At 38.5% G+C, this 119,453-nt stretch overlaps 1 protein-coding gene across 3 annotated transcripts; it reads right to left on the minus strand.

The window, feature by feature from the left end:
* Positions 1-5,928: 5,928 nt before the first annotated feature.
* Positions 5,929-111,521, minus strand: LOC100879114 (uncharacterized). 3 transcript variants are annotated; one of them, XM_076534020.1, is made up of 22 exons: positions 111,084-111,521; positions 37,656-37,709; positions 25,181-27,478; positions 24,278-24,552; positions 22,821-23,168; positions 22,229-22,552; positions 21,824-22,171; positions 21,377-21,683; positions 20,163-20,797; positions 19,667-20,044; positions 18,745-19,554; positions 16,787-18,580; positions 16,321-16,607; positions 15,719-16,262; positions 14,214-14,483; positions 13,449-13,692; positions 13,017-13,354; positions 12,450-12,741; positions 11,504-11,818; positions 10,733-11,013; positions 9,731-10,138; positions 5,929-8,242 (listed from the first exon to the last, which is right to left on the minus strand). In XM_076534020.1, exons 1-22 carry the CDS (start codon positions 111,172-111,174, stop codon positions 8,207-8,209), a joined length of 10,677 nt encoding a protein of 3,558 aa, XP_076390135.1. In that variant the 5' UTR covers positions 111,175-111,521; the 3' UTR covers positions 5,929-8,206. The 3 variants fall into 3 exon arrangements, with proteins under 3 accessions (XP_076390135.1, XP_076390134.1, XP_076390133.1); XM_076534019.1 differs by having other exon boundaries at positions 10,733-11,010; positions 14,214-14,498; XM_076534018.1 differs by having other exon boundaries at positions 14,214-14,498.
* Positions 111,522-119,453: the final 7,932 nt, after the last annotated feature.

Here is a 119,453-nt window from a genome sequence, read left to right on the forward strand (position 1 = left end):
TTAATAAATTGCCCTCAACTATACCTCCAGCGTCCATAATCCCCCACTACTCATAAACCTAGCCACCTAGATCAAAAATCCTTCCACATACGTGAAAGACAGCTCCAAGAAAAAAGTAGAAAACGAGAAAAAGGTAGACCCTGATCAACATCGGCTCCGTTTCCGATTTCTGGTCACAAAGGCGTTACATCGAGCGCGCATGCCACGAAATAAATTGTCCAGAAATTTCAAAGGTCGGTCCTCTTTGTGGGGATTAGCCGGGCACCGCGGGCTACCAGCCACAAATCACCTGGTACCAGTTACCAGTTACCACCTATCACGTGGCTCGTCGTTGATACGCGAGAATTATTGCGATCTTGAACCGGTGTGAATCGTCGAAGACTTTGTCCATTGTGGACACGCAGGGTGTCGGTCGCATTGTTTGTAAACCAGGCGTGATCAGCCTCTGTGGACGATTTATAACGATCGTCTCCACTGGAGGCTCTATTCTCGGCCGGAATCGATCGCCGTCATAAAAGAGTTCCGACGCGATCGAATCGTTCGAGCAGCATGAAGATCACGCTCGATTACCTGTGTCGTCAGGCAAGAATGAAGATCGGGATTTTTGAGAGACGGGTTCTAAAATTTTTGGGAGAGAATGTGTATAAGTCAGATCTGAACCTTCTCAGATGAGTGCAAATGAATTTTGTATAAAAAAATAATTTTATATAAAGATTGTAACATACGTACATAGTCACTAAGTATGCCAAAATCCTTCACACCACTTGAATTAAATGTGTCTCTATGAAACTAATAATTATGCAGTGAAGTATTTGAAAGAGTAATTTTACAAAATCTTCAAGAGAATTCGCAATTGCCTATTGGAATGTGGAGCGGTACAAGTCAAGCGGAAATGACTTCTGGCGCAACAGAAGGAAGTCAAAGGGAACCTTTTTTCCGGGAATCGGTAGGCTCGACGCCTTTTTGCGACACGTTGCGCACGCCCGGAGAAATTGGAACCCTTGCGTCCTCGTGTTTCTGGCCATGGACCCCTACCGATTTCTCGCTGCCCCTTTTCTTTCCTCGTGTCCGCTTCGACCTGATTGTCAGATAAGATTTCGTCGACGGAAAATACGAGTTAGGTTAGGAACCTCCGAACTGTCCTCCACAGATATTCTTGTTGTACCAAGAATCGTGGAAAAAAATTTGTTCTCGAGCTTTTGGGAATTCCAATTTGTATCCACTTTCTTTGGATGGGAATTGTATTGGCGTCCGTTGTATGCTTAAGACTAATTTTACAAGTTTTATGTCTCATTAATTTGTGTCTTGTAACTGGGATGTCAAGCTGTTTATTAAATGAATTCTTAACTATTTACTTCTTAAGTATTCGCTATTAAAAATATGAGCAAAGAGTAGCAACGTAGAATACATTAGTATGTAAGTTATCTATAACCTGGAACGTATAGTAGGTTAAAATCTCTCCTAAAATATATTCTAGGTTATCTATACCCTGACATATATTTTCAAATGTATTTCTAGCTAAAATTTTTCCTCACACGTGTTGCAGGTTATCTGCACCCTATTATGTTGCAACATAAATTCGTTCGATCATCGGATTTCTCTTGCAAAGCCCGAGTGTTTATTTCACTGCTTCTGGATGCTATTATGTTAATGTTGAAGTTACAGATATTTAGTTTAAATATGATTTAATGTGTGTAAGCTTAACAGAATGCAGTTGTGTTCTAATCAAACATGCTGTAATCAAACTTACATTTTAACCTAACATGTTCAAACCAAACTTGCATCTCAAACAAATATGATGTCATCAAACTTGTGTTTCAATCAAACATATTGCAACCAATCTTACATTTTGACCAAACACATTTAAACCAAACTTGCATCTCAGCCAAATATGATGTCACCAAACTTGTGTTTCAATCAAACATATTGCAACCAACCTTACATTTTGACAAAACATATTTAAACCAAACTTGCATCTCAGTCAAATATGATGTCACCAAACTTATGTTTCAATCAAACATATTGCAACCAACCTTACATTTTGACCAAACACATTTAAACCAAACTTGCATCTCAGCTAAATATGATGTCACCAAACTTGTGTTTCAATCAAACATATTGCAACCAACCTTACATTTTAATCAAACATGTTCAAACCAAACTTAAGTTTCAGCCAAACATGTTGCCATTAAACTTACTTTTTAACCAAACATGCTGTCACTTTTACGTTCTAACCAAATATATTGTAACCTAATCTAACCTAACCTTACCAGATGTCTCGTAACCAACATTTTGATCAAACTTAAGTTTCAGCCAAACATGTTGTCATTAAACTTACTTTTTAACCAAACATGCTGTCACCTTTACGTTCTAACCAAATATATTGTAACCTAATCTAACCTAACCTTACCAGATGTCTCGTAACCAACATTTCGATCAAACTTAAGTTTCAGCCAAACATGTTGTCATTAAACTTACTTTTTAACCAAACATGCTGTCACTTTTACGTTCTAACCAAATATATTGTAACCTAATCTAACCTAACCTTACCAGATGTCTCGTAACCAACATTTTGATCAAACTTAAGTTTCAGCCAAACATGTTGTCATTAAACTTACTGTTTAACCAAACATGCTGTCACCTTTACGTTCTAACCAAATATATTGTAACCTAATCTAACCTAACCTTACCTATATCTTGTAACCAACATTTTGATCAAAGTTTGAGTAATAGCCTGCAGCGTTAGATGTACGATATCGCGTACGAAGCAGCGTAATAGTACGATGCTGGTATCGTTTAGCAAAAGGAGGATCGAACGTCGTTTCGATTCCAGGAGCGAAGCGTGCAGCTCGCGAGGGCCTAGCTACGCCCCGAGTGCTCGTGGAACGCGCAGAAGAAGCGGAGCTAACCCGGTTTTCCAACGAATTCGACGACGGGGACGAGGATCAGTCGGGCCTCGAAGCGTTCGAGTAACGTTCGCTCCGCACGAAAAACTTGCACGCTTCGTCGCCGGTAATTTCAACGTAGACGGGCCGGGCAAAAAGAACGTGGCCCGACAAAAGAGGCCCGATACAGGCGAAATTACCTTCCCGACAACCTTACACGGCCACGACTCGGCCACTCCTAATAAGGGACGACGGTATAAATAAAGTCATTTGCGGTAGTTGCCGCTCGTCCGAGGGCCGTTCGACGAATCGGCCCTTTCGTCGCGTGTAAAAGAGACCTCGCAATGCACCGTGGACCACGTCGATCCGTGTCACACGAGTGGAATGGGCCCTCGACGGATCGGTTTGTTTTGTGGATTAGCTCGCGTGCTTTTTTTTTAGAGGGACATTGCTCGCACCGAGTCGAATCGGGAGACTTAAGCCGGCACACGTCTCTCGTTTTTTTGATACCATGGGTATTAAGCTGGGACAAAAATTGGAATTCTTTTTAAAAACCGTGTTCTTTGTCTTGTACGGATTGATGGTTTGATATTGTTCTCTTGGGGGATGTACGGGTTTTTGGAGGATGTTTGGCTCGGGAGGATCAGAGGATTCGAGAGGTTTTGGAATTTTAAATTTGGGAATTGAAGGTCCTATTTTTTGTGGGCAGGAATATTGTTAAATTTGTAATCATTAAATTTACAAGGGATGAAGGGTTGATTTTTTAATTCTTTAAATGTTTGCAAGCTCGAAATTGCGAATTTCCAAAATCCCAATTTTTTGAATTTTCAAATGTACAAACTTTTGATTCTAAAATTTCCAAATGCACAAATTTTAGATGAGATAACATAGTAGATACTTGGTGAAGATACAAATTTTGGAATTTGACAAGATTTCAAAAATAGACTACCAGCGTCACCTATCGTGGAGCGACGTAAATATCGAAGCAGAATAATTTTTCTTTCCCTATATATATCAACCAACACCTCACTTTTATATATTTATTAATTAAATCTGGATATAACTATATTTCCATAAATACAGTATAAGGATAATATAGCACTGTTTTTATACATCTTTTAAATTCATTTAAATTCGCGCCATGAAAACTGCACTGCTGTCACCATCTAGCGGTTGGCTCTAACATAACCTTCATAGACTTACAAATTTTTTATGTAATAAATCTATAAATTATTATGAGAAAAATTAGCCTTATTTTCTAGGTCTATGCTTTAGACAATTGATAGCTTAAATTGTGTAATTAATTAAGTTAATTAAATTAAGTTTAATTAAGTTAAATTTCATTAAGTTTGACTTAATTATTTCCTAAGGTAGCAACAAATTTAGTTGAATTAATTCAAATCTTAATACTTATTATAATTAATATTTAATATTTATTACATTGATCTAGTTAAATTGTATTAATTTAAATTTAATAATAATTGGTATTAAACTTTAATCAAATTATGCAATCGTACTAATAATAAACAGTCTTGATATATTTATTATTAAAAATTTAATAAGTAAAGTACTAAAAATGAAATTTGCTTTACTTTATAAAATATTTAATTACACTATAATTATCCTTCCATATCAATTAATGTAATTAAATTAATTATTGTCTCAATAAATTTTGACAGGATCACAAATAAAACAACCTTTGTATTACTCAGTTTTATTAAAATTACGTAGCAGTATACAGACACTAAGTATACAAAAATTACAATAAAATTAAGTAGAGGTTCTCATAGAGACGGTATGTACAACAGAATATATTCATATGTATATCATCATATATCTAAATATATATATATTTATAAAATTAATATCTAGGCGTACATGTGGTATGCTGTATAAAGAACAACTGATTTTGGACAAGTTAGTTACGAGCATAATCGCCGCCATTTAACGATACAATCTCGAAAGGCATATTTTTTTTTTTTGGTTAAACGTGATTTTACACAGATAGAGGAATAAGAAACATAATAATAATAATATTCAGAAAGAAATAACATCGTTAATGATACACACCTGACCTCGGTAATGCATACGCATTACTACGCTACTTATCTATTGAGCTAAATAAAAAAAAAGGGGGGTGAAAAATGTAAAACACGTACTGCTCGCTCTTCCTCGAGTCTGATTCAGCGACGTTGCCGCGGCTTCGTCTCGATAAGAATATTTTATTGACGAACACTCGATATTCAATTAGCCGTGACAATTTGAGCGTCAATCGGGTTGATTGATCCGGGGCTAATTGACGTGGACGAAGTGAACGATGCGATGTCGAAAATTTATCAATCGAACTATGATCTCAAGCTTGAAATATTTTTAAACAATTTTTAATTTGATATGTGGGACGTTACGTTAGTGAGACGTTACGTTAGTGGGACGTTCAGTTTGTAAATTTTGAGGTGAGCAGAATTTAATTGGGAGGTAAATACAATTTTTGGGAGGCTCGACAAAGTGTTGGACACTTCGAGGGTGAATTTTTCGAAGGTGGATCTTTTCAATGGGTGAATTTTTCAAGGGTGGATTTTTCGATAGGTAAATTTTTCGATGGGTGAACTTTCCAAGGTTGAATTTTTCGAAGGTGAATTTTTTCGATGGGTAAATTTTTCTAGGGTGGACTTTTCGATGCGTGAATTTTTCGAAAGTGGATTTTATCGATGGGTGAATTTTTCAAGGGTGAATTTTTCGATAGGTGAATTTTTCGATGGGTGAACTTTCCAAGATTGAATTTTTCGAAGGTGGATTTTTTCGATGGGTAAATTTTTCAAGGGTGGACTTTTCGATGGGTGAATTTTTCGAAGGTGGATTTTTTCGATGGGTGAATTTTTCAAAGGTGGATTTTTCGATGGGTGAATTTTTCCAGGGTGAACTTTCCAAGGTTGAATTTTTCGAAGGTGGATTTTTCAAAGGTGGATTTTATCGATGGGTGAATTTTTCAAGGGTGGATTTTTCGATAGGTGAATTTTTCGATGGGTGAACTTTCCAAGATTGAATTTTTCGAAGGTGGATTCTTTCAAGGGTGAATTTTTCGATGGGTGAATTTTCCAAGATTGAATTTTTCGATGGGTGAATTTTTCGAGGGTGAATTTTTCGAGAATGAAATTATTAAACCTTCCAAGGGTGAATTTTGATAGCTTCAGTAGAGCCAACTTTGCAATATATAACATTATTAAAATTTTATTTCAACACTGAATGGAAAAATTATTATCCGCCCCTACAAGGGTGAATTTTTGGTAATTCTAGAATCCTTGATAACTTCCAATATATTATCAAAATTTCTTCCTTCAAATTTTTTTTAACAAACTACTACACACCCCAGTTTAAGATATTCAAGTCGTTTGCATTTTCAAACAACCCTTATCTAAAATTCAACATCTAAAAACACCTAAACAGTCAAGAACAAATTTCTAACAATTCAAAGACTCAAAATAATATAAAATAAAATAGCTAACATAAAGTTAAATAAATGAATCAAAATGTCAAATATAGTTTTGCTCCCTTTACCTAAAATGTAGAAACTGAAAATCAAAATGGCGAACAGAGAAGTTCGATTGATTTGTTTCGAAAAATCGCATTGAATTTACCACGCAGCGACGAAGCCGGGCAACATGACGAGACCCGCCAAAGAATAGACTAAACAAACAAACAATAACAACAATAATAATAAAATGTCTGCTCTCGCGGGCGATCGCGAGCGGTTCTCGAATCCGCGGGCGATCGGCGCCGTTCACGACTTATGACACTGCGTTCAGTCACGCTTCGATTCGCGTGTAGCCTTTGCGGATAATCACGAAACGTGCTCGAAATTTGTTTGTTATCCTTCAAAATTTCGATTAACATTTTGCAAAAACCTATTGCGATTCAATTCAACTCTTCATTATGTTATTTTGCAAATACACCATGCCATATGTTCTCAAATATTGTACATTTTACTGTGATTAAAATTGCAATGCTCTTATCTTAATTACAATTTTGTCATATATACAATAATTCTTTTTAGAATATTTTGTATATTGTTGCAAATTTGTAATTTTATACAGTATTCACAAAAATATATTTGCAACATAAAATTGTTTATTGCTGAATATTTAAGGATTCATTTTTTGGTGAGGCTGAAAAAATCGTATAATAAAAAGTATCAAAAATAAAGAATGCAAAAAATTGACTGTTAAAAACGAATGTAAAAAATTTGACTGATAAAAGAAGATGGTAAGAGAAAAATGTAAAATGATTCTCAAATGTAAAAAAATGTAAAAAATGTATCCGTATAATAATATATTATTATTAGTAACTTGAAGCTAATTGAATTAATTTTATGATATAATAATTTCATTATTAACAGCTGCATTTTAACTCAAAATAAAATTGTGACGTCATCAGGTTTCATCAAGAAGACTGACCTAAAATGTTCATAAACACTGAACAATTTAAGCTTCACAATAAATTTTGATAAATTAAAATCAATTTTAATTCAATCAATTTTAATTAATTATATTTTTATCCTCTTTATTATGCGACAGTTTAGGTTAGGATAAAATTTGAAGATGCATTATATACATTTTGCAAAATGTTCATCGACGAAGTATAAGAAAAAAACACTCATAAAATATCTGAACAACGTTTCGAGTCCGCTCCAAGAAACAAAAAGAACAAAGAAGAAGAAGAAAATAAAAACGTGAAAACGACAGTCGGAAAGCTGTAGCTTTCTCTTTCATTGGTTGTATTTTGGCACGGGGATAAGTAACCAGCGCGTCTCTTTGAATCTGAGCTTCTTTGCGATATAAAAAAAAGTCCTTAAAGATCAAAAATTTCCGTCGACGGCAAAGAGAGCGCCTGTCGCGATCGAACCGCGTAATCTAAGCACTGAATCAACGTCCATAAATAAATAGAGGAAAGCGTTGCTCACAACGTGAATTTCGTGTACTTTCTTTAAAATAAAAATTTCTTTCTCCACTTATTTTGGTCCCATCGAACGTTTGTCAATGTCGAGAAAAAAATTTCCTTTTACTTCGAGACGCTTTCCTGTCAATAAATAATCGGGTTTTATTTAACGAGATAGACGATTAAAGCTCTCCCTGATTCGTTCGTCTCGATACCGGCAATCGTTTCGAGAATATTTGAATCGATTGCGTCGATGGAGGGACTCGTTTCCTCTTTTATTAATCGATCTCTGAACATGTGGAGATTACCGTCCAGCGGTCTCGTCCACGATCAATCCGTCGACTGGATCGTTTCCTTTTATTTCGGTTTAATCGCACGATCTTCGATGCCTAGAGAGAGTCGAAGTTCGATTCTCGATCGCTGGTCTGCAACAATCGAACAATAAATTCTATTAATTTAACAGTGGAGACATGGGTATTCTCAGGACCTAGGGATTTTCGGGATATGGGGATTTTTCAGGGTCTAGGGATTTTCAGGATATGGAGATTTTCGGGAGATAGGGATTTTTTGAGATCTAGAGATTTTAAGAAGATAGGGATTTTTTAAAATCTAAGGATTTTAGAGAGATAGGGATTTTTTGATATATAGGGAATTTAGGGGTCAAGGAATTTTCGGATTCTAGGGATTTTTTATCTCTAGGGAGTTTCGGGATCTTGGGAATATTGAGATATAGGGAATTTCGGGATCTGTGGATTTTCGGAATCTGGGGGTTTTGGAAATTTTGGGATCTAGTGATGTTCGAAATTTATGGATTTTTGGGATTTAGGGAATTTTAGAATCCAAGGAATTTTGGGATCCAGGAATTTTCGATGTCTAGGGATTTTCGGGATATGGAAATTTTCAGGGTCGAGGGATTATTCAGATCTGCGGATTCTTGAAATCTAGTTTTTTTAGAATCTAGGGATTCTTGATAGTTTGGGGCTTTTGGAATCTAGGCATTCCTGGATTCTAGGGATTCTTGGATTCTAGGGATTCTTGGATTCTAGGGATTCTTGGATTCTAGGGATTCTTGGATTCTAGGGATTCTTGGATTCTAGGGATTCTTGGATTCTAGGGATTCTTGGATTCTAGGGATTCTTGGATTCTAGGGATTCTTGGATTCTAGGGATTCTTGGATTCTAGGGATTCTTGGATTCTAGGGATTCTTGGATTCTAGGGATTCTTGGATTCTAGGGATTCTTGGATTCTAGGGATTCTTGGATTCTAGGGATTCTTGGATTCTAGGGATTCTTGGATTCTAGGGATTCTTGGATTCTAGGGATTCTTGGATTCTAGGGATTCTTGGATTCTAGGGATTCTTGGATTCTAGGGATTCTTGGATTCTAGGGATTCTTGGATTCTAGGGATTCTTGGATTCTAGGGATTCTTGGATTCTAGGTATTCTTGGATTCTAGGGATTCTAGGGATTCTTGGATTCTAGGGATTCTTGGATTCTAGGGATTCTTAGGGTCTGAGTACTCTCGAAATTGAAGAATTCTTGGGATATAAGGATTCTTGAAATCTAGGGATTTAAGAATTCTTGAAATCTAGGGATCTAGGAATTCTTGAAATCTAGGGATCTAGGAATTCTTGGAATCTGGGGACCTAGGGATTCTTGGAATCGTGGAATTGAGAGATAGAAACCAGGGATCTAGGGATTTTTGGAGTTCAGGGATTTAGGGAATACTTAGAATCTACTGTTCCAAAATTGAACCCCCACCCTCCATACACTAATACCAACAATCCCACTAAAAACTTCAAAACTAAAATAACTAGTCTCCAATTGAAACACTTCCAAACACTAAACCCTCCTCAAGAACAAAAGAAACCAAAAAAAGGAACGGAAGTAAGCTTGAATTTCAATAGTAACATACCCTGTCCGGGCTATAAAGAGGCGGATGCTGGGCCGGAAGTCGAAGCGTGCTGCCCAGATCCCTCTCGGCCATCGTGTGCCCTTCGCTGGCACTGTCTCTGGTGTCTCTGTTGTCTCTAGAATCCTTCACACTGTTTCTTCTGGCATCCGCGACCTTGGTAGGAGGTTGAATGGTAGTTTCCCCGCAAGACCTGGCCAGCGTGGAGCCAGCCTCGCCTAAGTCGAGCCTCAGCAACTTCGTCGGTGCTTGGATGGTCGTCTCTCCGCAGGATCGAGCCAACGTCGAGCACAGATCACCTTGAAGATCAGCGGTTCTCAACACTTTCGTTGCTGTTTCCACTGTGGTCTCTCCGCAGGATCTGGCTAATGTCGAGTCGGCGTCCATTGTTCGCGTCACGGTGGCTGACACCTTAAGAACAACAGAAATTCACTTTGAATGAAGCTCACGTATGAAGGTTTAATATGCTGAAGAGTGTTATTTGGGTTACTAATTGAGATTGTGATGTATGTCACATTTTTAGACTCTGACAAATTTACTAGCTCTTCAAGAACTCTTTAAAAATTAACAAACTGATTGACTGTGCGAACTGTGTATTTTATTTTACTGATATAATTTAACTGTAACTGCACTTTAGAGACTTGTGTGGAAGCTTGAAGAGATTTATGTCTTCCATTTTTTTTCAGAAATTTAGTTTGTAGATTTGTAAAGAGCATTCACTAGAAGAGTTTGTTAGAACCTGAAGAACTTGTTAGACACTAAAGAGCCTATCGGTATTATTGTCAGACCCTGAAGAGTCTGTCACTTCATTACAACCTTTGAACATAAAGAACTTATCAATTTGTGCTTCCCAAAAATCTATTATTTTGATATTTTTTGAAGAACCTATTAAACCTTGAAGAACCTCAAAATTTGCCAGAGCCAATTTGTCAAACCGTGCTTCGCGTAATTAAACACCAGATTCGTTGATTGACAAAGGTTTTTAATGAAGCAAACAGAAATTACCTGGAAACCAGCGCTAACGAGAGCTCCAGTTGGCGCAGCTGGTGCCCTGATCACCTGCACTTCAGCTTCCTTGCAATCCTTTTGGCTGGAGACGCTTTGCTTCCGGTTTCCGGTGTTGTGCGTGCCGCTGTCGAGGTAATTGAGCAGCTTATGCTCTTCTGTGGAGAAGGTGCTCATGCCGGACTTGTAGTTCTGAGGTGATTGTGGGGCTGATCGATATTTGGCACGTGGGATCATCACTGTTAAGGAACGGTCTCGTTGTTCGTCGCTTACTGGCACTGCTGATGGTAATCAAGGTTATTATTATTTAATTGTAGTATATTCAATGTATTTATACTTTGAATATAATGTAAGAGCGTATAAATAATTTGAGAAGAAAGTTAGGATGATAAGTGTAACATATATCCTATAGTGTAACATACATCATATATTCATTAACAGAATTGTTGTATAACATTCAACGATACTTTGAATATAATGTAAAGATGTATAAATAATTTGAGGATAAAGTTAAGGTGATAAGTGCATGGTATATTCATTAAAAGACAGAAGAAGAACGAAGAAAGAAAAAAGAGAAAAATGAAAAAAATTGAAGGAAGAAAAAAACATGAAAGAAGAAAATTGAAAGAAGAAAAAAGACTGATTAAAAAACCCTTAAAAGAACAGTCCAAAAAAAAGAAGAAATGAACAAGAATGAAAGAAAATAGAAGAAAGCCAAAGAAGAAGAAAAACTGAAAACAAGAGAAGAAATAAAAAACCCAAAGAACAAACCTGAAGCAGGAACCATAGTAGCCTTCCTCGGCGGATGTCTCGGTTTACCACTGATCTTGCGAGCAGGTCTCTTTGATGGCGGCAAGGGTGCAATCATCTGCGGAGGCGGGGGTAGAACATGGGGCACATGGTGAGGGATCGCCAGATCCGTAACGCTGCCCTCGCTACTGGTGTCTCCTCCAGTTCCAGGAATCATCGCCCTTCGGTCGCCTGTTCTTCGTCTTCGGTTTGGCTGACGGAAACACGCCATGCCCACACAAACTGCCAGCAGGCCCAGCAGTATTGCACCGGTCGTAACCAGCGCTATCAGTAACACTGAAAAGAGATTTAGGAATTTTATATGGCGTCTTGAGTACATAGTTACTTGTCTACATATGTCAGTACATACATACGGTCACTTGTGTCCATATTGTACATATAGTACATACATATAGTCACTTGTGTCCATATTGTACATATAGTACATACATACAGTCACTTGTGTCCATATTGTACATATAGTACATACATACAGCTACTTGTCCACATATAGAACATACATACAATACATACGTACAGTTACTTGTCTACATACATACAATACATACATACAGTTACTTGTCTACACACGTACAGTACATACATACAGTCACTTGTCTACATATATGCAGTACATACATACAGTCACTTGTGTCTATATACATATAGTACATACACACAGTTACTTGTCCACATACAGCATATACATATAGTACATACATGCAGTCACTTGTCTACATACATACAGTACATACATACAGTACATACATACAGTACATACATACAGTACATACATACAGTACATACATACAGTTACTTCTCCACATACAGTACATACATACAGACACTTGTCTACACACATACAGTTACTAATATCTTATAATCAATATTCTAGGCTGTAAGTTTACCAATCACTTTGTATGTGTACCTTTGAGGTTAACTTGACAACGTTGACCACTGTGCCAAGGGAAGCACTCGCACACTTCTTGACCATTCGTGTTGGTGACACAGTGTCCTTTGTTGTTGCAGCTGGGACATCCCAAAGGAGCTTGAGAGCAAACTCTTCCTGGGTACATAGGATTCTCTGATAGATCGGCCCATCCCTCTTTGCAGGAGCACTGGTACGAGCCACGGAGATTGAAGCAGGCTGCGTTTGCAGAGCAATCGTGGTATGGTCCACCCTCTTCTGTTGAGCATTCGTCAAAGTCGACTGCATCGATCTGAAATATGTATTGAGTTTGTAATGGATAAGTAAGTTTTCTAGAATTGCTATTATAGAGGTAATTGGGTGATAAGTATGTCTTTCAAGTTGATAATGCGACCCATAACTTTGGTAATTGTACTTTGATACAATTTATGATACAGAGTCACACAGATTAATTGAAATGAGTTCCAGTTTGACTTCATTAAGTTTATTCAATTTAATTATCTGTTTCTATAGTTTGATTACTTATTGATGATTTAAGTTGCTCAATAATGGGAAGTTGTTACTCACCACATCAAGGTTCTTCGATGCATACACCTCCGTGCCTCCCAAACTGTAATTGCTGCTGATCAAATACTTCCGAAGGACCTCCTTCAACCTGGTCTCATTAGCATTATCACTGAGCTGAACATGGAATTGCACTTTCGTAGGGTCCGGAGTCAAACCAGCTATATTCAATCCCCTATAAATATCCCTCAAGTCGCTCTGCATCAGAGTTCGATCGAGAGCGTCTTTGATTGGCCCTAATAGTCTTCTATAGGCAGTGGAGTCGTTGACGCTGGCTTCGTAATTAATCGGCTCGTGACCAATGCGATCGAGACCGACTCGTAATGTATAGGTATATGTAGCTGCAGAGGAATGAAAGATTAATTAGGAATGAAGGAATGAAGATTAATTTTTGAGAAATCAATACTGTATACTCTGAGAAACTAGTGTTCTTACGTTTGCAAGGTCGATCAGGGAACATCCTCGCGAAACCTGGTCGACAAATACATCTCATTTCGGTTCCAACTTCTATGCACATCTCGGCCCTGGAGGCTCTGCATTCGGGTGCGCATTGGTTGGATATGGGCTGCAGGGACACCACAGGTGCACCGAGAACACCTCCTGCTAGAACTCTGTGCACCTCGTTTCCGACGGGGTCTTGTTCGTCTCTTGATATGTCGTCACCGTATTCTGCTTCCACCTGTGAGGAAATTTATAATAAATTTTGATGAGAACGGTTATTCAGATCCATAAGATTGGGATTTAGGTAAGGCAGTTATTTGGATACACATCGTTTCGGATTCAGGTAAATAAGTTACTTGGATCCAAGTCATTAGTATTTAGATAAAATATTCACATTCACATCATTCAGATTCCAGGTCAGTTAAGTACCCAAATCCACATCATCAGGATTGAGGTAAATTAATTAAATGAATCCACATCGTGAGGATTTAGTTAAGGTAATCATTCAAATCCACATCTTCAGTATTCACATAAGTCAACCATTTAAATCCACATCATCAGATTCACATAAGTCAACCATTTAAATCCACATCATCAGATTCACATAAGTCAACCATTTAAATCCACATCATCAGATTCACATAAGTCAACCATTCAAATCCACATCTTCAGATTCACATAACTCAATCATTCAAATCCACATCACCCAGCTCTAACCCTAACCCACAATATCAAACTACAACTGATTCTTAATCTCACCTCTTCAGCTCCAGGCGCAGGAGGCTTCTGATCACTCATCACCACAAAGATAGAATCATTATCAACCACATTCTCGTACGACGAAGGTATCCTGGTAACAACGGACTGCAGAATGGTCGACGTGACCGTAGAAATCAAGCTTGTTGGACGTAACAGTGTTTCCGTTACGGTCTCCACAGTAGTAGATGTCATTGTATGCGTGAGAAGAAGGGTTCGTGTGGTCGGTGGTGAACCTAGGACCGATGTTTCCGTTCTAGTCACTGTAGATGTCTGGAATCGGGTAACCTAAGTGTAAGAAGTCGCACTGAGCAAGAGAAGTATGTACACAGAAACTATAAAGAAAGATGCGTGCGGATGTGAGAATAGGTTGAGATTAGATAACAGGTGACAAGTGGTTGGACAAGTTAGAGTGGTTGGACAAGTGGAATAGGACCGCAGGAAAGTAGAATACATAACTTCGTGCGTGATTAGATAATTAGAAGACCGAATCAAATAAATGAAATGAGACCTTGATTATGTGACCATAACTAGTCAGATAAGTGAAAGTTCACAGTGCAATGAGATGACAGGATGGTTTCGTTAAATGCAAGATGGTAGAACACAAAGTAAGTAAAGTAGAACCAGATATAGTCAAAGAAGTAGTTAGACAAGTGGTATTAAATTCATGGTGGGCAGACAAATGATAGACAATAGGTAGTCAGACAAGTAGAATAAAGAAAGAGGAAAGGAAAGAAGTAGTATGAAATACCACTGACCACATAAGTATCATAGGTATCGTGTGATCAGACAGATTGTTCCAGTTGTAAAGAGTCAGACAAGTGAAAACAGATTTTAGGTAGTCAGACAAGTAGTGATAGATGTGGTCAGACAAATGTTAGTAGATTGTAGGTGGTAAGACAAGTAGTGAAAGACATGATAAGACAAGTGGTAGTAGATTGCAGATGGTCAGACAAGTAGTGACAGACGTGGTCAGACAAATGTTAGTAGATTGCAGGTGGTCAGACAAGTAGTGATAGACGTGGTCAGACAAGTGGTAGTAGATTGTAGGTGGTAAGACAAGTAAAAGTAGATTGTAGGTAGTAAGACAAATGGGAGTAGATTGTAGGTGGTCAGACAAGTAATAGTACTAGTATATAAGTGGTCAGACAAGTGGTAGTAGATTGAAGCTGGTCAAATAAATTAAAAATAGGAAAGCAATCAGTATACAGCTTAGGTGATCAAACACTATACTATATCTAGGTGATCAGACAATAAGTACAAACTACATATGATCAGACAAGTGAAATAAGACCATCAGTAAAAATGAACCAGTATTATTGAACCACCAGTACTCAGATAAGTAAAATACCAACCTGAAGATAGATACATAATCTAAAGTAGAACACGATCAGATAAGTAATATGAAACTATACGTGATTAAGCAAGTAGTGGAACTAAACCCTGATTATAAATGTGAGTCTACCACCTGCCTAATAAAAAAAGTACACTCAGTACTCAAACCATACCTCTTTCGGTTTCGTGCGCATAGTGGTAGAGGCATTAGCAGCTTTACGCACAGTGCTACTGACACTGCTCTTCGTCATCTTGATTATCGATCCATTCGTCCTCTCACTGTTCCCCAACAATGTTCCAGTTACTTTCACGATCGAACTGTCAGTTCTAACCACCACAGTGGGTGAGTTCTTCACACTAGTCTCGTTTAACTTCTTCCGTTCCGTTGTGGATGCTACAACCAGTTTCGTTTTCTCGTCCTTCGTCATCGTAGGACGAGGCTCCTTCTTCTGAGAGGTGACTACATGAGTCAGACTTTCCGTGGGTTCCACCTTGGTCGACGGTAAAATATTATCGTAACTAGACTCCAGGAAGACTGGATGCTCCGGACGTTTCACTGGATTTCTAGGAATCTCAAAGGTCTGCGACCTAGTTGGTTCAACCTCTCGACTCGTCGATGAAGATCTGCTAGGTTGAATGTGATTCACCTGCAGTGGCCTCAACTTCGTTGGGATCACCATGTTCGAGGACAGCATGGCAGTTGGTTGTACCGATATTCTGCAAGATTTGACGTGACAAGAGAGTCGTTCGGTAACTTAGAATAAAAGATCAGTACCTGGACACTGGCCTGGTGTCAAAGGGTCTCACGGTGTAGATGCTGACGTGCTCCGTCATCCTAGTCTCAACCGGTCTGAGGATCTCTGGCACATCCACGACGACTGGTAAATCGACTGTGCCGTGTATGATCGGAATCTTCGATTCCATGTCCTGGACCACTGGGATGTGCGAAGTTGCCACTGCTGTTGCAATCTGAATGGATCCAGAAACTGCAACTGCGGGTCTGACTGTGGCAATTTCGAGGGGTCTGGTGGTCTGTGTTGCTGGAGGAGGTGGTACCATGTCCTGCAACATACAAAAACCATAATAAATAAATAAGATTTGCCTGGGTCATCCTAGTTTGTTCAGAACTCGAGTTAGCTCAAATCAAAGTTAGCAAAACTACCTATGAAACAATTGCAACATGTCCAACCAATTTAAACAATATCTGAACAGTCTTCAAATAAGTTTCAAAGCTAATTCACCTGAGACAGTAGTTCCACGATGAAGGGTCTAGCAACAGACGGTCTGGGACTAGGTGGAACCATGCTAACACTAGGTAGAGGCGCCACAGTTGACTCCTTCAGAGGAATATACTTAGGCGGAGGCTTCAAACCAGACTCGTTCGCGACTCCAAACGAGAACCTATCCTCCGTAGGTCTGCTAGTTGTGGTAATATCAACAGGAGGTGGTGACAAACCGACGACATCTCGCGAAGGTATGGGTGGTGGTTTCAAACCCTCTTCCTCGTTCTTCGACGGATTCGAGCCAATAGGCCTCAGGGGTGGTGGCATCATATCTCTGGATGGCACACTCATTCCCTCCATGCTGCTCAACATGTCGGTAGACGTTTCAGCAGGACGAATCCTAATGTTAGAGTCTCCTTGATTCGCATCTGACAACGCGAAGTTAGTCTGATAGGACGTTTCGAGAGACTCATCGTTCTTCGTGTCAGTGTCACTCTTCGTGATCAGCATGCTGGGTGGTCTTTCAGTCTGGGTCTTACTGTCCACTTCCTCACCCATCGCCTCCACGGGCATGGAGAACCTTATGTTAGGTCTTTCAGGTTTGCCAGAAGAGATGGTAATCGGTCCGGGTACCTGAGGCTTGGGTTTGGTGATGATGTGAGGGTACTCAGGATGGATCCTTGTTCCCTGTCCATAGTCCGGTTGGGTCACCGTAGGTCGACTGTTCTCTGGAATCCCCATGTCCGACTGGGGGAACTGCTCTTCAGGATAGGGAGTCGTACTGTTCCTCAACTGAGTTTTCGTCTCATTCCTGTTACTCTGAGTCTCCGAAACCTTCACACCACTGTCCCAGTTCAGATCCACGAATCCACCCAACTGCAGGTGGCTCTGGTTCACCTTGCTACCCTGAGTGTCGTTCTTGGAGGACTCCAGACCTGGCTTGTCTTCAATCCTCTGATCTGGCCTAGCTTCCTGAGGAACCTTCGGCCTAGGGTACGAAACGGGTCTAGTTTCCGGTTTACTCGGTCTGGGATAAAGTCTGCCAGGCTTGTCGGAGTCAGGCATGAACTGAGGGATGATGGCTGGTGGCTTCAGATCTATGGTGTCATCCCGTTCATGGGGCTGTGGAGTAGATGTATGTTCACCTTGCTGGTTCTTGTGACCCGGTGGCTTCTGGGTACCGTAATACGTCGAGGGTACACCCTGCACTATCTCGTAGTCAGGTTTTCCCTCCTTCAACTTGTAACCGTAAGTCATTGCGTCCTCATGGCCACTGTAGACCCCAAATGGCTTTCCTTGCACTATCGGCATCTCCTGAAGCTTGGTATTGTAATAATTCGGTCCGTATGGTACTTGGGTTGACGTAGGAACATTTTTGTGGGTAAAAGGCGCTCCTTGATTCAACCACACAGGTTTCTGGTTTTGATGATCCACCTGTTTCGATCCTGTATATGTGTTCTTAGTTGAATTACTTTGACTAACTGCCTCCTCGTTTGGTTTCTCCTTTTGAACCTCCTTCGCTGGATTGTGGTATTTCACCTGCTCCGAGGCTTCACCTTCGGAATCCAAGGTCTTTTCAGTCTGACTGCCACTCTGCCACTCTGGCTGTCCTTGATTGGGCGCCTGATCAAAGGTCTGATGCTGACTGTTCACTGGCTTTGTGGGTTCTGGTTTTGTCTTGGGTTTGGAGGGATTGTGGTACTCTATCGCTCCTGTTGGTAGATGCTCTTCCGTTTGAGGTCTCACTGGAACCACGTTAGGTCGTTTGTTCTCAGGGTAGAAGTGCAGTGGTCTGTCTTGGACGTCTACGTGCTGAAAAGACAAACATCTTTGTATTTCACCAGATTGCCTTTCAGAGGTAGCAGAGGTAGCTTATAAGAAGATAGCCTAAATGACAGTTAGAGTAAGGTGGACCAACATAACCAAAGATAATTATTTACACCACCTACATGGCTCTTGAAGAACCTTTTACTCACCTGAGGACGAGATCCAAACGAAGGTTGCCTCTCAGTCACCTCCTTCACATCCGGCTTCGACGTCGTCATCCTAGGTGGTTCATGATGAATCTGCGGGTTCGTCGGTGGTCTATGAGGCAGCACAAATGTATTCTGGTTCTTCACCGGAGGTCTCTGCAACCCGCTATACACAGGCTTCCTCACGTTAGGCCTTTCAACATATACAGGTCTATCCAAAGGACGACCAGTAGTAGTCCTCAGAGGAGGACGCGGTCTCATTCTATTATTCACCAAAATCCTCGGCGGTTTCTTGTCCTTCCAATTGGTATTCAAAAGTATTTCATTCCCGGAGTCCGGCTTCGCCAACAGAATATATCGATGAGCATTATCCGACGAACCGGACATTTCCGTCCTCCTCGGTGGAGTATTTGGGTCTGCAGGCTTCGGTAGCTTCGGATATTGACCTCTCGGTGGTAAATGATTGTTGGACAGAACGTGAGACGGGTGTGGTACACCCTGTGGACGAATGTTCACCGTTTCCGGCCTGTGGTGCACCAGGATCTCCGTGTGCACGTGTCCTTGACCACTTAGGGTACCTGAACCGTCGTGTTTGATCAGGTGCACGTCCGATGGCTTTTTCTCGGGTCTTCCTGGAGCTTCTAACTTGTCCTGCGGTCTGTCGTACTCGAAACGACCTGGTGACAGTGGGATCACTGGACGGTTGTGCGAAGGGTGCTTGTCGAGCTGGGGCTTGAAGTTCAGAGGTGGCGATGGGGGAACCATGTAGTCTGCTGGGTCCTTTCCGTTGGAATACTGTGGCAGGTCCTCCACCTAAGTCATATCAATTTATTTAATTTCTGTACTATTGCTATATTATTCTAATTATGTCGGTACTATTTTAAGTTCGACTATTCAAATTTCTATAAATTAACATCGCAATTACCCTTTGAATTCCAACGAAACCCAATCCAACTTCCGACTCAGGATACGGAGAAGGATCGTCGAAGTATTGTCCACTGATATGTGGTTCACTCGTGTCACCGAATATCAAAGCTTGAGTCCCACCCTGAGGAATCACCACATTGGCCACCTGGCTGGGTTGAATGTTGACCAGCAATGGTTGTCCAGTTGATCTGTCGATCACGTGTGGTACCTGATGAACTATTGGCTCCGCGGGTTTGGGTTTGGGTTCGGAACTTTGAATGACGATGGAGGTGTCGGGAAGCAGAGGATCCCTCTGGGCCCACGGTGGTCGTTTCTGGTCCTCGGAGAGAAGTGTGGGCCATGGTTTCTCCAGTGGTGGCTTCACCGAGTCGATCTTCTGAAAAAGTCATAGATCTTTCGTTCATTTGTTCTTAAATTTGATGATTTTCTACATCAATAGGAACTATAGCATCTTCAGATGAATCAGACTTGCTCCTAACTTAACCTAACCGTACCTGATCAAATTGAGGATGCGGTGGAGACAGTTTCAGAGGATCCTTAGCGCTCCAAGGTCTCCTCGGCTTCTCCGGACTCCACTCCGGCTCGTTCAGCTTCAAGTTCGGATTAGCGTACTGCTCAACGTTAGGTCTATCCGGAGGTTTCAACAAAGGATCATTTTCCATAACATCCTGTTTCGAACCCATCCTCTTAGGCGGCGACTGAATAGTATGCAACTTCTGAGGCTGTTTAGGTATCAAACCCTGATTCGTGTCAATAGGCATCGACACAGGTATCTTCAAATGCTCCTCGTATACTTGATGAGCTGGATATATCTGTATCTGAGGTCCCTTGTGACCCTGAAGAGTTTGTTGCGGCTTAGAATCGTCTCGATCGTTCTCCAGAACTTCCAGAACCGGGTGTACCGGTATATTTGGTACTGGCAATGGCGGTGGCTTCATACCGATGTGCTCTTCGTCCTCTAAGAACGTCTGGGGTGGTCTCGGCGCCATCTTTCCGGGTTTGCCGATGATCACGTCGCTGTTTGCTGTAATCACTTCTCCTGGAGATATTGGAATACCGTCTGCTAGGCTGGAGGCCACTTTATGACGAGTCTCGATGTAATTGTGGTTTAGGTTCGCCAGATGAGTACCTTGAAGACGAACACATCGTTAAGTAAATTCTATATTTCGGTTGATTTTTGTTGAAATTATCTTTCAGCTGTTTTTTTAGATAAAAAATTATCTTCCAGATGATTTTCTAGATAAGATATTATCTTTCAGATGATTTTCTAGATAAAATATTATCTTCCAGATGATTTTCCAGATAAAAAATTATTTTTCACCTGATTTTTCAGATAAAAAATTATTTTCCAGACGATTTTTCAGATAAAAAATATCTTTCAGCTAATTTTTCAAATAAAAAATTATCTTCCAAATGATTTTCCAGATAAAAAATGATCTTTCAGCTGATTATCCAGATAAAAAAATATCTTTCTGCTGATTTTTGAGATAAAAAATTATCTTCCCGTTGTTTTTTCAGATAAAAAATTATTTCTATATCATATGTCTGACCACAAAAGTCATGTTTCCTTATGATGGTCAACATGTTAATAGCTGGGGGTGTAGTTAGTTACACAATAGTGCGATATCGAATCGTTACGTAGATGTTAGTGAAAACGAAGTATAGTTTACAGGAAAATGTTAAGTGAAACTAGCAGGTATTTCCTTACCAATATTCTGACTTTCAGCAGCCTCTATATCGCCATCGGCGAACTCGGCCACAGGAATGTAAATCGGCGACCTCTGAGTCGTTACTTCCTGAACTTCCGCTTGCGGTATAGTGTCGTTTCTCCGGGTTGCCGACGTCTTTCCTTGAAGCAAACCCGCCATCGCGGTGATAACCGGCCCCAGGGCGGACAAACTATTGATTCCTAAAGATCCGAGACTGAGGAGGTTGCTCACTTGGAGATCGCTGTTATTCTCATTAGCTGGTTTCTTGTTTTGGATGGTCTCTCCGGAGGATGTCACATTTTGCTCCTAAAATGAAGATCAGAGATTCTAATCATTGAACACACACTTGTCTAGATGCAGTACATAGAGTATTCACGAACTGATTGTTATTTAAGTAATAAAATTTTAGTTTTTCATATAGTAAGACTGAAGTTATGATCGATTACCTGACTGATCTGTTCAGAGGGCTTCAAGTTCGATTCACTGACAACAGAGGACGCTTCGGTGGTCACCAAACTTGCTGAGACCGCTTCATCGTTTTGGGTTTCGATTGAAGAGGTTGCTTCCAGGAAACTGCTGGTTGTGGTAGGATCTATTTGATCCTCTTCATCGAAGAAAATGATGGTCGATCCTGTAACGACGTTTTTCACTGGATCAGAGTGGTGTGCGGTGGTCAGCAAAGCATTCATGTAGCCAGCGTCCAACAAGCTTGGTGCTATCGATTCGGTGACTACGTTTTCTACGATGTGGGACCTGGAGGAGACCGTTGTCGAGGTTTCTCCATCTGGTCCAGCCTGTAATGTTTCACATATTACAATTTTGCAATGTTTAATTTGCATTAAAATAATTACCTGAAGTAGCGTGGTGAAGTAAGTGAACGTCGTCAAATAGGTTTTCGTGGCAAAAATTTGGATCGGTTCCGGAGTAGGGTTGACCAGGGTAGTCTTCGTGGTCGTCTTCTTGACAGGCACTTTCTCCAGCACCAAATCGGTCGATGTCGCAACGTTCGTTCGAACTACGGTGCTGCCTTTCTCTAGGAAGGTGTTATAGTATGTATAGGTGATATAATAAGTCTTCATCACGTCGGTCATGCTCTCCTCTGTGCTGTCCAGAGCTGTTAACGTGGTGGTCACGCTGGTTGGTCGGGGTGGTGGTGCAGATTCTGTGACTATCAGCTAAAAAGATTTATTTATTATTATTTAATACTAACTTATTTATTAATTTACTATTATTAATTAACTTAACTACTACAAAAATCTTTCAAGATTCCACAAAAAATTTAACAAATAACTACCTTCTCCACATCACTTCTTCCTGTATCATACTTTCATAACATTCCCACCATAAATTTCCCAACATGACCCCATACTTTCACCAGCACACATAACCTTTACTACCCATTCTCCAATAACCTCTACATCAAAAATCGTCTGAAATATTAACCTGAGTAACAGTGTCACTGGTAGTTTCGATTCTGGTTCGTCCATCCTCCATGAAAGTCTTCTCCAACATCCTGGTACTGAGATACGTGTTCGTTTCCGGTCGCGGTGCTTCGGATGGCTCGAGGATCATGTGAAGATAATGCTGAGGAGCGGTTACCGTGTTCGTTATCACCTTCGTGCTGCTCTCTAGAGCATCGTTTACGTTCGAGTGATCGGTGTTCAGAGTTAAGTAGGTGTAGGTCGTCTTGAACACCTCCGTCCGGAGAGTCGGCGACGCGTCTAGGGTTACTGCTGCGGTTTCTGAACCTGGTTTCCGGTGACGTTCTTCCGTCGCTGTGTTGGCTATCACCTTCAATTATTTCAAGTTTGAGGTAAAATTATGTGGAAACGATATTCAAGTATTATGAAATTTAAAAATTTTTGACACTATTTTATCTGTTTGGGGTTAGGTAAAATTAGGACAGGTTAACTTATTAGATTAGGTTAGGTTATGACTAGGTTATAATTAGGTTGTGATTAGATTAGGTTTTGCAAGATTTGTTACATTATAGTTTAGCTAGGTGTAACTTTCGGTTAGGTTCAGTTAGGATCAGTCAATTCAGGTTAGGTTAGATTAAGCTAGCTTATGTTGTCGTTTAGCTAGGTGCAGCTTAAGGTTAGGTTCAGTTAGGACCAGTCAATACAAGTTAGGTTAAATTAACCTAGCTTATGTTATGGTTTAGCTAGATGTAGCTTAAGGTTAGGTTCAATTAGGACCAATCAATTGAGGTTAGGTTAGATTAAGCTAGTTTATGTTATGGTTTAGCTAGATGTAGCTTAAGGTTAGGTTCAATTAGGACCAATCAATTGAGGTTAGGTTAGATTAAGCTAGCTTATGTTGTGGTTTAGCTAGGTGTAGCTTAAGGTTAGGTTCAGTTAGGACCAGTCAAAACAAGTTAGGTTAAATTAAGCTAGCTTATGTTATGGTTTAGCTAGATGTAGCTTAAGGTTAGGTTCAATTAGGACCAATTAATTGAGGTTAGGTTAGATTAAGTTAGCTTATGTTGTGGTTTAGTTAGGTGTAGCTTAAGGTTAGGTTCAATTAGGACCAATCAATTGAGGTTAGGTTAGATTAAGCTAGTTTATGTTATGGTTTAGCTAGATGCAGCTTAAGGTTAGGTTCAATTAGGACCAATCAATTGAGGTTAGGTTAGATTAAGCTAGAAGTAGATTGACGTTAGATTAAATCAAACTGAATCATCTCTGGTTAGGTTAGATTGAGGTGAATGATCTCAGGTTAGATCAGATTAAGGATCATTTTGAGTTAGATTAGATTAAGGATGATTTTAAGTTAGATTAGATTAAGGATCATTTTATGTTACATTATATTTAGGATCATTTTATGTTGCATTAGATTAAGAATCATTTCAAGTTAGTTCCATAAACGTGTCTAAACAGTCGACAGCAAAATATTATTACCTGTTGTTCCGTGGAAACGGTAGTTGTGCCGTCCTTGGTGATCGTAGTCAGATACGTGAACGTGGTGGTACACGTCTTGGTGACAAATTCATTGGGCTTATCTTGAGGAAGCATCATGACAACCGTGTCGGACAATGTCAGCGTAGGTTGAGGCATAGAATTCTCCCATCGTAATGCCGGCGTTGGACCAGCTACGATCACCTCGACTCCATTCGACATCACGCGAGTAGCTAAGTTGAACCTTCGGCCTTCTTCATCTTTCGCTTCGTATTCTCCTGTCGTGTTACAATTCCACAAGTGAAGCGATTACAACAGAGTCACGTTTTCGCGTCTGACAATGTACACGATTTACCTGAACAATCTAGAAACTGTACAGCTGTACGTATTATTCGGACGTCCGAACACTGATCACACTTTCAGAGTACAGAGGAGTATTCGACAGAAAAAAAATGTACAGAGCAGACGAAAAATACGAGAACGGAAAATTCAGTATGTACATGTTCTTCATTTACAGGTATATACACTTCTATTGTACAGGGAACAATTTCGACCGCCATAAGCCAATTTGAAGTGAGACAAGTATGTACAGTCTCGAGGGGAGAGAGAAGTTTCTATTAGTCTAAAGAATATATTTTACATGGATCGTCGTGTGGCCCGAAATATTTTATTGCCACTTTGATGGATTACTCTTTCATTTGATATTTCAGATTTCAAAATTTTATGAGATAAAATTTAACAAGACTGCTATACACAAGTTTGGCAACATAGTCCATATCACCACATCTGAAATTCACAATCCGTCACGTATCATGCTTATCATAGTTGTTGATCATTCAATCTAATCAGCTTCGGGCCACACGTCGATCGTCATAGAAAATGCTCGGAGCCGGCGTGGCTACTCACCAGCAACAGGAACTGGACTATACACAGACGACGCGGGTTTCGTTGTCTCCACGGTAGGAGTGACAGTCACCGTGACGGGCACCGTCAACGTAAGGGTCGTCACTCTGGGTCTGACGGTCGTCGAGGATGTCACTTTCGTCTCCAGTCCGTTCAGTTGCGTCACCACGTACGTGTACGTTCTCATGCGTGTCGACGTCACGATCGTCTCGGTATAGTAAACGCTCGTGCTGGGTTCAAGGTCGGGCGTGGAAATCGTTTCGTGCACGTCGGCGATCGGTTTCGAGGGTAAAATCTCGGGGAAGTCCGGCCTCGACAGGGACAGATATAGGTCGTCGGCTAAGCCAGCCTCGATGTCCTCGGGCGTCGGCGACGTGATGGATGTCGTCACCTTCGACTCGAGGCTGGGAGTGACTTCGAGGACCATGGAGGTCCTCTGCGTCTCTGGAGAGGTGTAATCGACCTCCAGGGGGATCACGCTGGGTATTTCGGTGTCCTCGAACGAGGCGGAGGATTCGTAGGACGTCGAGCGGGACGTCTCCAGAGGCAGAACGCTAGCGAATGTGGAGGAAGAGAGTGAAGAGGTTTCTATCGGTTGCACCGTTAACGCTCCTTCCTTCTCTTCTAACTCCGGAACTGGAGTATTCACACTGGAGATTTCAGTGTGTTCAGGGTGTTTCGAAGTCTTGATTTCAGTCTGTGTTTGAGGTTCGATCTTCTTCATGGAACGCTCTGAATCCTTCTGAGTTATCAAATCTCCTGAGGACGTGGTAACTCCAGATGTCTTCGAATCTTCAAGTTCCTTCGACGAACTTTCAGATTGAGTTACTGTAACTTTAGGTTCAATCTCAGGAGATTCTTTGCTATTAGACTCAGTCTGAGTTACACTAGACTCAACCTTCTTATTGGAGTCCTCAGGTTCTTCCAATGTACCTTCAGACTCAGTTGGTGCGTCTGTTTCTTTTTCCTGAGAAGCTTCAGTAGTTGAAGTGTCTTCTTCGGCTGAAATTGTTGTAATTTCAGGTTGAGTGTCTTCTTCGGTTGATTCTTCACTGTACGATTCAGTTTGAGCTTCAGTTTCTGAGTCTGGATAGTCAGTCCTGTGAGATTCTTCTTCTTCAACAGTTGTTGTTTCCTCGTCAGTGGATGTAGTTGTTTCAAATTGCTCTTCAGAAACGTCTGCGCTGGTTGTTTCCACTGACTCAACTGTTGTATGCTCTTTTTCTTCTTTTTCTTCCTGTTTTTCTTCTTTTTCTTCTTGTTCTTTTTCTTCTTTTTCTTCTTGTTTGTCTTCTTCTTTCTCTTCTTCTTTTTCTTCTTCTTCTTCATATTCAGGATACTTAGTGGTCGGAGCTTCTTCTTCAACCTTATCCTTCTCCGATGTAACCGACTCAATCGCCTTCATGGTCGTCTCTTCAGACTTATCTGTTTCAACACTCTCCGTCGTAGTTTTTCCTCTTTCAGCTTCTGTAACTTTATCTGAAATCTCTTCAGGCTTCGACGTTGTTGAAGGATCCTTTCCACTTTCAGTCGTATCCGAGTACTCTTCGTACTCATACTCATCATCAGACGGCGGGAAGAAGAAGTTATCAGTAATAATCACCGGTTCGTCCGTGGTTGTTTCTTCGACTACCTTCACCGTAGTGTCCTCCACCTTATCTTCAGTCTCCAACTCTTCGGGTTTGCTGTCGATAACGTTAGGCGGTTCCTTCAGCTCCGGAGTGACGGTGGAAGTGACATCTTGCTTCTCTTCCTCGTCGTCTTCCTCTTCGGTGTACTCTTCATCGTACTCGGAGGACGCGGTGAAGAAACCAGTGGTGATGATAGCGAAACTGGGCGTCGGTTGAACGGGTCTGACAGCGACCAGCTTCTTCCTGGTGATTCTAGCCTTCTTCTCGGTGGTCGTTGGCGTGACAGACTCGAGTTTTCTTCTTCTGGTTATGGTGACTTTATGACGTCCAATCTCTGGGCGGTAACTTTCAGGCTCCAAATCGCTCTGTATCGAGTTGGCCAAACCCAGAGTCCTAACTCGAGTCACCACGATTCTTCGTGGCGTGTGACTGGCTACCGTTAACGAAGAAGGCTCTTCGGTCCTGGGAGCCAGGGGTCTGCGTCTAACAACAGTCAGCTTGTGCTGTCGTCCGTTCTTTCTGACCACGGGTACGCGTATTCTGACTCGTTTTCTGGGCGTCTCTTCGGGGTAGTCGGCGCCAGGCTCGGTCAGAATCCTGGACGACCAACTATCGGTTCGCCCGTGCACGTAATCGGGGTTGCCTAGCTGGTAGTCGTGAGGATAGTCATCTGAAAAGACGACGTTCTCGCTGTGTCAGGGGTGAGATAATCCTCGCCGCGTGTGGATTAGATTCTACACACACGGTGGACGGGGCGGTCGTCGAGTGTGTTAAGCGTCCGGCGAAAGGGCGGGTAGGTGGGTTAAACAACATTGCCAGATCAGACATTCCATCAAACGTGGTTTCGTGCACTTAGTAGCGGTTACTCATCGCGCGGTGTGCATATACTGCGCCGTTGTCCGGACAAAAACAGAGAGAGGTACCATGCGTTGAGATTCATTGTTGTCGTGTGGGCGCGCGTGCGGCGGCGGATTCAAGGCTGTGTTAGTACGTGGACGTAGTAGAGGAGGATCCGTTCGGGTGGGGAGAACAGAGAAGAGAAAAAATGGGGGAGCGAACAGGACGTGTGACGGTGATCGAGAGACAAGACGTGGGTCTCGATCAACCGAAGCTGCGAGCTTTCCACGGTTCTCGGAGACGACGTGGTCCTCTGGAAGGACCGTCCCCGAACACTCGCTATATTACACGGACAGCAGTCGCTGTGAAACGCGGGGACGGACGCGTGACTACCGGCTTACTACGGAAAGGTCGTCAGCTTCGATCTAGGTGGGCTTTCATGAGTGGCGATGGACTTAATCGAATGATAACGGTTAGAGGGGCAGAGAGAATGATTTATGGGGGGAGGTTCTAACGTAACGCGGAAGGAGGGGTTAGGTACGGATGGACGTGGAAATGTGCCGTCCGACGTCACCCACTACGCTCTCGAGACTCTGTGTCGGCGCGTGTGCGTCCATCGAGTCCTCGCTACTCGCTAGAACAGGGATCTCCGATCCCGCGTGCAGCGAGGGCGGGATCGAAGCCCGGACCTCCGCGTGCGTATCCTCCCCGATATCCCTTCGTCTCCTGGAGGAGCTGACCGCGTCGCTCACTTTGACGGTGCTCAGAACGGTGCTGAACTCCCCTGGCCTACGACCGGACACGTACAGAGTCACCACGCTGGACTCCTCCTTGTGGCTGCTCGAGTGATCTTCCTTCTTCTCGTACTTGCCGCGGCTGTTGCGCGGCTTGGAGATCTTGGACGGTTTGGCGGATTTCTGGTACTCCTGCACGTCGTCGTCCTCTCCGGAGTACTCGTAGCTGTCCTGTTTGTAGTCCGAGTCGGCCGGCTGGTGCCTCCTCTCGACCTCACCTGGCAGAGTGTTGCTCTGGGTGAAGGGAGGCGCCGCGAACACGGGATCCAGAAGAGGATTCGAGTTCTTCGGAGACTGAGGTTGCTGGAGGAGCAACAGCAACGAGTTCAGGTTGGCCGCTGGCAGAGCAGCCGTCGGGGTCACCACCACCGTGTCCGTGATGAACTCTGTCGCGGTGACCACGTTGGTCGAGGTGTCCACCAAGGTCGTCAGGATCTCTTTGCCGCGGAACGTGAGCGGAATCACGGTGCTCTGTTGCTTGGTGATGGTGGTGACGTAGGATGTGGTGCGCGTATTGTACTGGGTGGACGGTGTGCCCTGCGGCTGCAGGAGGGGGTTTGCCTGACCTAACTGACCGAGAAGCAACTGCGACAGTAGGATGTTCGCGAGAGGAGCGTTTTCAGGTATGGAGGGCTGTATGGTGGACACTACGTTCTCTACGGAGTACACGGTCGTGGGTACGATCACCGATTGCGAGGCTCTGCGACCTCCTAGGGTGGTCAGCGTGTGGGAGACCCGGGTGGTGGGCGTCTCGTGTAACAAGAATCGAGTTACCTCGGTTTGACCTTGCAAGTTTGTACCCGTGACTTCGCTAACGATCACTACCAGCGGCCTGCCGTCCCCACCTGTCACGGTACTGTACTGGGAGGGAGCCAGCACCTCGGTGCTGGCCTGAGCGGTTATGATATTTCTCTGTTCCGTAATGCCGTTATTTACAACGGGGATCGTCACCTCGGTGGGCACGTAATGGGTCACCGTGATAGTCCCGTCAAAGTCTGGGTAAACGGTGGGCGATTCCCTAATGTCCTCGCGGGAACCTCGAGGTCTCTGCGAGGAGGATCCTCGTTTGCTACCGTTCCTACTCGACGACCTCGAAGAAGCACGAGATGGCGGTACTCGTCTGGAGCTCGTCGACTCAGCCGATTTGTTAGAATTGTTTCGTAACCTCGGAGGTCTCACTCTGTCCGCATTGCTCGTGGTCCTGCTGTTCGATCTGGACCCTGAAGAGCTCGGTCGTTTGTAGTTCGACCTACTCGTAGAGGTTCCATCTTTTTCTCTCAAAGTGAACTGTCTTCCATTACTGGACGCTGGCGACGGTTTTATTCTGGATGAAGTTCTATCACCGTTCTGCTTTCTGTTCCTAACGCTTTGACTCGTCTCCGAGGACTCTGCCGACGTTTTTTCAGGGTTGTTGCCCGACTTGGACGGAGGTCGAGAGGTCGTTAGAGACCTTCCTCGGTTATTGTAGCGAGCGATGGGTTTAGTGGTTGCTTTCGTGGTCTCCTCTTTATTGGACGCGCTCTCCATCACGTCGGACTTGTCTTCAATCTTCGAACTCGACTGATTGGGTCGGCGGAATCGATTGGTTAGCGACCTTAATTGACTCGCCTGTCTACGAGTTCTTCTCAACCTCGAGAACGGTCTGATCTGTACAGTCGGCCTGATAGATTTACCGGATCGACGGTTAACATTCGCCGTGGTTCTATCTTCGTGTTCCGAGCCTTCGTAATCGTTGTCCGCTATTTCCTCGACAGGATCATCTTCGAAGTTCTCCTCACCCTCTCCCTCCAAATCCTCAGGGTCTAACTCCTCGGTAGGTTCGGGTTTCTTTCCAAATAGCCCTCGAGGAGGAAATAAACCAGTGCCGCCCTGTCTAGGTCTAGTCGAGATCGGTGCATTGGCTCTACCGTTAGTACGACCATTGCTGACTTTAGGAGCAGTCGGCGGAGTCGTTCTATTCAAATTCCCGTTTCTTCTGGTAGTCGTAGGTGGCCTCGGAGTGGTTGCAGTCCTCCCAGAATTGTTCAAATTAATCGGCCTGCGGAATCTCAAAAGAGGATTGGTCGACCTCCTCGAGGACTCCGTGGTTGTCTGCAGAGGTGTCGTCACGGTCTCCCCACCTTCCACATCATCGGTGTACAGAGTCTCGTCCGTCACCAAGGTCGTCGTGGTGAACTCGTTAGCGTCGTTCTCTTGGTCATCGTGTTTGACAGTTGGCTGTCCACGGAGGAGAGTCGAAGAGGCTCGAATAGGTGGCCTGTACCTGCTGGAGGTTCCAGGGTACACGGAACTCGACGCACGAGTCGCAGCCCTTGCCGAAGAGCCCCTGATAGAAGTCGGACCGCGTCTGTTCCCTTGGAACACCGAAGACGGCGTTATTCTAGCCTGCGGTCTACCTCTGGTGCTTCCCACCGATGATGCGTAAGAACTCGCAGTACTCGGAGAGCCTCTCCTTCCAGCAAACCTTCTGGACCCTGCCGGGGACAGCGTCGAAGAGTACGGACCTATCGGTGAACTGACTCTGCCCCTCGACGAGGCAAACCTGTTGCTTTTCCCGGCTAAGGTCGCCGTTATCGTCGGAGTCGCATCCGTTCTAGTAATCGTGGTTGCACCTTGCGCACCTTTTCTCTTCGGGTTGAACGTGGGCCTGCTCCTGGAGACGAACGGTCTGATCGCAGGCGTGAAGGTCCTCTTTCTGGTAGAGAACGTCAGTCTGGACTTTTTCTTGGAACTCTGTCCATCTTCACCCTCTTCGCTGTCCTCCTCGCTCTCGTCGTTCTGCTCGGAGTCTTCCGCGTCAGGAGACTCGGTGGTTGGGTCCTCCGACAAGGAAGACTGGATCACTGCGGGTGAAGGTGATATTTCGGGGACGTCCGTGGGTTTGGTGGGTGGCAAGGTCGCTGTCGGCGCGATGCTGATGGTTGGAGTCGACAGGAAGCTGGAAGTGCTTTCTATGATCTGGGCGTATCTGCCTTCAATACTCGTGCCGATCACTTTGGACTGGTACACTATGGTGGTTCCGTTGTTCTCGATTTGTCCTTGGATCAACCTCACCAGGCCAGTTCGGTGACCATGAGTGGGTGGAATGGTCGCCTTTCTCTCTTCGTTGATCTTCGTACTTGAAGTGCTCTCGATGACCTTGGCGTACAGACCATTCAACAGGGTACCAATCTGCTTGGTGGTGAAGTAAATCGTGGTCACTTCATCGGCATCCACCACGCTGCCCTTATTCATCGACAGAACACCCGTCGGAAGAACTGGAGTGGCGATCGATGGCAGAGGTGGTGTCTCTATTCTCGTCGAACTCTCAACAACCTGAGCGTACAATCCATCGATATAAGTACCATGAACATCGGTCATGTAATGAGTTGTGGTTCCATCGTTAACTTGACTGGACCTGACCGTAGAAATGAGTCCTATCTTCGGTACTTCGCTGGTTTTGGATGGAGTGACTGGCTTCTCTTCGGTCGCCAGACTTTGCTGATAAACGGGTCCATCGATTGCTCTTCCAGTCGCCAACTGCGGCGTTGCGACGACTTCAGGTACGGAAACACTGGTGACAGTCTCCAGTCTGCTGTTCAAGATGGTCTCGTTACCGATGTACGAGGTTGTGAAGTAGGTGTAAGTAGTATAGTACGTGACAGGCTCCGGTGAAATAGTGGAAGACTCCAAAGTGCTCTGTTCAGCAGGAGCCGTAGTGATGTCCTTCGACGTCGTTCCAAGTTCCTCCGTTTTCGCACTTTCAACGGGGTTAACAATCGAAGGTGTCACCTCATTATCAGCAGTGATCTTAGACTCCTTGTCACTAACAGAACTCTCTTCGCTGAAGGAGGACATTGGCCTGTAGGTCATAATAACACCCAGTTCGACGGTAGGAGTGGGTGCAACACCAGGTGTCACAACGTTGCTCACGGTTTCCTCTCGACTCGTGGTAACCGTGTCGCCACCCTTGTAAAACGTGGTCCAGTAAGTGAACGTGGTGAAGTAAGTAACCGGCAAGGTGCTCGCTTCCATGGGTACCACAGCGGTGGGTCTGATGGTCTCGGTCACCACGTTGGTCACAGTTTCCAGGCGACTCACCACGTTCGATTCATCACCCTTGTACATCGTGGTGAAGTAGGTGAAGGTCGTGTAGCTGGTCTGGAGAAGAAGAGTCGGAGCTGGTTCTACTTCGTGGTGATTCGACTCGGACAGCTCCTGATCCTCCGGAACCGCGTTCCTCTTGTCCATCACGTCCAACAACGTTCCGCCTCCTGAACTTGTCGAGGACACCACATCGGTGATCATGGAGCCCAACACTTCTCCCTCCATTGGAGGATTCGGAGTCACCTGGGCGATCACTTCGAACCCACGGAACAGATCTACCTTCTCCGTGGTGGGTTCCTGGGTAGTGGGATACTCCGTCGTTGTCTCTTTCAACTCAGGTGCTGTCACAGGCTCTTCAGGAGTAGTCTGCTGCTGTTGTACCTTCTTCGCTAAAAGCAGTGCTTCTTCCTGAGACTTCTGCCTCTGAAGAGCTTCCAGATACGCCAGAATCTCTGGGGGAACAGCTGGTTTCGCTTCTGCCGGTTTCTCCTCTGCCTTTGGCGTAGTTGGAACCTGCGTTTCTTGGGTCACTGGCTCCACCGCTGTCGGCTGAATGGTTTCTGTGACAACGTTGGTGAACACCTCGGTCCTAGTTTCAATTTCCGTCTCGTCGTCCACGAAGATGGTGGTGAAATAAGTGTACGTTGTATAGTAAGTCTTGATCTGTTCCTTGACCTGTTCAGTAGGCAGAGCCGGAGTTGGGCTGGGTTCGATCTCAGGAACCGTTTGCCTCGTGTCCTCAAAATCTTTGCTGTCCGCCGCTTCCGTAGGAATATTATGATCAGTTGTGGTGTCCTGCTCCTGCAGTGTGGTCAAAGTCTCCTCAGTCGTCTGTTCCAAGGTCGTCGGATATTTCTCAGTTCCCTCTTCGCGTTCAGGCGTGGTAGAAGGCAGAACACTGTCCGAGATCTTTGTTGGCGATATCAGGGTGGACTCATCCTTCTCAAACAACCCTGCCACAACCGCAGACACTCCGTTCGGACCAACGGTCTGTGTGATCACGTTCGTTTCAACCACCTCCCTACTGGAAATGCTGGACGTGCTCTCCTGGAAGAAGGTAGTCAGATACGTGTACGTGGTGTACAGTGTTTTGAATATCAGCTCTATTTCCTCGTCCTGCTTGGTGGTCTGCTCCTCTTCGGGTACGTTGACCAAATTCGGAGGCGTCCTCGGTGGTTCAGTCAACGCTGTCGGAAGAACGGCAGTCGCAGTTGCACTGGGTACAATCAGTTCCGTCAAGTAGGTGACGTCCGAAGAGACCACTTCTCTGGAACGAATCGAAGTCGTGGTCTGATCGCCTTCAGGAATGAAGAAGGTAGTGAAATAAGTGAACGTCTTATACACTGTGGAAGGAAGAAGTCTGGTAGCCAGTGTGACCTTCTCTTCGTCATTGAACACATTGTCCTTGCCGTCCTTGCCGAGGTTGTTCTTCGAGGTACCTCCTTTGATGCTGCGACCCTGAGGATCTCCAGCGATTATGTCATTCGGAAACTCGTCCTCCAAGGTCGGTGCAGCCGACTCGGTAGTGTCAAGGACCTTTCTGACGCTCTCCAGAATATCCTTCAAGGTCAACACGCTATCTGTGGTGTCCTTCAACGGAGTGGTCAGCTCGTTCATTTCTAGAGGAGACTCCTCACTCGTGGTGATCATTCTAGGTGTAGTACCCGTCGTCATCTCCAATGTAGTATCCTGATCACCTTCCGACTCCTCTGTAGCAGTGGTTCCATAATCCACCGTGGTATCTCCGGTACCATAACTGGCAGTAGCCTCGTCAGGGAAGAAGTACACGTTCGACGACGTGTGAATGACCTGCGCATAGTCGGTGCCAATATAAGTCCCATAAATGAGGCTCTTATAGTGCGTGGTGATGCCATCCTTAGAGGTGGTGGAGTCCAGGACCTTGAGGAGCCCGGTGGGCTTCAAGGAAGCAGTTGTCACGTCCGGTACCAACAGCAGCGGCTCCGTGGACGTACTTGAAGACTCGACTTCAAAATCCTCCGTGACACTGGGCTGAATGTTGGCTCTGTTAATGGCGTCCAGAAGAGGATCACCCGTTGGGCTGTTGGGATCAGACTTCCTTCCAGGGTGCTTCGTTGTCTCTTGACCTGCAACGACGCTGGTGGGTCTGATCTGCACAACGGCAACCCCGTCGTCGGGTCTCAAGGTCGCGTCACCTTTGATAGTAGTTGCAGGACGACCTGCAGGAGCCGGCGACGTGCTAGGCGAAAAGACGATGACAGTTTCACCTACAGTAGTAGTAAAGTCGGCGAAACCATGGTACGTCACTGTAGCCAACGGTTTGGTGTCCACCTTCTTCTGCACCTGAGCTTTAGGCTGCGGCTTGAAGATCTTCGGCACGCGGGGTCTGAAGCTTTTAGGTTGTTCATCTTCCAAGTTGTCGAAACTGCTGCCCACGTATTCGTGTTTGACGGTGTACGTCGGTAGATTATCAGCTGGCCTAACCTTCGCGGGTTTGAACCTCTGATCCGAGCTAGGCTCTCTCCTGCTGAATATGTCGTTTTCCCTAGAAAGTTCATCCAACTTCGTCGCAGCCTTTTCGCTGTCTTCGGAACTCTTTTCCTCGCTGTCGTCCTTTGCTTCTTCGATTTCTTTGAGTGCCTTGATAGGAGCGTTATCCAAAGCTATCCTGAGCTGCCAGTCGTCGCTGGGCGTCCTCGAGGGGTAAACTACGTAAGGAGTGGGCGAATCGGGAGCTGGGTCCTTCTCGTAGAACACCCTACTCGAAGTAGCCAGAATCCTGGCGTACAAACGACCATTGTCCAGGGTGGTACCCACTACTTGGGTAGCGAACTCTGTGCTAGCGCCGTCCTGGACGAACGTTCTCGCGGTTTTCGTTAGGAGACCGACCGGAGGGACGGATTTACCGGGTCGTGCCGAGACTAGAAGGACCGTGGTAACCCCTGGGACAATCGAGCCATGGATATCAACGAGTTTTCGGGACCGTTCGGGGACACGAGCCGCATGGGGGAGCACGAGTTCGTTCAACCGGTCGTTTATTCGATCGACCAAGGTCCAGTCACAGTTAATTCGTCCGTGTCGTGTCGGTGTTAGCCGATCGAGCGATCGGCCGATTCGTTTGTTCGAATGCGTGTAGTTTTGATTTTTGTTTAGTTTAGATAATGTAGGTCGTCGGAGAGACGGAGTGGCGGGCGGACGTTGGAGGCAGACGGCATCCAGTTGTTGAGAAGAGTTGAAGAGGCGAGGAGCAGGCGGGAGCAGTAACAGAAACAGAAAAAAAGAGACAGACGATCTTAGTAGACGAGTCATCCTGTTGGTAGCCTAGAGCACCTGCTCTATGTCCCCGTTACCCTGTCACGAGTATCGATTTCCGATCGTCGCGCGTTCACGGACCGATCGTTCCGTTCCGCGGAAAACGAGACGGCCCTGATCGCGATCGATCGAACATGTCACAGGCGTTAGGTTTATGTACGTACCAATGTATGTACATCTCGAGGGACCTGAGAACTCGTTCCACATCCGTTTCGTTCTCTTTGACAACGGATAATTCATAATTTTATTTTTAGTAAATTTAAGTTCATCGTTGTTATTTGATTTGATGGTTTTTTACGTGAATAACGTCTATTCCCTGTGGTTTAAAGCTATCATGAAAAGCTACTATTCTTTTTATTATTGTTTTAGAAGTGAAATGTGTATTGAGTTAGAATTTCAATTTTCTTGTTAGCGATATAATGCGTTGGTAATACGGCGCTTGGCAATATAACGCAAGGCGATAGAACATGAGACGATATAGCGCGTGGCGTTATAGCATGTGGCAACATAGCGCGTGGCGATGCAGCGCGTGGTGATATAACGCGTGGTGATGCAACGCGTGGTGATGCAGCGCGTGGTGATGCAGCGCGTGGCGATGGAACGCGTGGTAATGCAGCGCGTGGCGATATAACGCGTGGTGATGCAGCGCGTGGCGATATGACGCGTGGTGATGGAACGCGTGGTGATGCAGCGCGTGGTGATGCAGCGCGTGGCGATGGAACGCGTGGTAATGCAGCGCGTGGCGATATAACGCGTGGTGATGCAGCGCGTGGCGATATGACGCGTGGTGATGGAACGCGTGGTGATGCAGCGCGTGGTGATGTAACGCGTGGTAATGCAGCGCATGGCGATGTAACGCGTGGCGATATAACGCGTGGTAATGCAGCGCATGGCGATATAACGCGTGGCGATATAACGCGTGGTAATGCAGCGCATGGCGATGTAACGCGTGGCGATATAACGCGTGGTAATGCAGCGTATGGCGATATAACGCGTGGTAATGCAGCGCGTGGCGATATAACGCATGGTGATGCAGCGCGTGGCGATATGACGCGTGATGATGGAACGCGTGGTGATGCAGCGCGTGGTGATGTAACGCGTGGTAATGCAGCGCGTGGCGATATAACGCGTGGCGAAATAACGCGTGGCAATGCAACGCGTGAAATTATAGCATGTGGCGATATAACGCGTAGTAATATAGCGCGTGGTAATGTTGCGCGTAGCAATATAACACGTGGCGATATAGCACATAGCACGCAAACCTTCTGTAAACGAAATAAAATAGATTTCATTAAAAATTCCCAAGACGTTATTCACGCAACTATTTCATAAAACGAATTCTCTCGAATCATTTCGTTGATCATAGTGATTTGTCAAGTCCCTCGAGGCTAGAAGTAAGTCGCATGTCAGTATATCAACCCTTGTACCCAAAGAAAACGGAACGCAAAGTGTGCGGACAAGAAAAATAGCTACACAGAGAGAAACACATATTTCGTAACAATAGTATATATTTTTATTATATACACGGCCGCACCTCGCGTCAACACGCACATGAAGATTTCCTTGCAATTTCTTTATCTTTTTTATATAGATATTGAACGATTTTGCTGTGAAAAGAGAAAGGCCAGACAGCTAAGAGAAAGAGAGAGAGATAGAAAGCGAGAGAGAAATGTTGCCGATAGAATTGCACTTGAACGCGGTATTCATTCTGAATTAATAGGCCAATGGAACGCGAGTAAATTCATTAATTCCAGGAGAAGAATTGCTCGTTCGAGTGCAATTCCGGTAGCAGGGCGTAATGGATGCAAGATGGCCGCGATTAAAATGCACGACACTCACCTTCTAGATCCCTTTCTATCCTAGGGGCCCTAATTTCTGTTAACGATCCTTCATCTGCAAACAAAAACGTACATTAACATTAGTATTCTAATTTATTCGTATTCTGTCATCGTTAATCATCGGTATATACCGTGACAAATAGTTAATACTTCCATAAATTATCTGGTTGATTTGTGGTTTTTATACTTGAGTTTTTTGTTTTGTTATTCTTCTTTTCTTATCTTATGCGTTTATGATTTATCTGCTGGGTAGGGACATATAGTATAACTTATAAATTTTTGATCATATGCATATGTACATATAGATATTAATTCATAATTTATAAATACATGTATGAAAATATACATATGTGTTGGACCATAAGTGTATGGATAAGTAGATCGTGATCTGCAGAGTATGAACAAATAATATATGTAACCTATAAATTTTAGATCACACATATGCATATGTATCTATAGATGTCAACTCATAATTCGTAAATACACATATGAAAATATACATATGTGTAGGATCATAAGTGTATGGATAAGTAGATCGTGATCTGCAAAGTATGAACAAATAGTATAACTTCTAAATTTTATATCCCACATACACATGTGTACTTATAGATGTCAACTCATAATTCATAAATACATATATGAAAATATACATATGTGTAAGACCATAAGTGTATGGATAAGTAGATCATGATCTGCAGAGTATGAACAAATAGTATAACTTCTAAATTTTAGATCACACATACACATATGTACCTATAGATGTCAACTCATAATTCGTAAATACACATATGAAAATATACATATGTGTTGGTTCATAAGTGTATGGATAAGTAGATCATGATCTGCAGAGTATGAACAAATAGTATAACTTCTAAATTTTAGATCACACATACACATGTGTACATACAGATGTCAACTCATAATTCGTAAATACACATATGAAAATATACATATGTGGTTCATAAGTGTATGGATAAACAGATCGTGATCTGCAGGATATGAACAACCTAACCTCTAAATTTTACATCATGTATATACATGCAACCCACAATTGATAAATATGTGAACATATGTAGGATCATACATACATGAACATATGCTGTTTCCATTTTAATAGAATAGTTATTTATGTCTACGTCAAACAGCAGCAATTAAAAAATTATTAACGACGCATCATACATGAAACTCAACTCTGAAATTAATTACACTTATTAATAAACTCTGGTAAATTCGAAATCAGTTCTTGAAAGAGAAGTTACATACATTGATTTGAGTGATGTAAAACGTAATTTCTTTTACGATCTTCTAATGATACTGACATTTCCATCACAGTTGCATTAACACTTTTTATCGTCCTATGAAATACGTGTAATTCATTGGTCAAGGACGTTTAATAGCAGGTTTGAGAAAGGAAGCTGTGGGTGGTGAAGGGAAGTTGAAGAATACTTCTTTGAGATGCTGCATTTGGTCAGCCTAGTAATTTTAGTGACGTCACTTGACATAAATATTTTTACTACAATACAGATGATACCATTATTAATGAGGTTCCTTTGAAACGTTTTTGGTTAGGTTAGGTCACATATGAAGTTCAAACAAGAAGCATAGAAATATATATACAGCTTGCAACTATTATAATAAATTTACATAATAAAATCCTCAATAAAATTTGAGACAGTGAAGACCAAAATGGCGGCCAGCTACACGTGTCACACTTGACATAGATATTTTAGTACTCCAATCAAGATTTTGACGATGAAACCAATAATAATGTAATTCATTTGAAACTTCTCAGGTTAGGTTAGGTTATATTTGAAGTTTAAACAAGAAATATAAAAATATATATATAGCTTGCAACTATTATATTAAATTTACATAATAAAATTCCCAATAAAATTTGAGACAGTGAAGACCAAAATGGCGGCCAGCTACACGTGTCATACTTGACATAAATATTTTAGTACTCCAATAAAGATTTTTGCGATTTGAAGTTTAAACAAGAAATATAAAATTATATATACATAGCTTGCAACTATTATAATAAATTTATATAACAAAGTACCTAATAAAATTCATGGCACAAAATGGCTGCCACATGTGTCACACTTGACATAACTCTTTCCACAACGCCAATTAAGGTTTTGAGAATGAAACCAATAAAAATGTAGTTCTTTTAAAACATTTCAGGTTAGATTAAGTTACATTTGAAGTTCAAACAAGAAGCATAAAATTGTACATATACAACTTGCAACTATTATAATAAATTTATATAACAAAGTACCCAATAAAATTCAAGGCACAAAATGGCCGCCACACGTGTCACACTCGACATAACTGTTTCCCCCAATTAAGGTTTTGAGAATGAAACCAGTATCCACTCAAGCCAAATAATAACGATATCAACCTGAATGCATAAAGACAGCAACAACCAGTGTAATATTAACACCATTAAGGCGTTCTCAGAATAACAAAGTAGCGAGGCCTCGAATTCCGCGACGCCTTAAGTAAACCGGTGAACGGACAGAAATGGGACGATGATCGAAGGAAGACAACGTTACGATCGCGAAACGTTGAATAAGGTATAGATACGTATGGGAACGAGAGAAGAAGAGATCCCAGGCTTCGATGCTGAAGATGTCGTCCGGAGGCCGAGACGTACAGTTATCTGACCGACTCCTTCTCTTCGCGAGAATATCTACTTACTCTTCCGTTTCGAGGCTCGTGCCACGTGCAACGCACACGTACATACATGTGCGCAGACACGTGTACATACATGTGCATATACACATGTGTATATGTGTATAAATGTGTATGTATTTGGTAAATCGTGTGTGGTACGCAGACGGGAAGAGAACTCGCGTAATATCGTGCACTGGGTGCATCCAGTGCGGTAAATTTATTCATGGAAGACGGAAATCGATACAGGTGCTTATGAGAAACTGAAAGTAACCTGTCTTATTGGAATATGATATTTTTTGGAATTTGGGGGAGAGATTTTTGGAGGTCTTTGGGGATTTTTGGGGTGTAGGGGATTGTGAATCTCTAAATTTCCCTGACCCTAGATTTTCAAATTTTCAATTCTCCCAAATCCCTAAATTTCCAAATCTTCAATTCTTTCAAATACCTAAATTTCCAAATTCTCAATTTTCCCAAATCCCTAAATTTCCAAATTCTCAATTTTCCCAAATCCCTAAATTTCCAAATTCTCAATTTTCCCAAATCTCTAAATTTCCAAATTCTCAATTCTTCCAAAGCCCTAAATTTCCAAATTCTCAATTCCCCCAAATCCCCAAATTTCCAAATCTTCAATTCTCCCAAATCCCTAAATTTCCAAATTCTCAATTTTCCCAAATCCCTAAATTTCCAAATTCTCAATTTTCCCAAATCCCTAAATTTCCAAATTCTCAATTCCCCCAAATCCCTAAATTTCCAAATTCTCAATTTTTCCTAATCCCTAAATTTCCAAATTCTCAATTTTCCCAAATCCCTAAATTTCCAAATTCTCAATTTTCCCAAATCCCTAAATTTCCAAATTCTCAACTTTCCCAAATCCCTAAATTTCCAAATTCTCAATTTTCCCAAATCCCTAAATTTCCAAATTCTCAATTTTCCCAAATCCCTAAATTTCCAAATTCTCAACTTTCCCAAATCCCTAAATTTCCAAATTCTTCATTCTCCCAAATCCCTAAATTTCCAAATTCTCAATTCCCCCAAATCCCCAAATTTCCAAATCTTCAATTCTCCCAAATCCCTAAATTTCCAAATTCTCAATTTTCCCAAATCCCCAAATTTCCAAATCTTCAATTCTCCCAAATCCCTAAATTTCCAAATTCTCAATTTTCCCAAATCCCTAAATTTCCAAATCTTCAATTCTCCCAAATCCCTAAATTTCCAAATTCTCAATTTTCCCAAATCCCTAAATTTCCAAATCTTCAATTCTCCCAAATCCCTAAATTTCCAAATTCTCAATTTTCCCAAATCTCTAAATTTCCCAAAATTCCCCACATTCCCCAAAATCCCCAAATTCTCAATATTCCTATTTTTCCAAAAATTCCCTAAATTCTCAATATTCTAAAAATTCCCAAAAAGCCCACAATTTCCCAACTTCCCAAAATTTTCAAATTTCATTAATTTCATGAATGAAATCTCTTTCCACCGGAAGTTAATATTAATGAATATTATGCGATACTTTGAACTTTACCAATTGAGGTAATTCTTTCTGCGCTGTTTCATTCAATGGTCATGGTCGATCTGTCGAGTTCACCGATTTCGCAGAATTTCGTTCTTCAATGACCGTCTTCGTGACCCGGCTTGCCCTACCTGTCTCACCTGTTCGCTTCGTTACCCGTTAGCTTTTAGTGGCATTGGAATCACTATTACGTCACGGTTAACTCAATATTGCACCTCGAAATTGCTTACAATCATGGAACTTTAAGTGACAATTGTCATTGCATTACAGTTATCTTGGACTGTTAAATAAACAAGGAGAAACATATTTTTATTGATGTTAATATTATTAGAATGAGATATTAGAATAACGTTATTTGTTATTAGAATAATGTGTAACGTCATATGTTAAATATCATATATTATGTTTGTTGTATATTATCAATATTATTGTTTGTTACACATTATTAATATTACATGTGAATTTAAAATTATATCTTCATATATTATATTTTTATTAAATATGATATTACTTAATGTTACTTACTGATGCTATTAATCAGTTATACTCATAATATTCATAGCTGTAATTTTATTTAAATGATAATATCCTTAATATAATAATATCACATCCTTAATACCCTTATAATTATTATATATGTATTTGCATAATTTACATATAATTTATATAAGATTTTAATAAAGAAAGATTTGAATAGAAGTCGAATAAAATAGTAGAACAATGGCGTTCCTAATTCCGGATTAAAGAATGATTTTGTTTAAACAAAATGAATAATAATTTATACTCATGATCCGTGTTATCTATGTAAATTGTATTACGTTGAATGAACCTGTTACAAAATTCAGGTGCTTCTTTCAAATTGTAGGTTAGGTATCATTAATAAGCCGCGTTTACGTCTTAACAGCGTGTGTAAATCTTACTATCTGATATTCAGAATACAACGAAATAAATTAATATTTATTACGCTGTTTCAAGTTATTCGTACGGGTGCATGATGAATTTCTCCGAAAATTTCGTAATTTGGTTAGCAACTCCAAGCGTCTCTTGTGTCATTCGTGTCACCGGTGGAGTTTAATTAAAACGTTAATTATAAAACTGACGAAGATATATACATCTTTAAAGTTACTTATTATAAATTGTAGACTTCTTCACTTTGACTGTTCAATTTTTTTGAATTTGTGTCTAAGGTCATTTTAAAAAGAACAAGTATAATTTTTATGAAGCATTGGACACTTAAAATGGCCGACATTCAAGCTCAAAATATCAATAAAGATAAAAATTACAAATGTTAATAAAATACTAGTCAGCGTCATATAACAAAAAATTAATATACCAAGTAGTCAATATAAAAATTAATAAGAAAGTCAATAAAAAGTTAATAAATTTTTTGTCAAACTTTATCGACATAACAAATAAATCAACACCAATTTAACATACCAAATAAAAGAAAAACTTGAATGTCCTCGTTAAAGTTTAACCACGAAAGAATAAAGATAAATTCCAATCAGCATAAAATTACAAATAAATCAAACATCAAAAACCCAGCAAATAAATAATAAAAATTTTCTAGTTATAGTTACACTGAACAAGTATAAATTTGTTGGAGCACTTTCAAAAAAACGAAACGTGACAAGAGTCAGTTGCAGTCGTCGGTCAAAAGTTGACAACGAACCACGTGACATCCGGTTATACAACGGTGGCCATTTCTCAGTATTCGACCAATCGGGACCGACGTACTCTCGTGGTTCGAGGTCATCCTCGTTCAGGTGCATTAGGTCAGCTGGTCAACTTCGAGACGCCCTTCTTTCGCAGACGATCTGGCCTGGGGCCAACCAGGGCCATTTTACCATGCCAATACGGCCATTCTCAATGAAATACTATCGTGATATACTTTAATCCTTTTCCTGTGGTATTCATTGCACGACAGAAATTTCTTGATGTGCTTCGCGAATTATGCAACATTATTCTTTGGAGAAAGCACTGAAATGCAGCCTGAATTTATTTAGTAGAAATTGTGGACTGTATCTTAAATTGGTTCGATAGGAATTATGAAGTGCTTGAGGCGTTGATTTAATAAAAATTGGGAGCTGTATGAGTTGGTTTAATAAAAATTAAGAAGTATACCGTAATATAAAACTTGACAAACTTATTAAAAATAAATTAATAAAAACAACTCAGTACATGAATGAACCTAACAGAAGCACATAAACATATCAAATATAAATATAACAAAAATAAACAAGTCTCCCAAATAACAAGTCCCCTAAATCCTCCAAATAACAAGTCCCCAAATCGCTCAAACAAGTACAACTCATTGTCAGTTCACATCCTCCACTAAACCGAACAATTACTAAACTAACCAACTGCAACATAAACAACACAACATTCCTTTGTTCCCCAAAAAACCCTACTTTGTCAACAATCACCAAACGAAAGTTGCCTTCATGAACCTATAAATAGATGCTAGACTCGAATCCCGAAGCAAAGATTAGCGTGACGAAAGCGGAAAAGGTCCGTAGCAGTTCTAGACGGTAGACTGTAGACAAAAAGATTCCATGGAAATATACCGTTTCGTGCGAGTCTGTACGTTTTATTTCACTGCTTCCACGTCACGCTCTAAGCTTCCACGCTCGTACGAATTTCGTGAGCAACGGCGATGAGGGTCTTTAGATCTAACATCGAACGTGACCACGCATACGGCTGGGTCGTACAGTCAACGGCAAATCTGGCTTCTCTAGGGGAAATATGTCAACCGAGGAGGAGTAATGGATGTCTTGCAGATTTTGATTTTTAGAGTTTGCGAAATTGGAGATTTAAGGATTTGGAGATCTAGGAATTTGGGAACGTAGCAATTTGGGGATATAGGGATTTGGGAATGTAGAAATTTGGGGATCCAGGGATTTGGGGATGTAGGGATTTGGGGATTTAGGGAATTGAGGACCCAGGGAATTGGGGACCTAGGGAATTGGGAATTTAGGGAATTGGGAATTTAGGGAATTGGGAATTTAGGGAATTGGGAATTTAGGGAATTGGGAATTTAGGGAATTGGGAATTTAGGGAATTGGGAATTTAGGGAATTGGGAATTTAGGGAATTGGGAATTTAGGGAATTGGGGATCTAGGGAATTGGGAATGTAAAAATTTGGAAATCTAGGGATTTGGGAAGGAAAAGATATGGGAACCTGGGGATTTGGGGGTTTAGGGATTTGGGGATTTAAGGAATTGAGGACCTAGGGAATTGGGGACCTAGGGAATTAGGAATTTAGGTAATTGGGGGTCTACAGAATTGGCAATCTAGGGAATCGAAGAACTAGGTAATTGGGGATCTAAGGAATTGAGGGTCTAGGGAATTGGGGATCTAAGGAATTGAGAATCTAGGTAATTGAGAATCTAGGGAATTGGGGATCTAGGGATATGGCGACCTAGAGATTTCAGAATCTTGAAATTTCGGAATCTGGGGATTTCGAGATCTAGGAATTTCAAGATCTTGAAATACTACAAACTTGAAAACTAAGAACCTTGAAAATTTTGAAATGCGAAACTTGAAATTTCCATATGCGTGAATGTAAAGTCCGTGTGACATGTTGCACCGGAATGTACATGCAGCTCACGCAGTGTTCCGAGCGCGAAGTCGCCGACACGGTGACCCTGAAGAAAAACGTGTCGCAAGTTTCAACGATCTCGCTGGACAACGTAACCCAGTTGGCGTCCGTTCGAAAAAGGGGAGATCTCACTTTCCGCCCGTGGGCGAAGCCGTTTACCCTGGATCCATGGCAATTTCCATCGACATGTTCAACAAAACCGACTGCCATGAGTGTCACTACTTACTGGCCACAGGAAATTAACAAGCTTCATAGTTTATTAAGTTTATTAACACAGTTATTTAATTTGTATTTGAAAATATACGAGCACAATGAACAAAAAATTGAAACTTAAGTGGTTAATTGTAATTAGTAATTGAAAAATTACAAAAAGATGGAAGATGAACTTAATAATTCCACATTTAATAGAAATATCCTAGAGCCCCAAAAGCAGGACAATATCGAACGACAGCAAAATTTAATTTAATTTAAAATTCAATTGCAATCATTGTATTTTAACATCAAACTAATTATTTACAATTTTTCTAGACATAACTCGTAAAAAATAATGAAAAAAGTATACATTAACACATTAGTTGTGTTCATATATTATAACTGATTAAGATCTACACAATATTTGCAATTTATGACAAGCGCTACAAAACTCTGTCGTAACACCGATTATAAAACACTGCGATTATGCTAGACATATTTATTACGCTTTCACCTCGATTTACTGTCGTTTAATTGGACTTATGCTCTCGATAAACTTCGTGGGTCGCCAGTTGCCCACGTGGCATTAAACGCGTTAATGTGAACATCAAAAGAACTGTATCTTGAAATAATAAAATAATGCTGTGTACCGAGAGTTATGAAAAAGTGTAATAGGAAATCTTTCTTACTAAATGGAGAATTCAATCAACCGGCATTGTGTGGGTTAGTACGAATATAAATATCGCCTTTCAAATTCGATTTATAGAACGTTTAGTAACATTTGATGTGGTATTAACCTATACAAATATCGTTTCATGCTTCTTACTAGGTTATTATATAACGTAATCGAGGTACTTGTGTAGAGCAGGGAGTGTTGGTAACTAGAATTTATGTGGGGATATGGTAAATTTTCTAGTAGGTAGGTTTTCGTAGAATAGGCGATGTTGGATCTGGAGAATTATTTAGTAAAGTAGTTTTTTGGGGGAAAATGGTAATGTGGGCTTATAGAGGTAATTCCGAAATTCGTAAATCTTCAAGAAATTCTGAAATTTCCCACACAATTTTTTCAAATTCCAAAATTCCCAACTCATTAATACTTCAAAATTTTCAAAGTTACTCAATACTTTAAAATTCACAAATTTTCCAAACTCCCCAAATTCCAAAATCCCCAAAAATTCTAAAGTCTTCAAGTCCCTCCATGTCTTTCACATCCCCAAATCCTCTAACCCCCAATATTTTTAAAATCACTAAATCCTCAAAATTCCCCAATTTTCTAAATTCCCAGTACCTCAAAATTCTCCAAAACTCCAAATCCCCAAATTTTCCAAATTTCCATAATCTCAAAATTCTCCAAATCCCCAAATCCCCAAATCCTCCACTTGCAATAATTCCAAAATCCCCAAATTTTCCAAATTTCCATAATCTCAAAATTTTCCAAATCCCTAAATACCCAAATACCCAAATCCCCAAATCCCCAAATCCCCAAATCCCCAAATCCCCAAATTCCCAAATCTCTAAATTCCCAAATCCCCAAATCCCCAAATCCCAAATTCCTAAATTTCCAAACACTGAAACCCCAAATCCCTAGATCCCTAAATCCCCAAATCCCCAAATTCCCAAATCCCCAAATCCCCAAATCCTCCAACTCCCAATATTTCAAAAATCCCCAAATCCTCCAACTCCCAACATTTCCCAAATCCCCAAATTCCCTAAATCTCCAAAACCCCCAAATCCCAAATCCCCAAATTCCCAAATCTCTAAATTCCCAAATCCCCAAATCCCCAAATCCCAAATTCCTAAATTTCCAAACACTGAAACCCCAAATCCCTAGATCCCCAAATCCCCAAATCCCCAAATTCCCAAATTCCCAAATCCCCAAATCCCCAAATTCCTAAATCCCCAAATACCCAAATCTCGAAATCCCCAAATCCCCAAAACCCCAAATCCCAAATTCCTAAATTTCCAAACATTGAAACCCCAAATCCCCAAATCCCCAAATCCTCAAATTTCCAAATTTCCAAATTTCCAAATTCCCAAATTCCCAAATTCCCACATCCCCAAATCCCCAAATTCCCAAATTCCCAAATTCCCAAATTCCCACATCCCCAAATCCCCAAATCCCCAAATCCTCCAACTCCCAATATTTCAAAAATCCCCAAATCCTCCAACTCCCAACATTTCCCAAATCCCCAAATTCCCTAAATCTCCAAAACCCCCAAATCCCAAATCCCAAATTTCCCAAATTTCCCAAAATCCCCAAAATCCCCCAAAACATTAATACAGATTTTCAAATCATGCCTGATGTTATATAACTCTGGATAGGTCTAATTACATCTGCAGCCGCGTTAATAGCCGCACGCACCGACAAGAGAATGCAAGGCTCGTTAACGCGGAGTATTGCGCGAAGTATAATAAGTATTATAGAAGATGATGACTACTCTTACTTGCTCAATGAGTTTTTCGCAACGGGCTCGCCGATGCGTGAGTCTGACCATGTTCAGAGGTACGAGGGTGGCAGAATTTCTGCGAAGCGGTTATATCCCGATGAACGTGATTTTTCACAGAACCACGTTAGAGAGTTTTATGATATAATACTGTCGCGAGTATCGCGGGGATAATTCAAGCGTTAAGCTTCGAGTTTTTAGCGTTCGACGCTGGAAAGGTCAGTCTGGTTCTCTTATGTAACCAACCGCTTGGACATTTTGAAACGGGATTTTCTAACACTCACGGTTAGAAAGTGTTTCTCTGACAATCTGTAAACGATTTTGTAGCGAAACGATCATTTTATTTATTCGGGATGATGCACTTCTCTGGGGAAAAATATTATAGGGGAGGAAGAAATTTGTGTCTTGCTTTGTGAAAATACATTTAGAATACACGTTTAGAAATCGAAACCATTCGCAATTGTTTCATTTACATACCAAGGGATTTATACGGCCTAAGAAGCATTGTGTTCATAGTAAGAACACAGAAAAAGTGTCTCAGAGACCATAAGCAACAGCGTGTTTCCACAAACCAGCATTTACGAGCGGATAATTAATGTTTCACGGTGGTTATGCATGTATACAAAGGAAAAGTGACGGTTGTATAGTGCTCAAAACGATTCCGAAAGAACTTAACGTCGCCATGCATTCGTTGATAGCACTGTTACCGGTTCCCACGATTGAACACTTTCTCTCTCGAACACGCTTTGCACTCTCGATCGACAGAATTTCATCCTATATTGCCGTTCGAACGAAACTCGTTTGAATATTCGGAGAATTTGAAGATTTAGTAGTTGAGAAAATTTTGGAGATTTAGAGATTTTGGGGATTTGGAAATTTAAGGATTTGGAATTTGATGAGGGTAGAATCTTAGGGTAATGAATTTTATTTTAAATAAGTTAAAGTTCAGATGACTACTGAAGAGTGTAATTGGTGAAGCAAGAGCCAGACACGGTGTCCCTGATGGAAAAAGGCTGAGGAAAGAGAAGCAAAAGGCAATCGCGGATACGAGGACTGCATTTAACGGTATTGCTCGCTACTCCACTTCGTGAAGTGGCTTCGACCAGCCGACGAATCCTTCTTCCGACACAAATGCAAGATAATGTGTCGTTTTAATCTTCGTCTTGTCTGCTCGAGTTAACCGATGTCTGTACGTGCGACGTCACGATATCAGGGATAATGATCGATTGGGGAATTTGGAGAATTTTTGGAATTTTGGGAATTTGAGGAATTTTGGAAATTTTGGGAATTTGGGGATTTGGGAAATTTGGGCAGTTTGGGGAATTCAGGAAATTTTGGGAATTTGAGGAATTGGGGAATTTGGAAAATTTTGGAAATTAGGGGAATTTTGGGGATTTGGGGAATGTAGGGAATTTGGAAAATTTGGGGAATTGGGGAATTGGGGAGTTGGGGAATTGGAGAATTGGGGAATTGGGGAGCTGGAGAATTTGGGCAGTTTGGGGAATTAAGGAAATTTTGGGAATTTGAAGAATTGGGGAATTTGGAAATTTTTGGGAATTAGGGGAATTTTTGAAATATTGGGAATTTGAGGAATTTTTGGGATTTGGGGAATGTGGGGAATTGGGGAATTGGGGAACTGGGGAATTGGGGAATTGGGGAGCTGGGGAATTGGGGAATTGGGGAGTTGGGGAATTGGGGAATTGGGGAATTGGGGAATTGGGGAATTGGGGAATTGAGGAAACTTTGGGAACTTCAGAAATTTGGAAAATTTTGGGAATTAGGGGAATTTTGGAAATATTGGGAATTTTGGAAATTTTGAGATATAAGAATTCGAGGGATGAGAAATTCAAGAGTTTGGGAATTTGAGGGTTGAATAATTCAAGAGTTTTTAAATTTGAGGACTGAATAATTGAGAAGTTTAGGAACTTAAAAATTGAAAAATTGATGAACTCAAAAATTTCATGCATGAGAAATTGAATAACTTCAAAACTTCAAAACCATAATCCACATACATTAAATACATTTTCTTTCATACCCTACACACCATACAAACACTTTCGAATGAAGTGAGAACTAGTATACCCTCAGTTAAAAGTGCAAGCTTCTCGTTTTTCAACTGACATTTCCTTCGAGCGAAATATAGAATACATATATATGTGTTCATATGTATAAACTCGTATGATAATTCTGAAAGTGGTTACAATCGATTGGAAACAGATACGACATTAGAGGGGAGAATGACCCTGGCAAGACTCGTTGTCACGTTTCGACCTTAAGATACGATTTCACGTGGCAATAAATCGCGACATTTACCGTCGTCCTATAAAATGCCATGTTGTTTTCATGTGACATTGAATGTCGCGGCTTTTGTCTTGGCAACACTGTGACATTGTTACATTAATAGTTTTATTTTAATATAACAAGGAATTTCGTTGTTTCAATTTTTGTGAAGTATTTTTGGTTTCATGTGGAAGGGTGACATTTTGTTTTGGGATATTAAGTTACGTGACATTTTGCGTTATAATAAGTAGGAACATAATATGTTATAATAATTAGTAACATAATATGTTATAATAATTAGTAACATAATATGTTATAATAATTAGTAACATAATATGTTATAATAATTAGTAACATAATACATTATAATAAGTAGGAACATTATACATTATAATACATTATAATTTATTTTATGACTGAAGCTAATATGGCATTTTATAGTGTGACAATATGCAGCAGGACATTTTACGTTAGGACAATAGGCAACGTGATATTATGTGTATTATAACAGCAAACTGCACGTTTTATATTATTATATAAAATTACATAATATGACACTGCTTTATTATGACATTAAACGTAATATTTTTTTACTATGACAACACAAAACATCACATTCTTTTATTATAACAACAAAGGACATACTATTTGTTTCTTATAGCAATACAAAATAAGATTTTCTTATTATGACAACACATAACATCATATTTTTGTATTATGACATCAAACAAAATAGCATTTTCTTATTACAGCAGCAAACAACACCTTTCTTACCCAAACAATAAAAATCAAAATTTCCTTCCATAACAAAAATGGCAGTTATATAAACATGTCTGCAGCAAAATTATTTATAGGTAATCGATCGATAATTACTTATTGTTAGATAGATTGCATTAAAAATGGAAGAATAGAGAGTGAAAATGTGCCTTCCCATATTCACCCGAGTTCCACGATTCGTTCGGTGGAAACGAAGTTCACGCTACTTTCGTGGAAAAACGAGCAGTGGCTTCCGGTGTTGGTGCAAATTAGAGAAAGCCGATAACAGGAAGTGCCCGTGGTTCTGCGATTGTTTGCTAAGAACGTTAAATCGACTGCTACAAATTTCAGAACAATAACATTGTAATATATCGACCGTATAGTAACATTATCTCTTTCGTGTGTGCTAATTTTTATCTCTTAATACACCATTTGAATGTATCTACATATTCAAATGTATTGATTTGAATTTGTGCTATCAATCTCTGTATTAATTATGCTATCAATCTTCTTATCTCATTATTGAATGCTTGAGGTTAGGTTAGGTTAGCTTGAGGCTGTAAATTATGAGAACTTGTGTCAATTACATTGTAATTGAATCATTTAGTCTCTTCGTATGAATAAAGAATTAGGTTACATATATGTGAGACATGTGTGTTTCGTCATATGCGGAGAGAATAGACAAGTTATTTAAGTATATACACATAGGATGTGAATATTCATGTTACTTATGTTATTTATATTATTTATATTATTTACATTATTTATATTACTCTAGATGTTTATATTATTTATGACATTTATATTATTTATATTATTTATGTTACTCAAGATGTTTATATTATTTATATTATTTATATTACTCAAGATGTTTATATTATTTATGACATTTATATTATTTATATTATTTATATTATTTATGTTACTCAAGATGATTATATTATTTATATTACTTAAGGTGTTTATATTATCCATAATATTTATATTATTAATGTCATTCATGTTACTTATATTATGTCATACTCATACTAACTTTGTAACTGAAATTAAATATTACTATACAATATAAGTATAAGTAATACATGATATTCTAATTCGGCAATATATCAAATATCCCTCAAAATAACACTAAAACTATTTTGACCCATAAAAATGAGCTACACACAAAACAACCACCAGCAAAAATCGTCCAAAGAACCTTCACACCAAAACCTCTCATCGTTCCTCCAACCGCCATTATCTTAATACCATCACCTTAAGAACATTCCCCAGCGTCTCAAATCCCCGTAAATTGCAGTAGCACGAAGCTATCTCGTCTCTCCTCGCAATTCGAAGAACGCCGATTCCCCGTTTACCCGAGGATGGCTCGAAATCGCGAGGAAAGTAGAAAATAAGTAAACGCATCTCGCAACCATGGTTGCCAACTTGTTGACCCAATAATTGTGCCGAGTGCATTCAGGACGGCTCCATTCTCGGCGCGTGTCGTGACGCAAATCGTCGTTCGGTCGAAAGATGCAAGAAGTGGTTTGTTGCGAGGGGACCGTGTATATCCGTCTGCCTATCCGTTTGCTTGACTCTCTGACACGCTGTCGGTCACGTGCATCCGACAACTCACGTGGCGTTGGTCATGCTCCCGACACCTTCGCTAATACACGAACAGCTTGTTCGAGCGGTGAATTATGCAATGTATTCGAAAATACTTGTTGTACGGTAATGTCGACAACTTGGAGGACTGAATGTGGAGGACTCAGGACTGAACGGTAGGCTTATAGGAAGCTATAGGTTATAGAGTTGTGGACTATGGAAGGGTCATAATACACTCTATAAGGGTTATAATATACTCTATAAGGGAAGGATCATTATACACTCTGTAAGGGTCATAATGCACTCTATGGAAGAGTCATAATACACTCCATAAGGGAAGGATCATTATGCACTCTATAAGGGTCATAATACACTCTATGGAAGAGTCATAATACACTCTATAAGGGAAGAATCATTATATACTCTATGAGGTTCTTATAAAAGTGTGAAGTCAGCAATGTTAATTTTGTTGGTGCACATGAAACTGAGTCATAGGCTCATAGGTAGCCATAGGCAGTAGAGTCATGTACTATGGGCTTATAGGCTCTATAACACACTCTATAGGGTTCTTATAAGCTCTCATTATGAACTCTGATTAGAACTATGCAACCTATGCGAAAATATATGTAGTGCGAAGGCAGTAATGTCGATAACCTTGTTGGTGCATGGAGTACTGAGTAGGCTCATAGGTAGCCATAGACAATGATGAACTATGGAAGGACTTATAGGCTTTATGACACACTCTATAGGGTTCTTATAAGCTCTAATTATGAACTCTGATTAGAACTATGCAACCTATGCGAAAATATATGTACTGCAAAGACAGTAATGTCGATAACCTTGTTGCTGCATGGAGGGCTGAGTCGTAGCCTCATAGGTAGCCATAGACAATGATGAACTATGGAAGGACTTATAGGCTTTATGACACACTCTATAGGGTTCTTATAAGCTCTCATTACGAACTCTGATCAGAACTATGCAACCTATGCGAAAATATATGTAGTGCAAAGACAGTAATGTCGATAACCTTGTTGGTGCATGGAGGGCTGAGTAGACTCATATGTAGCCATAGGCTATAGTGTCATATACTATGGACTTATAACCCCTATGACACTTTCTATAGGAGTCTTATAGGCTCTCTAAATTCTGATTAGAACCGCATTAGTAACTCAAACTCTCTAACTTAAATATACCTAGTGTAACATCTATCTTCTATCTTTTATCTTAGTCCACCCAGGTATTGACATGTAGGCTAGCTTAGATCCTTGAGAAGATTATGGTCCTAACTGATCATTATAAAAAAATGAACACCTTATCTAAGTATTTTTAATGTAATTTTCCAATTATTAGTTCAAAGAGTCACTCACAACAATTACATCAAACAACAAGTATACCTAACAACAAGTTCCATTTAACAATCCTTAAAAAGTTCCATCTTGAGCATCAGAACCTCACATATGACATTCCTCATCACAGATCCTCCAAGGTCGACACACGAAACCGTAATTTAATACTCTCGTTTCGTGATTCTTCGATTACGGAATCGCAAGCGAGCGGAAGTCCGCGAAACGATTCAGCGAGATCGGCGAGCAAGCGGGGAACGGAAATGGCGTGTGTGTTCTCGCGGTGCACGCACGTGAACGTGTTACTCCACGTTTGAAAAGCTCACGGGATAGTTCGCCGGCGGATAATATCGTGATAATTGTAGCAACGTTCGGCCGAGTCGTTCGCTGTATAAATCACGAGGAAAATGGAACGGTAGCTCGTTTACGACGTTCGACTTTAGAATTACTTTGAATGAACAGGGTGTTCTTGAGAAATATCGGTTGCAATCTTCTTGATACGTTCCCACACGCAATGGACCTACTCTTATGAATGTATAAAGGGATGTGATGTAAATCGTTGGTTGATAGTTAACAATCGTATGATTTATAGCCTCGCTTAACCTACAACTTTTCTTTAGTGTATTAAGGTATTTTATACTAGTTATATATTTATTCATACATGAGATATGAGATATATTTATTCATGCATTATAATATGTATAATTTATATGTAATATGTATAATGAATATATACATACATTATAATATATATTTTATTTATTACGTGTAATATATACAAAATAATATATAATTTATGCATGATGTACATATAATATGTGCAGTGTATACGTACATATGTAACGTACACAACTTAACCTCTTAACATATGATTTTGTCAAAAAGTGTATCAGACAGGGTGACACAATTATTGTTGCAATATTAAGACAGACAAAGAATGTGCAAATGTTAAAGATATTTGTGATATGATAATCATTAGTGAGTTGTAACTGAACTCAAAATTTAATCCTGGTAAAAATGTGAGGTTTGTCTCATCAACACTTAAGTGCGTCATGAGTGCGTCAGCTGTGTACCATTTCCTGGGTTGACTACAATAAAAATCTTGGAGATTAAACTCAGTATATTGAAACCATAGGTTAAATGTAACTACATATGCAATATTTACATGTCTCGTATTATGTCATATCTTCCTAAATAATAAAAATTCTAAATCTTGAATTTTCAATGACAAATGTGTTCAGTCTATAAAAGTATCAATCAAATGCTTGAATACAAAGGTACTACCTTCCTAAATAATAAAAAATCTAAATTTTGGATTTTCAAAGATAACCTCAAGTTTATAAAAATATATGAATGAAGTGTTTGAACATAAAAGTACGTAATCCGGTTGAAATAATTGGAAGCGATGAAGTCCGGCATAGATCGGCCATGCAGCCTGATCTCGATACGCGAAACTTTCGAGATAAACTGGTTCCCTGGTACGCAGATCGGAATTTGTCCCCGATACATCTCATTAGCTTCGTGCATCCTATCACTGGGTATCGATAACGAGCAGCTTCACATTCCACCTTTCAGACACCCTATATCACCGTTTTCATTAGACGATCGTTTCGATAATGATCCAGGTTTGTGGTCGGTTCTGCTCGGACGCTTCGTTCCGGGGAATTACGAGCATCGAAACTCGAAATTATCGAGTTTGTCATTTATAATGTATAAATGACAAATTTTCGATTTTATTAATCTTCAGCTACTAAGATCAGAAAATATAGTGTTTGAGTGTTATGTGAATGAAGGTATTTTTATATTTCAACTTAACAATTGTCAAACCTTTTCAAAGTATTGTCCCACTTCCAAATTCCTAAATTCTCAAATTTGCAACCTATCAACCTCCAAATTTTCCAAATTCCTAAACTCTCAAAAAGGAATAAAAGTTAAAACCTAACCTAGCTCTCAAACCTAACCTATCAATGTACCCAAACCACCTCGCTCATCCTACACAAAATTATTAGTTTAAGCACTTACAACCTCAGGTTATAATCCTTCGATAAACACGTCGAGGTGAAAGAACTTGAAAGTAATGTTTGAAGTGCAATTTGAAGTTATCAGTTGCGAGTATCCACCGCCGACTATTGTTATCAAGTTAATGAAACCTCGAAATAGAAACTCCTTATGAACAAGCTGAATTATTCATGGACCTCTCGAATTCGTTTCAACTGTCTGCATTCTACGTGGATTCGACTTTCGATGACTTTCTTCTTTTCGGGTAATTAGCGAGCTCGGTATAAACAGCTCAGACAGTGCAAATAGAATGCGAGTGCGTTGCAGTGTTAACCCTTTTCCGGCTATTTCTGAAACTTTCGTTCAGTCAAGAGAATTTGCAAATTTACGAATTAGAAAATTTGAGAGTTTAGAAATTTACGAACGTAAAAATTTTGGATTTCAGGAAAAAGTTTGCAGATTTTAGAATTGAATTATGTTGAAGTGTTAGAGGAACTAGTGCACAAACACCCGCCAAACAGACCATAGAACTCCAATAATTATAAACCGAACGATCAGAAATCGATCAGCATGGAATTATTTTTCACGTGTCATTACACAGGAATGAAGAACAGACGTGCAATGGTGTGTGCAGAATAGTTCCGCTACATGGTCATAAATTAAGAGGCAAACGAACCGATAAAGAAGATAGGTAACGAAGAAAGCGGGAAGATCAAGGATGTGACAATTCGTTAATTAAAACGATATGAAATCTAGGACACGATCGAATTCTTTGGAGCAAATACTTATAGGTTTGAACTTCAGACCTAACCTAACTTAATACATCATTTTCTTGTTCAAATATATTTGTCTCTATTTAAAATGAAAACTAACCTAACATAACTTAAGATAACAGTAATATGACACATCATTTTCTCGTTCAAATATATTTGTTCTTATTCAAACATTGAACCTAACCTAAAATGATTTGACATATAGTTTGCTTATTCAAATATATTTGTTCTTATTCAAACATTGAACCTAACCTGACATGATGTGATATACAATTTACTCATTTAAGTGTATTTATTCTTATTCAAACATTGAACCTAACCTAACATGATGTGATATACAATTTACTCATTTAAGTGTATTTATTCTTATTCAAACATTGAACCTAACCTAACATAATGTGACATATAATTTGCTCATTTAAGTATATTTGTTCTTATTCAAACATTGAACCTAACCTAACATAATATGACATATAATTTGCTCATTTAAGTATATTTATTCTTATTCAAACATTGAACCTAATCTAACATGATGTGTCACATAATTTGTTTATTTAAATATATTTGTTCTTATTTAAACATTGAACCTAACCTAACATGATATGACATATAATTTGCACATTTAAATATATTTGTTCCTATTCAAACATGTTATTATCTGTTTAGGTGTACTCTTATCTATGATTTTCTTCGTCTTTTTCGATTTATACATCGTCAGATGAAAAATCGATTCACAGACCGTTACGAGTTCGGCTCGGAAAGACGGAGCTGAGAAACGAGTGTTACGGGGCGACGAGCTCGCATCCGCCTCGAAATAGGAAGCCTTGTGCGATGTACAATGAAACAATAAGATTGTTACGCGCGAGGAAGGAAAGGCAAGAGCCCGGTGCCCTCGAAAGCTCCCCTTTCGTTCCCCAGTTGATCAGTGAAACTTGGATATTTGTTATTTTTTTTTAATTTGAAATATTTATATAGTTACGACCGATGGAACTTGCAAGTTTATAAATTAGTAACTAAACTTTCAAAGTGGCTAAATTTGAAATTTTCCATACTCTAAAGTGACTGCATTTGAAAGTGATTAAATTTGAAAGTGACTGAAGTTGAAAGTAACTACATTTGAAAGTGACTAGACTTGAAAGCGATTAAATTTGAAAGTCACTATATCTGAAAATAACTAAACTTTGAAGTAACTAAATCCAAATATGCCTACCTTTCAAAGTGACATGAGGTACTAACTTTTAAACTCTACAAACTTGAAAAATTATAAAATTGATAATTAAAGTGTGCAATCTAAAATGTTTCTGAACCTCCAAACTTAACACTGACACTTAAAAAAATTCGCAAATATGCAAATAAGAAAGTAAACCTCTAAATTCGAATGCAACCCACTTCAAAGCAACATAGTTCTCCAATAGTCTGCAACCTGGGTTGCACAAGGATATCGTTCCTTATCGCACATCGATCCGGCAATTATCGAGAGTTTCCGGTTGTCCGGCACCTTTTACCTTTGTGTCGGGAAACTGTTCGAGAGGCTGTAAACCCGCTTGAATCTCGACCGCTTTGAACCCATTACATCTGTTTCTTGCGACTGTGGTCCATGACCCACTTGAGCATTCTCCGTAATTAGTATCTTTTTGTCTCGTTTTAAAGAAACGGTGAACCAACCGTTGGGTGTCGAAATCGGTATGAGAAAATCTAATGAGACTCGGGTAGACACATTCCATTTGGAATTTGTGAATAAATAATGAAAAACATGTAGGACATTTATGCCCTTGAGTCAATCAATAAGAATATAAAATAACATTACTGTGATGTTTGGAAAATGTCCTCCATTTAAATTAATTATACAAATCTAACTTCGTATCAATCTGTAATAAGTATAAATCTGTCTTCAATTTTCTGTATGCTGCTAATATTTCCTTTCGAAGTATTTACATCAATTTTACAGTATTGAAAAGTTGAAGAGGAAAGACATATATTAAAGCAACTACTCTACTCAATATATTTTAATTAATATAAATATATGTGCATTACTGAAATGATTATTACAGATAACTTATAAAGAAATGGAAAACTATATTTCACAAGAAAATACAGTTGATTATATTACAGAAAAATGCAGAATATTTAAAATAAATTATTGATGAATGTCAGGTTTAAATCACTCTTCGCTGACCGCCATATTGGCAGACTACGCGCATGCGCATTACGGACTACCGCATCGAAGTGGTAACCTCACCCCCGATTCTTTTGCTTGAACATTTAACACTATATTTACGTTAATTTAAACTGGATTACGTTGTTAAAAGATTTATATTAATCTTCGTAGAGATAAGGATTTATTGCATAAGCTATTTTATGTAGTATCCATTATTTATTTATTCTTACAGTATTACAATTCGCAGCCATCTTCATTTCATAGAAGTTAGTGATCAAATAATAAAAAAGACCTAAGATAAACACATCCTTAAGTCACATATCAGACCAAATAATAAAAAAGATATAAGATAAGTACATCCTTGAATAATTGATTAATTGATTGACTTTACATGGGCCTCGACTGCTACGATCATTGGCTCAACATATCCTTGAGTCATACACCAGACCAAATAATAAAAAGCCATAAGATTACGTCCTTGAGTATACCTCAGAATTTTCAGCGATCTTCATTGATCCTCGTGTACCTGTCGGAACAATGGCCGACGATTCGATCTCGACCGAAAGATCGATAGCACCGGACGAGACCGTTAATAATCCCGGGGCATTCGTTCCCTCGAGCGAATCTCTGGCGAATCCTCAGGAATTAGAAAGTGACTAGAGGATATTTAGGTTACACGGTATCATTAATTGCTGCTGGACGTACCAATTTCATTCGTTATTAATTACTCGTTTTGCAAGTGCATCGTCGAACCGAATGGATAATTGATTGGTGATGCCTGCCGTTGGGACTGTTATTAATTTGGAGAACGAAGATTCGACGGCAGAATCAATTTCGTAATTTTATAGCCAGTTTTATGTAACTTTTAGACGTATTAGAAGATTTAATGTACTCTGTCGCAAATTGTGCGCCGGCTGTCTTATTACTGAAAGAGTAGATAATAAGATAGTATTATACGGAGAGATTGTAGATACGAAAGATTGGTCCGTGGAGCCGACGGCCGGGATTTGTGAGGGTTTGGTATTTTTTAGCACAATGTACTGTTATACTGTTGCAAGTCTTGTTTTTGTGTCACTGTGTCACTGTGCAACTGTGTTATATTTGTGGCAGTATGTAACTTTAACCTAACTGTTATATTTATGTCGGTATGCTACTCTAACCTAACTGTTGTATTTATGTCAGTATGCAAGTCTAACCTAACTGTTATATTTATGTCGGTATGCTACTCTAACCTAACTGTTATATTTATATCAGTATGCAGTTCTAACCTAACTGTTATATTTATGTCAGTATGCAAGTCTAACCTAACTGTTATATTTATGTCACTACATGATCACATGAAAACTATACAACATTGAATTATTTTAACACAATTTTACAACAGAATTATTTTAACAGAACACCATTATTATTTTACAGAATTTCTATAAATATTTGATTCAATCATAAATAACATAAATTAGTATTTCATATAAAATACAAGACCTAATAAAATTCCAAAATCAATGCAATTCGACGACCTCATGAGTTAAAATCTAAGTCAGACCCTCAGCTTGTAATATTGTATTTTGTTCAACCATAAGTAACACAAATTAGTATTTCATATAAATACAAAAACTCATAAAATTCCAAAATCAATGCAATTTGACAAACTTATAAGTTAGTATCTAAGTCAGACCCTCAGCTTGTAATATCGATATTTTCTTCAACCATAAGTAACACAGATTAATGTACATAGAAGATGTGAACGACCCAATTGTCACGTAGTTATCAGACGATAGACAGTTAACCAAATATTGTCCATAGTGAACCTGTTCGATGTTCAACCTGACCAACTTCGTTCGGTGCACGTGGGCCCAGATGTGGGCCGTGTCGGCCCATCGAAAACCACATAGCCCGAGGCCCATAACGGGTCGACACACTGACTCGTTCCACGGGCAACACCGGCTCGTGTAATCGCTCGACGCGAACACGTTGCCCGGCAGCATACTAATCGACCCCTTTGTGCTGCCTGTGCTGCAATTTGCATCGAATTTATTATCTGTCCCTGTGTTCCTTTCGTTTCGGTCTTACTTTCGAGCGTGCACGTGGCTTCTTATCGCTTCCAACTTTTCGCGAGTCAATCATAGGGATTTTTTTTTAGATACGTCAGGTCTAAGGCAGTGAAAATTTAGGGAATTTTGTTATAGAATATTCGTTTTTATATTTTCGAAATTTTCAATTCAAAATTAAATAGATTTCAGATTCCTTGTCGTTCAAATTTTCAAATATAAAAATTCCCTAATTTTCAAGTTCTTAAGTATGAAAATTCCCTAGCCTTTGAGTTCCCAGATATAAAAATTCTGTAGGCTACCACTTCTCAAGTATAGAAATTCCCTAACCTCCAAGTTCTGGAATATAAAAATTCCCTAGGCTCCCACTTCTCAAGTATAGAAATTCTCTAGGCTTCCAATTCTCAAATATAAAAATTCCCTAGGCTCCCACTTCTCAAGTATAGAAATTCCCTGGGCTCCCACTTCTCAAATATAAAAATTCCCTAGGCTCCCATTTCTCAAGTATAGAAATTTCCTAGCCTCCAAATTCTCAAATATAAAAATTCCCTAAGCTTCCACTTCTCAAATATAAAAATTCCCTAGGCTCTCACTTCTCAAATATAAAAATTCCCTAGGCACCCACTTCTCAAGTATAGAAATTCCCTAACCTCCAAGTTCTCAAATATAAAAATTCCCTAACCCCCGAATTCTCAAATATAAAAATTCCCTAAGCTTCCACTTCTCAAATATAAAAATTCTCTAGGCCCCCACTTCTCAAATATAAAAATTCCCTGGGCTCTCACTTCACAAATATAAAAATTCCCTAGGCTCTCACTTCTCAAATATAAAAATTTCCTAACCTCCAAGTTCTCAAATATAAAAATTCCCTAACCCCCAAATTCTCAAATATAAAAATGTCTAAATTCTTAAATCTAAACCATGAAATTCGAAAGTTCATAAATTAATAAATTGAAGATCCCTTCTTAAATATAAAAGCTTGAAATTTCCTATCGCAAAAGTAAAAGATCGAATCTACAGAATAAGTGGACCATAAAAGAATGAAAATCGCGTGCAGTGATATTTTTTCTGTCCACGGTAAAAGTGGCGCGAAAATGCTTTCTGTCTTCAGCATCTCCGCAGATAATCAGTCGCATAAATACTCGCGGCCTATATAATGGTCGACGAACACGAAAACATTAACTTTCCCTGTATCAAGGCGTGTCCACGTTAGAAACACCTGTACAAAAATACTCCACGGATCCATTAAGCAGATTTTCACTTTGGAAAAGTCTTCGACATTTCGAATAGCATTTACAATTTTTCTCGCAGCTTTAAACAAGTGTTACTTCGCTTGGCAAAACAAAGTTAACAAACCGATGAAATTGGAGTGACTATAAAAATGAGATTACATGCAACTGAAACTGCGAAGTCAGAATGATGAAGAGTCTAATCGGTGTAGGTCGTTTGTATTTTCGAACGATTTGTGAAAGTATTTTCCCTTTACCGAGCCAATGTGCACTTTCATCGGACGTGCAAACCGCGCCTGTTTGTCGATTATGTGCGATAAATAAAGGGACGGTGAATCGACGTATGATTGATTAATTGATTCGATGATTCTATATCGTTGAATTAATGAAACACCGCGACGAGTTTATTAGAACATTGAACGTGGATTACTGTAATCGATGATTCACGGTTGTGTATGGTAAACGAGCCTGTGATGCAGTGATTTATTTGTGCTGCGTACTGTATACTTGATGTTACGGTAATTTGTTAGAAATATAGAACGCACAGCTTTTTGTTGAGTGATTCATATGAGGATTTGTGTACTCGATGACTTTTGAATGAATGATTCTTTTTTAATGATGGACATGAACAGATGTGTAGTATGTAGAATATATAAAATGAGGCATGAAATAATACATGAATTATATGTAACATGTATGAATATATGTAAACAATATATAACATACATGACGTGTATACAGAAATATAGAAGCAATATAAAGAATATAATAAAAATATATATTACGTAAAATGAAGCATGAAATAATACATAAATTATATGTAACATATATTCATATATGTAAACAATATGTAACATATGTAACACGTATGGAGAAATATATGAGCAGTATGAAAAATATGAAGAAAGTATAAATTACATAAAATGTATGAACAATATTAAGTAAACATAAGTTATATAAAATGTTGTATAGACAATCTACAAAATAAATTAAAAATTTACAAAAATATATAAGCAACATGTGAGCAATAAAAAATGACATATGAAAAATATATGAAACAATTTATTACACTTGTAACATATAAAGCATACAAGAATTAGAAATATATTCTATGACATACATGTATACTATAACATATACTACAACATGGTGTATGTTCACACAGTTGTCTGTAATGGATAGCAAAATAAAATAATGTCGAATCGTTGCGGATACACCCTTTTCCTACATATGGCAGCCAACACTTTTCCACGATCTTAATGCGTATTGTGGGAAAGGAATTGGCGACTTTCGTTCCCAGGAAGAACTTGCCTTCTCTTTATCGAACAATGTAGGGGTATTTTTCTCGTGAAAGGTAGATGAAAATCGTGTGGAACATGCTGTGACTCATTCGAACGTAATTAATTATAGATTCATTCCAATACTTGTATTTTCCATCAACTTCGATAGAAGTAATATTCTGGTTTTGTTGTTCTGATATGTTCATTGTGTTGAGCTAATCTAACCTAACCTCACTATTGAATCACTAATTTAAATATGGTTCATTGTGTGTTTTGAACTAACCTTATATATGTAGGCTTAATTTAACCTAACCTGGCTATTCAATCACTAATTTAACCATGGTTATTTGTTTAATTTGAACTAACCTAATTTATATAGGCTTAAATTAACCTAGCCTAACTATTCAATCACTAATTCATCAAGGATTATTTGTCTAATTTGAACTAACCTAATCTATGTAGGCTTAAGTTAACCTAACCTAACTTTTCAATCACTAATTCATCAAAGATTATTTGTCTAATTTGAACTAACCTAATCTATATAGGCTTAATTTAACCTAACCCAACTATTCAATCACTAACTCATCAAGCATTATTTGTTTAATTTAAACTAACCTAATCTATATAGGCTTAATTTAACCTAACCTAACTATTCAATCACTAACTCATCAAGGATTATTTGTCTAATTTGAACTAACCTGATCTATATAGGCTTAAGTGAACCTAACCTAACTATTCAATCACTAATTCATCAAGGATTATTTGTCTAATTTGAAGTAACCTAATCTATATAAGCTTAATTTAACCTAACCTAACTATTCAATCACTAATTCATCAAGAATTATTTGTCTAATTTAAACTAACCTAATCTATCTTAGCTTAATTTAACCTAACCTAACTATTCAATCACTAATTCATCAAGCATTATTTGTCTAATTTAAACTAACCTAATCTATATAAGCTTCATTTAACCTAACCTAACAGTCCAATCACTAATTCATCCATGATTATTTTGTCTAATTATTCCGAACTAACCTAACCTCTCTCAGCTTAATTTAACCTAACCTAGCCATTGAACCACCAATTCCTCTAAGATCAACCACTTTATCTAATTAATCTTCTAACCTAACTCCGAGCTAACCTAACCTACCTCACCTTAACCCAACCTAACCATCCAACCACCAATTCCTCCAAGATCAACTACTCTACCTAATTAACTTCTTCCAACCTAACCTTTCCACATCAAAAACATTCCACACCACAATACCTATCCATTTCAATTTACCTCAATCGTTTTTCATTTTAACAATCCCAACGACACTCCAATAAAAAGGTTAACATTATAACCGCACCAAGAAAAGAATAACTGTGTATAAACATCGATAGGCAACAGAAGACAATAGAAACAATAGTGATTCGCGATGTGCAGCCATACATTAAACGTGTGCCATTGATACAGCCAGTCTATACGTCCAAGTGTGAGGGTATGGCCAGAACGTAGAAAGGCATGGTATTCGTGCTAGTAGGTCGTTTATGAACCAAGCCCATAGTTCCTCTCTTTCTGTACAGCAGTGGAGATCTCGTAATGACACATCGCTGATCATGCTACTCGAGATACCTCGAGGACTGAAATTTTTTGATTCTTTGCCTTTTATAAAACTTGATACGCTCTAATGGACGAATTAGGTACTTGGAAACATTGATGCACAAATCAAGCATTTAGGAAAACTATAATACAAATCAAGCATTTAGGAGCACTAATACACAAATCAAGCATTTAGGAGCACTAATACACAAATCAAGCATTTAAGAGAACTAATGGATAAATTAGGCATTTAACACTAATGGAAAAATTCCTTTTTTGTGGTATAGAATGTGTGTTTATTATTTAGTAGTGTTTGAAGTGCTGTATGAAGGAGATTAAGGTTTTATTGGACTTAAATATTCTTGCACTACTTTCAAAATAATTTAAAATAATATCTTTCTGATACTGTTAAGTGCATCCAAATATTGGAACATTTGAATTATTTTTGGTAGAAGTTGTTACGTATCAAGTTTTCTGTTGCCATCACTATTTTCCTTTTTGTTAAAAATGAACTTGCTGCATCTTCAAATTAAATGACTTATATATATCACATAAGCAATACATTCTAACATGTCCACAGACTTAATCCTTAAACTCCTGCACCAAGATTTGTACATCTTCATCATCAAGATAGTAATCATTTTTATGAATGATCTTCCAATTATCTTTTTCGATCATTCTTTTAAAAAGGAATATTACATTAATCTTCTTAAAATAATTTCATCTATGATTACAAATTAATACATCACTTAAATTGTTAGTTGTTATTTTCATTCATTTTTACGTACATGATGTATGTATAATAAAATATAAGCTCAGAAATCACGAAGAGTGAAGATAACCAAAATCTCTCCATCTAAAAAAGAAAGTATAATAAACTCCAATATCTAAAAACAGGTGTTTCTAACACCGCAAACATTTTACGAGAGGCATCAATATTCACCAGTTAATCAGGAAGCCGAGTTCAAAAGAAATTCAAATTTCGTGCCAGAAACGAGAGAATGTGTGCCATCGGCTTGAAGATGAGGATGCTGGTAGCGCGAGGAGAGGGCGAAGGAGAGGGCAAACGGAGAGATTAATAGCCGGTGGATTCGATCTTGTGGAATCCGGCTTATTCGATCGGTAGAAAGCGTTTTCACTCGAGATGCGCGATACGTGTCTATGATAATGAAATCGAGCGCTGGTCGGCAACCTGACTACGCCGATTTCTCGTTAAATACTCAAAGAATCATTAAATTTCATCGCGCGTTACGAGGATCGCGTGGATCCGCCGGTTGCTTTTCACACTCGCTGCGTTTCCGCGCGGAAATCGAAGGGTAAGCGGAAAGGTGGTCGTCGACCGTGTGGATTAGGCTAGGTTTGATGACTGGGTTTCCGGAAAGAGTGGGGTTCGAGATTGAGACTTTGGATAATTGAGTTTCGGGGATAACGAAACTCAATGTGTTTTGGGGACTTTAGAGTAACAGAATTTTGGAATTTTGGGAGTTTGAGGATGTAATTTGGAGGTTTAGGAATTTGAGAATTTTGGGATTTGAGATACTGTTCATGAGAGCATATGTGGAAGTACATATGAGTCATATAAGTTGAGGATATTGAGGGTTTGAGTTTGAGGACGTAATTTGGAGAAGTTTGGAATTTGAGAATTTCAGGATTTGAAATAATGTTTCTGAGAGCATATGTGGGAGCACATGTGAGCCATATAGGTTGAGGATTTGAGGGTTTGAGTTTGAGGACTAATTTGTAAATTTAGGAATTTGAGAATTTTGGGATTTGAAATACTGTTTGCGAGAGCATATGTGGAAGCACATGTGAGTCATATAGTCGTCAATAAGAATTACACATATGAGAATATAGTTTATATGAATATCACATGTGAGAGTGAGAGATGAGAGAATAAAACAATTTGTCACATGAGAACAATATAGCTTGCCAATAAATATTACACATATGAGAATACAGGTGTGTTGATAAGTGTGAGACACATATGAGAATAATGCAATCTGTCAATAAATATCACACATGTGAGTATAATGCAACTAGTCAATAAATTTCTCACATACGAGAATAATGCAATTTCTCAATAAATATCACATATGTGAGAATCATACAGTTTGTCAATATCACACATGTGAGAATCATACAGTTTGTCAATATCACACATGTGAGTATAATACAGCTAGTCGATAGAATTCACACATATGAGAAAAATACAATTTCTCAATAAATGTTGCACATATGAGAATCATACAATTTGTCAATATCACACATGTGAGTATAATACAGCTAGTCAATAAATATCACACATGTGATTATAATACAGCTAGTCAATAAATTCCACACATATGAAAATAACACAATTTCACAGTAAATATTACACATATGAGAATCATATAATTTGTCGATAAAAACCCACATATGACAATAACCCAATTCAGTAAATACACATATGAAAATAATAGTTTACATTAAATATTCCTACGAAAATATTATTATAAAAATAATTAAGTTCACTAAAAATTGCACACACAAAACTAATATAAATGTGAATAAATATTAACATATCCTTTCACATGTAATCCTAACTGAACCTAGAAACAGAATTAAGCAAACAGGTCAAATGTCCATCAACAACGATTTACAGCTAAAACCCCATCGAAACTCTCTAAAGGTGTTTCACTTCCTTTTGCGGTTCACCTCGAACAAGGAAACAGACTCTCCACGAATCGTTGAATAGGGTATATTTCAAGAAGAAGAAGACGCTTGTTAGGAAGATTTAGGTGATCGAACGTCGATGCCGCTACGCCAAATAGTGGAAGGATGCGCACGGTAGTTTCTCTTGCCATAAAACGTGTCAAAGGTCGCCGGTTATACTTGCTACTTTCTCAACGGTTGTATTTAATACTCGTGTACACGTAATTTCGCGTACAGGATCGCACGATAACAAGGAAATAGGTGAACGGATGCTTGCCAGAAGATCGTGCGGCTCGATCAGACCTCGATTCGTCGACACGGAATTCGATGTGACCCACTGTAGACTTCATATCCCATATTTTGCACTATAGGGACTTTGAAAACAGTGGAACATCGTTGATTTGGGGATTAGGAGATTTGTGGAATTTTAAGATTTTTTAGTTTGGGAATTTTTAGATATTTTGGAAGATTGGAGTTTTAGAAGGTAGGGTTTGGGTATTTGGGGATTTTGGGATGTACGGATTTTTGGAGTGGAGGAATTTGGGAATTTAGGGATTTCGGGTTGTATGGAATTTTAGGACATAGCAATTTCGGGATGTAGAGATCGGAGTGTAAGAATTTTGGGACATAGCAATTTTGACATATAGGAATTTTGGAACGCAGAAAATTTGAAGTACATGGATTTCGAGACGTGAGAATTTTGAAACATAGCAATTTTGGAATGTGAGGACACTCGTGTGAGACCTCACAAAGATTTCAGAATACAGTAATTTCGAAATATAGTTACCTAATCATCCAAGATGAACAATTCAACAAAAATATCTCCTTTCAAACCTAATGTTCAGATTTCGTACAGCAGCACACTTTCTGATTTTCCGAATTACAGCTATCATCTCATCTCGAAGATGTTCTCGAAACGTAACCGCTTTCACGAGATACTTTCTCGAAGTGACCCTTCTCCAGGAAAGCATCATTAGGATCCATGGTGAAAAGGACACGTAGTGCATCTACTAGCAGACTCATGGTTAGTTGCATAAGTGATCGGTTTCACCCACGCTAGGTATCGTGCACACGCAAGTGCACGATAATTGTCGAGGGCAATGTCTCCCGAGGGAGAGAGGACAAGAGAGATGAAAGTCCCTGTCAACGAATCGTTCTGGCATGCACCAAGAACGGGGACAGAGAAATCGTCGTGGTTTCTGAAAAATCGAGAGTTACATATGTACCGATGTGAACCTACGAGTTGGCGCGTGAGGCTGTGTTTAGAAGAGCACAGTTGGTCAGAATAGAAAAGACACGTATTTTCGGTGGTACTGGTTCGGCAATAGTTTAAAGACAACTTAAGGTAGGCAAACGTTTCACCTCGAACGTCAGAACGTCATGGGGAGTGTTCAAGATGGGGTGCGTCCCTTAAACCTGGCTCAGCCTCCTACGCGCCAGGTTCAGGGTTGCGAAGAGTACCGATGTCAACCCACGAGTTGGCGCGCGAAGAGGCTGTGTTTAGAAGAGCCACGGCACAATTGGTCAGAATAGAAAAATGGACAACTCGCACGTATTTTCGGCGGTATATCGGCTCTCGCGGTCGCACACCAATTAGGCCAAAAACAATGACAGGCAAACGTCTCGAGAGTGAGATAGTGCCACTTGCGTTCAGCAGTTGTTATTGTCATTATTCTTATTTGCCGAAATTAACGAAGTGTTCACGGTGGATAGCTTCTTTTACTTTGGGTCCATGCGCCGGCTCGTGGGTTGACATCTGTACGTTTAGAATGTAGCACATACTGAAGCTGTGGTTGTGATGAGTTTGGTTCATTTATGGGTATGTAGATTTATTTAGGATTATCTGGGATTATTTAAGATCATTTAGGATTAACTAGGATTATTTAGGATCATTTAGGATTAACTAGGATTATTAAGGATTGTATAGGATTATTTAGAGTTATGTAGGATTATTTGGAATTATGTAGGATTATGTAGAATTATGTAGGATTATTTAGGATCATCTAGGATTACCTAAGATTATGTAGGATTACATAAAACACTTCAGACTACTTTTGATTATCAATACACATAAATTTTAAATTCTATTTTGACAAAAGAAAGAAGTCGAAAAACCATATGTTCGATTATACAATCGAATTGCGAATCGATGTACGAGTTAGGTCAGGGCGTGCTTCTCATTTTCTTACACAGTGAATTGTGAAGGGAAACCAGCGAACTTTAACCGTGAGAACCTTGGAAGCTAAACGTGACTCTTCAACCTAGTAACCAATAAATTTCTATAAAATTCCATCCACCTATCTCGTAACAAATCTAGGTCATTGACGGTACAAGAATAATCTTCTCAAATTATCTACTTTCAAAGATTAGAATTTGTGGATACTTTTAACGAAATATTCTTCGAGTTTCTCTCGTAATCAGTGACCTACTCGTTCGGTATTCGGTTCTTTTGTGGATCGAGAAGATCGAAGTATCTCGTTGCCTCGCCCACGAAATCGAGTTCGCAACGGCTTGGCATTCGTAGCGAATGATCGAGTGAGAATTCTCCGTTTAACGATTCAGAAGAGAACGGTTGGATGCCAGGGAAATATCAATGTCTGCGGACGTAGAATTCAGATTAACAGAGGACCAAAATGTGTCTCCGTTGCCGATTTCCCAACGATAGAATATTAGGTCAACGATTGCGGTCTTAAAACAAAACGAATCTTTGACATCGTAAAAATTTATGAACCTGTTAACAATTTAATACACCTCATTATGAGTTCATTAATATACATATCGTATAATAGTTATCGTTTTAATTAGAAATATCTTAAGAGTCTTAAACATCGAACTCACATCAATTTGAATTTAACGCAAAATTCGAACACCGTAAATTTTGCAAATTTGCAGGTACTCGCTGCTTTATTATCGGATGATGCTAATGAAGTAATTAGAAATTTAGTAAATTTGCAAATTTGTAGGTACTCGCTGGTTTATTATCGGATGATGCTAATGAAGTAATTAGAAATTTAGTAGCGTAGAAATAATGTGTAGGCAGAACATTGCTACTTTTTAATGAGCATCGGATTGCATTTTATAGTTGAGACATCGTATAAAATTGTAAGGAAATTATAAAGAAAAGTTGTAAAGAATTCATAACACATAAAGAATTCATATCGATTCTTGCATGTAGATGCAACTTGAGAATTATTCAAAAGATAATTAATGTAGAAGTGTATGTATGATTGTTGCAATGAAGTGCATTCTAAAATTCAAGTCCATTAAAATTTATCACAAAATGCATCATGAATGTGCAGATATTCGCAAGTCTATTAACTTCTTATGCAAATAGAAATTTAATTAGAAATTTGCTAATGTATATTGTACAAAAAGTATAATTACTTTGTCGAACTGAAATCTATTTTAAAATTGAAATGTGACTATATTACTAAAAAGTTGCAGGAAATGCAAAAAAATTATAGTGTCAAAAAATTAACACTTGACTTAAGTATATTATTTAAATAAAATATATCGCACCACCTTTAATCACAACTAAAATCTTAAAACTAAAACACAAGTACTAAAGAACTAAAACACACCACCAAACCTATAAATTCTACAACCAAAAAAATCAGAGTTCATCCGCAATTCAAGTGAACCAAAGGCAATTAACGTACGTCTAAAATACGAGTATAAAATTTTTCCCAGTCACGCTTTAGACCCAGGAGTTTGCAAGGAGTCGCAAAAGGCAAAGAGTCGGCAATAATTCGCGAGTTTACGATGATCGTGCACGCGAATGCAGATTTCGGAGTGTCAGAGCCGAGACGCACATAATGGCGGCAAATGTCAGTGACAGGGGCGTAGCAACGTGAGGCGCATCCTCGAGGATCATGCACTTGCACTTTCGAAACGCATGCCAACGAGAACACGTCAAGCAACGACGTAGAATCCGACTGGTTGGAATAATTTACCGTAATCGTCTTCGTGGATCGCATTCGCGCCGCAATTATTTTTAGCCATTCACGACGGGAATGTATCGTCCCCGCCTTTTATGAATGCAACTCTCCCTTTTCATACGATTTTAGATTATCGACTGCCTGAGAAGATCTCGTGTTTTCAACAATGGTTAGATGGAATCAAGTTTTTGGATTAGTTTATGATTTTATTGTACACTGATTTCGGCAATCGTATTAGCATTTATTAGCAATAATTTGTATTAGTATTTATTGTACTTATGTTTAAAATAAAGCAAGTCAATCTAGCTTTCAATCGCTGATGAATGTAATTAAAATCCACCATCTCGGTTCTCAATTATTCAGTAACAGTCGAGATGTGCAAACAATATCTGTATCCAGCGATCTTAAAAAGCGAATTCACGAGGCGCTATAATTGCGCTGTTCAAAATGAAAATCGCGATCGCGACGTTTCGTGAAAGTCGTTAATTAAAATCGTCCTCGTCGCAGATAAGCCGCAATCCAGATCTTATTATCGAATACACGCGTTCGTGTGTGACTTCGAGTTTCGCAAATACGCTCGCGTGAGATACGTGACTCGGCGCGATGTCATTGTTTCGTCAACCCGGGGGAATAAAAAAGAAGAAACGTTCGCGAGATGGTCGTTGGCAAAATCGTTAATCGGAATTCAATCGAGGCGGCAGTCGCACCCTGCGTGCCTCGCGCAGCATAATAGCGAAGGGAAATTAGATTTCAAAAGATATTGACACATATGAAACTTTCTTTTACTAATCAATCTTTTATGTTGGCTGCGTTCGAAAGTGTATTGTATTGTATTATAGTGTACAGTGTATTATAGTGTTGATTCAATTGCAATTATAGGTGCGAGAATGTGGAGGCATGTTGGGGATGTATATATGTGGACATGTAGGGAGATCTACATGTTCTGTTCAAGCATTCTTCTTTAACTAGAGATCTGAAAGTCTAAGTAGCTTTGAATCTAGGTATCTGTAGTTCTAGATTAGTATGAAGCTAAGCATCTGTCGATCTAGGTGCATGTGGACATATATGTTCACCTATGGAGCTAAATGTACCTGCACATCTAGATGTATGTAAATCGAGATATATATGGATGTATTTATATGTCTATATCTACAGATGTAGATAGCTATGAACCTCCAGGTTCATTCATTTAGGTATCTACTGATCTAGGTACCTATGAATCTAGCTGTCTATGGATGTAGGTATATGTGGACCTAGGTATACATATGGACCTAATGGCCTACGAATCAAGAGCTATCAATGGACCTAGGTATCTATGGACCTCGGTGCCTACTAATCTGGTATCTACAGATCTAAGTATCTATGGACCTAGGTATCCATGGACCTTGGTGCGCACTGATCTAGGTATCTATGGATCTAGCTACCCAGGACCTAGGTATCTATGGACCTCGGCACCCACTGATCTAGGTAACTATGGATCTAGCTACCTATGGACCTAGGTATCTATGGACCTCGGTGCCTACTAATCTGGTATCTACAGATCTAGGTATCTATGGACCTAAGTATCTATAGACCTCGGTATCTACTGATCTAGGTATCTGTGGATCTAGCTACCTATGGACCTAGGTATATATGGACCTTGGTACCCACTGATCTAGGTATCTATGAATCTAGCTACCTATGGACCTTGCTATCTATGGACCTAAATATCTATGAATCTAGAGGTCCCAATGTACCTAGGTATCTATGGATCTCGAGACCTACTGACCTAGTACCTACAGATCTAGGTATCTATGGACCTAGCTACCTATGGACCTAACTATCCATAACCTCACCCATATATCTGAGTACCTATAAACCTATATTTCCGCAATCCTATATCTACACATCTGTAAATCTGTATACATCAATCTACATATGATAAATCCACATATCTATGAACCTAATTACCTGTAAATCTAAATATCTACAAAGAACCTATAAATCAAAATATATACCTGGGCACCTATGAACGTATACCTATAGTCTATAATAGCTAGAATCCCATAGACCTTGACGTCCAAGGATTTATGAACCCACTCCAAGTATTAGAAATTGACGAATGCACGTCAAAAGCTACCATGAATATAAACATAATTAATCGTGCATTATATAACAGACTTTTCCTGTGTCAACGATGGAAAAGTTAGCTGAAGCAACGATCATCAGCGTGTTCGGTTACGAGGTCTGTTCTTGTTGGAAGGATGACGACTGGAGGGAAAGCATGAGAATTACGTCAATAGTCGACGATCATCCTCGCAGTTTCCCAGACACTTTCTACGCAATCCTCGAGGCTGTGGTTTCGCATCATTAAGAAGGGGTCGTTCGGAACACGGATGAAGCAAGATACCTACGGAATAATCGTTCTTGGCTATTTGTTCGATACTTTAATATCAAATTTGTTGGTGTGAAACAGGTGAAACATGTGGAACAGGTGCATGTGTGGATTCTTGTATAGGTACATGAAGGATCTTTTGTTTATTCCTCTTATAACTTCAACACTTGCCATTTCCTTGTAATTTCTTATGTTGGTATAAGTATTGAAGAAGATGAACTTCTGCAAGATTTTGTTTGCTTTATATAGTGATGTTCTTTATTGCAGCTATGTAGTATAAGTACATATGACGTAGTCACCGTTGTATTTAGATATAGTATACTGATGTGTAATTTTAATTACATAGAGTCGACCCTCTAAGATCACCTGAGAACCCCAGAACATCTGTCAAACCTTAAAAATTTGCATTTTGAAGGAGTTCTAGAGGCTTACGAGTCGTATTTTACTACTGAATGCCAAAAGAAAGTACACAAATAGTTATCATATCTGAATTAGTATACTAACACCTGTACTTACACCTATGCTTACATATTCTAAGACTTATGAATCTACGTATCCATCAAATCTAAAATAGTACACCTATTAATATCTATCAAATCTAAAGTACCCAAACCAGTATTTTCATCGAATTTAAATATTAATTAAATCGCAATCTCACAATAAGACTTTCATCTAACAAGTTGAAACCGAATCATCGACTTTCGCTGTACGTCTTCGATAACTTGTAAACGGCTACGATCGCGTGGCACGAAAGACGATGGGCTTCGATAAGATCCGCAAGAAGCAACCGCATGTGCTCCTCCAAGCATGTAAACACGGCTTTACACGCAAACGAGATCGCACGCGTGTCGATCGACAACCCGCTTTCGTTTCGCTCCATGCTTCCTTTTGGTTTCCTCGTAAGTCTTCCGAAACATGTCTAATATAACTGTTTTTCGTACTTAACAAGAAATAATATTTTTTTTAATGTAATAATAATGCACTGATACTAGTAATACAAACAAACAATATTTACTAATAATACTAATAATATATTAATAATAATATATTCTATATTGACAATCATTTTTATGGGACTTTATATAAAATATATAAAGTAAAATATATTATAAGGAAAATTTGTAAATTTTGAGCGTGGAATGTGTTGAGTTTATGGAAATCTACAAGAATCAAATTTACAAGAACTTAAATTTGCTGATTTGAGAATTTGACCATCTGAAAACTAGAATTTTATAATTTGCTAATTTAGGGTATTATAACCTTGAAAATACTATAACATCAAAATAAAAAATATGAAAATATTGAAATTTTGAACATTGAAAAATATGAAAATTAGAAAATTTGAAAATGTACCAACACCAAATCTCAAAAATAAGTAAACGTGAGAACCTCCTACATCCACCCCCATAAAGTCGTGCAAATTTCATTGTCCATACGCGACAACAAAAGCTTGAAATCCCACAGAAAGCCAAGTAAACTTTGTCGTTCCATCGTTTCTCAATGGCATTCGCGTAACTAGCGACGAGTTAAACATCGCACCGCTTTCCACTTAATTGTTATCCACTTCGTTAGGCAAAGTGTCTGAACGAGCACCGCGGCCGTCGAGAAATTATGCAACCGAGTGCAACGCATCTGTGCAACGGCGCATTCAATTTCTCGCCACGTACGTGCAATTTTTTTGTTACGGTGTCAAAACGACCATAAAACCCGCAATCCGATCTTCTTTGTGGACGATGCTCTCTTTTATTGCGAAAAGAGACACTAACCCCTTGCTGTATTGTGACAGAACTCGTGACTCATAGTCTACATGTGACAACATTTTGTTAGAATTTTTAGGAAAGTTTAATTTGATGTTTAAGTTGGGTTATTATTTGTTTAATCAAGGATTATAGAATACAAAATTGATATAACAGAATTTAATTTTCTTTATTTGGTTTTATGGTGTGGCTGTGAATGGTTACTGTTGAGTGACGCACCTGGTGAGTCATACGATAAGACGTTAAGAAATGTTCTTATTAATTAAAGTGAGAGATAACATACTATGAATGTCATCATAATATTCTATATTATAAGTTATTATAACAATTGATGCTACACATATTTCTTTGTTGATGAAATTTGTGCTTAACCTCTTCATATCATGTCACCCTCATGACGCACCACTGTTCACATATGGTAAACAAGACACATATTTTCTACCCAATTGAATTTTGTGTTCTATTCTGGTTATGATTTTCATAATCAAGGATTGTTGAACACAAGACATGCCTAACTTTTTAAATTTCTTCATTTGTCCTCATTTTGTCAAGATAATTAGCTATTTGTGCGTGACGCACCTGCCTAGAAAATTATAGGTTATGAAGCTAGACTGAAGATCACACTATTCAAAATTATCAAGCTTGCATATTTTACACAATTTTTATATGCAACACACACTGCATAATTGACGTATTTTTACACTATAAATCATTGATATATTTTTCCACTATAAATCAACACACACATATGTGACACACATATTGATTTTTACACAAAACGCATCGATTCTAATTTTCCATATTTTCGTCCCGTATCTGATGAACCAAAAGACATGTCTCATTGTCTCAAGCTTTCCAACCACTCTAATTAACACTTTAATTAACAGTTCTCAAAATGCACAGTCACACAAAAATTAAATACAAAAATTATTAAATAATGAAGCAATCTTCAGAACTTCACTCTTGACAAAGTAAAAAATTATTTGAAAAAACATCGAATAAGTTTCGGTAAATGAATCGATCAGTTTGACGAATGACGAAGCAGTGAATCGATTTGTATCGATGGAGGATCCGGTCGAACGAGGCAGTGTTCCCAAGCGAGTGTTGGAGGATTTCGCAAAGCACGAGAGGCAAAAGCTGACACGAGAGGAGGAAGACAGATAGGATCTAGCTTCGTTGCATAAGGATGAAAGTACCGACCGACTGAGTAAATAATAACGGTTACGTGGCTCTTCTTCTGTACTGAAAACACCATAATGAGTGGCCGGGTACGGTGTCCCGGTGCGTACCGTGGGACCCGCAACGAAACCTGGGACTTTGGGACCATTGAACAGTATGGCAATTATCGCGGTCCACTGCTGCGACGATTATTACCCTTTCATGACAACGGAATCGACTTGGATATTGCTTTTTATTAGCCGTTTTGAATGTCGTGGGAAATCGACGGGACTTTCGGTTCATTTATTTATTTCTTTCTAATTAGAAGTCGCTACTGATGTTATTATGACACTGTGAGGCGACTTGGATTTTTGCTTTTATCTGTTTTTAATGATAGTGCCGTGAACTATGGTACACTTTGGTGTTCTTAAAATTTTGAGCTATTTTTATGGAGAACTTCTGAAATTTCCAAATTTCTCAATGAACTAATATCAAGTCCACTTTCAAGTCCACTACATTTTTTAATTCAGAAGCACTCAATTGCTTAAATTTTTAAATTCTAAAAATTTTCAAATTTGAAGATTAATAACCTTGAATATCAAAAAGTCTCCTCCGACAAAAAGTTAAACGAAAAGAGTAACTCGTCGACTAACTAGTAACTAATAATTAGTCGACTGATTGTAGCGACCTTCATAGTCGCAGAGAGTTCCCGATTCGTCGACCTGAAAATTTTCTTGTCATGGGAAATTCTCACGGAAATTTGGTCGGTTTTCACGATTACGCGCGATCAAGGTAACCAACCAGCCTCGCAATCGCTTCGTCACGACTCGACGTTCCCGCTTTTCTCGCTGAAGCGTGTCGCAGAGCTGACTAGATGGCCGAGTTTATACCTACGTGTATTTTTTTTTCTTCTCCTCTTTTTTTTTTATTTCACCAGAACACCACAACTCGCGGATGTCCTATCGCAAACGGCTTTGTATTTACTGTTAGTCGAATGTGGGATACCAGGTGGATGTTCACCGGTGTTACTACTACCTCCATTACCGTGCAGATGCATCATTTCAAATCGTTAACCGATTCTGACGCTTTTCTTCGACAGAATAGTATTCTTTTCGAAATCATAAAATTACCAAGTTTAACAAATTTTCAAATTACCAAATTACCGAATTACCGAATTATCAAATTACCAAATTACCAAATTACCAAAATACCAAATTACCAAATTATCAAATTACCAAATTCTCAAATTACCAAATTATCAAATTACCAAATTACCAAATTACCAAATTACCAAATTACCAAATTACCAAATTACCAAATTACCAAATTACCAAATTACCAAATTACCAAATTCTCTATTTCAGAAATTTCCAAATTCCAAAATTCCCCAAATCCAAAAATTTCCCAGTTCCAAAATTCCCTAGTTTAGAAATCTCCTAACTCCAAAAATTCCCCAATTCCAAGAATTCTCTAGTTCCACAAATTCCCCAATTCCAAAGATTCCCTAGTTCCACAAATTCCCAATTCTAAAGATTCCCTAGTTCCACTAATCCCCCAATTTCAAAAATTCCCTAGTTCCAAAATTCCCTCATTCCAAAAATTCCCTAGTTCCACTAATTCTCCAATTCCAAAAATTCTCTAGTTCCACAAATTCCCTAATTCCAAAGATTCCCTAGTTCCACTAATTTCCCAATTTCAAAAATTTCCTAGTTCCACTAATTTCCCAATTCCAAAAATTCCCTAGTTCCATAATTCCTCAATTCCAAAGATTCCCTAGTTCCACTAATTCTACAATTCCAAAAATTCCCTAGTTCTACTAATTCCCAATTCCAAAGATTCCCTAGTTCCACAAATTCCCAATTCTAAAGATTCCCTAGTTCCATAATTCCTCAATTCCAAAGATTCCCTAGTTCCACTAATTCTACAATTCCAAAAATTCCCTAGTTCTACTAATTCCCAATTCCAAAGATTCCCTAGTTCCACAAATTCCCAATTCTAAAGATTCCCTAGTTCCACTAATCCCCCAATTTCAAAAATTCCCTAGTTCCAAAATTCCCTCATTCCAAAAATTCCCTAGTTCCACTAATTCTCCAATTCCAAAAATTCTCTAGTTCCACAAATTCCCTAATTCCAAAGATTCCCTAGTTCCACTAATTTCCCAATTTCAAAAATTTCCTAGTTCCACTAATTTCCCAATTCCAAAAATTCCCTAGTTCCATAATTCCTCAATTCCAAAGATTCCCTAGTTCCACTAATTCTACAATTCCAAAAATTCCCTAGTTCTACTAATTCCCAATTCCAAAGATTCCCTAGTTCCAAAAATTCCTCAATTCCAAAAATTCCCTAATTCTGCAAATACTCCCATTTCAAAAATTCCCTAGTTCCAAAATTCCCTCATTCCAAAAATTCCCTTGTTCCACTAATTCTCCAATTTCAAAAATGCGCTAGTTCCAAAATTGCCCAATTCTAAAAATTCCCTAGTTCCACCAATTCTACAATTCCAAAAATTCCCTACTTCCAAAAATTCCCTAATTCCGCAAATTCTCCAATTTCAAACATTCCCTAGTTCCAAAATGCAGGAACTCTAGAATTCCCGAGTACCAAAATTCCCCAATTCCCAATTTTCCAAATTCCCAAATTCCAAAATCCCTAAATTCTCAAAATCCCAAAACTCTTCTATTCATGAAATTATAAAATCATTGCTGTAGACTTTTCTACTTTCCTTTCGATACGCAGAGATCGGGAATACTCGTTATACACACAGTGAATAATATCGTTTAAAATATTGTTATCTACAGTACGCGAAGAGAAAGAAGTAACGTAACTGGCACTTAACTAAAAGCAGCCAGCGCAGGGTATCATTACGACTGCTCGTTCCGCGTTGAAAACTCTCGTTTTTTTCTTAACCTACGATTGTTTTCCGCGGCTTCACCGGGTAACGACAGGTTCCGTGGTTCCGCGTAAACATTACCGTTATAAACTCAACGATCGCCTATATAACGCGAGTTGACATTCCGTCTCGTGTCGTTATATAAACGCTCGATTATCGAAATCTCTCCTCGCGTGTCCAATTCGAACTACGATCGTCGAACTCGACGTTATCGATTTCTGTACTGTGAAAATATAATGCGATTCATAATTCACAATTTGAAATGTTTTATATTTGAAATTGTATAAAATCAAGTTTAGCTTGAACCGCAAGGTGCGTCACGAATTTGATGATATAAGTCAAAAGGTTGATACGAGTTGATATTTTCAATGAATAAATTAAGTTTTAATAATATAAGTGGTTGGTATAAAAATTTAAGTGTCACATGTAGTAGGTGATATATTAAAATTAACCCTTAACATTTAGATTAACCCTCAGTGATATCAATCCTTGATCCACTGTAACCAACATACCTGAGTTTCATTCATGTCCTAAATTTTTAATCACCCTATATATTTCATGAATTATGATGCACCCTGTACATTTTATAAATTATGAAGCATCCTGTATATTTCATAAATTATGAAGCATCCTGTATATTTCATAAATTATGAAACATCCTGTATGTTTCACAAATTACCTAAGTTTCATTCATGTCCTAAATTATGAAGCACCTTCTACATTTCATAAATTATGAAGCACCCTGTACATTTCATAAATTATGAAGCATCCTGTATATTTCATAAATTATGAAGCATCCTGTATATTTCATAAATTATGAAACATCCTGTATGTTTCACAAATTAAGTAAGTTTCATTCATGTCCTAAATTATGAAGCACCTTCTACATTTCATAAATTATGAAGCACCCTCTACATTTCATAAATTATGAAACATCCTGTATATTTCATAAATTACCTAAGTTTCACTCATGTCCTAAATTATGAAGCACCCTCTACATTTCATAAGTTATGAAGCACCCTGTACATTTCATAAATTATGAAGCACTCTATACATTTCATAAATTATGAAGCACCCCGTATATTTCACAAATTATCACGCTCTTTCAACTAGTATTTAAGTGTATGTAAAGTACCATGTAAATGGTACGTGTTCTTTAAAGGATGTTTCAGAATATCGGCTTTAAACGAGCAGCGGTGTGCTCAAACAAGCGGCAGTAATAGGCAACAAGTTTTTGTACCCGGAACCTATTGGCCGGCGCCATGTCAGCGTTTTATCGTGCACCCCCATGTCTCGTGTGTACGCTGACATAGTTTTTTTATCCCTTTTTTATGCTACTATGAGTGTGACCCACTTTTTCTGCGTCATACTATTATCCATTCATCGTCCATTGATGACTCTGAGTTCCTCCGGAGGTGTGTGCCTTCGAAACCGGTCGTCGTATCGGTTTTAAACGAAATTCATTAAAATTCTAACTAGTTTCTCTTTTTCGATGTATGTTAGTTTGTTTTTTGTTAGGACTGTGGGCATGATACGGTTTTAGAGAAAATAGCAATATTATTAGTATCAGTTAAGATATTGGGTGTTCCGAATGAAGGAGGCTCTGGACATCACGTGACCCTTCTCGAGCGCCAAATTCAAAAATTACATACAGTACAACTCTAGGTCTCTTTTATTTTAGCCAGTCAGTACTTCACAGATAAGATTGATTTGAAACATTGTACATTGATTTGAAACAACAATTATTATCTTCTCATTTTTAAAATATTTTTCGAGATGAAATTTTATACGATCATTCTCATATCAACAAAAATAATCAATAAAGAAAATAATCGAACTGTATACATTTCCATAACAATTCAATTCACCCAACCAATTACAACAATTCATATTCAAATACCGAGATCAATTAAGTTTAAAATAGAAGTAACACCTGTGATTTATCTCTGTAAAACAATCAAGGTATATCTCAGTTCAGTTGTCTTTGAATCGCAAGTAAAAAATTACAAAAGCCCAGATACAAAAGGGTGATATAAAAGGAAGGTACATATAGTCATTAACGTGCGAACATTTGCATGCACGGCACACGTAGCAGTCCTTTAGGTGGCAGCGGGTCTTTTCGCGTCACGAAATTACAGAGCGTTTAGAAAAGTTCCGAGGTCGGTGATAAATGAAACGCGACGAGGACCGGTTCGATTAGCGCATGTACGAAACTTGTATCTCCCTTTCGAAACCTTGCTGTTCCTTTCTGATAACTGCTGCTATTATTAACGCGTAAAACTGAATTGGTGTCAGATCACCAGCTGCAACCGAATACAGTTATCTCTCGCAACATTTTGATCTTTATAACGGGGTTTCTTCGAACTGTGGATATTAGGACATCTAGTTATTTGTTTCAAGAAATTTTGTTTATATGTTTATTGCAATTTTTATTTGTTATTTTGTATATTGTCTATTAAGGACGTACTTTTATTGTACTGAGTTACCATCTATCAATCTATCAATCCATCAACTTGTTAAACTATTAAGCTGTTAAGCTATCAATCTATCAATCCATCAACTTGTCAAACTATCAAGCTGTCAAGCTGTCCATCTATCAATCTGTCAGTCTAGCAATCTATTAATCTGTCAATCTATCAATCTATCAATCTATCAATCTAGCAATCTATCAATCTGTCAATCTATCAATCTATCAATCTATCAATCTATCAATCTATCAATCTATCAATCTATCAATCTATCAATCTATCAACCTATCGATCTATCGATCTATCAATCTATCAATCTATCAATCCATCAACTTGTCAAACTATTAAGATGTTAAGCTATCAAATTGTCAAACTATCAAGTTGTCAAGCTATCAAGCTATCAATCTGTCAATCTGTCAATCTATCAATCTATCAATCTATCAATCTATCAATCTATCAATCTATCAATCCATCAACTTGTCAAATTATTAAGATGTTAAGCTATCAAGTCGTCAAGCTATCAAATTATTAAGCAATCAAGTTGTCAAGCTATCAATCTATCAGTCTATCAATCTGTCAATCTAGCAATCTATTAATCTGTCAATCTCTCAATCTCTCAATCTCTCAATCTGTCAATCTCTCAATCTCTCAATCTGTAAATCTCTCAATCTATCAATCTATCAATCTGTCAATCTATCAATCTACAAATCACCCACCTACCTATCTACCAATCTACCAATCTAGCAATCTACAAGTGACCCACCTACCTATCTACCAATCTACCAATGACCAATCTACCAATGACTAATCTAACTATCTACCAATCTACCAAATACCAATCTGTCAAAGACCAAATCACCTATCTACTAATCCACCGATTTCCAATCTATCAATCTACCAATATACCAAGTACCAATTTGACATTTACCAATTTCTCAATTTACCAATGCACCAATCCTTTAATTTACCAATTACCAATACCAATGAACACTTACATATGAATTACAACCCACAAGTTATCAAGTTTCCAGTCCTAACACGAATACCAGCACCAATACTCACACTCGCTGTACCACTTACGCTAACTAGCCTCAACAGAAGTTATTACTATTATAAAAAATAATCATCGGCTGTTAAATATTGTACACCTGTTCCTCCACAATATTCCGTTAAAGAAATAAAAAAATCTGTGTTACCGGTTTCTTTATCTCTCCTCATTCTACTCTGTGTCAATACACGCATGCACCGTGCATCAACGCACATATTCATGCACAGTTCGTGTGTACGAACTTGAAAAGTTCCAGAAACGCGGCAACATTTCGCGTTACATTTCTCCGGTTTAACACCGCCATTCGTGACGGTTCTACGATTCTTGCGGATTTAATTTAGAGTCCCGAAGCAATAATAACTGGACCGTAATTACGATTTAAATTCGCTTATACAGTTACCGGCTTCCAACGAATCTCGGGATATTGCGTTTCGAGTTCATTCGCGGTCTAACGTCGGAAACATTGAAACCCGCGATACTTATCTGGCGTACGAACGAAAGGAAAATCCAAAGCCCGCTCGAATATTCAGCTCGCTGAATCAACCAGAACTGGTCCCACGTTTTGTTTGTCTTTCGAATCGTCCGCTCATCTAAATGGTATTAAAGTAACGGTGAGCACACGGGATTGCATAATGCACTTAAAACGTAGAAATGCAACCGCGCCGTCGCACCGGCACTAATTGCGGTCGCAATGGGCTCGATGTAAAAAAACGTGCATTGAAAACCTACATGCACGTTCCAGGCACTTGCTTCGTGGAAGCCGTTTCAACTACCGTTTTACTCTTTTTCTTTTTTCACTCGCACAAAGGAAAATTTTCATTCACGGATCAGTCGAATTATAATTCAGTCATGTCAGCAGATTCGATGCATCAGTATTTTGTATTCATCTTTCGTTGAGGTCTTAGTTATTGCACATGGTACTTTGTATGCTGTACACAAACATAACTTCAAATGAATTTTCGTTTTGTTTACTGTAAGTCTCTTAACTTCTTTTGAGTGCATTTATCATTTTGCAGATTCTAACTTATGTTGTTCACATATGTTACATATGTTATATCGTACAAATTTTACAAATTTTATATTGTTCACATATGTCACATATGTTATATTGTACATATTTTACAAATTTTATGTTGTTCACATATGTTACATATGCTATATTGTACATAGTTTACAAATTTTATATTGTTCACATATGTTACATATGCTATATTGTACATATTTTACAAATTTTATGTTGTTCACATATGTTACATACGCTATATTGTACATATTTTACAAATTTTGTATTGTTCACATATGTTACATATGTTATATTGTACATATTTTACAAATTTTATATTGTTCACATATGTTACATATGCTATATTGTACAAATTTTACAAACTTTGTATTGTTCACATATGTTACATATGCTATATTGTACATATTTTACAAATTTTATATTGTTCACATATGTTACATATGTTATATTGTACATATTTAATAAATTTTATATTGTTCACATATGTTACATATGCTATATTGTACATATTTTACAAATTTTATATCGTTCACATATGTTGCATATGTTACATATGTCGCATATGTTACAAATTTTACATATGTCACATACGTTACAAATTTTACATTGTACAGATATTACATATGTTATATTGTTATATATACTACAACATAATATTATAAATTGATTAACATATCAATTACACACATGCATATAATTTTACATACACATATGTGTATACATATGTGATTTGTCATAAGCTCTAAACCCGTTCTCCCCAAAGTGACTCTGCAATATCACAAAATATTAAAATAAATAAAAATGAGGTTAATATACTACATAAAATGAACACATTATCCGTCGCAGAAACCATGCAGGTAACTATGGAATAATTACAGAAAACGAAAGTAAAAGGTTCGTGTTTTTGTCGTTTCTTGGTTATGCTATCATGGCGCCGGGTAAAAGTGACCGCCTCATAATGCACATCAAGATGTACATTAAACGGCGATGGGTTGATAGAAAAGCACAGTGGGTTGGAAATGTGCACGTGGGTTGACAAATATGTCGAGAACATAGCTAGGCACGCCTGCGGATTTCCTTGGAAGAGTTGACCAAGTTATTCGATTCTGTCTTGGTTATCTAACCTATTCACTGTGTGCTGTAATTCCGACAAAACAATCTCGATAGGTTAGATAATGCATTATGTACAATTCTACGTATTATGTACAAGTGTACGAAACGTGGACTAACCATGGGGAGCCATTTTGTTATTCAACGAGGATCGAAGGTTTTCACAAAATGTCTCCATAAAGTATACTTATGAAATGTAATTAATTGTATGAAGTATAAAATGGAATATGTAATCAATTTTTACTTTGACAAAGATTAATAAACACCTTAAGATATCTTAATAAATTGGACAATTTCTAACAGACAGTTAATTGTACGAAAGAAAAACTAACCTACACTTACCTAACCTCATTTTCAAGTTCAACGAAGCTCGACAAATATTTTGATAAAAATGTAGTTCAGTAAGATATACCATTTATACTATAAATTAATTATGAGAAAATAGAGGAGAATATATAATAACTTTTCACGTCAACAAAGGTAAACAAAAATTTGAATAAAAACATCTTCATAAATTGCACAACTTACAACACACATCAAAGAAACCTAACCTATAAATTAATTTTCAAGTTCAACGAAGCTCAACAAATATTAGAATAAGACTATAAACTATCCAATCTCCAATTTAAGATATCATAATTCGTGCAATTTGTAAGAAGCAGCCCGTCATACTGGTTGGTTCGATTATCGAGGTGTTGAACGATTAAACAGCCCCAGTTTTCGCTGTGAGTTTTCGTTAATTTACTGTGAATTTAATGGCGGTTGGTAATCCGGGCGCTCTTCGATCGCTAAAAAAAATCCATTTCTAACGGTATGCTCGGAATTTTCACGGTACAGCGAAGAAACTCCTATTTGCCCGCATTCTCCCGGTACCGCAGACAAGCCGCTATTATCTGTTCCGAGCTTTCGTTTTATTTATCCAGCTACGAACTGACACACGCCGCTACATTCGCGAAACATCTGCGATTTCTATACGCTCGACCGATCATTCGATTCATCCGTCGAATACCGAACGGACTATGTGATCCGTTCGAACGTGCACGAGATTCTATTCCACTTGATTTCCCGCGCGCTTCGCGTTCCGGCGAACGCGATTTATTCCGTTTTCAGCCGGACAAACATCAACATAGTTGCGACGTTGTGAAAGAATCGCGATTTTTACGAAAAATTTCCAATCGAAGGCAATAAATATTTCTCAACTCTTTCGCTCGATGTACTTTATGGGGATTTTATTTATGTTTAAGGATACAAGATCTAGGGATATAAGAATACGGGAATTTACATGGGATATAGGGATATTGGACTCTAGAGTTTGGAATCTAGGGATATTGGACTCTAGAGGTTGGAATCTAGGGATATTGAACTCTGGAGGTTGGGAGCTAGGGATATTAGACTCCAGAGTTTGGAATCTAGGGATATTGGACTCTAGAGGTTGGGATCTAGGGATATTTGGGATTTAGAGATATTGGGATCTAGGGATATTCCATTCTAGAGGTTGGGATCTAGGGAAATTTGGGATTTAGAGATATTGGGATCTAGGGATATTCCATTCTAGAGGTTGGGATCTAGGGAAATTTGGGATTTAGAGATATTGGGATCTAGGGATATTCCATTCTAGTGGTTGGGATCCAAGGATATTTGGGATTTAGAGATATTGGGATCTAGGGATATTCTATTCTAGAGGTTGGGATCTAGGGATATTTGGGATTTAGAGATATTGGGATCTAGGGATATTCCATTCTAGAGGTTGGGATCTAGGGAAATTTGGGATTTAGAGATATTGGGATCTAGGGATATTCCATTCTAGTGGTTGGGATCCAAGGATATTTGGGATTTAGAGATATTGGGATCTAGGGATATTCTATTCTAGAGGTTGGGATCTAGGGATATTTGGGATTTAGAGATATTGGGATTTAGGGATATTTGGGATTTAGAGATATTGGGATCTAGGGATATTTGGGATTTAGAGATATTGGGATCTAGGGATATTCCATTCTAGAGGTTGGGATCTAGGGATATTTGGGATTTAGAGATATTGGGATCTAGGGATATTCCATTCTAGAGGTTGGGATCTAGGGAAATTTGGGATTTAGAGATATTGGGATCTAGGGATATTCCATTCTAGTGGTTGGGATCCAAGGATATTTGGGATTTAGAGATATTGGGATCTAGGGATATTCTATTCTAGAGGTTGGGATCTAGGGATATTTGGGATTTAGAGATATTGGGATCTAGGGATATTCCATTCTAGAGGTTGGGATCTAGGGAAATTTGGGATTTAGAGATATTGGGATCTAGGGATATTCCATTCTAGTGGTTGGGATCCAAGGATATTTGGGATTTAGAGATATTGGGATCTAGGGATATTCTATTCTAGAGGTTGGGATCTAGGGATATTTGGGATTTAGAGATATATTGGGATTTAGGGATATTTGGGATTTAGAGATATTGGGATCTAGGGATATTTGGGATTTAGAGATATTGGGATTTAGGGATATTCCATTCTAGAGGTTGGGATCTAGGGATATTTGGGATTTAGAGATATTGGGATCTAGGGATATTCCATTCTAGAGGTTGGGATCTAGGGATATTTCGGATCTAGAGATATTGGACTCTAGAGGTTGGGATCCAGGAATATTTCGGATCTAGAGATATTGGACTCTAGATGTTGGAATCTAGGGATACTTGGAATCTAGAGACATTGAGATCTAGGAATATTGGGATCTAGAGATATTGGAATCTAGGGATATTGAAAACTAGGAGTATTGGAATCTAAGGATATTGGGATCTAAGGATTTTTGAATCCATGAATATTGGGATCTAGGAATACTGGAATCTATAGATATTGCAATCTAGAAATATTGGAATCTAGGGATATTGGCATCTACAGATATTGGACTCTAGGTATATTGGGATCTAAGGATATTTTGAGATCTAGTGATATTTTGCAATACAGGTATATTTTGGGTTCTATTAATACTTTGGATTCTAGTGACATTTGATCTAGTGATATTTTGGTGTCCATGGGTATTTTGGAATCTAGAAATTTTTTGGAATCCAAATATATTTTGGGATCTATTAATATTTTGGATTCTAGGAACATTTTAGTATCCACTAATATTTTGGTGTCTCGAGGTATTTTGGGTTCTATGAATTTTAGAATCTAGGGATATTGCGTTTTAAGGATGTTAGGATCCTTTGATATGGAAATATAGTAACAAAGAAATGTACTAGCCATCGATCAAACCAAAGTTCAACGATCCCCAACAATTTTCACGTTCCCAAGATTTCCTTCGTTGCACCGTTTGATCGCACCATTGCCCGCGTATGACAAACAACTTTCTATGTCTGTTGCGTAACGTTGTCGGCAACGTATCAACGCTCGTTCCCTGAATTTCGTGGCCGGAGGAAGCATTTTCATAACAGCCGGCATCAGAAAAAGTTCGACACCCCGAAAGCGAGTGAATTATGCAGTGACTCAATATACCATGTAATCAGTACGCTACTTGGAGGCATAACGAGCCGCTACAACGGTCAAGAGAATCCTGGAGCATGCTCGAGATGTGATTTAGGAACGTTGCTACGAGTCGGGATATTTATAGGTACCAAAGGATCGCAGCCGGATACGAGCACGCGTGTGGTACAGATTTGTGGAGCGGTAGTGATGGGTTTGAGTGTATTTCGAGGGGTTTTGATCAATATTTTTTTCGTCAATATTATGTGGTATTAATATTGTAATCTTGTCATATGTAATACTAGTTATGTATATGATGAGTTCGTAGATAATATATGAGCTCTATATTTTACTGCTGTGTATGTTCTAGTATAAATTATATACTGGTGCAGTTCAGAGATGTACATTCGGTACATGTAAATACAACACAGTCCAAATTCAGTACAATCCAAATTGGGTGAGATCCAAATTCAATGCAATCCAAATTGGGTAAGATCCAAATTCGACATAATCCAAATTCGACGCGATGGAAGTCAACAATGTCTAAATCTGACGTGAGCCAACTCGGCATCATCCAAATTTCACTCAGCTCAAATTCCACTCAATCCAAATTCGGTGAGACCAAATTCGATGCGAGCCAAAATTGATGAGATCTAAATTTCATGTGATTCAAAATTGATGAGATCCAAATTCGACACGTCCCAAAATTGATGAAATCCAAATTCGGCACGTCCCAAAATTGATTAGATCCAAATTCGACGTGGTTCACTCAATCTCACCCAACTTCTATGCAATCGAAATCCAATAAAATCCAAATTCGACAAATTCCAAATTCATCATCACCTCAAATCCACTCAAATTCACCATAATTCAACTCAACAATTACTTTCACAAAATCCCAAAGTCTCAACCTTACACAACTGAATATTTCCACCTAAACAATGTACCTTTCTCCACCCAGCAAAGTAGCCTTTCAAACTTTTGTAACACAACATTTTCTTCCTCACGGAAACGCACCAAAAGAAAGGGAAAAGCGTATCATTGTCTGTAACGTAGAAATGCGCGAGTATAAGAGACTTCCTCATAGAATGCAATTACCTTGCAATAATTATGAAAATGATGTGAGAAAGTAATTGTTTGAAATGTAGCAACAGAGTGTATCGAATAGCCATCACTAGACTCGAATGTAGACCCACCTTATTGAGAATTCGAGATCGCCTTTGCTATTCCGCATTCCGGCAAGGATTGCACACTTTTACCGTTTTGCACGTGGACAACGATGCATGTACCTAAACATTTAGTCCTTTTATTTTGTTGGCGCTTGTAATGACTATCATTAGCGAAGGATGTTTCTTGGTGGAGGTAGTTCTTACTGTGGGTTTCGACCATGTTATGTATCTTCTGTGACTGACATGTATGTGGTTTAAATCTTATACTAAAATATTATTATTAATATTATCAAATAATATTATTTAATTATGCTTAGGAGGTATAGATGGATAATAAAATACATGGAAGTTATAGATTGTCTGTTATAAAAAATAAATAGGCAATATCTAAAAATGAAGATAAAGAGGGTGCATGGTATCAAAATTTTTGCCAGAAAAAAATAAAATTAATCTTTGAATATTAACATAATTATTTTTCTTACAAGAAGATGGAAGGGTGCAAAATTTTCTTGAGGAGAAAAATATAATTATTTGTTTAAATTTGATAGGATAATTATTACTATACATCAATGTGTTATTAAAATCAAACTTGAGGAGGAAAATGAATTATAGAAAAAATTTTTGTTAGAAGAAGATAAAAGGGGTGCAAAATTTTTTTGAGGAGAAAAATATAATTATTTGTTTAAATTTGATAAGATAATTATTACTATACATCAATGTGTTATTAAAATCAAACTTGAGGAGGAAAATAAATTATAGAAAAAATTTTTGTTAAAGGAAGATAAAAGGGGTGCAAAATTTTTTGGAAGAGAAAAATGTAACTAACCTTTGACGTACAGTAAAATAATTATTACAAGGTAAGCACTTGTTATTAAAATCAAACTTGAGGGGGAAAATAAATTATAGAAAAAATTTTTGTTAGAAGAAAGTAAAAGGGGTGTAAAATTTTCTTGAAAAGAAAAATGTAACTAACCTTTGAAATACAATAAAATAATTATTACAAGGTAATAACTTGTTATTAAAATTAAATTGGAAGAGAGAAATAAATTGTAGAAAAAATTTTTGTTAAAAGAAGATAAAAGGGGTGCGAAATTTTTTTGAAGAGAAAAATACACTTAATCTCCCCAATACACTAAAATAATTATTACAAGAAAATTTCTTACAAAAACCAAATTCGATAAGAAAACTAAATAACAAAAAAAAATTGCTGCAAACTAAAATTTGTTCAAGACCTCCAAGACATCTGCACCTCCACACCAATCCCATAATTCAACACTCTTCCTGTACAATTAATAATAAACTTCGCAATCACCAATTTCACAAACACACAGTGACAATCTGCTCATCAATCGTACATTCACCACACAATATTTAATTTTCCCCAGTAAAAGAAAACGAAACGATGCTGTAAAGACGTTGTGCAACGAGAGCGAAGATCGAAAGATAGAAATTCCAGATCGCATACATAAATGCATGTTTAAGTGGAAAATATGAAAATGTTCTAACGCTAGTCTCTAATCTCCGATCGGAATGTAAGGACGCTTATTATAATTACAAATCTGATCCTTTACGAGTGCCACAGCGATCATTCGTCTTGCTTTCTTCTTATGTAAAAATATCGTTGACGTTTCTTTGCGATTCGAGCGTGCAGATCGATAATGCCTTCCGTGTTCCATCGTGCTCGTAAGAATATGATTATTTAATTGCGGATGAGCACAGGCGACGTTACGAGATCCTAGAAACATTTCGAAAATGCAACGATCGATGAATTCATGCTTCGACTACGTGTCGAAGAACTTGAGAGTAACGAATTGGAACCCCGTTTCGCTTTCTTCAATCTTTTTCTTACGGTTTTGTAACGAGGCGAGATTTAATGAGATAAAGTGAAATGCTGAAATGTGAACTTGCAATTTTTTCTTCTTTTTATTATTTTTGTGATTCGATATCTTTGCAACGCGGATCTTCCAGATGTTATAATAAAGAAGCAAGGTTTAATTAAGTTGTAATTTCGATAACGTGTAATGGAGCTACTTTTTTAATGAAGTTAATTGCGACTTTCACTTAACGGGGAATTTGAGATGGTGCTGTTTTCTAGTGGCGTAACAAGAGGGGATCTAGGGATATTTAGATCTGGGGATATTGGGATTTAGGGATATTTGGGGATTCAGAGAAATTTGGGGATAAAGGATATTTGGGGATTCTGGGATATTTGGGGATTCTGGAATATTTGGGGATTCCAGGATATTTGGGGATTCAGGGATATATGGGGATTCTGAAATATTAAGGGATTCAGGGATATTTGGGGATTCTGGGATATTTGGGGGTAAAGGATATTTGGTGATTCTTGGATATTTGGGGATTCAGGAATATTTGGGGATTCTGGGATATTTGGGGGTAAAGGATATTTGGTGATTCTTGGATATTTGGGGATTCAGGGATATTTGGGGATTCTGGAATATTAAGGGATTCAGGGGTATTTGGGGATTCAAGGATATTTGGGGATTCAGGGATATTGGGGTCTAGAGATATTGGGATTTAGGAATATTGGGATCTAGAGATATTGGGATTTAGGAATATTGGGATCTAGAGATATTGGGATCTAGGGATATTAGGACATGAGGGATATTGGGATCTAAAAATATTGGGATCTAAAGATATTGGGATCTAGAGATACTGGGATCTAGGGATATTAGGACATGAGTGATATTGGGATCTAGAGATACTGGGATCTAGGGATATTAGGACATGAGGGATATTGGAATCTAGAGATATTGGGATATGAGGGATCTAGGAATATAGCTATCTAGTTATCTAGGGATATTAAGATATAGGTATCTAGTTATCTAGGGATCTAGGGATCTAAGGATCTAGGGATAAAGGAATCTAGAAATTTGAAAATCTACAAATTTAGAAATTAAGATCTAGGTCCCAAAAATCAAAGAATCTAAAAATGTTGAGATCTAGAGATCCAGAAATTTAGATCTAGATCCCAGTAATCTAGGGACCTAGGGCCCTAGAGACTTCATTCTCTCAAAGCTGACAGATATAGGGAATTGAGGTTTTTGAAAATTACAAATCTAAAGATACATAAATACAATAACGCAGATATCTAAAAAAATCACCAGTATGTGGAAGTGTAACTATCCACATATGTAAATCTCCATAATATATGGATCCAAAAATCTTGCAATATATGGACATCCCTAGTCACTGCTATAAGATATTAAAAATATAGAAATACAAGAAAATAATATTTCACAAACATCATTCATTCATAACAACAATAATTTTATAAAAAAATAATATAAAATCTAAAAGTCATATATGTCAGGAAAGACCCTGAATACCTAATAGAATACATGGAACTAGAAATCATCTTTTTATAGTGTGAAGTGTCATCTTCACAGCCTTCGACTTAATTTCTTTCCTCCAGCTCGAATAACGTAAGTATCGTAAATAAGCTTGATTACACATGCTCCACGTAGGCGGAGGAGGAAGAACAATGATCATCGCGGACGAACCTCGGAAATCGCCTCCTGGTTACAACGGTAAACGACAAGTCCTACGACGAAGGACGACGGGTTGCAACCTCCATTATGCGTCATCGAATCGTTAAGTCGACGTCGAGCAACGGGATTACGCACACGCGGATACGGGATCCACGATTTCCTACAGTTCGATAGCGAAGACTGTAATTTGACGAATGATCGATCGATTGTCCTCGTGGATCTCCATCGGGCATGTCGACGACGCGTGGGTCGAACACGATTATTTGCCACGCGGCCAAATAACAGGAAGACGGATGAAGAAAGTATTGACGGTCGAACGACGATTTAGGTGATTCGCGAGGGAAATGTATGATACTAGGAAAATTTATTTGATTGTGGCGGTTTTGAGAGTTGTAGGATTTTGATGAGGGTTGGAGGGTTAGAGGGAGTTTGGTGATTTGGGGAGTTAAGGGTTGGGAAGTTTGGGATATTGGAAATTTGGGGATTTGGGAACTTGGGGTGGTGGAAATTGGGGGGGGGTGGGAATTTAGAGAGTTGCGAATTTAGGGAGTTGGGAATTTGGGAGGTTGGGAATTGGAGGAGTTGGGAATTTCAGGGGTTCGAAATATAAAGAGTTGGAAATTTGGAGATATGGAAATTTGGAGAGTTGGGAATTTCAGGGGTTGAAACTTTGGAGAGTTGGGAATTTAGAAGGTTGGAAATTGGGGGAGTTGGGAATTTGAGCGATTGGAAATTTGGAGAGTTAGAAATCGAGAGAGTTGGAAATTAGGGGAGTTGGAAATTTTGAGAGATGGAAATTTTGAGAGTTGGAAATTCGGGGAGTTGGCAATTTGAGAGGTTGGAAATTTGGAGAGTTGGAAATTTGGAGAGATGGAAATTTGGAGAGTTGGGAATTTGAGAAATTGGAAATTTGGAGAGTTGGAAATTTGAAGAGATGGAAATTTGGAGAGTTGGGAATTTGAGGGGTTGGAAATTTGAAGAGTTGGAAATTGAAAGAGTTAGAAATTTGATAAATTGAAAATCCGAACACTTAAAATTCTAATCAAATTACCATCCACTCAACCTATAATTACCAACCAAGTTTACTATGAATAAACAGTTCACTCCATTAAATATCCGTTATACAAACAATTTCCCGGGTCTTGACTTTCCAATCAGAACAGTTACTTATACGTGCAATTAATAACGAGATCTCTGGTCGAGCAACTGAATAAATGAAGTTCGTAAAGGGTAGAGAAGAACGAAACACGTTGCTCGTTAGTACATGACACAGAATTAATGCACCAAGTCCGAGTTGCTAATAGGATGACGTTAATGAGGATCGACGAATGAACATGGTTACAGGTTTTCGAGGTCGTAACTGTCGAATAGCCGAAGGAAAATCAGAATTCACGAGCAGTCGTCGATCTTTCAGGCCAACAGACGTTCAGGCAAACCACGTAAATGGGTTTCTGGCTTACTGGACAATTTTTTCCTCCTCGGAACTAGTTCTGTGCTTAGAATGCGTCTACCGATGTCAACCCACGAGTTGGTGCGTGAGTGTTTAGAAGAGCACAATTGGTCAGAATAGAAAAGACACGTATTTTCGGTGGTACTGGTTCGGCAATAGTTAAAGACAACTTAAGGTAGGCAAACGTTTCACCTCGAACGTCAGAACGTCGTGGGGACTGTTCAAGATGGGGTGCGTCCCTTAAACCTGGCTCAGCCTCCTACGCGCCAGGTTCAGGGTTGCGAAGAGTACCGATGTCAACCCACGAGTTGGCGCGCGAAGAGGCTGTGTTTAGAAGAGCCACGGCACAATTGGTCAGAATAGAAAAATGGACAACTCGCACGTATTTTCGGCGGTATATCGGCTGTCGCGGTCGCACACCGATTAGGCCAAAAACAATGACAGGCAAACGTCTCGAGAGTGAGATAGTGCCACTTGCGTTCAGCAGTTGTTATTGTCATTATTCTTATTTGCCAAAATTAACGAAGTGTTCACGGTGGGATAGCTTCTTTTACTTTGGGTCCACGCGCCAGCTCGTGGGTTGACATCTGTACACTGCATCGGTTCTGCGCTTTTAATCGCGTCTACGATAGGAAACGAACTTGCGACACTCACCATCACGAGAAATTACAAAATACTTATTGTATGAGCTGTTCGATGTTATTGATCCTTTCGAAATTATACGAGTCACGATATTAATATTTTTTTTCGATTTCGTTGACAGGTATTATATATATATGTAGTTTGTGAATATATTAACAGGGTGATTTTATGTACTTCACTGATTGTACAGCGTTGTGGAAGAATTATTTCTTGTGTATTTATATAATATAAAATTGCTTATATTGCTCGATTTAATTGTTTAATTTATCGTTATTTTTTAGCAACAAATAACGTTTGTATTTTTATATGTACATCTGTCACTTTATGCGATTAATCATCACTGTGTTTTTTAGTATATTACATAATTAATTAATGTTGTCTTTTTGTGTATATTATAAAACTAGTTAACCTTGTATTTTTACTTATATTGCAAGATTAATTAATATCGTATTTTCATGCATATCGTATGAATAATTAATCTTGTAATTTTATGGACGTGTCATGATTAATTAAATTGCATTTTTATGCATATTATATGAATAATTAATATTGTCTTTTTGTGTCTTACAACAAACCTAAACAAAAAATTGTATGTCTAATAAAATATAAAAAAATAGGTAAGAAATTTTATATATTTTATATTGCATAATAATCAAGGTAGATATGCATATAGATAGGTATTTAATTTACTAAATACTTGTTAAGTATAAATTTCTAGAATCTTGGAGTATATTTTACATAAAGAGGTTCTTTCTCTCCCAGAATAGGAAATCGAATCTCGAAACTTCGAAATCGAGTCCCGTTGCAAAATTGATTTCGTCACGATCGATGGTGATCTAAATTTATCCATGATCGAACGTATGGCGATCGAGAAAACAGTCGTGTGAAAGGAGCATAACGGAATCAGTGATAAAACAGCCGATCGAGAATAACAAAGGATGACCGATTCCGATTTACTGTAATCATGCACTATAACGAAAGTATTGTTATGAAATACAATATATAATAAAAATTATTTATTATTTCCTTATTGAATCATTGTTACAAATTTCAAGTTATAATTCAGAAACTGGTTTAATTATAATAATTGCATAATAATTAAGTTAAAAAAAAAAAAAATAATTAAGAATAAAAAAAATTTGTAATCATCCTTAATTTTTAATAATTAAATTCTAACCTCTAATAATTAAATTCTAAAATTTAATAATTGAATTATAATATTTAATAATGAATTCTAACTTCTAATAATCAAATGCTAATTTTTAATAATTGAATTCTACTTTCTGATAATTAAATTTTAATTTCTAATAATTGTTATTCATAGTCCAAGAATTATAAAACTTTCGTCTCCTTATTATACCTAAATTTAGTCATGGAACCAGCAGCAGAGACCAGTTTTCAGAAATTCTGGTTTTCATCGTTCTTTTACCTGACTGGATTCCTCGTCGCGATATTTTCGACATTCTAATCGGTCCGCGTTCAACGACATCGGTCGAAACGGATACGGTTGTCATAAACTGGCTACTAAACGATCTTGTACCAAGAATTTTTGGGACAGAACTGTTTTTTTCACCATCAAATCCCGTTTGATTCGATTAGTTCTCTTGTATTAGGTTTCTCCATTCGTATTCTAATTAATTGTGGTTGTTAAGCGAAAGCGATTATAGTTCTCCTCGACAAAGTTCCTATTTCAAGTCGTTAATAATATTTTAAGGAAATATTTGTTGAATATGCAATTCGTAATTTTTATCACTGCAAGATTTAATGACAGAAACTATAATATTACTTGCAAATTCTTATAATTAAAAAATTATTAATTTGTGTTAAAAATAAGGACGAGCCAAAGAACTACAAGATTTAGTGATAGAAACCATAATGTTACTTGTAAATTCTTCTAATTCAAAATTACTAATTTGTGTTAAAAATAAAGACAAGCCAAAGAGCTACAAGATTTAATGACAGAAACCATAAAATTACTTGTAATTCTTGTAATTCTTAAAATTCTAAAAAATTCTTAAAATTCTTAAAATTCTTAAAATTCTTAAAATTCTTAAAATTCTTATAATTCTTATAATTCTTATAATTCTTATAATTCTTATATTTCTTATAATTCTTAAAATTCTTATAATTCAAAATCACTGATTTGTGTCAAACATATATGCAAAACCTACCAAAAAGTATAAAAACGTGATCTCGCTATAGAAACATAACCCTAAATCAAAATCTGCCGAAAGCAATTTAAGCTACAAGACTCGAGCACCGAAAGAAAGTTACACGAATCGAATCACGATCTCGATTGCCACGATTCGATCGTTTTTACAAGATCGTCGATACTCTCTCCGTCGAAGATGTCAGATTATTAAAAGAAAAAAAAGAAGAGCAACGAAGAAGGAGGAAGAGAAGAAAGGTGGTAGCTTCAAAGAAACCGTAAAGGCTCGAGATTCTTTTACCGATCGAAGCACTGGAGAAAGTACTAGCGTAAGAAAGAAATTCAAGCTGTTCGCAGGAATCTGGTGACGCAGGAATTCTCTGGTTTCCTATCATTCGGTTTCACAATGCGATTAGGTAACAATTGTTGTATGTTTGGCAATATTGTAAATGGCTGAATTGTTAGCAAAACTGAATCTTGGTAATGGATTGTTAGCAAAACTGAATCTGATGAAAAATATTGTGTTGTCTGTGGGTTTTGGAAAGTTGGGAATTTATGGATTTGCACAGTGAAGAATTTGCAAGTTTAATAATTTGAGATCCTCAGCATTTGGTAATGAATTATTAGCAAAACTGAATCTGAAGAAAAATATTGTGTGTTGTCTGTGGGTTTTGGAAAGATGGGAATTTATGGATTTGCACAGTGAAGAATTTGCAAGTTTAATAATTTGAGATCCTCAGCATGGTAATGGATGATTAGCAAAACTGAATTCGAAGAAAAATATTGTGTGTTGTCTGTGGGTTTTGCCAAGTTAGGAATTTATGGATTTGCAGAGTCCATAATTAGCAGGTTTAATAATTTGAGGCCCTACTCATTTCGTAATGACTTATTAGCAAACCTGAATCTGAAGAAAAATACCTATCATAAATATATTTTATACTATCTTTTGTCTATCAATCAGATTTTGATATGTGACCTTGTTTGAGATCTGAACGTCCCTTCTCAAAGAGTATCACAACAGTCAAACATCCTTCCTCATCCTAAATAAACTTCCCACTTTAAAAAATAAAAGACAAAACTCTCTTCGTTTTCACCCATTTCCAACAGTATTCTTAAGTGTCCCTCGTCCTTAATTCACAAGTTCATAACGAAGGTTGCCTTCAAACGAGTTTACCTTTGTGTGCGAGCACCAAGAAACGAGAAACGAACTTTCACCGACAGAAGAAATTCGATCTCTTTTGTTGCTATCGATCGGTGAAACGAGTTTTCGAAATCTGGTAAGAACGAACGGTTCAGGGTTTCGAATTTTCAGTAATGAACTGCTTCATTTTGTATATAAAAGACATGTAGTGTATGTCGTTCTTTACAAGGTTACAAATTCTTTACAAGGTCGCAAGTTCTTTACAAGGTCACAAATTCTTTATAAGGTTACTAGTTCTTTTTTGTAAGGTTAAATGTTCTTTGCGAAGTTACTAACTGCTCTTCATGAGGTTCCAAGTTATTTAATGTCATTACTTCTCCTTCAGAAGGTTTCAAATTCTTCACAATGTTGATAGATCTCCTTTACAAGGTTATGTGTTCTTTACGAAGTTACTAGCTCTTCTTCATGAGGATCCAAGTTAGTTACAATGTCATTAGTTCTTCTTCAGAGGGTTTCAAATTCTTCACAATATTGCTAGATCTCCTTTACAAGGTTATGTGTTCTTTACAAAGTTACTAGCTCTTCTTCATGAGGATCCAAGTTAGTTACAATGTCATTACTTCTCCTTCAGAAGGTTTCGAATTCTTCACAATGTTGATAGATCTTCTTTGCAAGGTTAAATGTTCTTTACAATGTTACTAGCTCTTCTTCATGAGGTTCCAAGTTATTTAATGTCATTACTTCTTCTTCAGAAGGTTTCGAATTCTTCACAATGTTGATAGATCTTCCTTGCAAGGTTAAATGTTCTTTACAAGGTTACTAGCTCTTCTTCATGAGGTTCCAAGTTATTTAATGTCATTACTTCTTCTTGAGAAGGTTTCGAATTCTTCACAATGTTGATAGATCTTCCTTGCAAGGTTAAATGTTCTTTACAAGGTGACTATCTCTTCTTTACAATGCTAGTTCTGTATCAGGCTAAGACTGTCTCGCGACGGCCATCTTGCTTGTTTACATCAGCGTCTCTCTCACTCACCTTCAAAAATTCGACTTTACAGAGTATTTATTGCTGTCTAAAGCGACCGGAGCACCCTGCTTACTTCGAAAGGAATTTAAATCCGCTCTTGACAGAAATATATACTTCTGTTTACCCAAAAATTCTTCGAAATATTTTGCACAAAGCACATAACTCTAAAATTGTATAAAAAAATACATAAAAAAGAGAATTTATTCAAAAATTAAACATTCCTCAATTTCTACATTATCAATAACATCTAACATCAAAAAATTGGTAGTGTTATATTCAAACCGAACGAAACTTCGCAAGAAGTCGAAAAGAAGCACACTTTTTTCGGTCAGTATGTCCTCAATAATTCAGCAGACGGTGAACTTGAATTCCATCGGACGTGTGCCACTATCGGCACCATTCAGAAAAACGAGGAAGCGAAAGATTTGCCAGTGATGTCACGTAACGAGCCGTTAGGAAGGCCTTTTGTTAACACGGTTGCATAAGATTATGCAAAAATCTGGGTCACCGATCGGACAAGAGAAACCAATCCGGGGCTTCGATCCTGAGGCGTACTACGTTATTACGGTGGGATCGTCGGGCCGGCTTTATACGGTTTAGAACACGCGACACGTACGGACGGGATCCGTTAAACGATGATCGCGTGCGATCTGTCATCGTGGCATTCCGTCGCGTTTCCTCTTTGGATCGCTCTGAATCTTGAAGCAACGAAAGTGCGGGTTTATGGACGATAAGACGAACGCGGAAAAGAAAACTTACATGTATGAACAATTTGATATTTTGAACGACTTTTGGGTATCGACCGCCATTTTAGGCACTGTCGGGTCCAGAGAAATAGGTACGCTTCAACAAATTTGATGCGGAAGTTGTAGGAAAAGGTTCAATGTAGTGCATTAACGCGTTGCTTGCCACGTCATGAATATATGGATGACACTTAAGTTGCTAAACTGATCTAACATAAGTATTATTAAAAATATGTTCACATTCCTCATGAAAAATTCTTGCATTAATTTCATGGGTCTATGGAAAAGAAATGTAATGCGATATTGTGAAAATATTTGGTAAAATTTATTAAAAATTAAAACACTACTTGATGCAATTTTCAATTGTTTCAATGTGGCAGTCAATGTGTTAAATATTGTGCGATGTTCAATGTAGTAGTTCAAAATGTACAGTACAATGTTCAATGTAGTACTTCAAGAAGTGTAGTAAAATGTTCACTGCAATATTTCAAAAAGTGTAATATGACTTCTATATACCACTTTTCAAAGTACTACATAAAACAAATATTGTATCAGTGTTATTTTAAATAGGTACCAATGCAAGGTAAGTTCCGATTAATTGAAAGTTAAGAAGCGAGTTGTAAATGTCTCGTAACCGATCGAAGTGAAACCGCGACGAAATATCACGTAGCCCCGTTTTCTCCCAATCATCATGATGTCCGCCTTGCACGAGTTCTCTGCACGATCCAATTAAGGTTATAAAACAAGTTGCTGTCAAAATTTGTGTAGTAAATGTTAACAATTTAAGTATTTCTCAATTTGCATTCGGACAATAGAATATTTAGTTGGTTGTGACATTTGAGTAGTGATTTTTTCAATTATTGGATGTGTTGCGATGATAGTTGGGTCAGGTTAGGATAATTGGTGGTTAAAGAGTTGAATATTTGAGTAGTTGAGTAGTTGAGTAGATGAGTAGATGAGTAGATGAGTAGTTGAGTAATTGAGTTAGTGAGTGGTTGAATAGTTGAGTAGTTGAATGGTTGAGTAGTTGAGTAGTTGAGTAGTTGAGTAGTAAAATAGTTGAGTAGTTGAGTAGTTGAATAGTTGAGTAGTTGAGTAGTAGAGTAGTTGAGTAGTTGAGTAGTTGAGTAGTTGAATACTTGAGTGGTTGAATACTTGAGTAGTTGAATACTTGAGCAGTGGACTACTTGAGCAGTTGAATACTTGACTAGTTGAATACTTGAATAGTTGAATACTTGAGCAGCGGAGTACTTGAGCAATTGAATACTTGAGTAGTTGAATACTTGAGTAGTTGAATACTTGAGCAGTGGACTTCTTGAGCAGTTGAATACTTGAGCAGTTGAATACTTGAGTAGTTGAATACTTGAGTAATTAAATACTTGAGTAGTTGAATAGTTGAGCAGTTGAGTACTTGAGTAGTTGAATACTTGAGTAATTAAATACTTGAGTAGTTGAATAGTTGAGCAGTTGAATACTTAAGTAGTTGAATACTTGAATAGTTGAATACTTGAGCAGTGGAATACGTGAGCAGTGGAATACTTAAGCAGTGGAATACTTGAGCAGTTGAATGCTTGAGTAGTTGAATACTTGAGCAGTGGAATACTTGAGCAGTGGAATACGTGAGCATTTGAATACTTGAGCAGTTCAATACTTGAGTAGTTGAATACTCGAGTAGTTGAATATTTGAATATTCGAATACTATAATATTTGAATACCAGTACATTTGAATTATTTAATGACTGAATACTTGAACATTTAATTACTTAAATACTTGAATACCCAGATATTCAAATCTTCTAATATTTGAATTCTCTGCCTACATTAAATACCTGCATACTCAAATTCCCATGCTTGAATACCCAAATCTTTGAATACCTATCGCAATTTTTTCATACTAGAATTCTCTAATATTTCATCACTTGACACTCAAATTTTGAGTCATCCAAACATCCAAATATCTAAATACTCGAATCCCGAATTTTTTTAATACCAAACCATCCAAATACTCCTACAATCCAAATTTCGGTGAATTCAATTACCAGAACACTCGAATGTCTCAACCAGCACCGTTCTATTAGAAACGAGGAATGAAAGGCCGACGACTACTGGAAGGCCATCGAACAAATTGAAACGCTGGACGCATTTAAATGCGTACAACCAGCACACATACCTATATGTACACACTCAACCAGCTGCAATCACTGATTTTTCAGTCTTGATCAAGGACGAGGCAAGAATTGGAAAGGGACGTGCCAGGTCACGGTCATTGTGACCCACCGTCCTTATTTGCATTCGTACTGTGACGTTAATCGATTTTTCCGCATCGTTTCCTCATTATCGATGACTCCGATCGATACTTCACCTTTGATTACGTAAAAATAAAGGTGAAGAATTGATTCATAGTCGCAAGTGTCGTGACCGATGTTTCAAAGTGTTCGTTAGATTTGCAATTTAATTGAGTGGATTTGCAATTTAATTAAACTTGCTTCGTTTTTTATTTCAGCGAAAAAAAATTTGTATTGAGCTGTGTAAATTTTTTAGTTCACCGGAATTTTTCTGTTTAATTGAGCATGTCTGCGATTTCATTGGTAATTCATGTCTGAATGTCACATTTAATTGATAATTAACTTGCAGTTAATTGAGCGATTTTATAACTGATGACAAAGATACATTTCTATGTTTTAACTAAAAATACTTTTGTCAGAATTATTTTTTGTAAATATATAAAAATTTAGAATTTTAGCAACAAAATGAACTATTTAACAATTTGTTGAATTATTTAACAATTTATGGAAACCATACAATTATGGAATTATATATTTATGGAATAATTATGGAATACAATTTATAGAAAGAATGTGTAAATATCTAAAAATGTGTATATAAGAAAAATGTATAAGTGTCTATGTCTCAAACGATCAGAGATGTATCTGAACCAAAGTGTTCTACTAAAGCATAGTAAACTATCTCAACGATAGTGAACCATGGATGACTAACATAATTAAAAGGGAGACAGTAAAATCTGGTTATAAAAAATGTGCCACGGGAATAGCCGGTTCAAGAAAGTGGACACGTGGAGATCACTCTCCCGGGCGTCCGAGCCCCCCGGGCGATGAAAGTTTGCATTCCCTCGTATCGAGTCCTCGGACCAGGGTCCTAATTTCACGAACTCATCCGTGTTCCGAAACCTGAGAAAAAAAACACTCTATCCCACCTGCGATTTTGATGACCTACAACTTTGATTCTCAATCTCACTTTCTTATTTTTCTCTCATTAAACAGATAACGGTTATTTCTATTTATCTACCATTATCTCCACTATTCCTTCTGCTAACAAGTCAAAATTTTTGATTAACAAGGTAAAATTTTTATTAAACAAGGCAAATTTTACTTTTACGAGAGTAGAATCCTTGCAGAGTCATCGCACTTGATAATCATCGAATGTACTTGGTAATCATCGAACGTACTTATTAGTATTTGCTCGTTAATTCGAATGATCGAGATAGCGAAAAGAAAGTCGAATAGTTGAGTCACTGATGCATACATCAACCGAGGTTTATCGTTGTAATTGCATTCCGTGTCGATACACTTCTGTCTCGCGTGTCCTTTTACGTGGGCAGCCATAACCGTGTGACGCAAATGCCACGAAAATGTCGCTCCACCAACTCGTCGCCGACCGGAGTTCCTTGTAAGTCATTGGTCCTCGTATTCGATTATTATGCTGGCAATGAGACGGCGGGATAACGTTGTCGATGAATTAAATGCTGTCGATGACAATGCGTTAGGGTTTGAACATTGAAAAATGCAGCCACGGTATTATTACACTTTGAGGTATTCGAATACTTTAGTTGTGGCAATTTTGAGGATGTGGTGATATGGGGTGTTTAGGTATATGGGGCATGCAGAGGTGGGGACATTTAGGGTGTGGGATATTTAGGGTAGGGGACATTTAGGGTATGGGACATTTAGGGTATGGGACATTTAGGGGTATGGGACATTTAGGGGTACGAGACATTTAAGGTGTGGGACATTTAGGAGTATGGGACATTTAGGGGTATAGGACATTTAGGGTATGGGACATTTAGGGGTACAAGACATTTAAGGTGTGGGACATTTAGGAGTATGGGACACTTAGGGGTATGGGGCATTTAGGGGTATGGGGCACTTAGGGGTACGAGACATTTAAGGTGTGGGACATTTAGGGGTATGGGATATTCAGAGACATGGGTCGTTCAGAGATATGGGACATTTTGAGGGTATAAGGTATTAGGAATCTAGAACACCTATGTCTGGGACATCTACTGGATCTAGGACAATTAGTAATATGAGGGCAATCAGGGATATGGGACACTTAAGGATATGGGACATTCAGAGACACGGGTCGTTCAGAGATATGGGACATTTTGAGAGTATAAGGTATTAGGAATCTGGGACACCTATGTCTGGGACATCTACTGGATCTGGGACAACTAGTGATATGAGGACAATTAGGGATATGGGACATGTAGAGATATGGAACATTCAGAGATAAGGGGTATTTAGGAATATGTGGTATCCAGAGCTTTAGGACACTCTATTAGACAATTAGTAATGTGGGACATTCTGAAGTGTGGAGCATTTAGAGATGTGTGACATACAAGGATATGGGACATTTAGACATGTGTGGTATTCAGTGGTCTGAGACATTCCACTTGAGTAATTAGTGATGTGAGACATGTAGAGGTACGGGACATTTAGGGATGTGAGACATACAGGGATATGGAACATTTAAACATGTGGAGTATGCAAGGATCTAGGACACTCCACTAAGACATCTTCCAAAATTCTCAAATACACAAGCATTCAATTGCACCAATTGTCCAAGTAATCTAAGTTCCATTATCATTCGAGTGTTCAACTCCGAATATACAAAGTACCTAATTATTCAGAAACAGGTACCACAACCAACATACCACTAAGACATCTTGCAAAATTCTCAAATATCCAAATGTTCAAATGCACCAACTGTACAAATAATCCAAATTACACTGATATTCAAGTATCAATATAGCATCCTATATGTAGTATCTCATTGTATATCATCATATACATATCATCATATATTGTATGATCATATATCATCATATGTGCCCTATTCTCATCTTCAAAACTGACCCTCCACCTTATTCCAAAACCACCCCTCCCATACTCCAAACTTCTCATTCAATAAAATCTTCATTAAAAGACTCGAATCATCGAATCATTAGAACCACCAAAGGCCCCAAATAGTGGAATCTACTCAAACTTGAGATTCAATCAATGTGACTGATGATCGATGACAACGTCCAAACGGTTGACAGAACAATATCCAAACGTGAGGATGCGACAACTAAACAAAAACAAACTACAGGGAAAAGGATGCGACAACTAAACAGGGAAAAGAGACAACTAAACAGGGAAACGAGGTTCGCGCGCGGAACAGAGGCGGTTGCATTATTCCAGGTATTTTTGTCGGCGCCGGTTGGCCTTGCGGACATTACCTCCGGTGTTCCATTCACCATGGCAAAACAGGAGAGATCGTCGTTCGCAAGGATCTCCTGTAAACGGAGCCTCGATTCCAGCCAGCCGGCGAGGCTCGTTCGTCTTCTCGGTGAAAGAGTCGTCTACGGCTGGTGAATGCGTAATATACGATCGTATCGCCGGCCCTATGCACGATAGATGCCCGCAAACGGACCGTGTGCGGCTTGCAAAACGTCTTCCCCGTCTTTGCCGCGATCTTATCGGATCCGCAGTTTGTTTTCCGCCGCGTATTCGACGCCTCTTCTCCGAATACTGTCGCGGATATTTTTCGTCGATCTTGCTACTAAATTTCATCTGTCACGATTTTCCGATTAAACTCGACAATTTTTATTTTTTAATTTCTCTATTTCTGAATTTCACTTTCAAGCTTTCGAATGATGGAATGCGAGATTTGGACGTTTAAGAATTTTTGACTTTTTAGTTACTGATTTGGGTTTCTGTATCAAAAATTCTCTAGATACTGGAATCCTTCAGTCGACAAGTCGCTCTTCGCCTTCGTAAAAGTTAAAATAAATTTCAATAAGAGAAGCTTAATAATTTCTGCAATTTACAATGAGGAGTAAGATGGGTTATTGTACTTATGTTCTGTAAAAGTAGTGTTAAAATATAGTATCGTAGTATCGGTTTAGGTTGTACAATATTATGTTCGTGATCTAAAGATTCACACTATTTAGCTTAATAAAAAAATGTCAAATAAACAATTTTTAAATTAAATTTAGAGTGTTACACATATGATGTATAAACATGAAGCTAGCGGTAGAGACAAAATAACTTCAAAAGAATTCATCAAATTTTTCTACTAAATAGTTGAAGAGTCATGAACATAATTTCAAGGTATTTAATCAACAAAATATCGAACAAAGTTCGCCACAAACGCGAAAGTACGATCAGGGTTTTCGTTTCGCCGCGTAAGCCTCGGTCATCGTTCGCTCCGGCATTAATTGAGGAATTATGTGCCGGCGAATGATTACATGCATGTTTAATAAAGACTCCGTTCTATCAAGACTCGTCGACCGCGAAATGAAACATTCATGAAGCTAAAGAAAGAAAAAAGAGCAGTATTTACGTTAAAAAAAGAATCGTCTGCTAATTCTTCCCTTAATAATTATTTTATTAAGTTTCTTAATAAAAAGAATCTGTTTCTGTTTATTTTCGATCATGTGGGTCAAAGGAATTTACGCGACGTATTGTTACGTCGCACCGTTACGATCTCGCAACGGCCGCCATTATCTCGTTAATGTATTCCTAGCCGTTAATTCCATTGAATCCGATGCAACGTACCTCAAATTTACCTTCATTCACTAATTCCCTGTGCTGCATCGAGCGGCTATCAATTTCGATCTGGCGCTCGTCCGCGTCTACTTTCTCACGGCTATGATCAGATACGTAGACGGTAGACGTTTTGTGTGAATGTGTATCAACAAGGTAGAAGTTGAACGATATTTTCCTTGATCAATGAATCTGTTTGATTGGGATAGGCTTATCGTGGAAACCATCGTACTATCGTCAATAGTTACTCTAGTTACCTACTTGTGTGGTAGGGTTGGGTAAAATTCTTTTTCTGCAGATTGACAGTGATGGTTTCTCCACGCGCCGTATCTCCACGCGTAGTATCTCCACGTGTGGTATTCTCACGCGTCGTATCTCCACGCGTTGTATTTCCACGCGTGGTATTCTTACGCGTTGTATTTCCACACGTGGTATTCTCCACGCGTGGTATTCTCACGCGCCGTATTTCCACGCGTAGTATTCTCACGCGCCGTATTTCCACGCGTGGTATTCTCACGCGTCGTATCTCAACGCGCCGTATTTCCACACGTGGTATTCTCACGCGCCGTATTTCCACGCGTAGTATTCTCATACGTCATATTTCCACGCGTGGTATTCTCACGCGTTGTACCTCCACGCGTGGTATTCTCACGCGTCGTACCTCCACGCGTGGTATTCTCACACGTCCTATACCCACGCGTGGTATTCTCACGCGTCGTATCTCCACGCGTGGTATTCTCACGCGTCGTATCTCCACGCGTGGTATTCTCACGCGCTGTATTTCCACGCGTTGTATGCCCACGCGTGGTATTCTCACGCGCCGTATTTCCACGCGTGGTATTCTCATGCGTCATATTTCCACGCGTGGTATTCTCACGCGTTGTACCTCCACGCGTGGTATTCTCACGCGTCGTACCTCCACGCGTGGTATTCTCACGCGCCGTATTTCCACGCGTAGTATTCTCATACGTCATATTTCCACGCGTGGTATTCTCACGCGTTGTACCTCCACGCGTGGTATTCTCACGCGTCGTACCTCCACGCGTGGTATTCTCACACGTCCTATACCCACGCGTGGTATTCTCACGCGTCGTATCTCCACGCGTGGTATTCTCACGCGTCGTATCTCCACGCGTGGTATTCTCACGCGCTGTATTTCCACGCGTTGTATGCCCACGCGTGGTATTCTCACGCGCCGTATTTCCACGCGTGGTATTCTCATGCGTCATATTTCCACGCGTGGTATTCTCACGCGTTGTACCTCCACGCGTGGTATTCTCACGCGTCGTACCTCCACGCGTGGTATTCTCACGCGCCGTATTTCCACGCGTGGTATTCTCACGCGCCCTATCTCCACGCGTGGTATTCTCACGAACTGAATTTTTCGCGCATCGTATTTCTCACACGCTGTTTCTCACTTGTTATATTCTTCGTACATATTTTTTCAAGCGTTGTATTTCAAAATGTACTTCAAAAATCATATAATGCTATACATATATACTATATGTATAACTAATATATAACACATATGCTATACATATGCTATGTATGGCACTATATGTACAAGTATAGCACTATATAACATTCTTCATAAAGTACTTTTATGCAGTAATAATAGTGCTATACATATAATGCCATGCATTACTGTATAAAAGTACCTCCTAAAAAATTTTTTAAAAATAAACCACACGTATCGAAACGTATATACGTTGAATTATGCACATATTCAAAAGCGACATAGCAACAGAATTTTTTTATCCCCAAAAAAGTGTTTTTTTACAGCAGAGAAAGAATGTCGACTGACGCACATGGCGCTTCGGGCGTTCAAGTCTCCGGCAAGAGAGTTGTCCGTGGCTGTTGTGCAAACGACATTTGCATCAGGTTAGCCAGCAACCGGCTGGAAACGCGTTAAACACTTTCTAATTGGTAGCCTCGAGAAGGGAGAAAAGACTTGTCGCGGAACGCGTTGTGCAATTCGCGAATGCAGGAAGGGTTTCGCGACGGGTAGTTTTGGCGTGATTACAGCGCGTTAATTCCCGGCGATGAATAGGAAGCTGGTTTAGCTTCGAACAGCTGTTCCTTCCGTGTCTACAGACACGAGATAAGGTTGTTTTCCATTAATAGGACATCCACTTATACGATGTTTCGATTGTTCGTGTCGGTTTAAGTGTGCAACTGTTTTCCTGCGATTAAAACACGGTTTGAGTAGATCTACTCGTGTTCAGTAAAGCTAAAGAGTTTGTCGTTAATTAAGCAGCGATTTTGAGTAGCGTTAAAACCTTGAATGTTTGTAGCATGTGTAGGGTACTTTTTGTTATATGGCCGCTCGTTATATCGACTTGATTTGGACTTTTAGGTACTGTAGTCGAACCTTGTATTTTCCTGTGTGATATACTGCTTTTACGTATAATATACTTCTGTGACTTATATCGTCATGCTTTGTATTTTCACGTGTTGCACTTTGATTTTCACGCGCAGTATACTCGCGCGTTCTATTTCTCACGCATTGTATTTTTAGTGAGCTGGAATTTTCGCGCGCAGTAACTCCACGTGTTGTATCTTTACGCGCCGTATTTCCACGCGTCGTACCTGCACGCGCTATATCTCCACGCGTGGTATTCTGACGCGCCCTATCTCCACGCGTGGTATTCTCACGCGCCGTATCTCCACGCGTGGTATTCTCGCGCGCTGTATCTCCACGCGTGGTATTCTCACGCGCCGTATCTCCACGCGTGGTATTCTCACGCGCCGTATCTCCACGCGTGGTATTCTCACGCGCCGTATTTCCACGCGTCGTACCTCCACGCGCCATATCTCCACGCGTGGTGTTCTCACGTGCCGTATCTCCACGCGTGGTATACTCACGCGCCATATTTCCACGCGTGGTGTTCTCACGCGCCGTATCTCCACGCGTGGCATACTCACGCGCCGTATCTCCACGCGTGATATACTCACGCGTTTTATTTCTCACGCATTGTATTTCTAGTGCGTTGTAATTCTCGCGTGCAGTATCTCCACGCGTTACATCTTCACGCACCGTACCTCCACGCGCCATATCTTCACGCGTGGTATTCTCACGCGTTGTATTTTTCACGCGTTGTGTTTCTACGCATAGGATTTCTCACGCATTGTATTTCTTACGCGTTGTAATTGTCACACCCCCTATCTCCACGCGTTATATTATCTTCATGCACCGTATCTCCACGCGTAGTATTCTCACGAACTGAATTTGTCACGCGTCGTATTTCTCACACGCTGTTTCTCACTTGTTATATTCTTCATACATGTCTTTCCTAATCGAAACGTTACGTACATAATCCACCCTCCCCATCAAATCCAAACAAGACTTCCAGCTAAAGTTCCATCAAATCTGCTCACATAATAAGTGAACCAGTGTACTCACCCTGGGATCGCGTTTCCACGTCCTTGGCGAGCAATACTATCGCCAGGAGTAGCAATTTGGTGAACCAAAGCCTCCACATGTCTTCTGCCATCTGCGTCCCACGAGATTACCAGGCTACGTGTTGCGCTCTCATGTAAAAGTTGGTCCCGGATGGATACGTAGCCCGTTACATCGGCACCAAAATAACGTGCACTTAACGCGATCCGTTTATCACCTCCGACGCGTTTCAATCACGAAATAGCAAACGAACGACGAGCAAAAGGGTGGACTATTTTTTTTGTCAATTGTCCAGGAGTTAGGACGAACGATATTATCCACCTGGTCACCAGACAGAGTGCGGTTAACGAGAGCTACGGTACTCGACGAGCTGAGCAGCCGACCGATTGACCTTTCTCCGGGTGCGTAACTTTGTCTGTGTCCCGGTGAGGACTGAAGGGGAAGCAAGGCCCGCCGCCGGCTGTTGGGGAACCGGAGAAAGGTGTATCCATAGAGAGAGAGAGAGAGGGCGAGAGGAGAGCAGCTAAGGCCCCTCTTCTATCGCTACTCGTCCCCACCTTCGTCCCTTCGGTCCCTCTCTCTTTGTCTTTCGCGCTTGTTTACCTCGTCCTCTCGTTTCCTTCTTCTGGAGAATGGGCCCGTTTGCCAGACGCGTCGATCTGTTCCTATTCGTACGCTATCTTTATTGCCATTGTAATTGCGAGAGGGAACTTATCGCCGACGCGGCCTTGCGGAGCTATCGGTCTTCGTTTTTTTGCTGAGGAAGATGCGTGGTGGTGGATTTTAACTTTGTGCGGGGTGGACTCTCGGTATATGGCACGGGATGGGGTTCTAATTGTTCTGCGCTTCTGGTGAAGTGTGAAAGCTAAGGAAAGGGAGTAGAAAGGGTGTAGGGAGGGTTATGTAAAGGGAGATAGGGAGTTATAGGTATAGGGATCTGAACTGAGATTTAGGAATTTGGGGAATTTGAGGTTTGGGGACTTTGAAATTTAAGGATATCTAGGGATTTGGGGATTTGTAGCATTGGGTATTTGCAAATTTACAATCCTGAGATTTGGAAATTTGACAATTTTGGGATAGAAAATATAGGGACTTTAGAGTTTGAGAATTTGGGGACTTTGGGATTTGAAGTTCTAGAGATTTAAGGATTTAGGGATTTTCAAGTCTTAGAATTTTTAGATCTAGAGATTTGGAGATTTAGGGATTTTCAAGTTGTGGAATTTGAAGATCTAGGAATTTTTAAACCCTGAAATTTGAAGGTCTAGGGATTTTTAAGTCTTGGAATTGGGAAATCTAGGAATATTTAAGTTTTGGAATTTGGAGATCTAGAAATTTTTAAACCCTGGAAGTTAGAAATCTAGGGATTTTTGAATCTTGGAATTTAAAAGTCCAGGGATTTTCAAGTTGTGGAATTTGGAGATCTAGGAATTTTTAAACCCTGAAATTTGAAGGTCTAGGGATTTTTAAGTGTTGGAATTGGGAGATCTAGGAATTTGTAAGTCTTGGAATTTGGAGATCTAGAAGTTTTTAAACCCTGGAAGTTAGAAATCTAGGGATTTTTGAATCTTGGAATTTAAAAGTCCAGGGATTTTCAAATTGTGGAATTTGGAGATCTAGGAATTTTTAAACCCTGAAATTTGAAGGTCTAGGGATTTTAAAGTCTTGGAATTGGGAGATCTAGGAATTTTTAAGTCTTGAAATTTGGTGGTCCAGGGATTTTTTAACTCTGGAATCTGGAGATCTAGGGATTTTTCAATCTTGGAATTTGGAAGTCCAGGGATTTTTTACCTTGGAATTTGGGAGTCTAGTGATTTTTAAACCTTAGAATGTGATGATCTAGGGATTTTTAAGCCTTGGAATTTGAAGATCTAGGAATTTTTAAGTATTGAAATTTGAAGACCTAGGGGTTTGAAAATTTGGAAATTTAAAAAATAAAAAAAATAATAATATACAGAGTTCAATAGGTAAATGATGGAGCATCGTAAAATATTAAAAATTTTATCTATAAAATAAAAATTAATCTCCTATCTTTTTACTTGTAACCTAAGTCGGAAGCTTCTCACGTTACCCTAAAAATATAACGAAACTGTTCTACAACTGGCAATTAGCTAAAATTTCTCCATGTAATAAAAGATGAAGGAATTTCAGTTTCGGTGTCTCGCCGGCAGGAAATATCTTCGTTACAGATCGAAACACAGCGTGGAAAGATATCGCGGCAAATATTCATAAAGAAAGTTGTTCGATTAATTCCTGTAGGGAGCCGGCTCGGACGTTCTTTTTCCTCGTCTTTCTCATGGCGATTATACTTCGTGGTAGTTCCTGTATTGCTACTTTCGAACTGTACTGCATGGTCACCCGTTACGTGGTAATTCTAGCGAGACTACCAATGACGTCGCCGCAGCTGTTATATTTCAGTTAATCCGTCCGTCAAGCCGCCATTTTATTAATCGAAATGTATTTGAGACCCCGCGGTATCCTTGCAACAACCGTACATCAAACTGTAAATTCACGGTAAATTGCATTGAATCGTCACGGAAATATTCCTGACACCGATTGAAATGTTAGAAACTTGATTTATGATCGAGATAAATGGCCTACATCGAATTTTTGATAGAACGATAATTGCCTTTGAATTCCATCGGACGTCTGATTGAAATTCGACAAATTGCGAATGATCGTCTTAATTTTAGTTCGCGATTCTTTGGAATGTTCAATTATGATTAATCACGGTAAATTAGGACGTTAGAAAATATTAGGTTAGGTAAGGAGTCACTCTCTTCGTTTCGAGGAATCGCAAAAAATTACTTTCAAAAATAACGGGTCTTCGATTTACTTTTCTCTCGAGGAGAAAATTAATGTATGCGAAATGATCGTCTGAGAACACGAAACATCGGTGAGATGTCCCTTTCGATGCTTGAAAGTTTCGAGTAAAATGTTTCTTAGTCGATGACTAACTAAACATTCCATTGCGTCAAACGTTGTGAGAAAGTGGACGTATGCGAAAAAGTTAACACTTTGACGGTTGCATCGAAGTGTGTATTATGCGAGGATGTGAAAATCAGGATTACGGGGTAAACGTTGAAACAGTATCATTCGTCCGGAAAATCGGCGAAGTACGGTATTTGGATTCATTGTCGTTGATGGTAAATGACACGTGATGAGGATTTGGAAATTTTGAGATTTAAGGGAGCAGGGAATTAGGGAATTGGGGAATTAGGAAAATGGGGAATTAGAGAAATGGGGAGTTAGGGACATGGGGAATTAGAGAATTGGGGAATTAGGGAAATGGGGAATTAGGGAAATGAGGAATTAGGGGATTTGGGAATTTGGGAATTAGGGAGTTAGGGAATTAGGAAATTAGTGCGTTTGGGGAATAGGGAATTTGGGAATTTGGGAATTTGGGAATTTGGGAATTTGGGAATTTGGAAATTTGGGAATTTGGAAATTTGGGGATTAGGGAATTAGGGAATTACGGAGTTAAGGAATTAGGGAATTAGGGAATTAGGGAATTCGAGAATTTGGGAATTTGGGAATTTGGGAATTTGGGAATTTGGGAATTTGGGAATTTGGGAATTTGGGAATTTGGGAATTTGGGAATTTGGGAATTTGGAAATTTGGGAATTTGGAAATTTGGGGATTAGGGAATTAGGGAATTACGGAGTTAAGGAATTAGGGAATTAGGGAATTAGGGAATTCGAGAATTTGGGAATTTGGGAATTTGGGAATTTGGGAATTTGGGAATTTGGGAATTTGGGAATTTGGGAATTTGGGAATTTGGGAATTTGGGAATTTGGAAATTTGGAAATTTGGGAATTTGGAAATTTGGGGATTAGGGAATTAGGGAATTACGGAGTTAAGGAATTAGGGAGTTAAGGAATTAGGGAATTAGGGAATTAGGGAATTAGGGAGTTAAGGAATTAGGGAAATAGAGAATTCGAGAATTTGGGAATTTGGGAATTTGGGAATTTGGGAATTTGGAAATTTGAGAATTAGGGAATAAGTGAATTAGCTAATTAGGGAATTAAGAAGCTGGGAAATTAGGGAATTAGGGAATTAGCTAATTAGGGAATTATGAAATTGGGGAATTAGAGAACTAGGGAATTAGATATCTAAGAATTTTTGTGATTTAAGGATTTAGGGATCTAGGGATCTGAGGATTTAGGGATTTGGGAATTTAGAAATTTAGGGAATTAGAGAATTAGGGAATTAATAATTTAAATATTTAGAAATTTTGGAATTTAGTGATTTGGAAATTTAATGATTTAAAAATTTGAGAATTTTTAAGTTTGTGAATTGCAGAATTTGAAGCTCCAAAAATTAGCGATTCGAAATGAAGGGATTCAGGAATTTAAGGATACAGGGATTAAGAGGTTAGGAAATTAAGGGATTTGACATTTGGAGATTTAGAGATCTGGGAATTTAAAAGCTTAAGAATTTATGAGTTCATGAATTATAAAATTTGAAACTCCAGAAATAAGGTATTTGAAATTGAGGAATTTAGGAAATTAACAATACAGGAATTTAAAGGTTTGGGAATTAAGAAGTTTGAAGACTTAGAATCTATTGATTTTAATATTCATGAATGCAGGGATTAAAGGATTGAAGAATCAGAAAATTTTCACAAATGGAAACTTGAAATTTTTATATTTTGTACATTGAAATTTTATATTTTGAAAATTGACGAATTTAGGTTAGGTTAAGTTACGTTAGAAAACTTGAAAATTTTACATTTCGTACATTAAAATTCCATATTTTGAAAACTGAAGAATTTAGATTAAGTCAGGTTAAGAAACTTGAAAATTTTATATTATGAAAATTGAAAAATTTAGGTTAGGTTAGATTAGAGAACTTGAAGATTTTACATTGTATACATTGAAATTTTACATTTCAAAAATTGAAGAGTAAAAAATAACAAGCCATACAATATACACATTCAAAAGTACAAAATAAACAAATTCAATAATAAATTAGTTAACACATAAAAAATATTCGAAACATTAAAAATGTAATAACAAATTCCAACAATTCCCCCTAAAATAATTTCCGAAAGTGTGATAGCAAACGGATCTGCACTGCGAAGTCGTGCTCGAAGCGTAAGCGAACCCGGTCGTTTCCGAATAAGGTGGTGGTTCACCTGTTGTCCAGTTGGCGTGGAATGAACTCGACGAAGAAACGGGCACGGTACTTGAAGGAAGCTGTACAGGAGGATAGTGGGACGACGCTCCAAGTGGGAGGTTCGTATTATAGGTGGCGACCCGAGGACCTACATTCACGAGGAACGAAAACGCTTCTCTCCGATGTCTGCGATCGAGAATCGTCTCGGGTATTCGTGTCGATGCTGTCCGAATCTCGAATTCCCTCGCCGAGATTCCACCGGAGAAATTACCCTCCCTTTCCCCGCCTTTCATCTTTCTTTTTCCCTCGGCTCGTTTGTGCTGCCTTTGCATCCGGGCGTCACGCTCGTGGACCGCGAAATTGAACGGCTGACGTCGGTCCAACAACGTTCCGCGACTTGAACACCCGGGGGAAAATTAAAAACACCGCGGAGAAACCTTTGTTTAGACGAATGACAATTGCGCGATACGTTTTGATGATACCTCTCGGATTTAATGATAGCCGACTTTCGTGCCTAGCTCGTTGTTTACTTTTTATAATTACTAAACTGTCAGCCTATGGTCTTAGTAATCGGGCAATGGAAATCGGATAATTTCTGTGTGCAGTGAATGAGTTCAACCAGTTAAAACATTCACTGCAAAAATTTGCAGATTTTATTTTAAAGAAAACACTATAAAATTTCATTGTTTACTTTTTATAATTACTAAACTGTCAGCTTATGGTCTTAGTAATCGGTCAATGGAAATCGGATAATTGTGTGCAGTGAATGAGTTCAACCAGTTAAAACATTCACTGCAAAAATTTGCAGATTTTATTTTAAAGAAAACACTATAATATTTCATTGTTTACTTCTTATAATTACTAAACTGTCAGCCTATGGTCTTAGTAATCGGTCAATGGAAATCGGATAATTCTGTGCAGTGAATGAGTTCAACTAGTTAAAACATTCACTGCAAAAATTTGCAGATTTTATTTTAAAGAAAACACTATAATATTTCATTGTTTACTTCTTATAATTACTAAACTGTCAGCCTATGGTCTTAGTTATCGTTCAATGGAAATCGGATAATTCTGTGCAGTGAATGAGTTCAACCAGTGAAAACATTCACAGTAAATTTAATTTGCAGATTTTTTAAGGAAACCATAAAATTTAGTTGCAAATATAAAATAGACAGTAAATTAACATTAACACTAAAACTATCAAATGACCGCTCCACAAGTTTCTTATTATAAGATGCACATTTTGTTGAAGTACATTCTTTGAAATCAACATTGATTTTCAACAAGATAAAGAATAAATGTGTGTACTAATTTAGGTTTCGTCGTTTGTTTATTTATTTTTTAATTTCAAATTAAGTAATTATATGTCGGTAGGTTTAGTGTTAATAAAAGACTGTCCAGAGTGAATTTAACAGCGTATGTTTAATTTTTTTTTTATAGCAAAACGTGTAATTAAAATCAGTGACGAGTGTATTGTACGACTTCAATTTTAGTAAAAACTACATCCACACGAGTCACGTATCGAAACTGGACAGTTAATGAAACAAATATCACCTGACACGAAAATTGTACTTGTAGATTAGTTGTTCTATGTGAGAAAAAATTGATTTGCAATAAAGTTTCTGATAAACAGTTTGTATTATGGTAATTAAGGTAATCATTGATTCTTGTAAAAGATAGCTCGAAATATCGAGGTTGTGCGACTCGTAGAATTCGTGATCAAGTCAGACGAATATTCATTCTGTGCACGACATACTAACCCGTTCGTTCCATATAATGAACTAGATCCGTATGTGTGACATAAGTCACACGTCCATAATGTTTACGTGAGCCGAAAGATATGTAAAATTATAGCATATTGCGTATGCTGAAAATTATAACTGCTGTTGTATTTCATTATTGTTGATACATATTTAATCGTAGTAAATTATAGTTGCAGTTAGAGTTATGTTAAATTAATAATTTACATGCATTTCGTATGTGCAATCGTATGTGCAATTTATGTTAAATGATATGTACAATGATTTATTCAGTTAATTGTATTTAACATACTTGATTCAGTTGTATCTGAATAATCATCCTTAATGTACTCAGTTTAATCGTATTTACTTAATGCAATCCTACTTCATTTAATGTGTATAATAATTTACTGAGATAATTGTATTTAACCTAATTGATTTAATTGAACTTGAATAATCATCCTTAATCTCAGTTTAATCGTATTTGATCTACTTAACTCCTTAACCTACAATTTTCTAGTTACGTCATGCAAAGCTAATTATTGCTACAACGTTAAGACAATTCAAGAACGTTAAAATGTTAAGCACGTTTTCAGCAGTCCTTCATTATACAGACTATTATAATTAAACTAAAAATTCACTTGTTGTGAAAACACGAGTCTGGTATCACATTCCATAGCGTGCGTCATAAATGTGACACGTTGTAAGGGGGTTAACATAATTATACTTCGTTTAAAACTTAAAAGACTTGATCTAATATTTTATTGCGTTTAGTCCTATTTAACTCGTCCAATAATTACTCAAACATAATTACTTTCCAAGTGATCTCAGTAAAATGAAGTTCCAATTTCCACGCATGATCGGAACAAGAAATTCACAAATGGCCGACCTAAATCCTAAATAACGTTCGACTAAGTTTTCTTCGTCAACACCTTGAATCGTGTAAACACTTACTCGGCCAGTTCTTCCGCATAGCATTGCCAAGAAATATGTAGAAAATGTCGGCGACAAACGCGAAAAAGGCGTAGTCGAACTTTCTAATTCGATGGCAAGGATCTGTCTAACGAGCGACAGAACGCAAGGACGTCCAGAGATCGTAAAGCTCAAGCGAGCGTAAAAATGACTGGTGAATCGATTGCATCCGTTGCGAGACTCCTGCGAGAGAATCGAAATAAGATTACGCCGTATCTGGCTATGCACCATCGATCAATATTACGTTTATAACCGCCGCCATTATTCAGTTTTGCGTAATTCCGATACGCTGGTCGTCCATTTTGTGATCCTCTTTTTATCCTCTTTCGGGAAACTTTTATTGGATATTTTAATACACGATTTTGGGAACGATTTTTTACAATAATTTTAAATAATATTATTTCAATAAGTCACTGTTATATCTTTTGTATAATATTAATAATAAATTGTGTCACAAATAATAGTAACACAACTGTTCCAAATCGATTCAAATCAATCCTGAACAGTCCACATCGGTGGATTCAATAAAATCCACTTTAATCCATTT

Source organism: Megachile rotundata, chromosome 7 (genome assembly GCF_050947335.1).
Source record: "Megachile rotundata isolate GNS110a chromosome 7, iyMegRotu1, whole genome shotgun sequence".
Taxonomy (NCBI): Eukaryota; Metazoa; Arthropoda; class Insecta; order Hymenoptera; family Megachilidae; genus Megachile; species Megachile rotundata.

Coding starts and splice junctions, on each gene's coding strand:
- LOC100879114 (XM_076534018.1), bottom strand. CDS start 111,174: ATGGCAGAAGACATGTGGAGGCTTTGGTTCACCAAATTGCTACTCCTG. Junction 23,169..24,277: donor CCGTTTCCACGGAACAACAG/GTAATAATATTT, acceptor AAATAATTGAAG/GTGATAGCCAACACAGCGAC. Junction 13,355..13,448: donor CCCTGATCGACCTTGCAAAC/GTAAGAACACTA, acceptor ATTCCTCTGCAG/CTACATATACCTATACATTA.